The 104,081-nt window shown below is 52.0% G+C and overlaps 7 protein-coding genes, 1 non-coding gene and 1 pseudogene across 17 annotated transcripts; 4 read left to right on the forward strand and 5 right to left on the reverse strand.

Annotated features, from left to right (window-relative positions):
• Positions 1–1,677: 1,677 nt before the first annotated feature.
• LRFN1 (leucine rich repeat and fibronectin type III domain containing 1) lies at positions 1,678–13,760 on the reverse strand. 2 transcript variants are annotated; one of them, XM_060398067.1, is made up of 5 exons: positions 13,689–13,760; positions 11,233–11,265; positions 9,006–9,060; positions 7,153–8,592; positions 1,678–3,439 (listed from the first exon to the last, which is right to left on the reverse strand). In XM_060398067.1, exons 4-5 carry the CDS (start codon positions 8,553–8,555, stop codon positions 2,521–2,523), a joined length of 2,322 nt encoding a protein of 773 aa, XP_060254050.1. In that variant the 5' UTR covers positions 8,556–8,592; positions 9,006–9,060; positions 11,233–11,265; positions 13,689–13,760; the 3' UTR covers positions 1,678–2,520. The 2 variants fall into 2 exon arrangements, with proteins under 2 accessions (XP_060254050.1, XP_027834073.1); XM_027978272.3 differs by lacking the exon at positions 13,689–13,760 and adding an exon at positions 11,690–12,869.
• A 4,138-nt stretch (positions 13,761–17,898) lies between these two features.
• Positions 17,899–18,551, reverse strand: LOC101114634 (large ribosomal subunit protein uL16-like; annotated as a pseudogene).
• Positions 18,552–22,993: 4,442 nt separating this feature from the next.
• GMFG (glia maturation factor gamma) lies at positions 22,994–28,028 on the reverse strand. Of its 2 annotated transcripts, none has more exons than XM_042232015.1 (7): positions 27,903–28,028; positions 27,439–27,535; positions 27,291–27,340; positions 26,811–26,860; positions 24,084–24,166; positions 23,383–23,456; positions 22,994–23,156 (listed from the first exon to the last, which is right to left on the reverse strand). In XM_042232015.1, the coding sequence occupies exons 1-7, from the start codon at positions 28,023–28,025 to the stop codon at positions 23,085–23,087; spliced, it is 549 nt and encodes a 182-aa protein (XP_042087949.1). In that variant the 5' UTR covers positions 28,026–28,028; the 3' UTR covers positions 22,994–23,084. The 2 variants fall into 2 exon arrangements, with proteins under 2 accessions (XP_042087949.1, XP_027834074.1); XM_027978273.3 differs by having other exon boundaries at positions 27,892–27,948.
• Positions 28,029–34,711: 6,683 nt separating this feature from the next.
• SAMD4B (sterile alpha motif domain containing 4B) lies at positions 34,712–71,042 on the forward strand. 2 transcript variants are annotated; one of them, XM_015100575.4, is made up of 13 exons: positions 34,712–34,872; positions 48,010–48,411; positions 57,367–57,837; positions 62,444–62,683; positions 63,229–63,338; positions 63,495–63,581; positions 64,329–64,671; positions 65,403–65,488; positions 65,993–66,111; positions 66,685–66,883; positions 67,078–67,201; positions 68,528–68,611; positions 68,822–71,042. In XM_015100575.4, the coding sequence occupies exons 2-13, from the start codon at positions 48,216–48,218 to the stop codon at positions 68,848–68,850; spliced, it is 2,088 nt and encodes a 695-aa protein (XP_014956061.1). In that variant the 5' UTR covers positions 34,712–34,872; positions 48,010–48,215; the 3' UTR covers positions 68,851–71,042. The 2 variants fall into 2 exon arrangements, with proteins under 2 accessions (XP_014956061.1, XP_042087955.1); XM_042232021.2 differs by lacking the exon at positions 66,685–66,883.
• A 145-nt stretch (positions 71,043–71,187) lies between these two features.
• Positions 71,188–76,075, reverse strand: PAF1 (PAF1 homolog, Paf1/RNA polymerase II complex component). The gene is made up of 14 exons (XM_004015245.5): positions 75,776–76,075; positions 75,218–75,247; positions 75,027–75,119; positions 74,597–74,718; positions 74,437–74,503; positions 74,251–74,352; positions 74,063–74,168; positions 73,900–73,968; positions 73,713–73,816; positions 73,511–73,627; positions 73,285–73,413; positions 72,006–72,111; positions 71,807–71,897; positions 71,188–71,733 (listed from the first exon to the last, which is right to left on the reverse strand). Exons 1-14 carry the CDS (start codon positions 75,820–75,822, stop codon positions 71,324–71,326), a joined length of 1,593 nt encoding a protein of 530 aa, XP_004015294.2. The 5' UTR covers positions 75,823–76,075; the 3' UTR covers positions 71,188–71,323.
• Positions 76,076–76,362: 287 nt separating this feature from the next.
• On the forward strand, positions 76,363–80,765 carry MED29 (mediator complex subunit 29). Of its 3 annotated transcripts, none has more exons than XM_042232022.2 (5): positions 76,363–76,603; positions 77,128–77,186; positions 77,463–77,547; positions 79,327–79,590; positions 80,042–80,765. In XM_042232022.2, exons 1-4 carry the CDS (start codon positions 76,388–76,390, stop codon positions 79,567–79,569), a joined length of 603 nt encoding a protein of 200 aa, XP_042087956.1. In that variant the 5' UTR covers positions 76,363–76,387; the 3' UTR covers positions 79,570–79,590; positions 80,042–80,765. The 3 variants fall into 3 exon arrangements, with proteins under 3 accessions (XP_042087956.1, XP_042087957.1, XP_004015734.3); XM_042232023.2 differs by having other exon boundaries at positions 80,339–80,765; XM_004015685.6 differs by lacking the exon at positions 80,042–80,765 and having other exon boundaries at positions 79,327–79,629.
• A 5,281-nt stretch (positions 80,766–86,046) lies between these two features.
• Positions 86,047–87,874, forward strand: ZFP36 (ZFP36 ring finger protein). The gene is made up of 2 exons (NM_001009765.1): positions 86,047–86,070; positions 86,921–87,874. The coding sequence occupies exons 1-2, from the start codon at positions 86,047–86,049 to the stop codon at positions 87,872–87,874; spliced, it is 978 nt and encodes a 325-aa protein (NP_001009765.1).
• Positions 87,875–91,380: 3,506 nt separating this feature from the next.
• TRNAI-UAU (transfer RNA isoleucine (anticodon UAU)) lies at positions 91,381–91,473 on the reverse strand. The gene is given in 2 exon segments: positions 91,381–91,416; positions 91,436–91,473. It is a non-coding gene; the product is annotated as a tRNA-Ile (tRNA).
• A 114-nt stretch (positions 91,474–91,587) lies between these two features.
• PLEKHG2 (pleckstrin homology and RhoGEF domain containing G2) lies at positions 91,588–102,654 on the forward strand. 5 transcript variants are annotated; one of them, XM_060398068.1, is made up of 20 exons: positions 91,588–91,668; positions 93,318–93,441; positions 94,212–94,483; positions 94,562–94,662; positions 95,436–95,528; positions 95,682–95,748; positions 95,871–95,917; positions 96,155–96,305; positions 96,630–96,767; positions 96,947–97,147; positions 97,883–97,975; positions 98,079–98,165; positions 98,758–98,791; positions 98,883–98,984; positions 99,080–99,127; positions 99,205–99,243; positions 99,401–99,417; positions 99,577–99,753; positions 99,859–100,789; positions 100,872–102,654. In XM_060398068.1, the coding sequence occupies exons 2-20, from the start codon at positions 93,339–93,341 to the stop codon at positions 102,443–102,445; spliced, it is 4,275 nt and encodes a 1,424-aa protein (XP_060254051.1). In that variant the 5' UTR covers positions 91,588–91,668; positions 93,318–93,338; the 3' UTR covers positions 102,446–102,654. The 5 variants fall into 5 exon arrangements, with proteins under 5 accessions (XP_060254051.1, XP_042087950.1, XP_042087952.1 ...); XM_042232016.2 differs by lacking the exon at positions 91,588–91,668 and adding an exon at positions 91,847–92,665; XM_042232018.2 differs by lacking the exon at positions 91,588–91,668 and adding an exon at positions 91,847–92,665 and having other exon boundaries at positions 94,215–94,483.
• The last annotated feature ends 1,427 nt before the right edge of the window (positions 102,655–104,081 follow it).

Here is a 104,081-nt window from a genome sequence, read left to right on the forward strand (position 1 = left end):
TTACTGGCTCCTGTCTCTAGAATATAAGCTCCGTGGGGCAGGGGTCTCTTGTTTCATCTGTTTTGTTCATTGCGGTATCCCCTGCACAGAGCCAGGTACATAGCACATGCTCAGTAAAGCTTTATCAGGTGGAGCAGAGACAGTACAGTCAGACAGTTAGGTGTGCAGGATAAGAAGGCAGTAAATTCTCCAATCATGGCTCTGCTGTTTACAGACTGCATCATCTTGGGCAAGCTGCTTACCTGTCTGAACTTGTTTCCTTGTCTAGAAAAGGGGGTGCACAAGGCCTCCCACCTTCTGAGATGGCCCGCACTCTGCGAAGTGTGTTTCCCTCTAAATAAATCAACTTACCTAGTCTAAAATAAATAAGAGGGTGCACACACTGCACACATCTGTTTTGGAGTATAGACGTGATCACGCTTCCTCTCTGAGTAAGTCCGTTTTGTGCTCTGTGCCAGGGGCTGAGCTGCACGCTCTATTCATGCTTCAAGGAGGGTTTGTGAGCACCACGGCTGGTGTGTGGGAAGCCCCCGGTACCCAGGAGTCGTGATGACTGAGATAGATAAGTGCAGCTGGGCCACTGGGTGATGCTGGCCTGTGATTCTCTGGTGCCTCTGTCCTTGCTGCCTCCCACCCTGTCTGCCCAGATCCATCCCCCTCCCTCCTGCTCTGTTTCTATTTCTGTCTTTCTCTCCTCCTCCCAAGGCCTCAGGAGGCTCCTGGCTGGCATGAAGCCTTCTTCCTTCTTCCCTAGGATCAGAAAAGTTTTCACTGCAGGACCCATCCACCACCACCCCCAAAAAACTTCCCTGCTTCCCCAGCCACAGCCCACACCCTTGTCTGAGAAACTCCCCTGCCCTCTCCGCCCATGCCAGCCTCTGTGCCCTCAAGTAGACCCCTTCTCTACCTCCTAAGATCCCTCAGGTTCCAAACAGTGTGACTCGTGAGCCCTTTCCCATGTCCCCTCTCCCACCAGGCTGGCTTTTGATACCCAGGCTCAGCTAATTAAGGTCCTTGGGGTCCATTCCCCAGCCTCCAGACACAGACATCAGAGGCTACATTTTGTAGTAGAGTGGAACAGATACTGAGGTCAAACTGCCAACTCTTTCTTCACCAGGAAAATATTGGGCAAGTGACTTCACTTCTTCCTGGTATAGATTCCTGTCTGTAAAATGGGGCCAAGTGTATCAACCTCCAACAAGCTGTCGGACCTCAGAGAGATGAGCTGTGCTTAGCACAATGCCTATGTGGAAAATGAACACTCCCTAGTTGCTGGACACTAAAGATTCAGAAGGCTGCCTGCCGTTTTAAATCCCAATTTTGTTACCTTCTGGTTATGCGACCTGGAGCAAGTTGCTTTACTTCTGGACCCCAGTTTTCTCATCTATAAAATGGGGTCATGGTACTGATATCCTAGGGTTGTTGTGACGATTAAACGATTTAAGTGCTTGGCAATAGTAAGCACTCATTCAAGCTTAGCTATTGTTTTTGGTTTTTTATGTATTATTCCCCACCTCTAATAAATCTCTCAAAGGGTAGGAAACTGCAAATCTCCCTGGTCGCAGTCAGCCGTCCCACCTTTAGTCTCACTTAATAGTCCTACAGCTGTAATCTAGGCCACGCCCCCCTTCAACCTCCCAAGACACACGAACACACACAGAGGTCAGCAGAGCGGCCTCAGACACAGAAAAAAGTTTAATTCTCCTGCGGCGGAGGGTCCCGGCTCCGGTAGCGAGGGGGATTTGGTTTTGGATTTTGTTCCTGTGGGGATTCACTTGGGAGTAAGAGGAAGGAGTCGGGGAGAGTCTGGTCCTTCCGGTGGGACCTGCCCGGGAGAATTGAGTACTGGGGGAGATAATCTGGTGAGACAAGGAGGCTGGACGCCATACGGGAGGGCAGAGGGAGAACAGACGACGGGACAGAGAAAAGAGAGACGAACAGGGAAGGACGTAAGACAGAGATGACAGATGGCGGGACAGAGACAAACGAGGGGAACAGAGAAAAGGGGACCCCAAGCCAGACCCGACGACGGGACCAGGGAATTGAATGGGGTTGGTGGGGGGCCTTTGGAGGCCGCCGCGGGACAGAATAGGATCTAGTCCAGCCAGATACGTGAAATGGGCCCCTCGCCCCTGCCCCGGGTCCCGGGCGGGGGGAGGGGGCTCGTGTCTCAGTGCTGCAGTGTCGGGGGGGCCCTGCCCCTCCCCGCGCTTCGCTGTGTAAGGCACCGGCTCCAGCGAGGTCCGCGAGCGCGCGGGGGGAGGGGCAGGAGAGGGGCTCGGAGTCCGCGGGGGCGGGGAGCCCGGCGGCCCGCCCTCAAACCCCCCTGAGCGCGGGGGCGTGGCCTGGAGCCGCAGCCCAGGCAGCCCGCCCCCCTCTCCAGGGAGAAGGCTGCTTCTCCCCTCCAGTCCGACGACGTGTTGGCTCGGCGCTGTCACCCCCGAATCCTGCCCTAAACGTCAGGGCGGCTGGGCGTTTGTCCGCGGCACCCAGGCGTCCCGGCGCCCGCCCGCCCGCCGCTCACACGGTACTTTCCAGCATCCACTCGGTGCTGGTAAAGGCCAGGCGCGCCCTGGCGGAGCCCAGCCCCAGGTCTCCGTCCTCCCCGGCCGCGCCCCCTCCGGCCCCGTCCAGGTGCGGCGTGGACCGGTGGCGCTTTGTCCGCCGGGCGCGGCGCGGGTAACTGTGGCTCTGGAAGAGCGCCCCGTAGTCCCCGTCGAACGAATAACGCTGCTGAGGCCTCGGCCGGGCCGGGGCTCCCCCAGGAACCAGAGCTAAAGTGGGGGGCGGTGAAGCCGACGGTCCCAGAGCCCCGGAACGGCTCCTCCGAGGGCCCACCGCGGCCCGGGACTCCTCCCCGGAGGTTTCCTCGGATGGCAGTAGGCACAGCGAGGTGGCCGAGCCGCCCAGGGAACGTCCAAGGACCGCCTCCGTCTCCGCGGAAGCCATGTCGGCCGCCGCGGCCTTCGCCTCGACGGCCGCCGCCGCCGCCGCCGCCGCCGCCGCGGGAGTCGCCACCTCTCGCAGCGCCTCGTAGCGGTCGGGCGCCGGCGGGGGCGGGGCCTGCGTTGCGCCTGCGCCGTTGGTTTGCGAGCACACGTGGCTGACCCGCGGAGGCGACCTGGAGGTGCCCTTGACTCGGCGGCCATCCGCATCGCCGTAGACCTTGTAGCGGATCATGAGCAGAACGATGAAAACGAGGACGGAGGCGACAATGACACCCCCGATGGCGATGATCATGGTGCCGCCCAAGAAATGGGCCCTCAGCGGGCGGCAGGGTGCGGGATCCCCAGCCGTGGTAAACTGCACGCAGCCCACCACTCGGGTGGCCGGCAGCGCCGTGGCCCCATCGTCGTAGACGGCCAGCACGCACAGGTCGTAGGCGCGGCCCGCTGCCAGATCATTCACCAGAAAGGTCTGGCTGGTGGATGGGATCATCCTGCAGGAGGGGGCGGGATCAGCGCGGGGTTAGCTCCACTCTGAACCAAGCTGCTTCACTTGCATGTCCCCACCACCCGTGCGGACCTAACCATGCCTCCCTACCAGTGTCTCACCCCCTCCGGGACGACAGCAGCCACTCAAGCAGCAAATTCCCACCCTCTCAGGACCTTGGGTATAGGCCACGCCCCTTATCTGCATGCCCCACCATCAGACCCACTCCCCTCCCGTGTTTCACAGCAAATTTCAGCCATTCGTCTCCCCTCATCTATACATCCTGGCCCCCAGGGAGGAGTGCTACAGCTTCTATGCCCTGCTCTCAAGGGGCTTGCTCCCTAGCAGTGTCTCATTCCTACTGGGACAAATGCCATTCAAGCGCTCACATATTCCCACCCTTTAAGGGGATGGATGCTACAGGCCACGCCCCATTACCTGCAAACCTCACTCTCAATGGGGTGGACTAGCAGGTTACCTCATACTCCCAGTCTTACTCCTACTGAGGCAATGGATGCTCTTCTAGTTCCTCTCTTCTACATGTTCCTACCCCTTCAAGGAAACCATGATACAGATGATGCCCCCTTATCTGCATATCCCACCCTTAGGTACACATACACCTCTCCTAGCAGCATCTATCTTATCCCCTCCACTACATATTCCTGCCCACCAAGGGGCCAGGGCTAAAGGCCACTTCCCTTCTGATTGACAAGTGCCTTCCAAGCCACACCCCACAATGGCCCGGGGAGATGGTTCACCCCCCCGGCCTAGGACCATGTCCACTCTTTGCATGTCATGCCCTGTACCCAGATATCAGAGACGAGCACTTTATGTGCACACCCTGCCCTATACTACCTGAAGTCACTACACCACGCCCCCAGGTAAGTTTCATCCATAATTGGGGCAAATCTTGCCATGGACCCCTGCTCTCAAACAAGTGGCAGTGTAGAGAAGTGGTTAAGCTGACAAAGTCTGAGAGCCACGATGCCAGAGTTTGAGTTTCTCTTCTGCTGCTTGCTAGCTCTGTGACCTCAGGCAAGTTTCTTAAGCTCTCTGTGTCTCATTTCCCCCTCTGAGGTTATTAAGAATTCCTACCCCATAGAGATGGTGTGAAGTATGATGAGTTAACATCCCCAAAGCCTGGCACTTAATAATTTCATTAACAGTTGGCATCCCACACAATGCTGTTTTTGCTGTGCCTCACACTCTCCTACCAGTTGCTTTCCTCCCCATCTATAAGAATCATTTCCCCTGGGCCTTGCCCCTCTTCTGTTGGGCACATCCCTTCCATGTTCATTGTTGGCTAAGCTAAGACTGCCACACCCACACAGATTTGCATGCACTCAATCTCACAGGCTCTCCTCTCCCACAAAGCTCTTAGTGGGTCATCAGAGACATGAACCGCCTCTTCATCTGCGTGGGGACCATGCTGCGGGAGCACCGCCTCCTCTAAAGGCCATACCCCTACCTCCTCAGGCCTCTTACCTCTCAGAAGCATCACCTTCCCTCCAGCCGCACCACCTTCTGGTCCTGAAACCCACCTCAGTTCCTCCACCTCCAGAAGTTTCCGCCATCACCAAGAGCCATCCTCCCCCCAAAAGACTACACATCAGGGGCCCACCACCTCTCCGACTCTCCGCCTGCCTGCCATTTCCCAGACCACTGCCCCCCCAACCAACTCCATCCAACCTTGGGCCCCTGGCTGTAAGTCTTCCTCTTCCTCTCGTCTTCCCTCTCAAAGAGTCTTGGGCTCCTTTTGCTCCTTCCCCTAAAATAACCAGTTGCTAGGGACTCCCCCCTTTTCAAGGACAGAGGCTGGCTCCTTAAGAAAGCTTGAGCCCCTGTGTCTCTAATTGGCTGTAAGGCCCAAGCAGGCCGCAGAGCAGGCTTCTGGTTGGTTGTCACCTCCTCCCATGGCAGCAGTGAGGGAGTTAACCCCTGCAGTGCTGTAGCACAGGCGCCTGCAATGAGGGACAGAGGACTGGGACTGTGTAGCCCTGAGGGGAAGGGAAGAGTCCTAGGGTCTGTTGCCCCATTGGAGACAGAGGGCCATCAACATCTGCAGAAATGCTGGGTCTGGGGGCCCATGAACCTCCCTCTATCCCACCATGTTAGAGAGAGAAGGGAAAAAAAGAAAGAGGTGGAGAATCACAAAAACCAGGAGCTGTTTACACAAATGTATTATCCCTCTCCCCTAATCCCTGGCTGGCAAACAGCAGTTGCCTGATAAACAAGTGTTCAACGTAAAAAGGGCAGAATTGGGAGTTAGAAGGGTAAGAGCTGGAATCTTGGTTCTATCTCTTTCTGTGTGACCTTGAACAAGTGACTTCTCCCACTGAACCTCAGTTTTCCTGTCTATAAAATGGGAGGGGGGATCACAGCTGCCTCACAGTGTAGCTGGGAATGTCAAATGGAATAGTATCCTTTGGCAGTACCTTAGAAAAGTTTCTGTTTCGTCCATTTGTGTTGCCCTAATGTTTTTAACACTGGGCTAGTGTCTTATCCATCTCAGTAGGCCCAGGGCCCAGCGTGGAACTGGCACACAGTAGGCATTTATTCAGTGTTTGGTGACCAAATTCAAAACGAAAAGAAAATGAGCATGACAGAGACAGGAAAAGGAAGGCATCACCTCATTCAACCAATCGTGGGAAAGTGCCTACTGTGTGCCAGGACCATGGCCAAGAGAACACTGGGTGAGATGAAGATGGAAGCCAAGAGGCAGGCTTCTTGGTGTGGGTCTAAGTACCCACAAGATCAGGAGCTGTCCACAGGTGGGGAAGTGGCTCCACCCCCTCTGGAGCACCCAAGGTATGTCATACAAAGGATTAAACATTCAGCAAGCACTCAGCAATGTGCCTAAGGGAGGCAGAGCCAGGACAAAGCAGAGATGTGCACAGAGCCCACAGCCACCGAGCAAACGCCCGCTGTGTGCCAGGTCAACTGCTGTAAGCCACACTATTGAGATGGAGAGACAAGGCAAAGCCAAGACTGAAAAACATCACATATTCTCTGCCTCCTTCCTCTGGGCTGTGAGCTCCCTAGGGCAGGGCCTGGTCTCTTGATCTCCTTGTGTCTCTCCTGCCCAGTTGAGGGTCTGGCACATAGTAGGGGCTTAGTTCCTCATGAGAGCAGGAGGGAGAGAAGGTACAGATAGACAGACAAGTGAAAGCAAGAGACAATCAGAGATGATGGGGGAAAAGTACCTCTTTAACGTCGGTCTACACCACAGGGATCTGTCCACACTGGGGCAATGGCTTCTAACCCAATGGATGGTGGAAACAACTTACATTCTTTTCTGATACTTTTCTGTTTCTATATTGTACCCAATGTGTTGATACAGTAGCCTTGTGTGTGATTTCTAAATATAAATGCAACTGTAACTATATATGTGTGAGTATATTTCCTGCTCTAAGAATGTCTAACTGACAAGGTAGATGATCCAAAAACTTTGGTGAGCAGTGATGTAGACCCTGGGCCCCTTGAGAGCAGGGACCATGCCGGGTGCATTCATGGTGATAAATGGCTCATGTGGGTGCTCCAGGAGGATTTGCAAGATGTGTGAAAAACAAAGATAAGAAATAGAAAGAGAAGGAAATAGGGCAAATGGGAGCCAGAGACCACTCTACAAGCCCATCTAGAACCCCAGCTGAGCAAGAAGGCCTAGGGAGGCGGAGGGAGGGCCCCTGAGGCAGGAGGAGGTCCAGGGACTCTAACACCCACCTGTAGACAAGGGAGTCGTCTGCGGAGCTGTTGTACTGCACCTGGTACATGCGGATGCCAGGCACGGGCCTCTGGGCCGGCCAGCGGATGAGCACAGAGCTGGACGTGAGCTCCGCCGCCACAAGCCGGCGCTCAGCCGCCGACTCATTGGCTCCAGGTCGGCCAGGCGTGGCGATGTCCGAGGAGCCAGGCTCCGTGAGAGGTGGCGGGGCAGCAGGCGGGGGCGCCATCAGAGGCAGAGGCACCACGCACACCTCCACGGGTGCGGTGGCTTCCCCGGCGGCGTTAGAGGCGATGCAAGTGAAGGTGCCACTGTCCCGCAAGGTGGTGATGGTTACATCCAGGGTCCCATCCCCCCGGACCCGGGTCCGGCTCGAGTTCCCCAGCAGGCGCCCGTCGGGTGCCACCCAGTGCACCACAGGCTCAGGGTCCCCCACGGCGCGGCACCGCAGGCTGACGGCCTGGCCCTCCACCACCAGGGCCCGGCCGCCTGCCTGCCGCGTGATCAGCGGAGGCTCACACAGAAACTCCTCCTCGGGGATGGACCAGAAGTAGCGGTCGGTGAGATGCTCCGGCGTGGCGCACGTCTCCAGGTCGTCCTCCCTGGTCAGCCGCCGCAACCACAGCAGCTCACAGTTGCAGTGCAGGGGGTTGCCGCCGAAGCTGACCGTGAGCGGTGTGGGCGGCTTGGGTCCCGGACCTTGGGACCTCAGGAAGAGCCCATCAGGGGGCAGTTTATGCAGGCGGTTGGAGGTCATATCCAGGCGAACCAGTTTGTGAAGCTGCACAAAGGTCCCTTCGGCGATGTGATCGATGAGGTTGTGGTCCAGGGTGAGGGTGTTTAGGTTCACCATCTGGCCCACAGCCTCCCAGGGCAGAGCCTCCAGGTTGTTGTAGGACAGATCCAGGTCCTCCACGGTGGACAGGAAGGCGTCGAAAGCAGCCGACTCCACCCGGCGGATCTGGTTGTTGCCCAGGATCAGGTGCCGGAGGTTGCCCAAACCCCGGAGCTGGTCCCCTCGGACCTCTGCCAGCCGGTTGCTGTCGAGGTGCAGGGCGCGGAGGGCGCGCAGGTCCGCAAAGGCGCCGGCCGCCACCTGGCCAATGGTGTTCCGGGAGAGGGTGAGGTGCACCAGGCTGGTCATGTTGGCGAAGTCTCGGCGGCGGATGGCCGCGATAAAGTTGTCGGTGAGCCGCAGCTCCACCACGCGCCGGTCGATAGCGGGCGGCACGAAGAGCAAGCCAGTCTTGGCGCACAGCATGGTCAGCGTGGGCGCCACGTTCTGGCAGATGCAGCGGCCAGGGCAGGTCTGGCCCCGTGATGCCCCTGCCCAGAGGAGCAGCAGAAAGGGCAGGGCAGTAGGCGGCAGCGAGAGGAGCACTGAGAAGGGGCCCGGAGCCATGGTGCAGGGGGGAGGCGGGAGGAGCGGGAGGTGAGATCTGCAAGGAAGGAGAAGGGTCAGCCAGGCGTAGGGCTTGACCACCTGCCTGGCCACCCTGGGATGTCCCGCTCGGAGTCTGACCCACATCTGTCCCTTCCTGACAACGGGGTCCTGCAGGACAGTGACAGGACTGATCCTCAGCTGGCATGCACTTGTGAACAGATCACATCACTTCCACGCTGCTTGGTAAATTACCACTGCCCCACCTCTGAGTGTCTAACCCCCGCCTCTGCCCCTCTTCCAGGAGCTCCCAGACCTCTCATGACCTCTCAACCAGAGGGATGACATCTGGCCTGGCCTGCGCCTTCTAGTACCCACTAAATATTTTGAAAAATCACTGCTGACTGGGGTTTAAAGTCATGGATTTCAAAGCCATACTCCCTGGGTTTAAATCCCAGCTCTGACACTTACTAGCTGTGTGATCTTGGGCAAGTGTCTGAACCTCTCTGAATCTCGGTTTCTTCATCTGTAAAACGGAGACAAAAACAGGCCTTACCTCTGTGAGGATGAACTGGATTAATGAGCATGGTATACTCAGAACAGTGCCTGGCACATAAAATGTGTTCAATACATGTTAGTGTGTAACTATTATCATCATCGTCATTGAGCGTCCAGTAGGTGCCATGCATATAAATGTGCGCTACTATTAAGAGCAAGGGCTTTCAAATCAAATAGACTCGGGTTCAAGTCCTGGCTCCCCCAACTTACTAACTCTGTGACCCAAACTGATGATTTTCCCGAACTAGGCCATAATTTCCTGATTTGTAAAGTGGTCTGATAATTGTACTATTGTCACTGGATTGTTGCAAGAGTTCAGTGAGCTCATTCATAGGGGTCACGGAGCATAGGGCCAAGCACACAGTACATATTCAATAAATGTTAAGGGTAACACCCCCACACACACCTTTGGCAGTGGGGAATGGGGGTTGTACTGAAGGTGGGAGGGGCTGAGAAAATACCAGTCTCCCTGCTCAGTCTTGGGAAGTCCTTCTCTGAGCCTGGTTTCCTTCTGGCCTCTGCTGAGGGCCCAAGCTGGGGGCAGACTTTCATGCTCACATTAATAGGCACAACACAAGGCCCTATACATGCCTACACACACAGACACACACACACACACACACACACACACAGTCAGGCTGTGCCTCTGCTCCAGGCAAAACCTTCCGGCTGGGATTCCCCCTGCGGCAGCTGCAGCCCACGACATGCCAGCTCCCATCACAACACGGGGTGGGTGGGGGGTGAAGAGGAAAGGATGGGAAGGGGGTGTCCCTGACACTGTTTTCACCCCACCCCATGCCCCAGTCCCTGCTGGCCCACCTCCCAGGAATCTGCAGTTTGGGGCTGTGGCCTCATATGGCCCTGATCCTTCAGCCCACGGGTAAAGGGGGACTGTGGACACAGAGAAGGGACCAAGAGAGTCAGAGAGAGACAAGGGGGAGGGAGGGATGAACTGGCAGACACAGAGAAGGATTCAGAGAGAGACAGAAAGAGACAAGAGAAAGAATCTGAAAGACAGGTGAAGAGACAGGGAGCAAGTCGGTGGCAAAGGGAGAAAAATTGAGTGGAGGAGACCCACACAGAAAAGAGAGACTGAGACAACGAGTTGGAGAGAGGGAGAGACAAGAAGAGAAAATAAGAGTGTTACACAGACGAAGACCAGAAGAAAGAGACTGAAGAAGACAGTGATGCGGCTGAAAAAAGAAAAAGAGGCAAAGTCAGAGCATCGCTTCACCTCTGAGCGACGCCCCCCCACCACCACCACTAATGTTGTGCACTCCCTCTGGGACACTGCTCTACCTCCCGACAGGAAATCCTGGCCTGGGAGGTGGTGCTCCTGAAGTAGGAGACGCAGCTCTGCACCTGCATGGCTCTAAGCTCTCTGGGGCTCAGAACCACTATCTATGAAACCAGAAGGCCCGCAGTGAGGGTGGAACTCAAGTTGAAACAGTGTAATACTAACAATAAAAACAGCTAACATTTCTGGAGAGGCAGCATGGCATTGCAGGACAGAATCTGGCCCCCAACTGCCCAGGTTCACACCCCAATTCCCTGCCATGTGACTTCCTCCCTTTGGGCCTCAGTGTGTTCATCTGTCAAATGGGGATGACAGCATAGGGTTATTGTGAGGATTAAATGAGATAATCCACTGTAACATGCTTAGAGTAGTTGCTGATGGAGTAAACGCTATATAAATGTTACCTGCTTTACATGTTAGCATTAAATGATCATTTGCTCTGGCTCTCTCTCAGCCACCAGTAGGTCTGATTACCAGGAGATGTTCCCACATACATGCACACACATACAAAATGGTAAACCATATCCACGCCACCATCCAAACGCAGGGTCATTTCATGTCAGGCAACTCTTGCCTCCTTTACTAACATGAGGAAACTTCCCTTTTCTGACCACTTTACTCAGCCTAAAAGGGGATACCTCCAGGCCTAACACCCCACCTACCACCCACACCATCGTTCTACGAAGCTCTTACCCAAACAAGACATTCCTGACCTTGTCACCAACCCCCAGCCTGGAGGGCACCTGGCCCCTCAGTACAAGGCATCACTCCAGGCCTCTGACTCTCTCAGAGTAAACCCGATCACTTCACATCTCCATCCCCAGCCGGAGGAACCCCACTCACCTCTCTTCAGGCAGTCAGGGCCCGGGCCAGCACCTGCAAAGGAACAAAAGCCCACTGTTAGTATTCTTCTGGCTCCTCTCCCGAGACCCTCCTCAGAGACCATTTAAGCCCAGGAAGCCCCTGCCGTGGTCACTCTCTCAGCCCTCCTGCTGTAGATTCTGCAGGGTCTCATGGACCCAGGAAGTCACCTCTGGAAATCAAGGAGTCTGAGCCCCAGACTGTTCACCCTCCAAATCCCAAGAGTCTAGGACTTTAGTCCTTTGTCCTCTGGGGGCTCAAGAGGCCGAGATCCCCACACTCCCCCTCCCTTAGACCAAACAGTCCAGGCCTCAGTTTCCTCCTTTCCCAAGATCCAGGAGTCTGGTCCCTCAGCTCTCTGTCTCCTTCAAACCCAGGATGCTAGGCTCCCAGCCTCCTCCTTCCACAATCCACATCCCAGTGCCCCAACTTCAAAGACCTGAACAGTAGCAGGAGCTGGGGGAGGATCAGAAGTTCCCATCTTCGCCATCAGACCATGGGCACCCCAACACATGTGGACATGCCAAAACCCACATGGGCCCACAACCCATGACTCTATCTGAATTGTCATGGACACAGCAGCATGACCTATGTGCCCCTGCCCTCTGGAGGCTCTTGGTCCAGGATGTGGACATACTTGTGTCCATGGATCCCAGCACACCACAGGTCTTGCCACATGGGCCCCCATCTCACTGGGCCCATAAGTGGGGTCAACCTATGTCAAGGACACAGGCACATGTGCACATACCATCCTGCATGTACGTATTTGAACACACACAACCCCACTCTTCAGATGCCAACACAAATGCGCAAATGGACTCAGTAGACACAGACCCTCGAGGGGGACACACCTGCACACAATCACACATACAACATTGCCTTTTCCCTTGCACACTCACACATAGAGGCACACACACAACTGTGAAACCCATGTGTCCCCTGGTGCATGCAGCTATAACAAAGCTACCCTTGCACACTCACCAACACACATGTAACAGATGCTCACGCACACAAAGATACACAGGTGCATGCTCTTAAATACCCAACACACTCATGCAACTTCATGTACCCCCAGTATGCACGGTCACAAAGCTGGTACATTCCCACACCAACAGATACACAAATGCACACACTAGCCTATATACACCTCACACACATGCACAGAACCACAACGGGAACAGACACTGACAAGGCTGATACACACTCAAACAAGCACATAGGTACAAAAAGATCCACCTTTGCACAGACACTCAGAGATGTTCACTCATAACAGGCACATGCTCACATAACTGCCCTATGAGGGGTTTACACACTTACAAATACACACAAAATATTGAACCCCACTGGCAGAGTCAACAGATAGGCAGAGAATCACATTCACACACAGTCTGGACACACATCCCTCCCAGCCCTGAGGCACCCCCACCCCTCCTACCTCCTAGGCCAAGGAAATCCTAACACCCCTCCCTCCCAGCACACCCCCTTCCCCAGCCAGGTCAGAGTTCAGAGGGTTGGGGGCCTGAGCTGAAGAGCACCTGGTCAGAGGCAATCCTCCCAGCAAAGGTCCCCCAGCCTGGCCATCTGGATGTGGGCACCTCCGGCCCCATCTGCAGAGATCTGGCCGGTAGGGAACTGGGGTGGGATGGGTGGGAGAGGGCCGGGTCTGCGTGCCTCCCTCAGGCCCATCTGTCCACCCCTCGGCCTCTCATCCCTCCATCTGTCCACCTACCGGCTGCCCATCCCCCCCTACCCAGCCACCAGGAAGGGGAAGACATGGCCGTCTCCCCCAAGGACCGCCGAGGACCCCCCCACAGTTGACATGGACCGAGGGAGCGGCAAACTCCCCTCCCCCAGACCCACACAGAGGCCCCACAAGGCGCTGAGCCCCAGCCGCCCCCCTCCCGCCGGGAACCTGACATGGACGCACAGACACACACCCTTGGAGACATACAACCCGCAGACACACACACACAAATGGACACCCGAGCGGGCACACCCGGCTACACAGACCCTGGGATGGACATCCAATCCGGACACAAACATCCAACGCAGCTAACCGCGCGAACACACTCACTCGGGGGGGGGGGGGAGGGGGGAGAACCCACACCTGGGCACACAACCCACGCACACACACCTGCACACAGCCCCTCCGATGGGCGCGCGACAGCCCCCCAGACACACAGCTGAAGGGGCAGCCACCCGGGGGGACACACGCGCGGCCGGACACAGCACCTCGGCTCGACAGCCGGCACACACCCGGATGGCCACACAAGCAGGGCGCCGCACACGCCGGCGCCGGGCACACACAGGGCCGCGCGAGCGCACGCCGGGCCCGCCGCAGCGCCGCGGACACACACTCACACGCTCGCACGCTCACACCCGCGCTCACACCGGCGCCCCCGCCCGCCGCCTCCCCGGCCGCTGCGGGCCGCGCTCACCCAGCCCGGGGGGGGCCCGGGGCCCGGCCCCGCCGCCGCCGCCTCGCTCCGCGCCATGGTGGGGGGAGGGCCGGGGGAGGGGGCGCGGTGCCGCGGGGCCGCCTCCCTCCCGCCTCCCGCCCTCCCTCCCGAGCCGCCGCCGAGCTCCGCCCTCCGCGCCGCCCGCCGCCCGAGCCCCGCCGCCGCCACCGCCGCAAGGGGGGAGGGGGCGCAGACCCGAGGGGCCGGGCGCGGCGGCCGCAAGCCCCCGACCCCCGCCCCGGGGTCCGCCGCAGACCCCTCTCCACTGCGGAGCCGCCGGCCCGCCCCCAACCCCTCCCCAGCCCCACCTCCAGCCCAGCCGGCTTCCCCAGAGACCACCAGACCACGCCCCGACTGGCATGGGGACACTTGCAGCCCCAACGAAGACCTCGGATCTTGTCCTGATACCTCGGGGGACTCCAGATCACGTCTTACCGCATTTGAGAACCAAGACCATGTTTGTCAGCCACCCAGGACCACAAACCACGTCCTGCTCTCCTTGGCGACCTCAGACTGGGCCCCACACCCATCAGGGACCCTAGACCAGACCTCCCAATCTAGGGGGGCCCCAGACCATATCTCAAAATCCAAGAGGGTCCACAGCACCCCTACCAGGGACGCTAAATCATACCTAAACATTCAGGTGTCCCCCCAGACCACACCTCATCCCTCAGGGACCCCAGATCACCCCAACATCCAGAGTGGATCCAGACCATATGTCAACATCTGGGGAGACCCCAGATCACTCCCTTGGGGGACCCAAACCATGTTCTATAGCCACTCAGGACCACAGACCATATCCCACTCCTTCCTGAGGACCCTCTATGCCCCTCTGCCCTCTTGACCTCAAACAATTCTCTGCCCCCTAGTAGAGACTCTAGACCATGTCTAACTTCTAGGGGTGCCAAATATAACTCTTTTCCTCATGGGAGACTCTAGACTTTTCCAATTACCCCCATTAGACCCCAGAACATCCTCCCCTCCAAGGCACTCCTTGATTCCAGAATGCCCAATTTGCCCCAAATTCTTGATCGTCTTCCCTCCCATGCTGCCCTCCCGAGGACCTGCCTCATCCCTGTTCTTATTCTCTCTCTTGAACCCTCCAGGCCCTTCCTCCACCCTGTGACTTCCATGGAACTGAGAATTCCTGTTCCTTTCTTGTTCAGATACCTTTGCCCAACTCCTATGGAACAGCTAACCCCCAGAAGGGGACGACAGGGGATGAGATGGTTGGATGGCATCACTGACTCAATGGACATGAGTTTCAGCAAGCTCCGGGAGTTGATGATGGACAGGGAAGCCTGGCGAGCTGCAGTCCGTGGGGTTGCAAAGAGTCGGACACGACTGAGCGACTGAACTGAGCCTCTCTCCCACTGGGTATCTCAGACCACTCTCCATCTCTTTTTGAGATATTCTGGCCTCTAAACCCAGCAAGCTCTCCCCTCAAAATCTGTCTTATTTCATGGAACTTCCCTGGTGGTGCAGTGGCTAAAACTCTAGGCTTCCAATGTAGGGGGCCAAATTCGACCCCTGGTCAGGGAACTAGATTCCATATGCTGTAACTAAGATATAAGGATCCCACATGCCACAATTAAGACCCAATGCAACCAAATAAAAATAAGTAAATAAAGGGGAAAACCTTAACTTAAAAAAAAAGATCTGTCTTATTGCAATCCCCTAGGTCCCTGGTGGCCCAAATCCCTCCCATTTTGGATCCCATTTGGATTCCAAGGTCTTTCCCTAAACCCCTTCTCTAAATTCTTCCTACTCACATCATCACATGGAGCCTGCCCCGCACCCCCAGATCCAAGACACCTCTGCAGAGCTTCCCTCTGGGGAACCTCACTTTAGTGAACCACTCACAACCCTTAGATCCCCCTGAGGACACTCAAAGTCCCACTCCCCACCCCTGAGTCTCTAGATTTCACCCTCCCCACCACCATCACTGGCTTCCCTGGTGGCTCAGTGGTAAAGAATCCACCTGCCAATGCAGGAGACTTGAGTTCCATCCCTGATCCAGGAAGATCCCCTGGAAAAGGAAATGGCAACCCACTCCAGTATTGTTGCCTGGAAAATCCCATGAACAGAGGAGCCTGGCGGGCTACAGTCCATTCAGTCCATAGGATTGCAAGAAGTCAGACTTAGTGACTAAACAACAACCACCACCACACCACCACCACCCAGCCACCATTCCCACCTCTCACCCTGATATTGGGTGCTCGCTGCCAGGACATGGAGGACTAGGGCTGGAAGAACAATAACAATAATAGCAAAATTGGACACATGTCCAACCCTACTATGTACCAGGATTGGATCTAGGGGCTTCACATATACAACTCTACTCACTTCTGGTTTTTGTTAGTTGCACACTTTATTTTTTAAATAATTAATTTTTGGTTGCATTGGCTCTCCTTTGTTGTGCATGGGCTTTCTTTAGATGCAGTGAGCAGTAGCTACTCTCTAGTTGTGGTGCACAGGCTTCTCATTGATGTGAGGCTTCTCTTGTTGCAGAGCACAGACTCAAAACACGCTGAGCGCTTCCACAGTTTTGGTGCACAGTCTTAGTCACCCTGAGCCATGTGGGATCTTCCCCGACCAGGGATCAAACCCATGTCCGTTGCCCCAGCCCCCACATTAGCAGGCAGACTCCCAACCACTGGACCACCAGAGAAATCCTCCATTCACTCTTCACAGAAGACAAATGAGGACTATGACCATTTTACAGATGAGGAAAACTGAGCCACAGAGAGGTTCAATCACTTGCCTAAAATCACATAGATAGAAAGTGGCAGAACAGGTGGAGGCAAAGAGGAAAGAGGATAGGGCAGGTCTGGGATGGATGGGAGTGGAAAAGGGGAGTGGGGTGAGAAGATAATAAAAACAGAGACAGGGAGGTCCCTGGTGGTCCAGTGGTTAAGAATCTGCCTTGCAATGCAGGGCACACTGGTTCAATCCCTGGTCTGGGAAGATCCCACAAGCCGCAGCACAACTAAGCCCATGCACCCCAACTACTGAACCAGTGCTCTAGAGCCGAGAGCCACGAACCAAAACTACTGGAGCCCTGGAGCCTGTGCTCCACAACAAGAAGCCTCCACAATGACAAGCCACTCTCAGGGACTGAAGAAAGCCCTTGCACAGCAACCAAGACCCAGCACAGCCGAAAAAGAAGATGCCGCATGCCTCGAAGCGACTAAACCTCTGCGCCACAACCAGAGAACCCACGTGCTGCACAAAAGATCCCGCATGACCCAACTAAGAGCTGTTGTTCAGTCACTAAGTTGTGTCTGACTCTTTGCAACCCATGAACTGTAGCACGCCAGGCTTCCCTGTCCTTCACTATCTCCCTAAGTTTGCTCAAACGCGTGTTCATTGAGTGTAAGTGATGCCATCCAATCATCTCATTCTCTGTCGCCCCCTTCTTGTCCTGCGCTCAGTTTTTCACAGCATCAGAGTCTTTTCCAATGAGTCAGCTCTTCGCATCAGGTGGCCAAGGTATTGGAGCTTCAGCTTCAGAATCAGTCCTTCCAATGAATATTCAGGGTTGATTTCCTTTAGGACTGACTGGTTTGATCTCCTTGCCATCCAAAAAACTCTCAAGAGTCTTCTCCAGCACCACCGTTCGAAAGTATCAATTCTTCGGCACTCAGCCTTCATGGTCCAACTCCCACATCTGTACATGACTACTGGAAAAACCGTAGCTTTAACAATACAGACCTTTGTTGGCAAAGTAATGTCTCTGCTTTTTAATAGGCTGTCTAGGTTTGCCATAGCTTTTCTTCTAAGGAGCAAATGAATATTATAATAATCATAGAGACAGAGATGGGATTTTCCCAGCAAGAGTACTGGATTGGGGTGCCATTGCCTTCTCCGAGAGACAGAGATAGAGAAATAAAAAGCCTGAATCCAGGCAGAGATAGCCTCACTCACAGAGCATGTCTAGCCCTGTGATCTCTGGCTCCTGCCCACCTTTTGACCTCATCCCTGACCACTGTTGTCTTCCAGACTCAGTAATGAATTTTCTCTTCCTCCAACATATCATGTCATTCCAGCCCCTGGGCCTTCACACTCTTTTCCCCTTCCATGGCTGCTTTCGTCTTTTCATTAAATTCTTGTTTTTTTTTTTTTTCTTTTTTTGACAGGAAATAGCATTTATTGGTGAGCATGATTAAGGAGGGGACAGCGCTGATGCTCACGAGTGCAGGGCCCGTCATTTGTCCAGGGGACCGCGATTTGTATCTGACCCCACAGCCCAGGATGAGTCGCTTTTCTGCCGCCATGTTTTCAAATTCATCTGCATTGAACTTGGTAAATCCCCACTTCTTGGAGATGTGGATCTTGTGGCGGCCAGGGAACTTGAACTTGGCCCGGCGGAGGGCTTCAATCACATGTTCCTTGTTCTGCAGCTTGGTGCAGATGGACATCATGACCTGGCCAAGGTGGACCCTGGCCACTGTGCCCTGGGGCTTTCCAAAGGCACCGCGCATACCTGTCTGGAGGCTATCAGCTCCAGGGCAAGACAACACCTTGTTGATGCGGATGACATGGAAGGGGTGGAGCCATACTCAGATATGAAAACCATCTTTGCCACCGCTTTTCACCATGTACTTGTTGGCACAAATATGGGCAGCCTCCAGGGCTTCAGAGGAGAGCTGCTCATACTCATCTGACACCATGTGGCCATAGAGTGGGAGCTCATCCACTTTGGCCTTCTTACGCCCCAAGCTGAAGACGCGGATCTTAGCATCAGGGACACCTCGGCAGAAGCGGGACTTTGGGTACGGCTTGTTCTTACAATACCGGTAACACTGGGCGGGGTGGTGGCACATGGCAACACCAGGATCTTCAGTGACATGCTGAAGGGAAAGAGAGCTTCATTCAACTCTTAATTCAAATGTAAGCTTTTAAGAGAGCCCTTCCTTTACCATGACCAATTTATATCCTCACTGCCACCGGTTGTCCTGACGTCTTCAGATTACTTTGAAATACTTTAAAAGTAAAAATGGATTAATGAATGGGGGACTTCCCTAGTGGCTAAGACTCTGTGCTCCCAGTGCAGGGAGCCTGGGTCCAATCCCTGATCAGGGAACTAGATCCCACATCCCGCTGCTAAGACCACGTGCAGCCAGATAAATAAATAATTTTTAAATGAATTAATGGATGGATAGATGGATGGCTATGTGATAAAGCAAGTACAGTCAAAATGTCAATCTAGAATCTAGGTGGTAGGTATATGGGTGTTCAGTGTAAAACTATTTCAGCTTTGCTATATGTTTGAAACCTTTCACGATAAATGTTGGCAGGAAGAAACTGGAGGACTCTTCCAGGGACTAAAGAAGCAACAACAACAACAACAATAAAAACCCAAACTGGTCCCACCCTGTTTGGGATTTCTATCATCCCATCAAACTCATTTTTTTTCCTTTATAGCCTTTATCACTCTTGGTAACATTCTTGCTTGCTTGTTTGTTTACCTATTTATTCATTTGTTGCTTATTGTCTCTTAACTGAAATGTAAGCCGCCTGACATGTGGCATGCACACCAATTTCCTCCAGTCCACCACATTTCTCCAATATTGGCACCAGTTGTTGTTTAGTAGCTAAGTCTGTAGCCCGCCAGGCTCCTGTGTCCATGGGATTCCTCAGGCAAGAATACTGGAGTGGGTGGCCATTTCCTTCTCCAGGGGATCTTCCCGACCCAGAGACTGAAGCCATGTCTCCCACATTGGCAGGTGGATTCTCTCTTGTCAGGTGGAACCACCTGGGAAGCCCAATAGGTGCTTTGGTAAAACTGTGTTCTTGAACTCCTCTTAGGAGAAGGTCTGGGAGATAGAGCTGCTGCAGACTCACTGTAGAGCCTACACTCAGGAATAAACATGGTCTTCCAGCCTGGGGCCACTAGAGGGGGAAGGATATATACCCCAGAGGCAGGGGAATGCTCCATGAGATCAGGGAATGTGAACTGGCCTGAAAAAGAAGGCGACAGATGAAAGCATATAGTGTGATTATTTCCCTCCGGCCTTAATTCCTGACCCAGACCTCCTAGTAGAGATCCAATCTAATGCTTCCACAATTTAGGCCCCACCCAGAAGCACAGGTTCCACCCCCTGTCTCTAAAGCCCCATCCCACAGCAAAATCCCTGCCCTATCTGACCTAAATAAGTAACACCTCTCAAGCCTAAGTCCCACCCTCACAGCCTGAGCCCCACCTCTTTACCTTAGACACCATCTTAAAATTTGTAATATTCATGTTTCTTCAGTTTGGGTCCTGCCATCACCCAAGCCCCACCCCTCTATCCTAGCCCCACACCTCCAGCTTAGACTCCACTCCAAAAGAGTCAAGATTGCAGCCTAGGAAAGAGCCCTTCAGGCCTAATTTGGGTACCCCATTCTCAACTCTGACCTAAAGTCCAGTCTTCACCTATTCAACATGAAACCTGCTCACTTTCAAGGTTATCAGGGAGAAGTACCCCAGGGAAAACCTAGGGAGCCTGGATCTGTGGGAACCTAGAAGGGAGGTTTACTTTTTTGGGCTCCAAAATCACTGCAGATGGTGACTGCAGCCGTGAAATTAAAAGACACTTGCTCCTTGGAAGAAAAGCTATGACCAACCTAGACAGCATATTAAAAAGCAGAGACATTACTTTGCCAACAAAGGTCCGTCTAGTCAAGGCTATGGTTTTCCCAGTAGACATGTATGCATGTGAGAGTTGGATTATAAAGAAAGCTGAGCGCTGAAGAATTGATGCTTTTGAACTGTGGTGTTGGAGAAGACTCTTGAAAGTCCCATGGACTGCAAGGGGATCAAACCGGTCCATACTAAAGGAAATCAGTCCTGAATATTCATTGGAAGGACTGATGGTGAAGCTGAAACTCCAATACTTTGGCCACCTGATGGGAAAAACTGATTTATCTGAAAAGACCCTGATGCTGGGAAAGATTGAAAGCAGGAGGAGAAGGGGACAACAGAGGATGAGATGGTTGCATGGCATCACCGACTCGATGGACATGAGTGTGAGCAAGCTCTGGGAGTTGGTGATGGACGGGGAAGCCTGGTATGCTGCCGTCCGTTGCAAAGAGTCGAACAGGGCTGAGTGACTGAACCGAACTGAATTGAGAAGGGAGGTTGGTGGAAAGAGAGGAAGAGGTTCCGTTTGTACCACCCCTCAAAGGTGTGGCCCCAAATGAAAAGCCACAGCCCCACTGTGCCCACTTTTCCTTGTACAGTGGTATTCTGCTCTGACCTCTCTGATTGGTCCCTCCTTGTATAGTGGTATTCTGCTCTGACCTCTCTGATTGGTCCCGCCACGAGCCCTCTAGTCAAACCTACTGTTCATTGGCTGCCGCTGCTGCTGCTAAGTGGCTTCAGTCGTGTCCGACTCTGTGCAACCTCAGAGACGACAGCCCACCAGGCTCCCCCGTCCCTGGGATTCTCCAGGCAAGAACACTGGAGTGAGTTGCCATTTCTTTCTCTATTGGACTGCCCCTCAAAGTCACCCTCTCTGGTTGATGCCTGCTTTCCAAACTCCCTGCTCCTGATTGGGCAAATCTTTGTACATGCCTGTCTCTGACTAGAGCATTTGTGAATGAACCTGGAGGCAGACAGATGTTCAACTATGTTGCAAGCAAGTAGTAGCAAGCAAAAGAAGAGATAGAGGAGGAAGAGGGGGTTCCCTGAATCTCCTTTCTAAGAGAGGGAGTGGCCATGGACCACAGGATAGCCTTGGGTTAAAGTTCTAACCATACAGACCGCTAGTGGTGTGACTTTGGGCAACTCCTTTTGGTGTCTGTGCCTCCGTTTCTTCATTTGTAAATCGGGGATAATAATGATACCTTCTTCAAAAATAATTGTAAGAGTTAAATTAGTTGTAAAGTGCTTATAGAAATACTAAGCACATAGGAAGCCCTCAGAGTATTAGCTGTTATTACCCATTTCATTGTGTAAGTTCATGACCTTGGACAAGTCCTTTTGTCTCTTTGACCTCTGCAGACCAGAAGTTGCTTGACCTCAGCGTTGAATGACCCCTCCCATTCCCTGATCTCTAGCCTTCAGGGACTGAGGCTGTGAACAGAGGGAGGAGTAGAGACAACCCTAGCAGAGAAATGGGGTGGGGGGCACCAGCATATGTGAAAGAGAAGGGTTGAGCACCTCAACCCAAGCCCACCCCCAGAATATTGAGGACTATCAGGATCTCTCTATGGCCCAGTGTAGGGTAATTCTAACCTGAATCCCTCAGGCAAGGGGCATGTCCTGACTGGGGACAAGGGGGCAAAGGATGGGACAGTGTGGGGCAATTGAAGGCATGGCGTGTTCAGGCTTGGAAGCTGGAGGAAGGGTTGGAGCTGGGCTCGTGGGCCCTCACCCAGGAATGACAGGACTGGGGGAGGGGCAGCTGGGTCCCAAGGTCACTCGGTCATTGTTACCATGGCAACAGCCACCTCTCAACTGGGAACCTGGAAAGAGGTGGGGAGAGGGAGTTCCCAGATTCAGGGAACTCAGGGTAGAGAGAGGAACACTCAGAGACCTGGAGGGAAAGCAGAGCTAGACAGTGGTTCAACTCTTTGAAGACCTGCCCATCTCAGAATCAGCAGAGCCTAGGACACTGTGGGTGCTCAATAAATGTCCCTCAGAAATAGAAAGCCTGAGAGCATCAAGTGACCAAAGATGATGAAAGAAAGAAGAATCGCCACAGGGGGAGGGCAGTGTCCCTTTCCTGCCTCCTCAGCTTTTCATACTCCTCAGGGGTCCTCTGAGAGTTCTGATTCCTCCTAATCCTTCCCAGACCTGGGCCCACAGGCCCACCCAACCCCACAAATCACTCACCCCTCAGCAACTCCCCAGCCCCTGAAGCTATTATATTTGACATTTATAACAACTTCAACAACTTTTCTGCCTTCAAAATCTTCCTGCTTGGGGGATTACTGAGAAAATTAGCATAGTTGCAAACTACTGCCTGCAAGGGTGGGAAGGTGAGAGGTGGAGAGACAGGCCCTCACCCTCTTTACTCTCAGGGACTCAGGTGTCCTTGTTCCTCTTGGAACGAGGCCCCTCCACAGATTCAGATATTCCCCCAGTTCCTCTAGGAGACCCAGGCCTCCCTCATTTCTCCTTAGGAAACCCTACAGGCCCCTCTCTTTCTTTCAGAGGAACAGGTATGGAATCCTCCTTGTCCTCCCAGAACTCAGCAGGCATCCACTGGCTCTGCCTGCCCTCTACTGGTCCAAAACTGGTACTGCAGGACTGCCACCTAGTGCCCACAATGAGGAACAGAAAACTGAGCCAGAGCTGAGGGTCTCTGAGTTGTTGCATTTTAATATCTTTAAGGTCTGGGATGTTCAGGCCCTCGGGGGTTTGAGTTCAGGTTCCCGGCCCGGAGGTCAACGAAAGAAAGACAGCTTCTCTTTGAGCCAAGCCTCGGTGAGGTCATCAGTGGTGCGGATTTCAAACACCTGCACAGAGAGAGGGTTCAGTTTTAGAATCCACTCAGGAACTGAAACAGTGAGGGCTCCAGCCCTTCCCTCCTTCAGACCCAGAAACCCAGCTCCCTTCTCCCTCAGACCAGGAGTCCTGACCCGCCGTGGGGGACCTCCAGGGTGGAGTCCCCCACCCTCCATCAGCCCTCGGATCCCAGACTCTCTTCCCTCACACTCAGGAGCGTCGGCCCCGGCCCCAGACCTTTGTGAGCTCTGCTGTCTGCACCAGCCTGTTTTTGCTCCCCGCGTACATCATCTGTTGTTCAGGCTTGCAGCCTGTGTGGAAAATAGAAGAGGAAAGCATAATTGGGGGATGCCAAGGTGTTCTCTAAGGCCCTGGTAATGTCCTACCCTGGAAAAGGAAATGGTATCTCCCCCTCCAGTATTCTTGCCTGGGAAATCCCATGGACAGAGGAGCCTGGTGGGCTCAAGTCCATGGGCTCGCAAAGAGTCAGACACGACTTGGCGACTGAACAATAACAGTGTCCTACAGGCCCCGGAGTTTTCTAAGAATCCCAGGAATTGTTCTAAGGAGGTCCCTGGAGGCTACAGTCAGAGTCTTCAGAGTTGTTTGGGGGCTGGAAGTTATTCTAGGGTTCCTGGAGATGGTTTAGGGGCCAGACAGGGGTTGCCAATAAAAGGAAGAGCTGAATGTGCTTACACACCTCAAAACTAATGAAGATGGGGGTTTGGGGCCCTCACCTCCACCCCATTGCCCTCTCAGCATTCACTCATCACACACACCACACTCTCACACAGGCATCTATACACACGCACACAGTCACACACACAAAATCAGCAGTCATGTGCACATACACACACTTACATTCAAACACACACATGTACACATCCCCACACAGAATCTAAGACCCCCTTCTCAGGAGGAGTAGAGCTGTGTCTCACCTACAGGGCTGGAGAAGATGAAACACAAGGGGTAGGACACTCGGCCATCGGCGTGCATGTACTTGTAGCTGTAAACCACGAACCTACAATAATGAAAGGGAATTCAAACTCAGGCCTTGGCCTGGAGCTCAGGCCTAATGCTCATTACCTGAGACCACAGCCTAGAAATCTTGCCTGAGTTTGAGAACATAGGGTTAACCACTGAGACGGAGGGTACTGGCTTCAAATACAATAAATGATTTAAAAAATAATAATGGGGGAAATTAATAATAATAGGGGAATTCCTTGGTGGTCCAGTGGTTGGAAATCAGCCTGCCAATGCTGATTGGGTCATGGGTTCGCTCACTGATTGGGAAAGACCAGGGCCGCGTGCCGCAGAGCAGCCAAGCCTTCGTGCAATGGCTATTGAGACCATGTTGCAGCCTACTGACATGCTCACGACCAGAGTCTGTGCTCTGCAACAAGAGAAGCTACCATAATGAGAAGCCCGCGTACTGCACCTAGAGAGCAGCCCTCACTCACCGCAGCTAGCGAAAGGCTGTGCATAGCAACGAAGAACCAGCGCAGCCATAAATAAGTTTTTAATTAAAAAAATAATAATAGTAAATGCTAAATAGAATCACCATCTGCTCCACCAATTCCACTACTGGGTATTTATCAAAGAAAATGAAAACAATAATTCAAAAAGATATATGCACCCCCATATTTATTGCAGCCTTATTTATAATAGCCAAGAAATGGAGAAAACCTAAGTGTCCATTGACGAATGAATGGATAAAGATGTGGTGCACACACACACACACACACACGCATGCACACAATGAAGTACTATCCAGCCATTAAAAAAAGAATGAAATCTTGCCATTGCAACATGGATGGCTCTTGGAGGGCATTACGCTAAGTGAAATAAATCAGACAGAGACAAACGTCTTATAATCTCACTTATATGTGGAACTGAAAACATTAGAATAAAGAAAAACCATCAAGTTCCTAAAGAGAGAGAACAGATGAGTGGTTGCCAAAGGTGGGAGAGGGTGAAATGGGTGAAGGAAGTCAAAAGGTAAAAGCTTCCAATTATTTTATTTCCAGTTATTTATTTTAAATAAGTCCTAGGGATGTGATATACAGCATGGTAAGTATAGTTATTAATGCTGTATTGTATATTTGAAAGTTGCTAAAGAAGTAGATATTAAAAGTCCTCATCGTAAGAAAAAAAAAAGTTTTATAAACTATGTATATGGTGACAGATGTTAGCCAGATTATCATGGTGAACATTCTGTCATACAGTATATACAAATATCAAATCATTATGCTTTACACCTGAAAGTAATATATTATACGTCAAATAGAACTCAATAAAGAAAAAACGTTTTACGAGAAAATGGTTTTGGAACTTCCCTGGAGGTGCAACCGTTAAGACTACAGAGGCAGGGCTTTGATCCCCAGTTAGGGAGCTTAGATCCCGCATGCTGAGTGATGTGGCCAAAAAAAAAAAAAGTAGTAAGCGCTTATTTGATTATTCACAACAACGCTATGATGTAGGTACTATTATTATCCCCATACTACATACGGGAAAATCGAAGCCCAGAGAGTGAAGCCATTTGCCCAAGGTTCTATGGGTGGATTTGAACCCAGGAAGTTGGCTGGTAGAGTAGAAGTGCTCAACCACTATGTTTTACTGTCCAGCAGTTTAGAATGAGGGGCTGAGACCAGGGCCAGCTATATAATTTCCCAAACCCAGTGCAAAATGAACATGCAGGGCCCCTTGTAATAAACACAAGAGAAAGCCTTTTTTTCCTTTCTTCTGCAGTCTCTTTCCAGACTGATCTTGGTCTTTTAAACTTTCCTGTTTCAAGTCATGTGCTGTCTTGGGCATGGGGACACTCATGGGGGAATGAAAATGCTCACGGGCACGCCCTGGAATTTATCTTTCAGGAATGAGCACCGCCCCCCTGCCCCTGACACTCCCTGAGTCTGCAATTAGGCCCCCTGCCTGGGGCAGAGGGCATCAGCCATCACTGGGCAATGTGGGAGTGGGGAGCTGAGAACCCATCTAGGGCAGGACATGTGAGCTGAAGGAGGCTCCAAGCCTCCAGCACAGGTTCCACTGTCCTGTCAGACTTCACACAAAACAGATTCAGAGATAAAACTATAAAGAATTTCAAGATAGCAGGCATCAAGCCCTGCCTTCAAGGCTCCCTTCTGGGTCTGGGGCCCTGTGTGATTGCACTTGTCAGATGCCCAGGGTGCTGACTGAGATCTAGAGCCTGAGATTGAGGCTTAAAGTCCTAGGACACCCAAAACTCACCACATTAGAGATGAAAAAATCTAGAGACCAGTTTTCATAGAAGTGTCAAAAAACTCTTCCACACACAAAAAGCACCAGCCTCCTCTGGCTTCACATAGGATTCTCCCCAATCACTAATTGTCAAATAAATCCTTTCCTACTCAAGGTCTTCCCAAGCATTGAAAAATAAAGAAATTTTAACTTTTTTTTTTAATGAAGCAAATGCAATGTTGAGACCAAAACCTGACAAAGTATGTACTAACATCACGTATGACTATTAGCGTAAAATTCTGCAATAAAAGTTTGGTATACAAACCAAAAGTCCTGTGATAGGAACTCAAAGACAAAGTTTCAAAGTCCACGAATAAGACTGGACCCCAAGTGGCCCCTCAGTCTGTAACCCTCCGTGGCCTGACCTTCCCCTTCTTGCCCCAGGATACCTGGGCTGTCTCTCAGGCAGCTCCATTTTCAGTTCCTCTGGAGAAATATTCTGTGAGGGGTGAGGGGAGGAGAGAAAGAGAAAAAGACTGCCATTAAAGGAACATGTACTCTGTGCCAAGGCACTCATCCAAGAAACACACAGATTATTAGCCCATTGATCTCTCCCCAAACCCAGAGGGGTAGGTCCTGTTATTATCCCCATGTTACAGGTGAGCAAACTGAAGAGGAGTTAAGACACTTGCTTTTTTCTAAACAAACTACAAGGATTAAATCACTGAATTTACAGATAACTCGGAGGTAAGGACTGTTATCACCATTTCACAGATGAGGAAACAAGAGACCTATACAGGCAGAGTCCCTCGCCCAGGGTCACAGCTAAGCTGGAACTTGACTTCCGGGTTTTTGCGGCTCCCAACACCAGGCTCTCAGCATCAGTCACAGTCTCTTGGGCCTCCCAGTCCCATCCCCCAGCCCCTCACCTGAAATTCTTCCTCCAGCACCACCATCTGCCGGTCTTTGTCCACCTTCACTGAGGAGCGAGGGCATACGTGGGTCAGACGCCCTTGCCATCTGTCCCTATGCTTCCTCCCCACCCCCATTCGTTCCAGGAGGGAAGATGACACTCACTTATTATGGCTGCATTGTCTGTCTCTTTTCGGAAGCGGAATTTCCTCAGCTTTTCCTTTAGCTCTGGGTCCACCTCACACACCACCAGGGAGTCGGACTGCCAGAGGAGCCCAGTTAAGAGCTGAGTCCCCTGGCCTCAGCCCTGCCCCTTTCCCCAAACCTCAGTTTCCCCATCTACTAATAACGAGGAGGGGCCCATAGCCCATAGATTGCCTTTGTGAACACTGGAGAAATGTACCCTTTCCTCTGGGCTGGACTGGAGCCCTCTTGGCAGGTGCCCTTGGGCTACGCCCGAGGTTCAGGGATCTGCTCGCCTGGGGCTAAACCCGGAACCAGCATCTCTCTTTCCCCAGCCTTGACCTCCCATCCACAGTCTGACCTTCACCCCGGCATCCTCCCAGCCCTAGTCCCACTCCAGCCCCTAGCCCTTCCCATACGACCCTGGCCCTCTACCATGACTTTACTGTCCAGGGGCCTCTTCTTTCCTTGGTTCCGCTGTCTTCTAGGGGTGGGGACCACAGCTCAAGGGGGCGGGGTGTGGGGTAGGGGAAAAGTTTCATCCACCACCACATCCTGTTTATGCCCATTCTGAGACAACTGTCACATATGGCTCCTCCCCCTCCTTCCTTCCCCTCATCTGTTGGGACCTCCCAGGCTTTGCAGTCACGCAGACTGGGGTTCAAGTGCTGCCTGACTGTGTGGCTCTAGCTAAGTAACTTCAACCATCTGACTCAGAATTGTTATGAGGATAAAATAACTGCACATATCTCCCAACATGGTGGACAACACCCAATACACCATAGGTAGCGATGAGCTCTTTTTTTTTTTAATTTTTATTGGAGTATAGTTGATTTATAATATTGTGTTAGTTTCAGGTGTACAGCAAAGTGAATCAATCAACTATACATATTTGCACTCTTTTAGATTATTTTTCCAAGTAGGTCATTACAGAGTATTAGGTGGAGTTCACTGTGCTATATAGTAGGTTATTATTAGTTATCTAATTTATATACAGTAGTTGCTGCTGCTGCTGCTGCTAAGTCGCTTCAGTCATGTCGGACTCTGTGCAACCCCACAGAGGGCAGCTCACCAGGCTCCCCTGTCCCTGGGATTCTCCAGGTAAAAACACTGGAGTGGGTTGCCATTTCCTTCTCCAATGCATGAAAGTGAAAAGTGAAAGGGAAGTCGCTCAGTCGTGTCCGACTCTTAGCGACCCCATGGACTGCAGCCTACCAGGCTCCTCTGTCCATGGGATTTTCTAGGCGAGAGTGCTGGAGTGAGTTGATACAGTAGTATACACATGTCAATCCTGATCTCCCAACTTGTCACTCTCCCTCTTTCCTCCCTGGTAACCATAAGTTTTCAACATTTGTGACTTTTTCTGTTTTGTAACTTTTTTTTTATATTCCACATATAGCCATATCATATAATATTTGTCTTTCTTTGTCTGACTGACTTGACTCAGTATAACAATCTCAGGGACGGTCCATCTGTGTCATCGCAAATGGCACTTCTCATTCTTCTTTATGGCTGCATACTATTCCACTGTGTATATTGATATATACCACATCGTTTTTGGAACGTAACACATTTTCTTTATCCACTCCTCTGCTGATGCACATTTAGGTTGCTTCCATGTTTTGGCTATTGTAAACAATGTTGCGTGTACCTTTTCAAATTATTGTTTTCTCCAGCTATATGCCTAAGAGTGGAGTTGCTAGATCATGTGGTTGTTCTATATTCGGTCTTTTAAGGAACCTCCCACTGTTTTCAATAGAGATTGTACCAATTTACATCCCAGCAACAGTGCAGAAGGGTTCCCCTTTCTCCACACCCTCTCTAGCATTTTTTTGTTTGTAGACTTTTTTGATGATGGAATGATAAGCTCTTTAACTGTTCCTCCAGGAAGCCTTCCTGGAATCCACTACCCCCTAATCTGGAATAGTTTAATTCCAGAGCTAAAAGGAGGAACTTAGAAATGTTTGCTGATCAAACTGCCACTTATTAGGTTGATGGAGAAATGGAGGAGAAAGAGGAGACTCACCAGCGCTCAGGGAATGCTGCATTTTTTTTCCTGCAGTTATTTAACCTCATGGGCCTTATAATGGGCACTACAACAATGGTGTTTAATCCTATCAGACCAGTACCTCCTTTATTATGAAGAACATTTTGTATTGTTCTTCCCAGTTCCCATCCTGGAATGAAATTCCTAGATAAGGCAACTTATTTATACACATGAATTTTCCCTAAAATCAATATAATGTCCTAACTATCATATATAGTAGAACTAAAAGGGAAGTAATTTATGAGAACCCCCTCTGTATTTCTATGAAAAAATACACACAAACAATAGAGTATGTTCACAATGTCTGGCCCGCTGTGCTGAGTTCCCTCCCATAGCAGTAGGCAGATCCCACCCTCTTTAACGTCCTCAAGGGCATCCCTGCAGCTATCCTCCTTCTCCTTGTATCACCAGTACCCTTATCTCTACTGGATCTTTCCCCTTGGCCTACATACCATGGTATGTCTTAAAAACGAAAAACTCTGGGACTTTTCTGGTGGTCCAGTGGTTGAGAATCCACTGCAAAACCCCTGCTTCCCTTGTAGGGGACACAGGTTTGATCCCTGGTCAGGGAACTAGGATCCTGCATTCCACATTTTTCAGCCAAAAATAAATAAATAAAATTTAAAACTAACCTATAAACTTTCTCTCTCTTGCCTATTCATTTCCTTCCCTTTTCAGCAAGACTTTTTGAAAGAATTTCCACACTCGCTGCCTTCAATATCTCCTCCTAATTTGCTCAACTCTCTCCCAGCAGACTCACTCCTGTTTCTCTCCAATGACAAGGACCACCGCCAACCACCATCAGAGGGCCACCAAAGAGCTTTGTGGCATTGGACCCAATAGTCAATTCTTAATCTTCATCTGCCGTGCCCTGTTAGCTGCATCTGATATCATCCATCACTCCTGTGCCCAAAACACTTTCTTCACTTGGCTTCCGGAACACCACCCCAGCTTGGATTTCCTCTGGGTTTTCTGGCTGCCCCTTCTCAGTTCCTTTCTTAAAATTTTATAGCAGCGCAGTTGACTTACAATGTATTAATTTCTACTGTAGAGTAAGGTGATTCAGCTAAACATATATATACAATGTTTTTCATTTCCTTGGCTGCACCATGAGGCTTGTGGGATAAAAGTACCCAGACTAGGAATTGAACCTGTGGCCTTGGCAGTGAAAGTGCAAAGTCCTAACCACTGAACCACCAAGGAAGTCCCTTGTATTCTTTTCCACTATGGTTTATGACAGGATTTGAATGCAGGTCCCTGTGCTATACAGAGGACCACATTGTTTATCCATTCTCCATGTAACAGTTTGCATCGGCTAATCCCAAACTCCCCATCCATCCCTTTCCCACCCCCCTCCTCCTTGGCAACCACAAATCTATTCTCTATGTCTGGGAGTCTATTTGTTTCACAGATAAGTTCATTTGTATCATGGTTTAGATTCTACGTATAAGTGATACAGTATTTGTCTTTCTGACTTACTTCACTTAGTATGACAATCCTTAGGTGCACCCACGCTGCTGCAAATGGCCTTATTTCATTCTTTTTCATAGCTGAGTAGTATTCCATTGTATGTATGCATTGCATCTTTATTCCTTCCTCTGTTGATGGACACTTAGGTTGCTTCCCTGTCTTAGCTATTGTAAATAGTGCTCCAAGGAGCATTGGAGTATATATATATCTTCTTGAATTATAGTTTTCTCTGAATATATGCCCAGGAGTGGGGTTGCAGGATCACATATCAGCTTCCTTTTAAGAGTCATGTGTCCTCAGGCTCAGCCCTCAGTCTGCTTCTCTTTTCTATCCTCCTTCCCATCTTCCTGAGAGCATCAGTCTCTTAGTATTCAAAGGGGGATACCCTAATTATTTCCCCAGCCTGGGCCTCTCTAGGCTCTTATGTCCAACTGCCAGCATGACTCCATCTGGATGTCTTGGAGTCATCCTTGACCCATCTCTTTCCTCTGACAATGTACCTTAAAACCTGCCACCTCTGAACTTCCAAACATAACCAGACTGGCTCACTCCTCCCCTTCCACAGCCTATAATCTGCCCCTGCCGCCTTCAACTTCTGCCTGAACTCTCATAGTAGCTTCCTCACTGTTTTTCTGCTCCCACCTCCCTCCCCACCCTCTATTCTTCATAGGACTGTTGAGAGAGATCCCAATAAAACCCAAACCAAGCCAGGAATTCCCTGGTGGTCCAGGGGTTAAGATAGGCTACAGTCCATGAGGTCGCAAAGAGTCGGACATGACTGAGCAACTTCACTTTCACTTTCCAGGGGTTAAGACTCCACGCTTCAACTGCAGGGGGTATGGGTTCAATCCCTGGTCAGTGTGAACTTCACACATTGTGCAGTGAAGCCAAAAAAACAAAACAAAACAAAACAAAAACCCAAACCAACTGACATACCTGTTTACTCAATACTCTCTCATGTCTCCTGTATTATCTGGGTAAAAGCAAAAGTCCTTATAGTGGCCTTAAAAGCTCTTAATTTTATCTGCCACCATCCCTCCTCTGTTACATCCTGGATCTTGTCTTTCAGTACTCTACTCTTTGCTCACTTCTCTTCAGCCGCACTAGCCTTTTTCTGGTTCTGAGAGTGATCCTGACATCAGGTCTTTTCACATGCTGGCTCCTTTTTCTTGAACCCTCCTTCCTTCATGATTCACCCCTTCACTCCTTCAGATTTCTGGTCAAATGTCACCTGATCAAAGAAGCCTTTCCCTTATCTAAAACAGTGCCGATCCCATTTCTCCATCCCCTTGCTGCTGCTGCTGCTGCTGCTGCTGCTACTAAGTCGCTTCAGTCATGTCCGACTGTGCAACCCCATAGAGGGCAGCTCACCAGGCTCCCCGGTCCCTGGGATTCTCTAGGCAACAACACTGGAGTGGGTTGCCATTTCCTTCTCCACTGCATGAAAGTGAAAAGTGAAAGTGAAAAGTGAAAGTGAAGTCGCTCAGTCGTGTCCAATTCTCAGTGACCCCATGGACTGCAACCTACTAGGCTCCTCCATCCATGGGATTTTCCAGGTGAGAGTACTGGAGTGGGTTGCCATTGCCTTCTCCGCTCCATCCCCTTAGCTTGCTTTCATTTTCTCTATAGAACTTATCACCAAGTTACATTGAAATATACCAAATAAACATTGAAAGTATCATTTGTTTCTGCCCCCCAACTACAATGTAAGCTTCATGCCTGCCTCATTTGTTGTTGGACATTTAGGACATTTTAGTACCTTGAGCCATGCTTGGCACATATTACTCAAGAAATATTATTGAGTAAATAAATGACCCAGTGTCCTTGGAGCCCAACCATTCTATATGGTGTTGAAAGTTGTTGCTTAAACGGAGGTGTCAATGCTTGCAGTTAGTGATGTATCCCCGCCGTCTTTTAAAACGGCCTATCCTCACAGCGCCAGAGATGCCTGGTTTTCCTGGTTTACCTCCTCGCTCTCTCTGGCTGCTGCTTCTCAATCTTTGTTGAAAGTGTCGATTTCTTTGCTCAAACCTTATGTGTCTCCTCTTCTCAAGGTTCTATCTGGTGTTTGTTTCCATTCACTCTTCATACCTTCCCCAGGCTAGGTCACTAACTCCCACAGCTTTACTTACTATCTTGGATCATTCTCAAAGATAGGCTTCGGGCCCCAATATCTCTCTTAAGCCCCAGTCCCAGGGGTTGTGGTGCCTCCTAAATCCTGATGCTGGGTAGCCAACACTGGACTCAGCAACTTCCTAACCTGCTTCACCTCTGGGTCTCCTCCTCAGGGAAGCCCCCAACCCCTCCCCCTCAACCTTCCAGCCAGAGGACCTTGTCTTGAATTTCTCCCTCCCTCACCATCTGTGGCCTCGGAGTAAGTTCTCTGAAGCTCCTGGGCATCGGTCCTGGCACCTACTCCTCCTCCTCTTCCCTCCTCCCCTGATGCAAACGCCCCTCTTCCACCCCAGCTGTCTCCCTGAACACCCAGCTCCAGTTTTATTCCCCCCAATCCATCCTCCATATAGAAGCCAGGGACAGCTTTCCAACCTTCCTCTCCCCTCAACCCCCCGACTCTCCTTGGGGCGAAGACCTTCCATGGCTCCTCAGCGCCCTTGGGACAAGTCCAAACTCTTTCTGGTGGCCAAATTTCTGGCCATGGCTTATTTCCCACCACTCCCTGCCTTAAACTCTACATTCCTCTCTGACTCCCTTTCTTTGGGTTCCTCTAACAATCACGCCTCTGTCACCTGGGAGCCTTCAGTGAGTGCCCCCGAAGTGCTTAGTTCACGCTGCTCCAGGGCAGTGTGTGAAATGAATAGGTCACTACTGGCAGAGCAATGACTCCCATTTATGACCGCCTGCTTTGTGCCCAGCGCTTTGTATACATCGTCTCTTTCAGTCCTATTCTCAATTGAGAGAAGCAATAGACTCAGACGGACAAGGCAATGGCATCCCACTCCAGTACTCTTGCCTGGAAAATCCCATGGACGAAGGAGCCTGGTAGGCTGCAGCGTATGGGGTCGCTAAGAGTCGGACACGACTGAGCGACTTCACTTTCACTTTTCACTTTCACTTTTCACTTTCATGCAGTGGAGGAGGAAATGGCAACCCACTCCAGTGTTGTTGCCTAGAGAATCCCAGGAGGGAGCCTGGTGGGCTGCCGTCTCTGGGGTCTCACAGAGTCGGACACGACTGAAGCGACTTAGCAGCAGCAGAAGCAGCAGTAGACTCAGAGTTGCGATGGAGAAACTGAGACTCCAGCTGCCCTAGCGTCTGCCCGCAACCTGGATGATCAGCGGGTGGTGGGGCCCAGGCCTAGAGCCCGGCTTGTGGGCCAGGCGGACCACCCGGCCTTGAACGCCAGAATCAGGAATTGTGACTTAGTTGCAAAGCTGAGGTAGACACGCGCGAGACTGCCCCCTGCGGGCCGGGAGGCCCAATCCCGGGCGCCGCCGGGCCCGTTGCCCATGGCAACGCCCCGCGCGCCCCGCCTCTTCCCCCCCTACCCCGCAGGGCCGACTGCCCGTCAGCTGAGCAGCCGACCAATCCGACGGGGCGGGGGGTGGGCCTCGTGGGCCTTGTTCAACCCCCGCGGCCCCCCTCTTCGCCGGGACCCAGCCTTTCTCCGCGCACACCTCCCGCCCTTCGGACTGCCCTCGCCGCCCGTTGGCGAGCGCGCGGTTCGTCACCGCGGCGTCAACTAATGCTGGCGCGCGGCGGTCCCGTCGGGGAGGGGCCAGGGGCGGTGACGCACGGCGCGGTGACGCAGCGCGACGGCGGCGGTGGCGGCGGTGGTGGTCGGTGCGGGAGGAGGGAGGGGAGCTCGCGGGCCGGAGAGGGGGCGACGGTGGTGGCGCTGGCCTGAGGAGGCCCGGGCGGCGGCGGCGGCAGCCGAGGCGGTGAGTGGCGAGCAGAGCCAGGCGGACGCGGGGCGGCGGCGGGTCGGGGCTCTCGGGGCTCACCTCAGGGCGCCCCAGGCCGCGCGGGCGGCCCCGCCCCCTCAGGGACCCCGGGCGGCGGCGGGCGCGGAGCGCGGGCCTCAGGGGTCCCGACCCTCGAGAGAATCTCTCGCACTCGTATCCGGAGTCGCCTTCACAGGCCGCTTCTCGAGCTTCTCCCCGAATTCCTCGCCCCTCGGGGTGGCCCGGGAGCCCAGCCAGCGGCCCATCTCGTGATCCCCCCGCCCAGGTCTACCTCAGACAGCTCCCTAGAGGGCACGCCCACAGACCCCCCCGAATCCACTCGAAGCCCTCCGTCCCCTCCCGCCGTGCGCAAGGCTTGTCGAGAGACCATCCCTGATATTTCCACGTCTGCTCCAGACCCTGTCCTACGCCTCAAAAATCTTCCTCAGAGAACCCTGCTCTGGCCCTAGATTCCCCGTCCTCCTCCTCAGTCTAGAAATATTCCCCCCGGGCCACTCCTCGTATTCCAACAATATGTGTCAGATATCTTCTCCAGGAGCCTCCCTCATAAGCCCTAAAAATCTTCAGATCAGAGACTCCCCGAAATCCCCTCCAGACCCCATGCATTCCAGAAATCTCCCCCGGCGACCTACTTCTTACATCCCAACAATATCGCCCAGACTTCCTTCTCACACATCCCAAGAATTTTCCCTCCCATCTATCCCCATACCAGCAATCGCCTTGGAGATTTTCCATTTATGGCCCCCAAATCTCAGAGCCCCTTCCCCTGGAATGCTCCTGATGTACCCTGGAAAATCTTCCAAAGAGACTCTCTGAAATGGCTCGGATCCTCAAAACTCACCTAGAGCCCCACCTCTCCCCCAATTCATCTCCCATATACACTCCCTCTCCATATACACATCCCAAAAGTCATCTCTTTGGACCCTTCCACAGGTCCCAAAAATCTCTCCCAAAGATCTCTTCATGTTCCTCAAATCTCCCCACCCTGAAATGCTCTATAGAGCACCCTCACATACCCCAAAAATCTTCCCATGAGACCCTCCTCACTTATGCCAAAAATCTCCAAAGATCCCCTGAATCTACAGAGAACTCTTTTTCCACATTCCACGAGCCTCTTCCAAAACCTTTTTTATGTATCCCAAATCTTTCCCATTAACCTACGCAAAATGTTTCAAAAATTGCTTCCTAGGATTCCAAAAGGTTTCCCATAGTTTCTCTCTGATATTTTCTTCAATCCCCCTTAGAATCCTCCTTTCAAGGTCCCTCCTTATAGACCCGCTTTCTGATGAACTTTCCTCCTCACAACCCTTGTAAACCCTAAGACCCTTTCTTCTCAACCCCTCTGAAATGCAGTTTTTTAAGACCTCCTCATACCTTCTCAGAGACCCCCGGAACCCCCACGAGCCCTCTGAGATATGCCCTTAAAACCTCTCCTAGAGACTCTTCCAGTAACCCTTGAATCACTACTTACAGACCTCCTGCTTTACTGAGAGTGGAGAAGGAAATGGCAACCCAATCCAGTATTATTGTCTGGAGAATTCCATGGACAGAGGAGCCTGGGGTGCTACAGTCCATGGAGTCACAGAGTCAGACTCGACTAAGTGACTAACACTACTACTACTTACTTACTATGAGACTTTTCCTAGATAATTCCCTCCCTGAACTCACCCTTACAGCTTCCCTCAAATCCTCTAGAACCCTCTGTGAAAGACACCCAACACCAATGCAGTCTTCCCTCAAAATAACTCTGAGCTCATTTTCTTAGAAAGTCCCAGAATTCTTTCTGAAAAACCCTTTACTATGACATTGCCACGTTCCCTCTCAGAAGAACCACCTTCCCCATATACCTTATTGAAGGCTTTACTCAGAGATTTCTCATCTGAGCTCTTTGAGAATTGTTCCTAAAAAGACCTCTGTCATCCTGCTCCAGTAAATCTAAGATCTCTCACAGAAGACCACACATCCACAGACTCCTTTTAGAGAATTTTCTCCAAAATTGCTGTGCATCAACAACTGTACCACTTTGTGAGACTTCCTCAGAACACACTCTCAGATTCTCCCTCTGACATCTCCAAGAAACCTTATTCAAGGCCTTATTACATATCCCTTTTAGAACCTCCATTTATACCCTTTCATCTCCTCCATTCTCTTTCCTGTGAAGTCAACTTAAGAGGTCCTTCTCAGATCTGAGCTGCTTTCCCCCATTATCCCACCATAGGCCCCCAGCATCCTACAGACTTCCCCTATCAGGAGCCTCTGTGTCCCCTTTTATTAAAAGATCCTCAAGAGATACCCTTACCCCTTGAAGTTCCAGCCCTCAGAGCTCTTTCTCTCAGGACATTTTTCTTTGGCTCTATCTTCATAGACCCCTCCTCCCTTCAGATCTTCCCTTCAGAGATAGACAGACCCTTCCTTAGACTTTTCTTGAGGACTCCCTCAACTTTCCTCTCAGAAGTTTTCTCCTTCCTTTTCCACATTGAGAGCTTCCTCACAAAAGAATCCCTCCCCATATAGTAGTCAAAGTGTTGACCCTGGACCAGCAGCACAAGCATCACCTGATAACTTGTTAGAAATGCAAATTCTTGGGTCCCAACCCAGACCTACTGAATCAGAAAGCCTGGCAGTAGCTATCTGTTTTTAGGAACCTTCCTGGTGATTCTGATGCATGTGGTTTGAGAACCACTGCCCTCTAAGAGGATTTCCCTTTCCCCACATAAAGGCCCCTTGAAAGATGCCTCAGAGTATGCCTCTGTGCCCTTCTGCTCACCCCCATTTTCCTGGGAGCCCCATTTGTGAAGTCCTTACCTTCCAAAAGATTCCTTACCTTCCTTGAAAGGTTTCTGGCTTGTCCACAAGGTTACCCCACCCTCTGAGCAATTACTTCAGATTCTGCCTTTGAATGGTTCCCTTTCAGATCTTCCTCAGCATTTTCTCCTTCTGGCTTCCTCTCTACTGCTCCATACCATCCCACATCCTTCAGTGTTTCTGGTTCAGGTTGCTCCCTCCTTGAACACACATGTCCATCTCTTCTTACCTATTCCTCATCTGTCCTCCACATAAACACCCTTCCCTTAAGGCACCTTCCAGTCTTCATTCTCTTACTACCCAGGGCCTTCCACTGCACTTCGTAGAGCGCCACTCATCTTCTCCCTTGTAGTTTTTCATGTACTTTTCCACTCACGCTGACCAGATTGGGAGTTTGGAAAGTACTGGGATGTAACTTGTCCTTCTCTGAATTCCACAAAGTGGGCTCTTCCCTCTGTAAGTTGTAGGGAATCATTGGCTAACCGGCAGCTAAGTTCGAGAAGAGTAAACAGATTACAAGGGTAACACTGGGGTCTGCCTTCAGGGAGCTCACAGCCCAGTAGCGAGGTTGGTCAGGTACATGGGACAGAATGTGAGGTAAAAACTATATACTGTGGGAATTTGGCAGTGAGAAAAGGAACCCTCTATCTGTAAAGACTTCATAGAAGAGGTGGTAAGACTGGGTGCTGTTCCACAAGAGTTGGGACAAGGATGATTGGCCTTCCAGGCAGAGGAAGCAGCTTATGCAGTTGATCAAAAGCAAGAAAGACTCTAACCCATGGCATCTATTCTCTTCACCTGAAGGACACAGATGAAAGAAAACAGATCTCCTCTATCTGCACTGTATTTGCCAGGTGCAGTTTAGTGACCCAAAGAGTAATAATGATCATTGTTTATTGAGTAATTATTATCTACCAGTCACAGTTTAAGTGCTTCACGTGTATTGTCTCATCTCATATTCACAGGAACTCTGTGAGGTAGCTAAAGTATGATTATCCTCATTTTACAAAGGATGAAATTGAGGACAAGTGGCTCAAATAGGTTTCTGGCTCTGTCCATCCCAGGATGATAGTGTCTGAAGTCAGAGTTGGATTTTCTCTTCAGGTAGACAGGATTTGCATCCCACTCATTGCTTACCCGTTTTGTGACCTACAACAAATTACTGAATTTCTCTAGTCCTTAGTTTCCAGAGTTAAAAAATGAAGGTAATAACAATACCTTACTTTATAGAATTGTTATAAGGCTTAAATAGTTAATATGTATATAGTACTTAGAACAAGGGCTTCCCTGGTGGCTCAGATAGAAAAGAATCTGTCCACAATGCAGGAGACCAGGGTTGACCCCTGGGTTGGGAAGATCCCCTGGAGGAGGAAATGGCAGCCCACTCCAGTATTGTTACCTGGAGAATTTCATGGGCAGAGGAGCTTGGCAGCCTACAGTCCGTGGTATCACAAAGAGTCGGACACAACTGAGTGACTGACACACAAACACACACTTAGAACAATGCCCTGTATATGAAGGTGCTCAGTTTCAGCAAAAAAAAAAAAAAAAAGCTTGCAGCAGCCAAGACTCTAAAGATGTAAGAGGCATTACCTTAGCTCAAGTTGGCTTAATTTAAAAAAAAAGAATTAATTGCCTCGTGTTACTGAAAAGTCCAGAACTAGGATGGTTCCTAGATAGACCTAGCTGCGTCCAGAAGTTCAGTCTTCCTAGTAATCGCCCATTTCTCCACTGACTTAACTTCATCCTCGGCTGGTTTCTGCTTTGTGACAACAAAATGGCCCTTAGCAACCCCAGACTTGAACTCTGCCTCCTTAGCAGTCTCAGTGGAAAGAGAACTCTTTGCTGAGAGCCCCAGTTTGAAAACAGTTTCTTCTCTGAGCTAAGTGTGAGACAGTGACAGAAGATCCTCAGAGACATGTTTTAGGTGAGCGGTGCTCTTAGAGATTCTCTTGCTGAACCAGATAGAACTGTGATTCCATCCTTTGACCTTTGAGTGTTGATGATAGTCCCCTCCTCACTGTTCCCCAGCCCCAGTCATTCTCTTCTCTATGATTGTTTGGATCCAGAGATTGTTTTTGGCTAGTCTGACCCCACCAGACTTGACTTTGGGATCTCACTAGTAGAAACAGAGCTTCCCTGGTAACTCGGCTGATAAAAGAGTCCACCTGCAATGCAGGAGGACACGACTGAAGCTACTTAGCAGCAGCAGCAGCAATGCGGGAGACCTGGGTTTGATCCCTGGGTTGGGAAGATCCCCTGGAGAAGGGAATGGCTATCCTCTCCAGTATTCTGGCCTGGAGAATTCCATGGACTGTATAGTCCATGGGGTCGCAAAGAGTCAGACATGACTGAACGATTTTCACTTGGGAGAAACAGGAATGAGATGACTGACTTGGTTTGGTTATAGTCTTGAGGTGGTAGAATCCAGGAGTACTGGTGTTCAGTTCCCTACCTCAACTTTGGGTTTCCAGTACTCAGAGCTTTAGAAGAGGGTTAAATAGGTTACTGTGAGTAAGTTTTGTTTTGTTTGTTTTAGGGTAAATTTGTTGAATAGAGTCTGCTTGAGGGCAACAGAAAAACATTATTATATAGAGTATGCACATCTCAAATGTCTCCAGCAGTCAAACAGTTTATGAAGGCACTTTTTAGGTACTGGAGATACAGCAGTGAATGAAATAGTCAAGGTCTTAGAGCTCTTGGATCTTATATTCTGATGGAGGGAAGATATATGAATAAGTCAGATAGGTGTGTGCTATGAAGGAATTAAATTGAATGGGTTAGGGGATTGTCCACTGTACACAGGGTGGTCAGAATTGGCCTTTTTGAGGAAGTGACAATTGAGCCTGATAACCTGAAAGATAAGAAGGCACCAGTTGTGAGAGGATCTGAGATTTGGGCATTCTAATTTAACCATTGTTACATGTCAAGAAAAGACTCCTGCAAGGTAGGGAAATTTTTCACAGATATTTATTAACAGTCTGTTATGTCCCAGGCACTGTGCTAGAAATTGAATATATAACAATGAATAATACAGCCACAGTCTTCCTTTCCCTCATGGATCTTCCAGTCTAAGTGTTTCCAGAAGAGCTATAGCCTTAGAAGAAACACTTTTTGACAATGATATCAGACCAAAGATTCCTTCCTACTGGGGAGATGAGGAAGATTGGGGCACACATGAACCCAGATCTGACTGATGAAAAGGAACCAGCCATATGATGACCTGGAGAAGGACATTTCAGGTAGAGGAGTCAGCCAGCACAAAACCCCTGAGACGTGTAAGGAGATCATTGTGGCTGAAGCATAAGTAAGGCAGAAGGGGTAGGGGCTTGGAGTGGTTCACAGAGGCCAGATTATCTGGGGTCTTGTGGGCCATAAAAAGGAATTTACATTTTCACTTACAAGCATTTGGAAGCTCTTACAGGATTTCTAAAGCAAGAAAGTAACATGATCTGTTTGTTTTTAAAGAAAATTTGGTTTCTGCAAGGAAAATGGGCAAGAATGGAAACAGGAGGCAATACATTCATCTAGATGAGAAAGGATGATGACTTGAATATGGTGGTAGTAGTAAAAATGGAGATACAGATACCTGTTTGGTGTTGAGCAAACAGGAGTTGATGGTGGGATTAGAGCGAGGAATCCAGGATGATAATACTAGCTAACATCTCTGTGAGGGTATTTATGCCTCACGACTGAGAGTAAGTGCTATTATTAAACCCATGTTACAGATGAGAAAACAAGCACAAGGTAAAATCACTTACTCCAAATTATGCAAATTTCCCATAGCTCCCCAGGCTGTGTTATCTTCCAGGAGGTCCTTCCTGGCTTTTCCCCTCCTCTCTTTCCCTTCTCCAGGACCATTCATACAAAAGCCACAGTCTTGGTTGAGGCAATAATATATGTTTTGTACACATATTTTAGGAGTTTCTGAAAATAATTGTTAGTTTTCATAAGACAGAAGTTGGGCTCCCTTGGCTTCTCACATTCTCCTATTCTTCTCAAGCTGAGATAGTGAATTAACCATAGGTAACTAGCCTATTATCGTAATCATGAAATGAACAAGTTCCTCCAGGGGCTACATGGATGTTCTACGAGGGCTAGGGATAGGTGGGAAGGCTAATAGGACCCCTCATTTGTCCAGAGATGTTGCCATTAAAGTGTGTACACTTTGGTTGAACTTTCTAGGCAGTAGAAGGGAACATACAGGAGGCTGTAGCATTATACACAGAAACAAGCAAGAAGTCTAAAACCAGAGTGCTTGGCCTTAAAAATCTCAGCTTAGCTGTGTAATCTTGGATAGGTGACTTAACCTTCTCTGTGTGCCCATGTCTTCATCTGTAAAATAAGGATATGTATATATGTGTTTATAGTTTTTGAGATCATACAAGCTCATCGGTGGAAAGCTACTAGCATAAGGCCTGGCACATAATACAATATGTGAAGACATGTGAAACATCATTCTAAGTATCTTATGTACATTGTTTCATTTCATTCTTAAGCTTCACTGAGGAAGAAACTGAGTTACTTGTGGAAGATCAGCATGGCAAGTTAGTGTCAGTAGGAGAGCTCTGGTTCAGTCAGGTTTGACTGACTCTGCAGTGCTACTTCTGAGAGAGGATAGCTGACCTCCAGAGGAGCTTCCTGTATGTGGGCTGCTTTTCACTGTTTGGAGAAAGAGCCAATGACTAGTTTTTCCTGGAACATCTTAGCCAGTTTTTGACTCTATTTCCCACCTTCCAGGGTTGGAAGATGCTTCTCAAGAAGGTTCCTTGGTCTCTTAGAGACCAAGTATGGTAGCCATATTGTTAGATTATTTGAAGGACTTAACCAGAAGGGTTCCCTCTAGTGTCTTTTCTCAAAGACAGGGAGTCATTTTTTGTCACCTAAGGATAAAGAGACCAGAGCAGTGGTGAATTCTCCTGTATGGGAACAGTCAAGGCTTAAAGTTGAAACGTTAAGTGGTAAAAACCCAAATCAGACTGGCCTCGGCCCAAAAGGAATTTGTTGGTTCATGTAACTGAAAAGTCTGAGATGAGGAAGTGGGGTGAGAGGCTTCCAACTAGCTAGAGACAGGTCTTCTGATGATATGAACAAGTCTCTCTTTTCTCTCCACTTTTGACTTTGCTTTCATCTGTATTGGCTTCATTCTGAGATGGGCCCTCACTGTGAGGTAGCAGCAGTGGCAACCAGGAATATCAGGAAATAGTGTATAATCTGAGCAGCCCTAATCAAGAACTTATTTTCCCTAGTATTTACAACAAAGTCCAGGGAGGGCTTTCCGTGGCCAAGTTTTACTTTATGTCTACTCTTGGATCCAAGAAGGACAGTTAATTCTTCAAAGGGAATTTAGGGGCCTGGTACCAGAAGATGGGTGTGGATGTTTGGCAGGCAAATCCACTGAATCCATCATAGTAATTTGCTACCACAGTAAGATGCCTTCAAATAGTCAGTGCTGATGCTTTTGCCCTGGCTAATCTCACCAAGCCAAGTCATCCTTTCTCACTGTTGCCAAGCACCCAGGAGAGAAGCTGGAGGTCTTTGGCCCTTTGGTGGAAGAAAGCCATCCAGTCCTCGTCTGCAGTCACCATCCGGACCAAACACCCAGCATTCTTCTGTCTAAAACATAGGAACACTTCCTTTAGGGGTTATTTTTAACTATGCATTTATTTTTATTGACGTATAGTTGATTTGCAGTGTTGTGTTAGTTTCTCATGTATAGCAAAGTGAATCAGCTATGTATGAGTAGTCTTTTTCATATTCTTTTCCATTATTGTTTATTACAAGATATCGAATATAGTTCCCTGTGCTATGCAGTAGGACCTTGTTGTTTTATCTGTTTTATATATAGTAGATTGTATCTGCTGCTAATCCCAAACTCCTTATTTTTCCCTCCCCTGATAGTGACCGTTTGTTTCCTAAAGCCCCAGGGTTTCATGCAGAGTCTCCAAGCCTTCCTTGGACACTAGGTCCTCTCTCCTCATCACGTTTCCTGAGCAGTGGAATGGCTTGAAGATGTAGGACCTTCTCTAAGCCCTTGCTAAGTGTTAGCTGCTCAGTGGTGTCCAACTCTTTGCAACCCCATGGATTGTAGCCCACCAGGCTCCTCTGTCCATGAGATTTCCCAAGCAAGAATACTAGACTGGGTTACCATTCCCTTCTCCAGGGATCTTCCAGATCCAGAGATCGAACCCCAGTCTCCCACACCGCAGGCAGATTCTTTGCTGTCTGAGCCACCAGAGAGGCCCTTGAGAGGGATATATATCAGACTTTTGATCTTTTCACAGTTTCTGTCTATCTGGCCTAAGCCACAGGCTTTGTTTCTTCTATATAGGGTTCATTGTTGCTGTTTTAATATGAATTCGTTGCCAACATTTAAAAATAGGGGAATTTTAATTTAAAAATCTAGATTTCTGGCTCCTCTTTAAAAAAAAAAAAAAAAATCTAACAATACTGGACCCAAATTCCTACATGGCAGCAGTTGATTAGAGCTCAATAGTAAATTCTCCCTTTAGACAATGTGTGTGCTTTTCAGCTCACCATTGCACTCACCGGCCTGCTCCATTCAAAATCTGGCCTTGTAAGCATCATGTTTGAGATCCTACTGTGTCCCAAGGCTTTGCTTCTAGCATTTGGCTTGGGGAAGAAGCTGGATTAATGTTCAGTCAGTAGTTTTATTTCAAGGGCACAGTGCTGTTGCTTAGGAAAAGTAGCCACCCAGTAAAAATGGTTATAGGCAAGAGTTCACAACTTAGGTCTGTTTGTGGATTTGGTCATCTTTTTGCCGTAAACACTGTTGGCATACCAAACATCCCATCACAAATGTTCCCTCTGAAATAGTAACATGTCCTTCTGTCTTATGCGTTGCCACCCAGTGAAGGAATCCCTCCCACTCCCAAGGGATGTTCATCCAGCCTCTTGCTTGACCACTTCCAGCAGCCAGGGAGCTTATTACCTCCTCACATGGCAGCCAATTCCATTCTTGGACAGATACATTATTTTAAAATTCTTCCTTATGTTGAGGCAGCTGCTGTCTCCTTAGGACTGAAAGCCACAAAATACTGGAGCCGGGAAGGGAAACTGACTTTTTCAGGCACATGAACTACTACTCATCTGTCCAGTATCCAGGGGAAACATTGATAATCAATCACAGCACTCTCTCACTGAGCCATAGAGTAGAATGCTGCCTTAGATTTCTTTAAAATTAAATTTATCTTTAAAAATTACAAAAGTAATTTGTGTTCATGTGGAACTAGTGAAATAGCACAAAGTTATATGAAAAGAGTATAACTAATTCCTCCCTCTCCCTAAGGTAACCAATGTGAATGGCACAGGGTGTATCATTCTACACATTTCTCTATATATATAGGTGCATAGGCATTCATATATAATATATATAAGGAGTTTATATACAGCTTTTTTTTTTTCACTTTACAAAAATGACTGAACACATTACTATGTACTTATGGACTAATTGTAACACTCTACGTTGTAGTTAAAGATCAAACACTACACATAGTTAGAAGCACATTGTTTGTATTCAGCTGTCAGAACCAAGCACATTTTTAATTACTACATAATATCCCCTTGTATGAGGTATTCTCCAATTTATTAATCGTTCTCCACTGATGGATATTCCTATTGCTTCATTTTTTTAGGATCCTTCTCACCACAGTATTCCAGGCAGCCACTACCAATTGATTGGAGTTAGCCTGTGAGGAAAAACCCACTTGTCATGTCTGACCAGTCTAGCTCCTTATCTCACACCTCCTAGAGAAGGGAAACAGACTAGCTCAAAGATTAAAGTGACACAGTGGCTGGGGCAAGACTAGAACTGAATTTTCTTGACTTTCAACATTTCTCTTGTCTCAGGTTGCCTCTCACTTAGAGCCATCTACCCTGATTCTCCTCTGAAGTAAATAAACAACTCTAATTCTTCTGTGCGCTACCCCTTCAGGTATTTCAAGTCAGTTATGCCATTCCTCCTGAGTCTTCTCTTCAGGGGAAATTTCCCCAGTGCCTTCAAATTTTTCTCTTAGGGCAAGGTTTCCAAATCACTTTACCATCCTTTTGATCATTCCTTCTGTCGTCTTTGCCCCAAGGGCTGTAGAAGTCCCAAGTGTGGCTTCCATGCTCACCTTCATTCATCCATTCATTCATTAAGTATGTGTTGAACACCTTCTAAGTGCTAGTCACTATTCTGGGCCCTGGGCAGCTGTGTAGCTTGCAATTGTTGGGAAGAGAGAAACAACAAACAAATAAGATATCTGAGGGTGCCAAGCTATGTAGAATAAATTCAGTAGAGTGACAGAAATTTCTTAGATTTGGATGATCAGGGAAGATCTCTCTGAGGAAGTGACACTGAGCTGAGACCTGAGTGACAAATAAAAGCAAGCCATAGATAGGTTGGGGGAAGCTGTGCATAAGTCCAAGTGAACAAGAACTCGGTACACAGTAAGGTTGGAGCGGCCACCAGAGTCTTACAGGGAGCCCTCTACGCATTTTATTTAAATGCAGTGAAAAGTCATTGGAGGATTTTAAGCCAGGGAGGCAATATTTGATTTGTCATTGGGTTGTTTGGTTTTTTTTTTTTTTTTTAATGTATTTATTTTTATTTTTGGCTGTGCTGGATATACGTTGCTGCTCAGGCTCTTCTCTAGTTGCAGGGAGCAAGGACTACTCTCTAGTTGCAGTGCTTGGGCTTCTCATTGCAGTGGCTTCTCTTGCAGAGTGCAAGCTTTAGGGCCCGAGGGCTTCAGTAGTTTTGGCACGTAGGCTCGGTAGTTGCAGCTCATGGGCTCTAGAGCACAAACTCAGTAGTTATGGCATCCAGGCTTAGTTGCTCTGTGGTATATGGGATTTTCCTGGACCAGGGATCAAACCTGTGTCACCTGCATTGACAGGCAGATTCTTTACCACTGAGCCACTGGGGAAGCTCCTGATAGGTCGTTTAGAAAGATTTCTGGGAGGGTTGTTTAATTGGGAATAAGGTTTCATTTCCCCCCACATTTTCTCTTGCTTCTTGTATCCAAAAGGATCGACAGCCAGGCCAGTTTGCTCTGTTCAGGTGGCCCATGAGGGTCTGTGGGGTGAGGCACTGCCGTTGCCAGGTGCGCCTCCCAGTTGTCCTCAGCAGGAGCTTGGAATTCAGGGAGACAGCAGTAGCTCCCTAAGACCTAGCCCAGCAGGTTCAATGAATCTTTGTATGGAGTTCTCAGTCCTCTTGGCAGCCAGAGGGAGATGGAGCCAAGGGCACGGGTTTCAGGAGAGACAGGGGAAATGTGAGTGGAGACCTGGATCAGGAGCCACTTAAAGAAAGGCTTCAGAGTAGTGTCCAGAAACCAATCAACTGAAGAATAGATCTGTTGTCTGCCCAGTTGACACAGCTTCTGTGTGGTTCCTGCCTAAGGAATTTGGACGCTTCCTTGCTTTGGAGTTTTTAACATTTGATGTATCCCCTTCTCAGGTTAGTATCCTCTTGGCTTTTAGGAAAATGGATGACAAGCTCGCATCTCTGAGAGCCAAGGGGCATCCCACTCCAGAGGACTTGAGTCAGGAGTATCCTTAAGGGAATGAGGAAGAACGCTGGGAGAGATTCACCTCAGAGCAAGGGTAGATGGGGTCTTAGAGATCAGAGTGGGAGAGCTTGGTTGGAGGGGATGAGATCCCCTCCGCCCCACCAGCATGTTAGAGATCTTTGAAAAGACCTCCTACCGTTAGGCACCCAGTTGCTGATCAGATGGCTGTCCATGTACCTGAGATCTCCACTGGGGTCACCACTCACCCATATCCCAGCTTTGTGCATCTTAATTTGAAATAATACACAGACTCTGTAGGATCCTTTTAGCAGGCAAGCAGTGACTCGGCCCAGCCCCCTAGAGGAGGTGACCAGAGATCAGCAAGGTCAGGACATGTGCTCAGCATCACATGTCTGCTTAGTCATGTCACCTGGGGCCAGGTCTCCATTAACTCACATCTTTTGCCATAGTGTGCATTGTCTCCTGTTTCCATCTAGAAAATCTTACCAACTTACTCTCTGCTTTAAATCCACTTCCTTTGGCCCTGTGACAGCCAAAAGTGAGGGGCAGCATCTTCTCCTTTGTCTGAGTCTCTGAGTCCCAATCAAGACTTTTCTCTGGCTCTGAAGGTTGGAGGGAGAGTTGGCTTAGTATCTGGTGTTGGCTTTGTCTTTATCCCAGGAGCTCAGCAGAGTTGAGCTAAAGGGGAAGACAGGCCTCCTTAACCTCTGAACCCACACTCACCAGACCAGTTCCAGTCCCTTCTCTCTGACCCGCTTTCTTCCTTTTCCAGGAGCCTGGAGAGGCGTGGCTGGACCAACACCTCCCCTGATGTGAGCAGGTGTCCTCTTCCCCTCATCACCCATTGCCACTACGCCAGGGAACGTCCTCAAGCCCTGGCCCTCAGGGGAGAGGAAACAGGAGCCCAGAGCCGAGACCATGTGACGGCGCTGGCCCTCGCCACCGCCGTCCCCCCACCCTGGCCCCAGGCCTGGCACCATGATGTTCCGAGACCAGGTGGGCATCCTTGCTGGCTGGTTCAAGGGCTGGAATGAGTGTGAACAGACAGTGGCCCTGCTGTCACTTCTGAAGCGAGTCACGCGCACCCAGGCTCGCTTCCTGCAGCTCTGCCTGGAGCACTCACTGGCAGACTGCAATGACATTCACCTGCTGGAGTCGGAGGCCAACAGTGCTGGTGAGTCTCCACCCCCAGAGATGGGCGCAAGGTGGGAGGGAGACCTGGGATGGAAACATATCAGGTGGCTGAGGAGGCCTACCCAGCAAAGGTGCTAAGAAATGTGGTTCTAGGCTTGTTAGTTGGTGAGGAGTCCCTGACCTCTAAAGTCATCATCATGTCTCTTCTGGGGCTTTACTGTCAGAAATCCTCAGACATGGAATGGGACACTCCTGGGGGAGTGCAGTGCAGATTAGAAACTACCCACAGCAGAGGAGGGATTACATAGGGCAGCTGACAAGAACAGAATGAAGCCATTACCTATGAAAGGGGGATGGAAGGTGAGCATTTGTTCATTTCTCAAGCTCCAGGACATCAGAGCTAGGAGGGAATTTTAGAACTCTTCCAAAAGTTACAAGTCATATTATTCTTTATCCCCCTCGAAGGTAGGTTGCACCTAAGGCATAAACAGTTTCAAGAGAGTTTTGAATTTACATGTAGTCCAAATTAGTTTCCTGAACACTCAGTAAAGTAAAGAAGTACTCTTTGTCTCATGAGGGTGACACTGGTGTGGGTGAAGCAAGGCTTCTCTAGAACCTCTCCCTCAGACCTGAATTGTAGATAGAAGTCAGTCCAGAGAACTATCTCACAGGGCACTGCTGAAGCCATTCAGGCCTTCTGGGGCTTCCCAAGTCTGGATGGAGAGGTGTTGACCTTGGTGACAGGTGGGAGAGATGGAAACCAAAGTGAAGTGAAAGTCGCTCAGTCATGTCCAACTCTTTGCGACCCCATGGACTATACAGACCATGGAACTCTCCAGGCCAGAATACTGGAATGGGTTGCCTTTCCCTTCTCCAGGGGATCTTCCCAACCCAGGGATTGAACCCAGGTTTCCCTCATTGCAGGCGGATTCTTTACCAGCTGAGCCACAAGGGAAGCCCATGGAAACCAAAGAGAGGGAGTATATGCACCTGAAAGCTAGCTGGATGGGGGTGGTACCCAGGGACCCATGTAGAGTGTGCCCTAATGTTTCCACCTTCTTCCTCATGATAGCAGTTCACACTGAGTCCCTACAACAAGCCAAGTACTAACTTTACTTATATAGTAACTTTGAAAAGTGTTCTTCATGACTCTAGAATCAGACTGTCTAGGTTTAAATCCCAGTTCTGTCACTTGCTATATAATCAAGTAACTTCACCTTTCTAAGCCCTGGTTTCCTCACCTTAAAATCAAGATGAAAACTGTGCTTATCTTATAGGTTAGTTATGGGCCCTGAGAACAATGTCTGGCATGTAGTAAACACTCAATAATGTTAATTGTTGTTTTTATTGTCAGTAATTCGTTTCGCCCATATAACAACCCGTTGAGATAGGTAATGTTGCTTTCCCCGTTTTATAGGTGAGAAAAATCATCATGGGATGCTAGGATTGGGATTTGGGGACCCCCAGAACTGCTTCCACCTCTTCTGAGGCCTACCCACCTTAGCAGTCACGTTTTTTTTTTTTTGACAAATCACAGAAGTGCCATGGTTTTAGGGGAAGTCAGTTCCTCAGGCCAGGAGTCACCAGCTTATGTTCCTGTCTCAGACAGTGAGCAGCAGGAACCCAGCTTGGCTGCAGCCAGCTCACACCTCAGCTGTTTCACAGTTCTCCCATCCTCCCCACCAAGGAGGGTTCTTCTCTGTTCTAGCACCAGGGCAGGGGACCTGTGGTTGTGGTATGGCTGTACCCCCAGCATAGGAGCTCCTTTGGGGCAGACCAGTGTCTTAAGCAGCTTGGTCATGCATCCCCACCATCCCATTCTGAGCAGAGAGTTGGATGAGCCCTGGGTGCCAATCCTGGCCATCTATCAGAATCGCTGGTTGCTTACTGCCGTTTATTTACTAGAGCATTTTTAGTTTTCCTTTTGTTTTCAAAATTTGCAGTAAAATCAAACCATATGAAAGATGAAAAGTGAGGTCTTCTAGACTTCCACATTCCCAATTTGTGTATGTTTTATAAGAGATTCTGTGCACATTAAAGCACATTCTGCACTTGAGTACATTCAAGTTCTCCCTCCAGCTTTTTCTTTATTTTGATGGTTTTAGCACATAGAGCATCACACATATTAATTTGTTTTTTTTTCCACTTAAAAATGGAACTTTAGGATCATTCCTTATTCAACACATACACCTCATTGTTGTTAATGGCTGCTTGATAGTAAGAATAGTAAAGTAACAGAGAGCCTGACCTCTGTATCAAGCAGTGCTTTACTTATATTATTCATAATCCTCACAACAGCTCTGTAAGGAAGATCTTATAACTCCCCCATTTACAAATGAGACAGGTCTGTGACTTGCCTTGATTGTACAACTGGTCAGAGGTGGAGCTGGAGTTTGACTCTAAAGGTCTTGCTCTTAAAAGGAGTACTATATTGAGTACCCTTTAAGCATCTCTAGGATAAATTCCTTGAATTCTGTGGGACTGCTAGTTTGAAGTTATATACATTTAAAATATCTGTTGTTGCCACATTGCCGTTGAAAGACATGACATACCTTATACCAAGAACCTGAGACCCATCTCAGACAGTTGGCCTTAAGATGTTGTGGTTAATGCCTGTCCTTGAGAACTGCCTTGCAATGACTTGACTGGTGAATGAATATATGAATCAAGGTCTTTATCCCCAGCCCCATGTCAGGTGGTAAGAATAAAACAAGTTGGTACTTAGATGGATGGAGAGTTAGGGAAAACTTAGAGTGAGGGAAGAGAGGGCAGGCCATGGTGTGTTCTGGAGTCAGCAGGAAGCCTGCCAGGATTAGAGCAAAAACATGACTGGAAAGAGAGGTGATCATAGAGATCAGTCCTTTGGACCCTGAATGCCTCGTCCTAATAGGCATGGGGGCTCCAAGCCTGTGTTTCCTCTCTCACTCCCAACCTCACTGGTGAAGGAAGGAGCTATGCGCTGGACTTGGAAACCTGCCTTGTAGGAGGAGCTCTGCATTCTCTTGTCCATTATGGCTTTCCCATCCTGTTGTGTTTCCCAAATTTACGTCATCATCAGAATCACCTGATGGGGGAGAATGTGACCTAAAATCAGATTCCTGGGCCCCTGTCCCAGACCCACTGAATCAGAATCCTTAGAGGATAGGCCTGTTAATGGGCACCCTGGTTCTTCTGCTGACTAGGCACTTTGAGAGATGATTCTGTACTGATGATTCATTTGTCATGGGACATGAGAACAGGAATCAGGACACCCAAGAGTTCTAGATCAAGCTCTGCCACTAACACCTCTTGTGACCTGGGCCAGCCCCATCCCTCTTGGGCCTGAGGATTCTCATCTAGACAAGGAAGGGATTGTTCTAGATACTCTCCTAGTGCAGCAGTAGTTCCTAGTATTTTATGGAATGGGCACCTCAGAGAACCTGTCCCTCCTTCCCACCAAGACGCACACTTACCCTGCAAACCAAATCTTTGAGTTCAGTTGGTCTACCTTTTCTTGGATAAGGATTACCTATTATAGGGTCTGATGCTCTTTGTCAATCCCTTTGGGCCAGGAGAGCAGAACAGTGAGGCAGATTCTCTGCCTTTTTCTGGGGGTTTGTACTTCATGTCTCACCCACCCAACCCTGCTACTTCTTTCAGTTCTCCCAGGGAGAGCCTGGGTTCAAGTTTGGGTCTGGGTCAGAGCTGCTTACCCTCCCATAGCCTCCTCAGAATGGGCCAGAGAGTACAGAGAGCTGAATTTTGGTAAGTGGGTCCCCATGGTGGCTTCATGTCAGAATCACTTTATAAAAAGAACCTGAGGCCTAGGTCCTATCTCCAGAGATTTTGCTGTTTTTTAAGCTTGCTGTTTGGCACTTAGGTACATTCAGTGGAGAACTGCTGTTCTTGCTGACAGTGACTCTGGGTGGGCCCATTAAGGTGGTGAGGGTACTGTCACATGACCTACTGGAAGTGGAGAGTTGGGAGGCATGGAAGAGGCACTGGGCTGGGCTGTCCCTTCCTCTCAAGCAGCTAGAAGGGTAGAAGGAAGTCCCCCAGCCCACGCAGCCAGTGTTGGTTTCATGCGAGCAGAGTCTGAGATAAAACCTGGAAACAGAAAAGCAACACCCCAGGGGTCTCTGGAACCAGGGAGGGAGAAGCCCCAGGTTTCCCGTTGTCATTATCCCTGTTCCTTGTCTCAGTGCTGTCTGCCCTGCCTACTTGCAGCTACAACAGTAATCCTATCACCCGCGCCCCACCCCCGCCTTCCCATGATGACTTGGAGCCCAAGGGTGGGGCCCGGGAAGCTGAAGTCTCCTTCTCTCCCTGGTCCTCTGGCTTCCTGGGCCACATTTCCTGCGTTTCTTCTCTCCTCCTGTTCTCTGAGTCAGAGTCCCTGTATCCAGCAGGTTTAAGCCCTTCCCTCCTTGGCTCATTGAATCTGGGTGGGGAAACTGAGGTCAAGAGGGGGCTGTGGCTGAGTGAGTCACCCAAGCTCAACTCTGATACCTCCACCCTCCCCTTTCAAGCTCTACTAACACAGTTCATCAAACAAAAATGTGAGCCCCTTTGCCCTCCCCTACGTTTGTGTGAGATGGGGTGAAGCATAGAAGAGCATGTTGAAGCCAAAACCCAGCCCCTCTGACTAGTGCCACAGGCTGCCGCGATTGTTGCAACAGCCCAGCATGTAAAAATGAGTTTCTTCTTATGGCAGTCTCCAAGATATATTTGGCTCCTGTGATTTGCAGCACCCAGGGTCATGACCTACTTAGCTCTGGTCACCTGGCCAAGGAGAGCACTTTTACACAGTCTCCCTCATCCTCTCTGGAGTCCAGGTTTGCAGCTTGGTGAGCTGCAGTCATTGACGTCATGGCATTCCCCAGTCCCCTCCCCCATCCGCCCACCTCCAGAATTTCATCACTGCATATTGTGCCTCTAGCTCAGAGGAACCAGAAACGTGTCTGTTTTTGGTAAATAACTGCATGAAATTCCCCACCCTTGTCGGGAATCTTAAGGGGGAGACCCAGATGTGCTCTCCTATGTGAATTGCTCCCTCTAGCCCCAAAATAGCTTGACTCTAGATCTCAACCAGCAGCCAACAACAATAATAGTTGAAGTGCATGGAGCAGTTAACACAGATCAGATGCTTTGCACGATTATCTCATTGAATCTTTAAAACAACCCTGTGTTTTAAAGGCTTTAAATACCCTCATTATACAGAAGAGGAAACCAAGGCTCAGAGAGGTTAAAGGACTGGCCCACAGTTATACTGACTTGTGTCTTAGAGGCAAAGCTAGATTTTGAATCCAGGCAGTTTTGCCTCTTGAACTTATACTCTTTACACCATATAATCTGCTAGGACATGAGACAGAGTGACCTGAGGACAGAGTGATCCTAGACAGGGTATATTATACACACACAGACAATACTGCCTTCCAGGGGACCGTCTGGGTTCAGCTGTACCAGTATTCATTGGGACTCTGCTGTGCCTCAGCTCTGGGCCAGACTCTTCTGATCTGGGCAGGAACCTAGAAGTTTCATCCCCACCCATCATTTTCAGCCCCCACTGGGCTCACCCCAAGGGCCCTGAGGCTGCCCAGAGTCCTTGGACCAGCTCCAGTGTTCACTGATGCTTTCCAGTCTTGAGAGGCCCACCCTTTTCAGCACATTGCCGCACAGATACGTGAACACACATTTCCCTAGGGTCAGCCTCCATTCATCTAAAACCACTTTCCCCTTTCACTGCAGTAGAACAAGGTCCTTCATTGAGCCCAACCCGTGGGGCTCTTCTGTCATGTCCCTTGGCAGTACCAGAGGAGAAACTGTGTTCCTTAGCTCTGGAGTCCTGGCAGTACTCTGGGGGTGGGGGAGGGACTAGACAAGGCTTTTCTCTGTCCCAGATGCCTCCAGCTACCCTGTAAGGACTAAACAACAGCAACTGAGAGCATCAGGGTAGGGCTAAAGGGGTAGGCCAACTGCGCTGGAGGAGAAGGGAGAAAATCACCTATCACTGAGTCACATACTGAATGTTTACTATGGGCACACTCTGTCAGGTGCTTTATGTGGATAGTCTTCCCTAAATCCTCTTAGCAGCCCTGTGACCCCTCTTTTACAGAGGAGGAAGCACGTTGTCCCAGCATCTGTACCACACAGCTGGGGTGCAAGCCCTTGACTTTCTGTCCCTCATCTTCAGTCACTGTATTTCTTCTTCCTTCTCATCAGGAACTGAAAACTTGGGGACTTAGTCAAGGAGATAGAGTGCCAGGGAGTTCCTTTCCCTGTGATCCAGTGGCATATGGAGGTGGGAGAACTCAAACAGTGAAGGCTCCCTGAAGTCAGGAAGACTTGTCCCACCTTGAAAAGATCTTTCGATATGGAGATGACCTAAGAGAACGCTTCATGGTCATGGGGAGCTAGTTCAGGAGATTAAAGACGGAGGGGATGAGGTTTCCTGGCCTCGTGTGCCAGGTCCTGAAAGGGATCTGGAAAGCCAGGAACAAGGGGAAGAAGAAGATAATGGTATTGGAGAGATACAGTGGAGGGTTATGGGATTATGCTTAGTACTGTTATTGTGTAGTTAGTTCTGTTTTGGCCAGTACTGTGGATAAGCATGAACTGATGACTCTGAATAAATGGATGAACCCTTGAGCACTTTAACAGCTTAGGGTAGAAAGGCCAGGCAAGAAAAGGTGCACTGATATGGCCAGGAGTTTGGACTTATATGTGTTTTGTTTTCTTAGAGCTACAAGTGTAAGAATTAAAAGTTTATATGAATTCCCAAGCCACAGATTCCCAGACACATCATTAAGAGAAATAAATGTGTATAAAAAAGGTATTTCTCAGGTTTTCATGCCATGTTCCCAGTGGCCAGGTGTCCAGCCTATAGTGTGGGCAGAGGTGACCAGAAGTGCTTAGAGTATTAAGCCTTAAGGATATTGATATGAGACACCATTGGAGGCAGAGGGACCCAGATCAGGGCTCACTTGAAATCCAGATGCCTGAAATTCTGAGCCTCTTCTGTATATGTCCATTCCTAGCCTCTCTGTTTCCTGGTCTGGGAGTTAGCTTATGCTTTGAGAATCTTTGTGGGTATTTGAAAAGAAGAAGCTTGTGTAAGGTATAACCACGATGGTGTTGGGAATGACAGCTGATGTTTACTGAGGACTTACTTCACGTCCTGCTTTGTGCTGTGGTCTAAATTCATGGCAACCATGCCAGGTAGGAATGATTCTAAGTCTCTGTTTAAGCTAGAGAAAGGGCTCTCTGCAATGATCATGTTTATGTCAGTAAGTAGGAGAGGAGGGACATGGGCCACATTACTGCCTGTTCTTTTTCATCACTCTCCCCTCTGGGGTCCTAGCTCCATTCAGCTCCTTTGTGCCTTTCTGAGACCTTACCATTAGCCCAATAACTCACCTCTCAGAACTCCCTTGTTTATTGTTGGAAGATCGTCACTGTGGGTGCAGGTATGAGCTCAGTTGCCCAAGAGTGAGAATAGAGTTGATCCTGATCATTGTCTTTTTTTTCAAGTGTTGGTATTCTTTGTCCTTTTTCCTTTCCCCGTCAGCATTACCTGCCATCCTCCACTCCATTAAGCTAGTCGTGGAAGTGATAACAAGGTTTTCAAGGAGGGACAGTCAGTCCTATAACAGTTCCTTCCCAAGGCCTCCTTTGTGGGACTAGCTTGGGGCCTTATTCTCTGGGAGCTCACTTCTGAGAACAAGGAAGCCTCACTCATCTTCACAGTACAGATAGGCCCTCAGACTATGGGTTGGTATAGAAAGGAGACATCACCAGATCCCCAAGGCGTGGAGTAGCCAGGGAAGACGTCCTGAAGAAGGACAGGTGTTTAGGCAATCCATAAAAGACTCATAATTTGGATAGGAGGAAGAAGACTGTTGCAGACTAAAACCTTGATTCTCAGCCTGAGTGTAGAAGTTTGGATAAATATGGCATTTAGAGAGCTCCAGGGAAGATGGGGTATCCTAAACCAAGTCTTTATCTGGAAGAATGCCCTAGAAATGAAGGTGATGTTGGGCTAGGAGCTCTTGAACTTGAGTCTATTGGTGCTGGTTGCCATTATAAGCTTCAGGTCAGGAACATGATATCCTGGTGTGCTTTAGGAAGATAAATCCATCTGGTATATGGAATGAACTGGAAGGGTAGAATCTAGAGGCTGATTGCAGTTTAAAAAGCAGCCATCAGCATTTATTAGATATGTTCTATATGCCAGGCCACATTCCATTTTTTATTAACTCATTGAATCTCAGAGCAACATTGTGAATTGGGTACTAAATTTTTCAGGTGAGGAAATCAGTGCTCTGTGAAGTTCAAGTGACTTTTCTAAGATCAAGCTAGTAAGTTGGGGGAGTCCAGACCATCTGATTCCCAAGCCCAAGCTTTTTTTTTTTTGGCTGCACTACACAGCATGTGCCTGGAGAATCTCAGGGATGGGGGAGCCTGGTGGGCTGCCATCTATGGGGTCACACACAGTCAGACTCGACTGAAGTGACTTAGCAGCAGCAACAGTACACAGCATGTGAGATTTTAGTTCCCCGACCAGGGACTGAACCCTGCCCTCTGCACTGGACTGCCAGGGAAGTCCTGAGCTCAAGCTTTTAACCAATATATTATATTCTGTTGTCCTCCAAGTCCGGATAAAGGCTGTTTTGACAGGGGAAAGAGGGTAGAGGCCATGAAGGTAAGGAGTAGGGATACAACAAGAAGAGCAGGCCTGGGGACAGCAGGAGGGACTCAGGTTCTGGAGTGGCATGTTTGGCTGATTAGGAGCCATGGCAGGTTTCTGAGAGTAGGAATAATGAAACCAGAAAAAAGAAAATTACCGTGGAAGCAGGCAGAGTATGTTAGATATCACCTGTATGAGGGACAAGGTTGGAGTCATGGAAGGAGAAGGGAAGTGAGACTGGAGCTGAGGGAGTGGATTGTAGACGCCTCTCCTGGCTTTATGGGGGCCCCGCCCCGGCTGCCCTGACGTTCCCTCTTGTCCCCTCTGCAGCCGTCGTCAGCCAGTGGCAGCAGGAGTCCAAAGAGAAGGCGGTGTCCCTCCTGCTGTCCCACCTACCCCTGCTTCAGCCGGGCAACACGGAGGCCAAGTCGGAGTACATGAGGCTGCTGCAGAAAGTGCTGGCCTACTCGATCGAGAGCAATGCCTTCATCGAGGAGAGCCGCCAGCTGCTTTCCTATGCCCTCATCCACCCGGCCACCACACTGGAGGACCGCAATGCACTGGCCCTCTGGCTCAGCCACTTGGAAGAGCGGCTAGCTAGCGGCTTTCGCACCCGACCTGAGCCCACCTACCACTCTCGCCAGGGCTCGGATGAGTGGGGTGGCCCTGCAGAGCTGGGCCCTGGGGATGCAGGGCCAGCCTGGCAGGACAAGCCACCCCGGGAAAATGGACATGTGCCCTTCCACCCACCCAGCTCAGTGCCGCCAGCCATCAACAGTATTGGGAGCAACGCAAATGCAGGTGAGGAGGTGGGAGTTCCTGGGAAGCCATGCCTACTTGAAAAGGGTCAGACTGGGCTCTCTCTTCACTCACTGTGTCCCTGGGCAGGGCACATAACCAACCTCTCTGGGCCTGTGAGTCAGTGTAGAGGTTGTGAACTGGCATTCCCAGAGCCATTTCTGACACGCCAACATGCTTTATTGAGCCCAAACTCAACAAAACTTTGGTTTTATTTTGTTACATTTTAAAATAAATCAGCAATGTAAGGAATTTTCCCCTAAAAATCCAGATATCAGCTTTCCTTAAAAAATCAAATGATCAGGTAAATCAAGGCCTGTGGTCTGGTGGCAGTCATAAGATGGAGTTAAATATTGGTTACCACCTTTAGACCTACACGTGTCCCAGTAGGCCTCTGCCGCAACCATCCAACTTCAGGCACGTGTGATAACTGCCTGACCTCTGAAAGCATTGAGTTCGTGACCATAATTTGAAGTTCTTTCTAGCTCAGACATTCTGAATTTTTGTATCTGGCTCCAGCTTACCAGACTTATTTCTGAGAAGTGTATGTTTGTAAGCCTGTTCATATAAGATGTAACTCATACTGCAAAGCATTAGTAATAGTAGATGACATTGTTTAGCATTGACTGTGCTAGGTGCTCTATTTTTAAAAGCATTTTGCAGGCATGGTCTCCTTTAATCTTCATCACAACAGTATCATTAGCCCCATTCTGCAGATGAAGGCACTGAGACGCAAAGAGATGAAGTCTTGTATTCAAGGCCACAAAGCAGGTAGTGAAACTGGCCAGGGTTTAGACCGGGCAGCCTGATACCAGTGCTTGCCTCTGATGCTATGCTATCCTCCAACTAAGTGGTCTCAAAATGACTCTCCTAGTTAGTACCTCCAGAGGCTGGGGTGAGCAGGGGGCTGGTATTCCAGTCAGATTTTTGTTTTATGTTTTTTTAATTTTTATTAGAGTATAGTTGCTTTCTGGTTTTTAAAGTGTTAGTTGAAATGAATAGGATAAAAGAGACTGACATTTCCAAGGATTGATGAAGTGATAGTCACGTGACCTGACTCAGGGCAAGAAGTTGCCAAGATTTAACTTCAAAATGCCAGCTGCCTTTTGCAAGCCCTGGTTAAAGCAGGCCAGGTGAGGGCGACAATAAAAACGTTGCCTGTGCCAGGGGCAGAGTGAACCTTGGGTCTTTGGTACCGAGCTGTATGGCGCCTAGTACATATCAGTTACCCCGAGCCACTTTCTTCCCCAGTTGAATATGGATATCCTAGTCACCTGCTTCCCTCCCAAGTGTTGGCAAGAATCAGGAAAGATAGAGGGATAGAGGGGCATTTCCAGGCGCTCTAGCAACAACCCAAGGTGTCTTGGACCTTTTTTTCCAGTCTCAGAACATGACAGTTTCTGTGTCCAACTTGGGAGGGTATATTGATAATTCTAGCTAAAATATATTCAACGTTTAGTCTTTGCCAGGAGCAGTTCTGAGAACTTTATACTTAAAAATTCATTGGCTGAGTCACAGAAAAATCACTTGTCCAAGGTGGTGTAGCCAGAATTTAAATCCCAGCAGTCTGGCTATACAGCTCATATTCTTTATTACTGTGCTACACCACCCCCACCTAAAAGTGACCCTCCCAGAGATGCTCATCGAGGGGAGGGATCATCCATGCAGGGTGCCCATACTTGCAGCAACTTTAAAAGACCAGGCTGGAACAATGTTGGATAGGGGATTTGAACCAGAAGAGAAATTGGACATTTCAAGTACAGGGCATAGCATGGATTGAAGGTATAGGGATGTCAAATTGGAGGGAATGGTATGTAGACAGGTCTGGCAAGGATGGAGAGGTGCAGGGATTTAAATGAGTAATAGCCGTAGCAAATACTCATGTTTACCATGGGCCTGCCCCTGTACCAAAAACTTCGCAAGAAAGTGGAAACAACGGAGGAAATGAAGTGACTTGCCCAGGATCGTGAAGTTAATAGGTGGCTGAGCCAGAATTTGAACTCAGGTCTGTCTTGACTCTCAGATCTCAGTATGTTCAGTTCAGTCACTCAGTCATGCCCGACTCTTTGCGACCCCATGGACTGCAACCCACCAGGCTTCTCTGTCCATGAGATTTTCCAGGCAAGGATACTGGAGTGGGTTGCCATTTCCTTCTCCAGAGGATCTTCCCAACCCAGGGATCGAACCCGGGTTTCCTGCACTGCAGGCAGATTCTTTACCAACTGAGCTACAAGGATTAGGGTCACATTTGGGGGCAAGGGCAGGAGGGCTTGAAGGATAAGATGAAGCTTTTCAATTTAAGGCAATTGCAGGAAACAGGAAGTCATTAAAATATTTTTGAGTGGGGAGTGAGGATTGGCCTGTAAGGGCAGGCAGGGTGGGTTTGGGGTTCTGCCAAGGACAGACCAGGGTTTCTTGGAGAGTGCAAGGCCCTGGATATCTGGCCAGCATTCCTGTTTTTATAGTTCTCATGCTGTGGCCAGCCTCCACCCTAGTGCGGGGCCAAGCAGGGCTTCTCAGGAACTACACAATCGTTCCAATCAGGATAATTTCCTGTCCTCTCAGCCTCGCCTGCCCCCTTCTTGGCTGAGAGGGGACAAAGGAGGAAGCCAGGGGCACCAGGACAAGCCAAAAAAAAAAAGCCCTGCGTTAAGGGTTCTCCAGCCCCCCATGCCCAGAGGGTGACATCTATTACCAGTCCAGAGGCTTTGGAGGAGCCCCATGCAGAGGATCCCAGAGGTCACAGATAATGGGTGGAGGGTAGCCTTCATCGGTGGGATCAGTGCACTGCCCCCTCCCTGAAGTGACTTCCTGGTTAGGAGCGTAGATAACTGTCACAGGTGAGGGAAGGTGCTTTGGGGGCCTGTGCCAGGCTGGGTGTCCTGAATCTGGATTATCAGTGAGGCACTCACAGGAAACCCAGCCGTTCCATCAGAAATGAGGCTAGGGTTCTTCTGTCTCTGCCTCCTAACTCTTTATGGGAACTGGGGTGAGGGACTTCTGTTCCCTAGACCTTGATGGTCTCTCTTTCCCAGCATGAGGCTTTTGGCTTTGTTTTCTTATCCTTTTTGACTTGGGGTACTTCTAGATTTCCTGTGTCAAGTTCAGAGGCCCCCTTAGCACTCTTAGGATAATGGGTGCCCTCCTTTTGGAGTCATTGAATTTTCAGTTATTCCTGTGTCTTGGCCTGTCTTGGGGATGCAGAAATGGTTGGGCAAGCTTGCCGCCATCCTACACAAGCCCAGATTCCAGTGGGAGGCAGCCTAGGGAAGGGACAGGAGGGCTGGACTTGAGATAGCAACACAGGGGCTCAGGGCACACAGAGGAGACAGTTGCAGAAGAGGGGACATTTGAGCCAGGAATGAAGGCCAAAGTGGCTGGCAGTTAAGGGTAGGTGACTGGTGAGCTACGGGAAGGGAGGAGCATGCATAAAGGTCTGGAAGCTCGTGGGCACCTGCCTTGTCCTTAGAATGGTTAAAAATCAAATCGGATCCCTTTTCCTATCCCAGGAATGGGATGGATGGAGGATATGAAACATCCGGTGAATGAGGGCCTGGATTCACCCTTGTTTGGGCTCAGAACAAGAAAACATCCTTTGGGAGGTGTTGAAGCCCAATAATAGATGTTGAGGAAGCAGTTTATGTACCTCATTCACTTATTTTACACATAATTGTGCAGAACCTCCTCTAGTAGAAACCCCCCTGTAATTACTGAGTTTAATTAATAATGTTTAAGACAGGATGGGGCCCTGTTGTCACAGGTCTTGAAGCAGGGGGTACAGTTATAAACAAGTGAACAGATAATTAGATAAGGTCATTTAAAGTTGTGATCAGTGCTGTAAGAAAGACAGGACATAGTAATATGATAGGAGGTTGGTGAGGAGGAGCTACTTCTGACTGAGGGTTTAGGGAGAGCCTCCGAAGAAGTGATGCTTTTTTGAGAGGAGACCTGGAGGAGCCAGCTGCCAAGATTAGGAGAACAAGGAGGAGGAGCAAGCTCAGAAGTCCTGAAGCTGGAACAAGCTCCACTGTTCCAGGAACAAATTGGGAGTAGGGGTGTGGTAAAGGCTAGAAAAGCTTGAACCAGAGGGATGAGTTATGAGAGATGAGACCTCAGAGATGAGCAGGGGCAAGGTCCTGCAAGGCCTTATAGGTATTGGGAGGAGGGTTTGAATTTTATTCTTTTTGTAAAGGGAAGCTACAGGTAGGATTTAGTCAGGGACTAAGTGGGTCAGATTTGCATTTAAAGGAAGATCAGTGTGGCTGTTGTGAGTTGAATAGACTGTAGCGGGTGAAGATGAAGGCAAGAAATTTTGTGAGGAGGCTGTGATGGCAATTCCAGCTAAGGACTCCAGTGACTTAGCCCAGGGTGCTAACAGAGAAAGTAGAGCAGTTCAGAAAAGTGGCTGACAGCTTGCCGATGGGTTGGGTAGGTAGAGGAATGAGGGAACTAGCAGTAGCTGGTAGGTAGTTCCCCTCAGACCCCAGGGTCCTTTCCCCTTGTTGGGTTCCGAGGCTGAGCTGCCATGCATGGCACCGACCAGGGGAACATGGTCTCCTGTGGTCAGATTCCCAGTCCTGACCTCTTGTCTCTCTCCCACTCTGGCCAGGTCTCCCCTGCCAAATCCACCCCAGCCCGCTGAAGCGCTCCATGTCGCTCATCCCCACGAGCCCCCAGGCCCCTGGTGAGTGGCCGAGTCCAGAGGAGCTTGGGGCCCGGGCTGTTTTCACCACGCCCGACCACGCACCCCTCTCACCCCAGAGCAGCGTGGCCTCCTCTGGCAGTGAGCAGACGGAGGAGCAGGGCTCCAGCCGGAACACTTTCCAGGAGGACGGCAGTGGCATGAAAGGTACGGTTGGGGAGACTAGCTCTAGGACCTCCTCAAGAGGCTTGTGCAGAGCTTAAAAGGACAGAAGAGAGCTTGGAGCTGCCACCCCTCCCCACCCAATTCTTCCTCTCCCACGCCCGCCACCCCCCGAGAAGGGGATACAAGTCTGAGGAAAGTGGACAGTCCCTGATCTAAGGGCTCAAGACTGAGCAGAGAGACCCCCACAAGTCCCAGCCTGATTAGGGAAAAGCCCCTGCACTCAGGCAGCCCAGTCTGACTAAGAAAGCTACGACCTAGAGGTGACTGATGGAACAGAGGTTCCAGGGACATCAGAGGTTATCCTAGGACATGTCCAACCCAGCAACTCAGAAGGATAGGGTGTCCTGACCAGGGAAGGCCACCTGGAAGGGTCTGGCTGAAAAGTAGCATATGGATCCTGGGCTTCTCCCTACCCCCTTCCAACGTCCTACAGCTTTTAAGGCTGCCTGTGATTGATGCCTGGTCCTTCCCCACAACTGTCACCAGGGCCAGATTCCTAACCTTACGCCCTCCCTTCTTTTCCGCAGACGTGCCCTCGTGGCTCAAGAGCCTCCGCTTGCACAAGTACGCAGCCCTCTTCTCACAGATGAGCTATGAAGAGATGATGACACTGACTGAACAGCACTTGGAGTCTCAGGTGAAGCTGAGGGGACCATCAGGGCAAGGTTGAGGGCAGTACCATTTTGACATGACCCTTGCAGTCCAAGCCTCCTCTCTTTGGGCCTTGTTGGGGCACCTTGAGTACCTTAACCTCCCATTTTCAGCTTCCTGTCCCCTTCTGCCCCCTCCACAGAATGTCACCAAAGGTGCCCGCCACAAGATAGCCCTGAGCATCCAGAAGCTGCGCGAGAGGCAGAGCGTCCTCAAATCCCTGGAGAAGGTAAGGACCTCGTATCCCCATCTCCAAGGTCAACTGACTGCCCAGTAGTGCTAATGGCTGAGGGCTCTGGGTCCACCTTGCTGCCCATGTGGCCCCCTACCTCGGGATCTCCCCAACCCTAGGGATCCAGGCTCTGGGAACCAAGTGCAAGTCAGATCACAGGGCTCACTTGCTTGTGGCTAAGCTGAGAAGTTCTCCTCCCTGTCTGTCCTGGTCTGTGTCTCAGGAATCTTATCTGTTGACTCAACCCCTTTTCTCCATTTCACTTTTCCATTTCTGACAGCTCTTTCTGATAAAGCAGAGTGTCTCCCTGTGTACACGATCTCTCTTTCCAGTTGGTTATTTCTTATCTGCACCCTATCCTTACATATCTGCCTTGATTTGCATCCCTTTTCCTCTTTCCCTGCCACTTGCCTTCTGGTTTTTGCTCCCTTCAGTGTCTTAGTCCAAATCTGTGGGTTTGAATCTGGTTCCATCCTCAGTGGGACCCTGAGACCCCGGGATTAGCCCACCTTCTCCAGATCTCCATGGCACTCCACCTTGAAGTGGGGAAGAGGGAATATGTATGTACAAATGTGTGTGTATGTGTGTGTGCACACTCCGGCAGCACCTTTACCTGCCTTCTCTGTGTGGTGGAACCCAGGGTCCCGCCAGCTCTTTGCAGGGGCTGTTTGACCCCATACGTGTAGTCATTCTGCAGAGCTGTAGGGATTGGCATGTGACCCAGGCTGTGTCTTCCCCACTCAGGATGTGCTGGAAGGCGGAAATCTGCGAAATGCTCTGCAGGAGCTGCAGCAGATCATCATCACCCCCATCAAGGCCTACAGTGTCCTCCAGGCCACCGTGGCCGCCACCGCCGCCACCACCTCTACTGCCAAGGATGGGGGCCGGGGGGAGCCACCGCTGCCAGGTGCTGAGCCTCCCCTGGCTCACCCTGGCACAGACAAGGGCAGTGAGACCAGTGACCCTCCAGCTGCAGAGAGCTACCCCCCTCCACCAGCTCCGGCTCCCACTGATGGTAGTGAGCCAGCCCCCGCTCCCGTCGCTGATGGAGACATCCCCAGCCAGTTTACACGGGTGATGGGCAAAGGTGAGACCACCCAGGGCCCAGCAGGAAGTTCTGGGCCAGGGTACCAACTGAACCCAGGCATCAGGGGTCAAATCCAGTTTAAATGATGGGAGCAGAACTTTTCAAAGCACCCTGGGGACTAGAGCACTGAAGAAAGGGACTAAGACTAAGGATGACAAGGCCCCTTTCCCTCTGGCATGTCCAGGCTGACGATGAGAGACAGCCCTTACCCTCAAAGCATCTCCAACCTGAGCAGAAGACAAGACATTATGTCAGTGGAAACTGCATACAGCAAAGAGTAAACAGATAAGGCAAATCCATTGGTTCTTTCAGAGGGGACTGAAGTCCACGGGATGGGTATCCTGATGCTCTTAATGGGCTCACCTTTTCCTAAGGCAGCACAGCGTAGGCAAGTTTACACCTGGGTCTGAATTCTTTTAGCTGTGTGACCTGAGGCAAGTGACTCAACCTCTCTGAGCCTCAGACTCGTCAGGCTAAAAATCTCTCCATTGATGAGACTATCACAAGACTTAAAAGGAAAAAAAGTATCATTGACTTCATATCTGCTGTATGCCTGGCAGTACGGTGGGCCCTTTATATATCCTCATAATAAGCCAGGTGCAATGCTTGGCATATAGCTAGTACTCATCCGGCATGAGTTTCCTGACCCACCTTCTCATGGGCCAGGGGAGCTGGAACATGGCAGAGGGCATTCTGGGGGCTAACCTCCCACCTTTTTCCATGTCCCCAAGTGTGCACCCAGCTGCTGGTGTCCCGACCAGACGAGGAGAACATCACCAGTTACCTCCAGCTCATCGAAAAGTGCCTATCTCATGAGGTGAGGCCTTCCCTAGGGCTCTCAGGAATGGAAAGGCTGCCCCCATCCTCTCAGACCAACACTCCTTATGTGTCCAACAGGGCCCTGCCTAACTGATTCCTGCCCACCTCTCCAGCCCCCATCCTTCCAGTGTTGGGTTCCATGGATGCCCTGAGCTCCCATTCTCAGAGCCTTAGTACATAATTCTTCTCTGGGGAGTAAGTCCCCCTCCCGCCTGCTGATCTCTCAGCTCTCAGTAAAACAAGATGCCTTCTCCAGCCCCTCATAACATCAGGTTTCTTGTGCCTCCTGTGATGCTCCCTAGTTACAACGTCTCATGTATCGTCTCCCCAGCTAAATTGTAAGCTGTGTGAGCACAGGTCACCTCTGTGTCCCAGCGTTGCCCAGCACAGGACAGGCAGTTGATAAATACTTGAGCGAATGGATAGAAGGCAGATCTGAAAGAAGCACACACATCTCTTTCACCTCCCCCCCCGCACCCCCCCCCCCCCCCCCCAATTCTAGGCTTTCACGGAGACACAGAAGAAACGACTGCTGTCCTGGAAACAGCAAGTGCTGAAGCTCCTCCGGACCTTCCCGCGCAAAGCTGCACTAGAGATGCAGAACTACAGGCAGCAGAAAGGGTAGGCGGGCGGCCAGGGCACAGGGACCTTCCTTTCGTAGGCCCTTGTTGTTTGACAGATAGTGCTTAGAGGGGTGATTGCATCCTGGGCTGGGAGTCCAGTTGTCCTCATTCAGTAACTGAGTGGCCTTATATAAGTCACCCAGTGAGGACTTTCCCATTAGAAAATCAGGTGGTGCCCGATTTTCCATTAGAATAGAGTGCTGAGCTAGCAGAATTAGTACCATCTCGATAGCTGGCCCCTTGCCTGTCCCTTGTTCTCTTCACCTGTGTGCAGAGGGCTCTGAAGTCGCTTCTCACCCCAAACAAACAACAGAAATATCACACTTGAGAACTGAAGTTAGAACTGCTTTGAGTGGGCTTGAGGAAACCTTTGGACTCTCTCCATCTCCATCTTAGGAGTCCCCTTGGGGCAGAAGGAGACAGAATTACAGTGCAAGGACTTGGACAGGGAATCCCTGCTCATGCAGGTCTATGTTCTGTCCTACCACAGGGGTTGTGGGGGGTGAGAGGAAGAGGTAAACAGGTGGGCCCATACACCTAAACTGATACCCTGCCTTCTGCTCTCTCACAGCTGGGCGTTTGGCTCGAACTCACTCCCCATAGCTGGTTCTGTGGGGATGGGGGTGGCCCGGCGGACCCAGCGGCAGTTCCCAATGCCTCCCCGGGCCCTTCCGCCTGGCAGGATGGGCCTTCTGAGCCCTTCGGGCATTGGGGGCATCTCCCCTCGACATGCCCTCACCAGCCCCAGCCTTGGGGGCCAGGGCCGACAGGTGAGCCAGCTGGAAGCAAAGAGCCTGGCACTTCTGGGGTTGGAGTGGTGGTGCCTGTGATGTGTGTGTCCATATGTTTGCGTCCAGGTGGGCCCAGCTTAGTGGGGAGGGGACTCCTGCCAACTCCACCACTCCTGGGTCTGGGCCTTTGCCCTACCCACCCACTGCTTTCTTTCTTCCCATGCCCCATGCAGAACCTGTGGTTCGCCAACCCTGGAGGCAGCAACAGTATGCCCAGCCAGAGCCGCAGCTCTGTGCAGCGCACCCACTCGCTCCCAGTCCACTCGTCACCCCAGGCCATTCTCATGTTCCCTCCAGGTAAGGTGCCCACCCTTAGGACTCTGCCTCAACACTACTCTTAGCTGGCCTTTCTTTTCTCTTCTGGGTCTTAGACACACTATCCCTTGCATACATTTGTTCTCTTTCTCTCCCCCTCTCCCCATCTTCTCTCACTCCTTACCCCCACCCACCCCCCCGTTTTTATCTCTCTCCCTCCCAGTGTCATAATCTCAGTGCTCATCCTGGTGTCTGTCTGCATCTTTTTCGAGGATTGTTAAGCACTCAGTTTGAAAGGAGTGGAGGGGATGAGACAGAGCGGCCAGGTTTCTGTAGAAGGGAGTCCTGCCTATCAGTCCACTAGTGTTCTTTCAGAAGCCAGGTGACCAAGCTGGAAGCTGTAGACTTCGGCTCTTTGAACAGGTTCTACCCTAAGGGCTGTCTTCCCTCTGCTTACAGATCAGTCTAGAGATGGGAAATCAGAAGGAGGGCAAAGCAGGCAAAAGGGAGGTTAGAGATGCGCTAGTCTATGGGGTCGCACAGAGTCGGACACGACTGAAGTGACTTAGCAGCAGCAGCAGCAGCCCTGCCTTGCTCAGCAAGTCAGGGGTGACTCCCCTTTGCCAGCCCCTGTGCTGGCACTGAGGCTGCAGAAGCAGAGAAGTCTGGTCTGGAAAGGGCTGCCTCTAGAGAGAGCTTAGATTTGCTTGTGACCCCAAACTCTTTATGTCACAAAGAATTCTTTTTTGAGATTATGTGAGAGGCAGGAGACCCCATTTGTCCTGTTTATCCTAGCACAGGGCTTGGCACATGGTAAGCATCTGTAAACACTATTAAATGACTGGATGGCTGAACTGCAGGAGTGAAAAATGAGACCAGTTCTTTTCACCAGTATGCTATGTGTCAGACAGCTTTCCTGCACTGTTGAGTCAAATCCTCCCAGCTGCACTTGTGAAGGCACTGATATTCCCATCTTATTAGTCATGAATCTGAGTCTCAGAGAGGTCAACTTTTTTTTTATTATTAAGGAGAGACAATTAGATGGTCCGACATGGTTTGTGGATTTATAGGGGACATCATGAGAGGTGAGGCTGGAAGGTGAAAGAGCAGGGTCTTGTGAATCCAGGTAAAAAGCTCAGAGTTCCTCTAGAAGCAGTGAGGAACCCAGAAAGGCTTTTAAGCAGTGAGTGGTGTTAGGTCTGCCCGGTACCAAGGGTGTGTATATCTTACAGGCTCTGTGTCTCTGTTTCTTGCCTCTCCTTTCCTTCTCGTCCCCCTCAGCCTCTCCTTCACACCAGCCTCTGTCTTCGTGACTCTACCCTTCACCCCAGTCCAGTCCTTACTGCTTCTGTTCTCTCTCCCACCCAGACTGCCCGGTCCCTGGGCCTGACCTGGAGATCAATCCCACTCTGGAGTCTCTATGTCTGAGCATGACAGAACACGCCTTGGGTGGTGAGCATTTCCTCTTTCCCTGACCCAGCTCCCACCTACCCAGCAGCGTCTCCACCTCTGAACTGAGCAACTCAGAGTCATCCTGAGGGGTCCCTAGGGGAGGCTGGACTCCAGGGAGGGCCTGACTGGGATGACAGGCTACCTGAGCACCTTTTTTTGGGCCTCCCACCAGCTCCTGATCTTCCTCCCTTCCTCCCTTTCTTACCACAGATGGGACAGACAAAACCTCCACCATCTGACGGGACCCACAGCCCAGCGCACCCATAGGCTCCCCGGGCGGCGGGCGGGGGCCAACCCCCAACGGGCTTCTCCGCGACAGCGAGAGGGTGGGCTGGCTCAGCTATACATTCTAATATTTTTCTACTCTCTCACCCTTTTAACTTTTGTTTAACATTGGCACACGCCTTGCTCACTCCCAGGCCCGTCGAGGGATCTCTGCTGAGGCCCGGGGAGGTAGGGGGCAGCCAGGATAAAGGGGGCAGGGACTGGCCAGCCTGCCTGCTCCCTCCTTCCCTCCCCCCCCCCCCCCCCCCACCTGGCCCTGTCCCACCCCTGCCTCCTCTAGACTGCCGGCCACCTGCCCCTCCCAAGGAAAAAGTCTCCCCCAGACTCACTGACCCACTCTCTTGTGGGGCCCGCTCAGAACTATCTGACATTTGGGGAGAGATGAGTGGGGTAGATAATCTGCTCTCCTGAATGTTATTTGAGAGGAGCTGAGGAGATAAAGGCCGGTGAGGAGAGGAGCGTGTCTGTCTGCCTGTCTCTCTCTCCCTCACCTCCTTACACCTTCTTCTTCCCCATTCCCATCATTCCCCAAGGACAGGAGCCACCCTCCTCTCACTCACTTCCTTTTGCCCTGTTTATCAGAGGTTCTCTGCAATTAATTTCTTAGGTCTATTTAAGATACATATTTATATAGTTCTTAACGGTTTTTCTCTCTGATCATTCCCTCTCATTTTTAGAATCCTCAGGCCTCTCTCTGAGCCAAGAAAGTGGCAGGGGGAGCCTGAATTTTACGAGGGGAGAGGGCAGAGCCCCCTCCACACCCCCTAGCCCTTCCCCACCCCACCCCTAGCCCTGGCTCCGCAGATGCAGAGGTCGAAGGCTGGGAGCCAGGGCAGCCAGTGAGGTCAGGAAGTCTGTTGCCTTAACGTCTCCTACCCCCACCAACACAGATTCTTCTCCACTCCCAAGTCTAGCTGCTGAAAGACTTGGGGGTAAAGAATAAGGGAAAGGGGATGGTTTTTGGTTTCCTTCCCCACCCGTATCTCCTTTTCTTTTACCCTTCCCCCACCCCACCCCCCCCATTGTCATGACCTCACTTAAGTGGAACACTATATATCATAACCCAGAGGTTCGTCCCAGCCCCGGAATCATACCAATCTCTGTTCCTACTGAGGGGTTGTGCTGGGGCCCAGTTGGAGGCAGGGGATTTGGGGGTTCAGGCTATGGGGAAGCCAGGGTCCCCTCTTCCAACCCCATCCCCTCAACGCTCCCCCCCTCACTGGGACATTCTCAAGCTTTTCACACCGAAAAGGAAAAAATGTTATTTTTAGATACATTTTATGATAACTTTTGTTATGAATATGGCTGGTAACCATTGTGTATGTTATTAAAGATAACAAAATGTTGGGAAAAAACAAAAAACCAAAAAAAAAAATTTTAAACCACCACCCTCCCTGCACTCACCCACCCATTCCCCAGTCCTTCTTGCCTCTGCCTCCCTGGTCTGGACCTCCCTCAACTCTGACCCAGGGTTGGGGAGGAAGCCAGGGGGTGGGGTGGCCCTGGGGACCTGCTCTAGGTCCCTACCTCCTCTCCCAGTGCCGGGCTGGGTGGGGTGTCAGGTTTATTTATGTACCTCTTGCACACTCATCAACCTATGCAAGTCCCCCATCCCGGCCCCTCCATGTTTCTGTGCCTTTGCTCATTCCCCTCCAACTCCCAGGGCTTCTCCAATCCTCCTCCTAGCCCGGGGAAGTGGGATGGACAGGGGCCACCTCGTTTTTTGGAATCAGCAGGGTGTCCCTCTTAAGAGACCCTCACCTCCTCCCAGCCAGTCCTGTCTTGTTCACTACCCATCAGGGTGAGCTGGGTCTGCCTGGCACTGGGAGGCGGTGAGGGACACCCCCTACATAATGGGAGGCAAGAGCTGCCCCCTTCCCCCTACCTGTCAGCAGAGTGTGCAGGACGCAGGCGGCCCCACTCTGATGGGCAGGATCCTGACCCACTCCTGCCCCTCCCCAGCCCCCGCCCCTCCACCATGATTTCACCCTCCCTTCTATTCCCAGCCCCACTGGCAGAATCAGCTTTGAGTAACTGTACAGTTTTTCTCGCTGTTGGAGAAGACTTATTTGATGGAGTTTCACTTGTTTAATGGTCTGGGCTTATTTTGGAAAAAAAAAAAAAAAGAACAAACAAACAAAAAGGATTCTGATCTTTGTTATGCTACATTTCCTGAAAAACAGTGACCCTGCCTTTGTGGCCTTTGCTTTTGTGCCTTAAGCACCTGGGGTGGTTCAGGGGGGTTCTGTGTGGGGCAGGCAGAATGAGACCATGGTGCCTCGGAGGGGAAATAAAGAGAAGCTGGCTTTATTAACAGCAAAGGTTTGGAGGAGATGAAAACAAAGCAATAGGCTCACAAAGAGACCACTCGAAAAGTGCCTTCCTGCACAAAATAACTATCTGCGCCAGGGCTGAAGGCTCTGGGACTCAGTCACTGTCACTGTCAGCTTCACTGGAATCAGAAGCTGCAGCTTCACTGCCATCCTCCTGAGCAGAATGCTCACTGCCACTGGGGAAGGGACTGGCGCTCCGGCTCCGGCTCTGGCTTCGCTGGCCACCCCCATCACTGCCACTGTCTGAGTCATTGTCACTGCCACGAGCCCGTCCTCTGTCCTCATCATCAGAGTCAGCATCATCCTCCGAATCAGCATCACTGCCGAAGATCTCCTCTTTGTCTCTGGCGGCCCGGGCCTCATCCTCACTGCTTTCATCCTCGCCGCTGCCACTCTTGTCACTCGCCTCATCTCTGTCACCTTCCTCCCGTTCACTCTCACTGCCAGAGCGCTCATCCTCGCTGCCTTCCTTCTCACTGCTGCTGCCCTTCTCTCGTTCCTCATCTGCAAGGGAGCAAGAAGTGAGACCCAAGTTCCCCACCCACCCGGAGTCAGAGTTCGGTCTGTCCAGCTTTACCTGAGCCCCCAGCTTCTTTCTCTTCTGTCTCCATTTCCTCCTCTTCTTCCTCCTCGGGTTCATGGTTCTCCAGCTGAGCCTTCCGTGCCTCCTGGAAGCAGGACAGTTGAGGGGAAGGAGAAGGTTCAATCTGGTTCCTGTGCCACTCTACCAACTACCACCCTCCCCATGGGAGACCAGGGTCAGTGGTGCCTGTTACCTGGGCTTCTAATTCCTTCTCATTCATGTCCCGGTGTTTGACCACAAGCAGTGCATTGGTACCTGACTGAACCCCGGCCTTGGCTCGGCGCTTACTCAGGCGAACCCTGCAGTGGTAGAATTGGGGAGAAGTACATGAGATCCAGTTAAAGACCCCTGTGGGGAATCTGGTCTAACTTGGTTCTTACTTATCTTTACTCATTTATACCTAGCCCAGAAAAGACCAGAATAAATACAGACTGAATAAGGGAAACTAAATTTGGGGTAGGGGACAGGCAAGAAAAAAAGGAGCCCCTTGTGGCTCAAATGGTAAAGAGTCTGCCTGCAGTGCAGGAGACCTGGAGTTCGATCCCTGTGTCAGGAAGATCCCCTAGAGAAGGAAATGGCAACCCACTCCAGTATTCTGGCCTGGAGAATCCCATGGACGCAGGAGCCTAGCAGGCTACAGTCCATGGGGTAGTAGAGTCAGACATGACTGAGCAACTTCACTTTCACAGGCAAGAGAATAGATAGCTCCAAAGGTATCAGTTTGAATGCCTTGTACTTTATATATGTGTATATGTATGTCCTTTACATAAACACATAAATGTATAAAGTAGATTTTAATGTGAATTAGATACCAACACTTAAAAAGAGAATCTGGATTTCTGGCTTTTAGAAAATAAGATTCTATGACTCCACTGGGCCTCTGATCCCCACCCCCCCAAAACAGCAGCAGTGGGTTGGAGCCCTTTGCTATGCTGGGTCATGGTGTTCTTGAAGGTTGCCAAGGGCTCCAGATCACCTAGACCCCAACAGCCTACTGTGCACTTTACATTTTTTGCCTGGCCTAATGGGATCAGAATTTGTGATCTCTGCTTTAAACAGAAACTCAAGGTCACTCTTTCCCAACCTTTACACCAAGGGTCCCAGCACAGCAGTAAACTTGTAACCATCAGGGAAGTTTAGGGGTCATGTTTTTTGAACTTGGGTATCTAGCATTTCATTTATTTAAAACATTAAATTTTACACATTATTCCATATTTTAGCTATGTTTACAACTTAGCAGTCCTACTCTTACATGAAAGCTCCAAATATCTCCAGTATTAGGTAGAGATTTTTCTTCTGGGTTCTTGTGTTAGAACCGGCTCCAGCTTTATAGGCTTCCACTCTTATAAATGCACGTGGCAAATCCCTAGATACAAATGACCTCCAAGGTGGCTCTTTTTGTACACCCCAAGATCCTGATTCTGAAGTACAAGCCCAAGCTAATCTGAGTGAGGTAGGATTGTGTTGAGTACCTGGTCTCCAATTCATTGTAGTAAACACCATCACCCTCTCGGAAGATAAAGAAGTAGTTTTCCTCATAACCCTTGCTAGCCTTGTTCTTCACATTCCAGTTGTACTCTCGAGCAATCTTGTAGTCATACCTGAGGATGAAGGGGACAGGGTCAGCCCCATTTCTTCCCTATGAGGGAGAAAAGGAGACACTTCTCAATACCTAAAACCTAACCCCAACCCACGTACACATCATCTGGTGCATAATCCATCTCCTCTTCCTGGTCCCGCTTTCGTTTCTTCAGTGTTTCCTCCACAGGCAGAAAGTAAGCCACAAACTGGTTCCCTTCCTCATCCATCATGCCCCTGTTTGAGGGGGAAAGAGCAGTGAATACTGAGTGAGGACAGAATCAATGAAAAGCAGGCCGAGGTGGACAGCAGGGCCACTCACCTGATCATGGCCTGAGACATCATCTCCAGTGCAGCTGCACCACTTGTGTCCTTGGGGGCGGGGTCTGAGTCAAAGATTACCTGAGCGCAAGGGTTGATCCACATCTGGGGGATGGAGGCACTGGGGTTAGACTAGGATAGACAGAGATGGCAGGCTGTCCCTCTCTGCCCCCTGCCCTGGATCTGACCTTAAAATCTGGAAAGACAGGCATGACCTCCACTGGTGTCACTCGGGGCTTGCTATAATGCTGGGAGATCTGGCAGAGGCAAAAAAGCAGGGTAAGAAAAAGTACAAAGTGCTCTGGAGCCACAGCTTTATCCCCCCTTCCTCTATCCCAGTCCTTCAATTACAGATTTCTGGGCATCCTCAAAAGTCTTCTCGATAGCTGTAATCTGGCTATCCCTGTCTTTGTATATTTCCTCCTCAGTGAATTGCTGCTTCACAGAAACCCCAATCCTGAGGAGAAAGAGAGAAACACTTAGAGGTAACTGGACATACCTGAAATCTCCACCTTCCCTCTCTACCCTCCCTAACTTACTTGACCTCAGGCTTTTCATTGGAAATGCCATAACGGTTGAACTCAGTGGAGATGTACTCTGTCTTCCGCATCCATGGCACCACCTTCGCATGCTGCTGGGATCTGGAGTGGGAGAATCAGGCACCTCAGGACCCCACTGCCTTCCCATCAGCACCAGTCCTAAGTCCCCACTCAGCACCCCCTCACCTCTTGGAACTGGTGGGGGCCTGAATCTCCTCTTCCAGAAGCTTCTCATCAGCTGGGTCTAGGAGTACTAGAAAAAAGCAAGGTGAGAGGAGGACTCTGAGGGAGGCCCAGAGCTGGCCCTCGCTAGCCTAGAGCAGGCCCTCCCTGTCTCCCAACACACCATTGGGGTCGATGCGGTAGGTATCAGGGTTGATGAGGTCAATGGTAACTCCCAGGTCTGGCTCAGTCAAGAGATCATGTTTGTGCTGTTTTTCCAGGGAAGTTGCTTTGTACTGAACAAACCTGGGTAGGGAAAATATGCCCATTATTGTTTCCTGATTCCAGCCTTACCCCTCACAGCCCAGCTTCCTAGACGCTAAGGTACTCCAGGGAGGAATTCAGAATGAAAAAACCACGTTGGAATCAGGAGGCTAGCAGCTCTTAAGTGTAAAGAGACTTGGATACTGCTTGCTTCTTAACAGACACCTATGGCACACCTACTATTACAGGTTAAGTACCATTCTGTGCCCTGAACTGTCAGAAAAAGCAGTCCCTACCCTCAAGGATCTCACATTCTAAGGTGTTTCCCAAAGACCCATTCTTAGTCTCACCTGTTCTGGTCGAAGGGATAGGTGATGAACTTCGGGTCAAAGGGGATGTCAGGGAGGCTATTGCAGTACTTGACTCGGCAGACCACTCCAGACCTGGGAACACAGTGGCTCAAAACCTGGCTCCTGCTGCCCCACCTCTGCGCCCAGCCCTACTTGGCCCACCCATCCTGGGGAAACACGATGGAGCTCACCTCTCAGGCAAAGTCCGGTGAGAATTGGGCCTGGTGGGTAAAAGAGAGACGATGACAAAAGATGGTAAGAACAGGATAGACAGGAGAGCGAAGGGGGCTTTTCCAAGCTTTTAAAAGGGAAGAAGAGGGTGACAAATGATAATTCCTCTTGGTAGCGGTACCTCAAGTACTCTAACAGAGGGAGTCAAGTATGCCTCTTAGAGACAGTGTCCCTAAATGTTTTTAAATCCCTTTTCAAGGACACGTCTTCAAATACTTTCATAAGAGAGTAAAATAATTGTTTTTTGGGGAAAGGGGTCTCCAAACGCTTGACTGGAAGAGTTAAAAACTCAATCCTCAACAGCTTAATTCCAGAAATGGCAGGGAAGGTGTGGGGGGAGCTAGGGAACACCACGTCCGGGACCCGCCCCCCTGAGCGGGTGTGCGCTCCGTGACGACACGGGCAGACCTGGGGAGCTGGCAAGGTTGTAGACTGACAAACCCACCTGACCCTCTCATCTCGCTGACGCCCACCCAGACCTAGAGAAAAGCGGTACAGTAAGGTGGCGGAGTGCCTACCTGTGGCCATCCTCGCGCTGGGCCTGGGTCTGGATAGTGGGCGCCATGGCGATGAGGCGAGGGCAATCCTGACAAGAGCCTCACAGAGCCACGGCAAACGGCGTGCCGACTTCGGCGGGCGCCCAATCCCAGGCAGGGCTCGGGCTGGCACCGCTCTCCTCACGGATAGGGCCGGAGTGAGGTGGGCTGGTGAGAAGAGTTCCCGGAACACTGGAGTACTACGTAGTACTCAGGTAAACGCGCTAACAACGCCAAGGACTGCCCTACAGGTCCGTCTCCACCAACTGCCGCCAAGACTCTGAGGACCGCAGGTCGCCTCAGCCCGCTAGGTCTCCTGGGAAATAGAGTCTGATTGGATCCACACCCGGATTGGCCAGCGACTGTGCAAAGGCTGGAGCGAGGCGGAAAGAGCCTCTCGTGATTGGTTTATCGACGTCTTATTGTAGCCGTCGGATTTGAGAGTCACGAGTTGGAGGGTGGGTTCTTTCCTCTCATTGATTGTATTGTCTGGGAGGCGGAGCTAATCAGCAAACATGGCCCAGAGACGAAGACGCTAAAAAGAAAACGGGGAGACGCACTTGTGACGCACTTCCGGTGCGCGAGGCGAAGAAGATGGCTGCATCCCAACAGCAAGCTTCAGCGACTTCTTCTACTGCCAGTGTGTCGGGTCCGGGTTCAGCTGGTGGGTCGGGCCCCCAGCAGCAGCCACAACCACCAGCACAACTTGTGGGACCTGCCCAGAGCGGGCTTTTGCAGCAACAGCAACAGGACTTCGATCCTGTGCAGCGCTATAAGATGCTCATCCCGCAGCTGAAGGAGAGTCTACAGGTGATGGGTTGGGAGATTTGGCTCTTTGCCATCGGGGGGTAGGCGGAGGGATTGTTTAGTCTGGGAGAGAGCAAAAGAAGCGTTAAGAAGGAAAGAGGAATGAGACTGTCTTCGTGATGCCAAAGCGAAGTTCTGTGGATTGACAGTGTAAGGTGGGATCAGAGAGAATCTTGAGTTTGAGACTGACCGGAATTTGACTTGGAGGGAATTTAAAGAAAAAACTTAGCTCTGGACGTTAAAGCCTGAGGAAAGGACTAGCCTTGACTGACCGTGATTGGTGGGTGAGGGAGGACCCTAAGGTATGTCTGGGAAATTACTGGCAAGAGAAAGCGGGCCTCTGGAATAATATAGATAGTAATTGCTGTAAAGGTATGGAAGTTGAAATTACTCTGCAGTGATAGGAGGAGAATTAACAAGAGGAGGCCTGAGGTTGGCTGTATCTTAAGGAAGAGTGAAGATCTATCAAAAGTGTCCTCTTCTGTTTCTTCATCTCCCACACCTTTTTTTTTCCTTTCCCTCTTTAGACCTTGATGAAGGTTGCAGCCCAGAACCTGATTCAGAACACTAACATTGACAATGGGCAGTGAGTACTCCCCTTTCTCCAGGATATCAGTATCTCCATCCTAGTCTCAAAAACATCCCCCTTGTACCCCACCCATCCCTCCTTTCTCTTTATTTTGAAGCGTACTCCCTACCCCCTGGCCTTGCCCTTTTTGCCCCTTCTACTATCATCTGTCCCCTAGGTCTTGCTTTGGGTCTCCTGGGCCTATACCTCGTTTTCTGATGGATACTTGGTTGGGTAGTCACTTTGTCCCAGAGACTGGAAATCCATCTCCCATCTTCTTCTCCTGGACTGTAGAAAGAGCAGCGATGGACCCATTCAGCGCTTTGACAAGTGTCTGGAAGAGTTCTATGCACTTTGTGACCAGCTAGAGCTCTGCCTGGTAAGGGGCCTCCTAGCCACCGGGTGACCACAACTACCTCAGTTCCTGTGCTTCAGAAACCTTCATTCAGTCAGTTGACACATGCTCACTGAGCACCTCCTATGGCCCAGACCTGTGTGGATACTGCACCTGATACTGGGGACAGAAAGTTGCCCAGTCCTTGCCTTCACAGAGCTTCCAGTTCAGTGGGTGACAAATATATCCTCCAGCAGTGATAGCTCAGAGAGTCAGGGCTCAGACAGGAGAAGCTCAAGACATGGAAGACCATGAAGGGGAAAACGGGCAGAAGGCTCAGGGCTGGGATGTGGGGGTGAGGGGCAGGCAGAGGGGGCAAGGTTAAAATAAGGGGGCTGTAGACATCCAGAGATGGCATCTGACCCCACCTAGGGTGGGTCTAGGGAGGAAGTGGCTCAGGATAGACTACTAGTAGAGAGCACATCTGAGCCAAGGCTGGAACCAAAAGGGAAGAAGGGCAGAAGTTGAGAGGAGGGCCGATGGCTCAGAGCACAGCCTTTGGAGTCAGAGGGACCACCAGTCTCTACCTCTGAACCTTGGATTCCTCCTTTGAAAAATGGATTTTGGGGAAGGACTCTTTACATGCAAGATCTTGCATGTAAAGCATTTAACATGGTATTAGACAAGTGGCAGATGTTTTATCTTATAGCGTCATCATCATTTTGGACTGGATTTTAAAGGAAAAGGCAGTTTGAGGAGCTTCGTAGTGGTAGAAAGATGTTCCAACCAAGAGGAACAGCTTCTGCTTTAAGTTCCCTTTAAGAATGTCATGAAATTCAGTCTGGCTGAGGTATGGTAGGCACTGGGGCTTGTTGGATTTTGAATATAGCCGGGAGGTTGCTAGGGAGCCAATGGAGGGTTTCAAGCAAGGAAAAACATCAACCCATTTGTTTTTTTAGGGGTATGCCTCTGGTCGCCAAATGAGGGATGGGTTCGAGGGGCTTAGAGTGGAGGCTGGGGGCCCATGGCAGGATTCAAGAGCCACTAGGTTTCACCAGGGCGGGGTCCTAAGGAAGTGGGGAAGGGCAGGTGGGAGAGATAGTCAGAAGGCTTTGTGCCTGGGCAGTGGGACTGATGGGCTGTGGGAGGAGTCTCCAAGATGAGGCCCAGGGGTCTGGTTTGGATGGTAGAACCCTCCCTGAGACAGGGACCCAGGAAGGGGAGTGGTTTGGGGGGCAGAGTATAGGAGCTCTGGAATTTTAGGGCAAGTGGGCACATCAGTGCAGAGTTCAGAGCAGAGTGGTGTGTATGTGGGTGAAACACCTCCTAGAGGGCATGAGAATGAGAGGAGGAGACAGGATTCAGGAATTGCCACACTTAAGGCGTAGGTAGTTTAACAAGCATCTAGAAGAACCAGCCAGAGAAGCAGAAGGAAAACTAGGAGGGGCAGGTGCCACCAGAGAAGCTAGTGTCGATGCCAAGCCTAGGGTTAGGAGAGTCACAATAATAGTAGTTGACATCCATCAACTGGCACTTAAATAACTTGCTAGGACCTATGCCTGTGTCTCACACACTGCGCTCACCATTCTCGTTTTATGAGGTAGCAGAAGTACTTATCAAACCCATTTTCCAAAGGAGTTAACAGGCCCAGAGAGGAGAAGCCACATGCTTGAGGTCACCCAGCAAGTGAGTGACAGGGCCAAGTTCTGACCCCAAGACCCCAGGATTTCAGAGGCTGAAAAGCCTACCCTAGGCTGGCCCTTGGGGTGGGATTGGCAGTACCCGGAGTGAGGCTAATACTGCACTTTGCTTGCCTGTCCACAGCGCCTGGCACATGAGTGTCTGTCACAGAGCTGCGACAGTGCCAAGCACTCTCCAACATTGGTGCCCACAGCCACCAAGCCTGATGCCGTCCAGCCTGACAGCCTGCCCTACCCGCAGTACCTGGCAGTCATCAAAGCCCAGATTGCCTGTGCCAAGGACATTCACACTGCCCTGCTGGACTGTGCCAACAAGGTCACAGGCAAGACACCTGCACCACCTACGGGCCCTGGAGGCACCCTGTGAGCCATCAGGGCTGGGAGTGGGGTAAGGGACAGGGAGGGAATGAAGAGTGGCTTCAAAGCAGCTTTGTCTCTGGCTTTTCTTCCTGCCTGAACACTGTGGCCGGCGCCAGCAGGGGGCAGCAGAGGCCAGCAAGGCGTGCGCAGGGCGGGGCCTTGCCTCTGTGGGCTGCCTTCTCATCCTTGGCTGAGGGTGGACTTTGGATTGTGCCCCTTGGTGATCTCTTCCAGGGGGTCTCCCCCTACCTAGCCTAGTTGTGGAGTCCTGTCTGGGCCCCTCTCCCTCAGTCCATTCTTGATTCTGTCCCAGTTTGGGGGGTGGCTCTGTGTCTGCTCCTTTTCCTAGCTGTTTCTCTTGGTGTCATTCGATCTCCTTTTGTTCCCATCTCCCTGTCTCTGACCATCTCTTGCCCAGTGCTCCTTTGCTAATTGGGACTGTCCCCAGCTCCTAACTGGGATTCTGTGTCTATGCACAGGGCCAGAATGGAAGACAGAACCCCAGGGTCACCTGGGGCTAGAAGGAGCTTCGTTTCCAGGGGCCATAGCCACACCCAGCAATCCCCAGCACCTCTCATGTCAGCTCAACCCCCAGTCTGCTTGACCCAAAAAAGGGAAGTGGAAGGTCTGGGCCCTGACAGCATGCCCAGTCCCAGTCGGGGAGCAACCCAGCGTGCGTGCTCCCCCCCCCCCCCCCCCCCCATACCCAGGGCCTGCGTCAGCAGCACTCAAACAAGGGGTGTTATGCAATCCGCGGTGAAGCCCTGTATTTTTAGCCCCAAAGGAGAAGTGAAAAGGCCCCAGCAGGGATGAATCATCAGTCCTGGGGAAGAACCTAGGCACCTTGGCCTCAGCTCCGGGAAGCAGACCTTGAGGAGGAGGCTTCAGGAAGAGTGTGCCCCACCGGGCTCCCCACTTCCCCAAGAGGCAGCTTCAGGGAGCTCAGCCATGGCCGTCAGGCCTGGGCAAGTATAGGGCGGAGCTACCAGCTCAGCCCCAGCTGGTGGGGTGTGAAAGGCCCAAGTGACTCAGCCTGGTTGGGGGACGGATGGCCCCACCCAGAACCTTCTGTACCCTGGTTCCCATGGCATCGCCCAGAAGTCTGCTGTCCTGGACCCCACATCATTGCAGAACACCTGGGACCATGGAGCCCTGCAAATCACGCAGCACCCAACTCCCCACAATGAAGTTCTGGGAAATGGCCAGCTCTTGTGTGTGTGTGTTTATACATCCCAGCAGTTCCTTCCCTTTCTCCCTGGCCTTCCTTGAAGTACCAGGCACACAGGGCAAGCTCCAGGCAGGGTAGAAGACCTCTCAGGCACAAGCTGAAGCTGCTCTCCACAGGGAGAATTTCTTCTGAGAGGAAGCCACAGCTCTGCCCATTTATCTGACTAGATCAGTCCCCCACCCATGTGACTCCCCACATCTAGGATAATCTGCTTAAAATCAACTGATTATAGACTCGAATCACATCCACAAAATTCCTTCACAGCCTCATCTAGATTAAATAACTGGCGGCTATAGCCTAGCCAAGTTGACAAATAAAACTGACCATCATAACCTTGTCAGTTTGGCACCCCTACACATCTCCTTAACCACACTTAATCTCCAAATCAACACAAAAACAAAGTCCCTGTTCCACCTAACATGATAACAATTATCTGCCTACAACACTCTTTCCCCGAGAGCCTGTTGGCTTCCAGCCTGGGGGCACACAGCACACAGTCCACAGGCCCACACTCATGAGGCACAGCTGGCCCTGTGAGGTGGCATCAACACAGCATCACACACAGATGGGGGCAGGACATCCCAGCAGCCCTGACCCCGGACCCAGCAGTGCCGAAAACCACATCCCAGCAGACAGACGAGAGACACCTGGTGGGCAGTCGGGTGAGGGATGTGCAGTTCAGCAGCACACACGGTGGGAATTGTGCACCGGGAAGCTGAGTCCATGCAACACGCATTTGCTGTGTGTCTGTTTGGGGCCAAGCCCTGTATAGTGTGAACCAAAGATCCCTGCCATGCTGGAGCTGATATTTTAGTGACAGTTAAGTATGATAAAGTAAAACACAGTGTCAAGCAGTGAGAAGTTCTAAGAAAGAAAAGAGACCAGAAGTAGAAGGGGGGGTGGGGGTGGAGGGTAGTGTTAGGAATAGATCTAAAGGTGTAAGGTTTGCACATGGAGAATTATGTTACTTTATTGGAAAACATGAAAGTTTGAGAGTTTAGGTTGGGGGGGGTAAATGGATGGTACATGTATTTTGTTGGTTCAGTTGCTCAGTTGTGTCCAACTCTTTGTGACCCCATGGATGTATTTATTATTTGTTAAATGGATAACAAGGTTATTTTTAAACCTTTTCTAATCCTTGACCCGGGTCATGAAGGCCTCCCTGAGAAGGCAGTACTGGAGTGAACTTAAAGGAGAGGGAATAAGTCCTGGACATTCCAGAGGGAACAAATGCAGAGGCCCTGCCTGTGGCAGAGCTGTGCTGGTGCATTGATGGAATAACGTGGATGCCAGGACCACAGTGAAGAGGCAGGGTAGAAGAGGACCTTAGTGAAGGTTCTTACTGGATTAGCAGGCCCAGAGGAAAACTGTACAGCCTGGTGCACAACCACCCACTCCAGGGAAGGGTGTCCATGAGATGCACAACTGCACAGGGCAAACCAGACCAGGAGAAACAGGCACACAACCCCTCTTCTCTAGTAGAGAACAGCGTGACCCGCCATCCTGCAATCATGGTTGTCTCGGTCCCAGATACAGTCCCACAGACAGACTCAAAGAACAATCCAACCATATGAATACATAAACAACCGTCTATACCACTTAAGCCGCTATCTCCTACCCCATCTCAGACTTTGCCCATCACCAGCTGACTCAGCCCTGTCCTCAGCTCAACATTATCAAAAGCAGTGAGGCTGGCTTTAGATAAGGCTTCTCAGGTTCAAGTGTGCCTGCCTTTTTGCCCCTGCTCTGCCCAGGAAGGCCACCAAGAGGAGCAGGAGTGCGCCAGCCACCCTCCCATCATGCGCTGCAGACGTCAGGGACCAAAGTTCACCAGTTTCACTGCCTTGTGACCTGGCCACAGAGGAACTGCTTCCAGACACTTGGCCTCCTGGGTGTTTTCAGCTACACCCCAAGGACACAAACACAGGAACAGTATTCACATACCTGATAACAACACAGTTCCAGAGGTCTTGAACACAGCTAAGCCACCTAGAGCCACACAGGCTCTCACACACACCCTCAGCTCCCAAGCTGTGTGCTCACAGCTCCTCATCACCCTCAAGGACACACAGTCACCCTCAGCGGCCTCCCTCAAGGAGTTCCCAGCTCTTAGTCACTCCAGATCCCATGGTGGTTCAGAGCTACACACAGATGTGCAGGTAGGTATGGAAGTCACAAGTTCTCATGGGATGCCACTTCAAAGGCAGTTACGTTTGAGTACATACTCCCTCACCCAGCGATGGTGAGTGTCAACACAGTATGGTCACACAGGCAGAGGCGGTTTCCCGTGTTTATTCTCAGAGCGGTGTCAGAGGGTTGTAAGGACACGGCCTTGACATAGGACAGTGGGCTCATTTGTGTCCCACACCTACTTGCCCCACCACACACCCAGGCGCTCCAGGGCAGCCCCCCTTTGCACATGCGGCGCTCACGCGGTCCACACGCACCGCACGGCACACCAGCCGCTGGGCCCGCGCAGCTGCGCACACGGCTCCCGCCAGTCAGTCACGCCAGGAGCACACGGGCCCAGGTCACACGTGCAGCGCGTACACAGTCCCCACCTCGCCCGCGCACTCGCGCCGGCTCTCACACCCCCGCGTTTCCCGTCCCCGCTTGTTTTTCTGGAAACTCTGCTCTCCATTCCCCTCCCCCTAGGCCGGAAGCGCTCGCTGTATTTTTAGCCTCTCTGGTTTCCGCCCCTTTCCCCCCAGCCAGCCCGTCCCGGACCTGCCCCCCTGCGCCCCGCGGGGGACCCCGGCCATCCCCTTCCCCACCGTCATTCCAGAGGGGATTCCCGGCTTTCGCCGAGGCCACGGATTTTCCCGCTGGCTACGTGGGGAGCTGGGCGGAGTCCTGCTCTGAACTTCCTCCTGAGCTGGGACTCCTGAGGCCTGGACGGGGTGGAGCGGGGGATGGGAGCCTGGCTCCTCAATCAGAGAGAGGGGTTGGGGGGGCTCGGACTCCTTCATTTGAGAGACAGGGTAGCTGGGAGCCAGGACTCCTGAGTCTGGTGAAGCCACGGCCTGGGAGCCGGGTGTCCTGGGTCTGAGCGAGGAGGCGGCTTGGAAACCCGAACCCCTTGATCTAAGCAAGAAGGGGCAAAGGCCGGGATTCTCAGTACCCCCGCCCCTGTTAGTGTTTCGATGGGTGCGCAGTCCTTCGGCGCGCAAAGCCCCTTCCAGTCTCTTTGAGAATCTCCCAATCCGAAGCGCCCTGGCCCTTGGGCCGATGACTCAGCAGATGGGAGAGGGGAGGGGGTCAGCCTGACTCAGGAATGGGAACTGCTCCCCGTCTCCAGGGAATCGAAACTGGTATTCCCTCCTCCCGGATCGCGGCCAGAGCCGAGCCGGCCCTTAGGAACCCCAGAATGCCTCCCACCTCTCGTTCTCCCGCCCCTTAGTCCTACTACCGGCACAGGGATTTGGAGCCCAACTGGGCGGCGGGTGCCGGGCATCTCCCTTTTCCCCCCTTTTCCCGTAGTCCTCAAGCCTCTGTTTACAGGCGACCAAAACCCTGGTTACAGAGAGGAACCCGGGCGTCCGGGTCGAGCCTCCTCGTCACGGCTTCCAGGAAGCCCCCCTCCCCCGCCCCTTGCGAGTGAGTCACTGGCGAGAGGGAGGCTGCAACCGTGCCAGAGCCGCCCGCAGCCGCCCAGCTCACGGGACCGGCCGGGAAGGCCCCTCGGCCCGAGAAAGCGCCGCACCAGGGATTCCCCCGTGCTCTGTCGGACGAGCAGATCAGCGTGCCTAGCAGAATCTCCCCACCTCAATACAAGCCCGCAGTCCGCAGTCACAACCTGCAAGAATGAACTTTCCACCATAATAACTGCACTCCGTGGCAATGATTTATTTCTACCACCGTATTTTCAGTCAGGGCAGCCAGCTCTGGAGACCCCCTTTAAAAATTAGTGTTTTTACCATATCTTAAGAGAGCATCACTCAGGGCAACTCCTTTACAATAAAAGACTTGTCAATGAGGGGAGTGATTTCTGCAAACGCAGAGTTCTTTCAAGGCACATCCCTTTATGAGAGTCCCATCCGACCATCAGTTGGGGATGATCCATTTCTTCCATTTGAGACAGCTTTCCAGCAAAGAAACCCTCCATCATAATAAAAGATCTCCCCCTTTCCAATCTTGAGTTTTCTTGAGTGCAAACTCCCTTTAATATGATTTAAGGCCCTGGTATTAAGCTAATGCCATTCACTAACAATAACTTGGCCTCTTCATGCCTGGGTTTCCCTGTGTTTAAAATGGGCATAATACCTCCTTGGGTTAATGTATGTAAGACACTTTCTGCAATTGTGCCTAGCCCAGAGGAAGCCATCAGAAGCGCCATTATTTGTGTGAGGGTGAGAGGACACAGCGGTCCTGTATTTGGGAAATGAGGCCCCTTTCCAACCTCACCAGGTGTGTGGGACCCCACCTCACCCCCAATCCTCGTGAATGGGAGCAAAGAGGGCGGTCCAGGTCTCAGGATCTGGGCAGTTCGGGAGCAAGACCGTCCAGGATTGGGGAGGCTCTTCTCTCACTGTTTTGCTCCTGCGGATTTCTGTCTGTGGATGTTTGTTTCTTCCAGTTTTCGCCCCTTCTCTATTTGTACGACTCTCCCTCCCTCCCGCTTCTCGCTCTGAATTTGTCTCTTTGGGGACTGTCTACGTCTCTTTTCAAGCTCTGCCTTCCCACCTCCCCTCCTCTCCTCACCCTGTCTCCCCCGCTCTGTGCATGTCTCCCTGTGTGCGTAGCTCCCCCCGTGTGTGTGTGTGCCCCCATGTTTTTCTCTTTGCGTCCCTCCATTTCTCTCTTGCTCTCGGTTCGCCTCTCCCCGCCCCTGTCGATCAGTGTCGCGCGCGCACGCCCTCTCCGCCTCTGCCCTTGTCAATTCCCCCGGGAGCCCTGCCCCCACCTCCGTCCCGGTTCCCTTCTCCGCGCCTCAGTCTCCAGCCTTGAAAACTGGGCCGACACCCCCACCCCCCACCTCACGCACTCCCCGCGGGGTCGCGACCGCCCGCGGGCCCCGCTCAGGCGAATTCGGGCCGGGATCCAGGCGGAAGGGCTCCGAACTCGGGCCGGCAGTGCTGCGCTGGGGGCGCGCGTCCGGGAAGCGCCCCTCCTCGCCCCGCCCTCCCGGGGCCAACTCCCCTTGGCCCCGCCTCCCCTCTGGTCGAATAAAAGTGGCGGCTCTTCCACTCCACCGCAGCGTGACTTCAGCGCTCCCACTTTCCGTCGGCTCTACATCCTTCGGCCATCTGCGCCGCCATGGATCTCGCCGCCATCTACAAGGTGAGCCCCCCAACCGATCGGCACCCCGACGTCCGCAACACCTGACTCCCTTCTCAAACCAGGGCTTTCTAGGGCCGCAAACAAATTCCTGCCCCGGACCAGCCCTCCCCGCACCGGTTTCCCTTCTCAAACTGGAACTCCTTAGCGCTTCACACCGGCCCGGGGTTCCTGCCTCCCGGATCAGATCAGTGTGATCCTCTGGGGATGAAAATGGAGCCTGTGGCTTTCTGATCTCGGCCCCAACACGAGTGGGGTGGCCCTCGGAGATGGAAAGCTGGAGAACTTTTCTCAGACCGGGGCTGTCTGGAGGCGGAAATGGCCCCCACACCTGGATTACCCGAGTAGTTGCTGAGGGCGCGGTTTTGCGCGGAGGCGTTTCTGGGGCTGGAGTCTCAGGGTGAGCGGGAGCTGACTTCTGTCTCTTCGCTCCCTGCCCCAGAGGATCTTGGAATTCTAAACCCGAAGAGATCCGGACTCCTGGCTTAATTTTGCCCGCTGTTCCACTTGTGAAATTGGAGAAACCGATGAGTGGGGTCAGATCCCGAGAGGCCCAGAGGCTTAAAAAATTGGAGAACAGCAGTCTGTCCTGACTTTAGGGCCCCTCTGATCCAGCCGGGGGAGCCGAGATTAGTGGGTCCCTCGGGATGAGCTTAAATCGCGAATAAACCTCCAAATCGGGATCCCTGAGATCCGGAACCCGAGGTTTGTTTTTTTTTTTTTTTTCCCTTAGGGCGGGTGGGGCTGAGGCCGGGAGCCCACAAACCGGACTGGCAAGCCCTTGGTTGCCCTGCAGCTGGGGCGGGGCGTCACCCTGTATTTTCGGTGTCTTAACCGATCGTTGTTTCCACAGAGCCTCCTGTCGCTGAGCCCTGAACTGCCATCCGACCTCGGAGAGACTGAGTCCAGCACCAGCTGGGCTTCCTCGGGACCCTGGAGCCTCAGCTCATCCGACTCCAGCCTGCCTGAGGCCGCTGCCCGCCTGCCTGGCCGCTCCACCAGCCTGGTGGAGGGTCGCAGCTGCGGCTGGGTGCCCCCACCCCCAGGCTTTGCGCCCCTGGCTCCTCGACCCAGCTCGGAGCTGTCGCCCTCACCCACCTCGCCTACCGCGACTCCCACCACCTCATCCCGCTACAAGACTGAACTATGTCGGACCTTCTCAGAAAGCGGGCGCTGCCGCTATGGGGCCAAGTGCCAGTTTGCCCATGGCCTGGGTGAGCTGCGCCAGCCCAGTCGCCACCCCAAGTATAAGACGGAGCTCTGCCACAAGTTCTACCTCCAGGGTCGCTGCCCCTACGGTTCGCGCTGCCACTTCATCCACAACCCCAGCGAGGACCTGGCTGCCCCCGGCCATCCCCATGTGCTGCGCCAGAGCATCAGTTTCTCAGGGCTGCCCTCGGGCCGCCGAACCTCGCCACCACCAGCAAGCTTAGCAGGCCCTTCCGTGCCCTCATGGTCCTTCTCGCCCTCCAGCTCCCCACCACCGCCACCCGGGGACCTTCCACTTTCACCCTCTGCTTTCTCTGCTGCCCCCGGGACACCTGTGTCCCGAAGGGACCCCACCCCAGCCTGTTGCCCTTCCTGCCGAAGGGCCACCCCCAACAGCGTCTGGGGGCCTGTGGGTGGCCTAGCTCGGAGCCCTTCTGCACACTCCCTGGGATCTGATCCCGACGAATATGCCAGCAGCGGCAGCAGCCTGGGGGGATCCGACTCACCTGTCTTTGAGGCTGGGGTTTTTGGGCCACCTCAGCCACCTGCCGCCCCTCGGCGACTTCCCATCTTCAATCGTATCTCCGTTTCGGAGTGACAAGTGCCTGCCTAGTACAGATCAGCTGGATCTTAAGGGGGGCCATTTTTCTTGTGCGTGGGTTCCACAAGGGGTCCCGGGGCTGTAGGGAACTGAGGGACTCGTAATCATGTAGTTCTCCCCACCTTCCAAAGTGCATTAACTCACTCCCCTGACCCCCGCGCTGGGGCAGGTCCTCAGCGTGCAGGCTGTTTGGGAAGGAGTGTTTTATGGGGTCTTTTAAAAAAAATGTAGCAAGTTTGAGGGAGGTAGTAAGCCTCTTCAACTTCACCCCTGCCCAATGCTGTGAATAATAAGCCCCCAATGCCCTCTTCCAGTTACTTCCTAGATCCTGGGGCTCCAGTGTCGTGATTGGAGCCTCACCTGAAAGGGAATCCTGGTGCTCAAACTTCCCTCCAAAAGCAAGTAGCCAAAGCCATTGCCAACGCCCGGCTCTCCCACCCCCGCCTTTGGGCCCTTTATTTATGACGACTTTATTTATTCTAATAGATTTTATAGTATTTATATATATTGGGTCGTCTGCTTCCCTTGTATTTTTCTTCCTCTTTTTGTAATATTGGAAACGATGAAATAATTATTGTTATAAGTATACACTATAATATATTAAGTAATATATATTGTTAAAAATTTATTTTTGTGGTTTTCTGGAATTTTTAAATAAATCTGTGTGTAAATTGGAATCCCGGCTGTTGTGCGGTCTTGAGGCAGTAAGATGGGAGGGGTGGACGGTGTGGCCTTTTTTAGAAACTGGAATCAGCCTCGGGTAGCTCCTCCAAACCTACCCAGAGCCCAGGCGCTGGCGGCACTTACCTGGCAGGAAATGACGTCACCGGGCCCAGCCGTTCACCTGAGAGGGCGGGGCCAGGTGAGATCACCCGAGAGGAGCCGGGAGAGCCAGTTCCCGGGGCGTGGGGGGCGCTGAAACTCCTGTCCTGCCCGACTCCTCGACCCAGCTCTCGGCAGGGCGCGGGCGGGGACGAGATGTTTCCGTCCCCACGGGGCCGAGGGAGGAGGGCGGGGCGGAGTGGGGAGGACGGAATGTGCTGGGGCGCGAGCCCAGGGCGGGCGAAGGCAGGCGGCCGGCGCGGCGGGTGGGGGAGGGGTCGTCTCGGAAGCCGGGGCGTCCTGGGGTCCGGAGAGTGTGGGGATACGCAGGTTTTCGGAATCTTGGGGGAGGCATCTTGAAAGCCTCAGGATTCTGGAATCTCAACACTGGGGAATCTCAGACTTGGTCTTCTGGAGACCTAACACTAGAACGTTTGAAGAATCGCACAACTGCAGACTCTGGCTTTCCGGGCCCCTTGAATCTCGAATACCAAAATCTTGGCTGTCGGGATTCGGGAGGCTCGGGATTGCGGAATCTCGACTTTTCTGAGCCGTGGAAACTCGCGGTCTCTCGCCCCAGGCGGGGTGGGAGTCGGCGATCGCGAGGCCCGGGAGGGTGGGTTTCGGTCGGGGCGGGGCTCCCGGGAGGGCCGCGTCCTCGGACCATACAAGGCAAGAGGCGGCGGGAACCACCCTGGGGCGGAGGAGCCCGGCGCTCCGAGCCCGGAAGCTGCCCAGCGTCAGCGCCTGCGCCCCGCCCCCTTCCGTCGTGGCCTCCTCCCGCTTCGACCCCTGTTTCTCTGCTTACCCCCTGGTTTTCCTCTCCCCCATCTTCCCTCTCCTCTCCCACCTCCCCCCTCCCCCCCCCCCTTTCAGTTCCTCCTCGCCAGACCCTCCTGCGCCACCCTTCCCCTCCCCAACTTCCCCACCCTCTCCAGTTCTTCCCCTCCCCCCAGCACTTGTCGCCCCTTCCTCTTTTTACTTTCCTTTCCTTCTTGCCCCCATCCTCCGTCCTCTATCCCCTGTTCTCTTCCTTTCCAGTTCCCTTCCTCTTCTCGCTCCCTTTCCTTTCCTCTCCACTCCTCTCTCCCTGCCCACACTCTTCTTCCCCTTGGTTCCACCTCCCTCCTCACCCCATTTCTGCCGTACCCCATTCCCTCCTAGAGTGCTCGTCTCTTCCCCTCCCATCCTCATGCCTCCTTGACCTCTCACTCCTTGGCCCTCTCCCGTAGCCCACTGGTGGGCCCTAACCTTTGATCTCCTCTCCCACGAAGCCCTCCCATCCCCGCGCTCCGTTTTGGGAAAGGGCTGGGGAAAGAGAGACAGAAACCTAGAAATGTTGGAGAGGAAGCGCAAGCTACGCAGATATATACAGACACTAAAAGAACAAGAAGTAACACAAAGAGTTCTTCCCTTTGCAAAAAAACAGATACTCTGCCCCTTGGAAATAAACTAATAAACCCTTGTTTGAGAAAACAGCACCTGCCACGAGTTACCAGTGCAGAGAGCCGGTCCTCTTGACTGTTTTTCCCTCAAAGCCACAACCCAAACCAACAGCAACCCTGTCTGATTCACTTTCTAAAGAGATGTTACAGCCCACCCTCCTGACTCCTCTCTGGCCCCACCTGCCCGTAGCTTCAGTCTCTTCCCCACTCCCCCGCTAAACAACCAAAGGGAAACTATAATGACACCTCAGTCAGAACACAGTAATGCCAAAGTCCTAAGTCCTAATCGCCTACACAGCCTGGCTCTCATCTTTGGTCACTCTTGCTCTAGTCATTATGGCTTTTGCCGGTACACCTCAGCCACAGGGCCTTTGCACTGGCTGTTTCTGTTGTACTTCCCGAAGTATCCCAACAGCTTGCTCCCCTTCTTCAGGTCTCTGCTCAAATGTTTTCTCAGAGATGGTCCCTGACTACTATTATTGCAACCCCCTTCCTCCCTACCTTGCTCTACTTTTTCCATGATGTTTATTATCACCACCTAACATATAAAATTACTTAGATCTTAGGTTTATAGCAATCAGCCCCCCCCCCCCAACCCTTCACATTCGAGTGTCAAATCCTCAGAGGCAGGGACTTTGTCTTGGTCACTGCTGTATCACTCACATCTAAACCCCAAACAGGAACCAGTCACATAGTGGTCACAAGCTTCAGAATTTATTGAAAAAAATAATCGATTCAGAAACGAGGAGAGAGAACTCCAACACACACACACACACACACACACACACACACACACACGATAGTAACTGAGGTAATTGATGTTAATTAAACATTGTAATTATTTCACAATTTACATGTATCTAAAATTATTTTGTTCACCTTGAACTAACAGCAATTATATATATCGCGATAAAACTGGAAGAAGAAAATCCAAGATAGAAAAAGATGGACAAAGAGACAGTGTCACTTACATGGTTTGCCGAGAACTGACACTGCCTGACACATCTACAAAATTCTTAAACTGAGATTTAGACCCAAATTCCCAGACATCTAAGAGGCAACACCACCCCCTGGTGACGAAGACGAAAACTGCACATCCCCACAATAGAAAACACTCCCTAACTGATCTTTCACCAGAGTCCCAGGATTCTTTCCAGCCTAAAAATTCCGACGATCGAAATGTTTAGGTTGATTAATAAGAATAAATTTATAAATCGGTAAGAGAAAATCAAAAACTGCTCCAGGTGAGGATCGAACTCACAACCTCGGCATCGCTCCGCTCGCACTGCCATATAAGTACCGCGCGCTAACCGATTGCGCCACTGGAGCTTCGGCCGCACCCCTGCGCCGCGGAGTCCTTCAGTCATTCCTGACCACGTGACCTTGGAGGCTAGCCCCGCCTCTACTTTGCATATACAAATAGGAATCTTTGGATTGGCCGATAGGAGAAAGTGCGTTACCAGTTCCGGCTTCTCACGCCTGGAAGGCTCTTGCTGTAAAAGGGAAAAGTCTGCGAGGCTTTTGGTATGTGGGGGTGTAGCCTGTCCGGGACCGCCTTCTCATCAATATTCAGAATCCAGGGAGGAGGGGTCTTAACCCTTTGCGGGCTGGCCGGCCGGAAGGCGGCCCCTCCCCCCTGCGGGCGGGAACAGGATATGAGCCCGGGCGGGGGGGGAGGGGAAGCCCCAGGCGACCGCCCCCCGCCCCACCGCTGGGACCGGACTCTCCAGCCACAGATGTGGCGCCGCCGCCGCCGCCAGTTCCCGGTGCCAGCCATCCCGAAGCCTGAGGGGTCTACAGTTGCAGACTCCAGCCGTCCGAAATTCTGCACCGCGTCCTGAGAGACCCCGAAGCCCAGGCCCCAGCGACCAGGCAGGCTAGAGGACCCCAGATATCCAGGTGCCCAGCGCCCCCTCCTGGAGGAGGAGCCAGGAGTCCGGGACAGCAGACCCGCGCGACCCTGGAGGCCGAGCTTCCTGCAACCGGTTTCGAAGAACTTAGGATCTCAGACCGGAGGTTCCCTCCAGAGTTTTTCCCAGAAAGCTGAGCCCAAAACTCCCAGGACTGGAGGAACTTGGGATACGGACTCCTAGAGCCTCATCCAGCCCGTTGGGGGCTGAAGCGCCCACTAAAAGAGGACCCTGGAATTTGGGACTCTGCGCTCCTGTCTGGAAGTAGTTTAACCCCTGCTCTTAGAGTTAGGGAACTCAGGAATCCAGCCCTCCCCCCACCCCACGACCCCGTCTGGAAGACTCAGGAATTTGGGTTCCCAGCACCCCTATCTGAGACTCGAGCGTCGAGGCTCCCAGCATCTTCCGTTTAGAGGACGAAAGAAATCTGGACCACTGCTCCCGGTTTTCCGAGAGACCCCGGATTCTGGTTGCCGGAGCCGGAGAGCCCGAAGTTCACACCCCTGACTTGCAGAGACCCGAGAGTGCCGGCTCTGCGCCTCCCCGGGGACCGTGCTAGGGTCAAATAGGAACCGGGCTGCCTCGGTTCGGGGCTGGAGACTCCCGGGGAGGTGAGGGGGGAGGCGAGGGGCCCCGAAGGGCTGGGGGAGGGGGCGGCGCCGCAGCCGCTGAACAATGAGGGGGCGTGCCGGCGGGGGGCGAGCGGAGGCGCCGGCGGGGAGTTGGGGGCTAGAGGGCTGTGGGGAGGCGCTGCGGCTGTGGGGACAGTGAGCGGATCTCGGAGGGACTTGACTGAAAGGGGTCGAGGACTCAGGGCCAGCGCCCCGACTCGCAGCCCTCCGTGGGGGAGGAAGCCGTCTGCAGGACCCTGGCATCCGGTCCCCCAGCCTCCTCCGCCCTCCCCTGGGACCCCGCGGCCTCCCGCCCACGGCTTTTTCCCAGCCCTGCCCCTCGCCCTCGGCTCCAACCGGAGCCCAAACGTTCCCAGGATCCCTGAGCCTCCGGCCCCAGACAGACCAGACTCACAGCTTGGGCGACTCTTGTTCGCTTCACTCTTCTTTGTTTCACCCTTCCCGTTTTTTTCTGTGTTCTCTCTCCTTGCTCCCCTCTTTCTATCACTTTGCGACTGTCTCCCCCATTAGTTACTCCCAGGGCCCCCTCCCTGGATTCAGACCGTCCTCCTAACTCTCACGGGGGTGGGGGCGGTGTGGAGACCGGAAAGTCTATGGGGTCCTGGTATCCCAGAAGGGGGTCTTTCTGCAGAAGCCGCTGAACCACTCAGCCATGCCCGAGGGAGCCCGTGGACTGGGCCTGTCCAAACCCAGCCCTAGCCTCGGCCACAGAGGTGAAGTGTGTGACTGTGCGGCTGTGTGTGACACTCGGACAGGTGAGCGGGTGAGGGAGGGGTGGAGCCTGCTGGGCATTCATTCTTTCGTTCAAGACCCTACAGCCTCCCAGGCTGACCCAGTGCAGGCAACACAGGCTGACCAAGACAACCTTGGCCCTCCTGCACAGAGCTCCAGGTCCGGTAGGGAGAGAGACTCATCCTGAGGCCCTGAGGGAAGCCCAGCACACAGTGGTCAGGGCTGGCTGGGATGGGGAGAGCTCAGAGGGCAGTGGGAGCCCTGTCTGGGAGATCAAGGGAGGCTTCCTGGAGGAGGGGGATATCTAAACTGAGAATTGAAAGATTAGGTGGGGTGAATTGAGAGAGGGCAGGAAGCGTATTCTGCGCAGGAGCAGAGAGGTGAGAAGAGGCTGCTTATTTGAGTAAACCAGAGAAGCTGAGTGCCTGGAGCCCAAAGGGTAAGAAGTGGTGTGTCTTGGGAAAACTACACACAGGAAAGGTCTCTAATGGCCACCCTGCAGAGGGCCCTTTGGATCTCAGGAGTTTGGACTTTACCCTGAGGGCAGGTATGGGATTATCCTCGTGAGAGTAAAAGAGTCAGGCTAAATAATAAAGTTCTCCCAGGATGACACATGGAGGTGGATTCAAGGAATGGGGGCCAGCAGTTCAGAGAGGACCCTGCCTGGAGAGGACAGGGCTGGTTAGAGAGGGGAGCTGGTTAGAGAGATGTTGATCAGGGGTGGGTGAGTGTGGGGGCTGAGTGCACTTACTCAGTTGAGGAGCCCCCCTGATGGCTTGTTCCACAACCCCAGCAGCCCCTGCCACCCCCGCCATGACCTCCCCACGAGGTTCTGGGAGCTCCACGTCCTTGAGCACTGTGGGCTCTGAGGGGGACCCGGCTCCGGGCCCCACCCCAGCCTGCTCAGCCTCGAGGCCAGAGCCCCTTCCAGGGCCCCCCATCCGCCTGCATCTGTCACCTGTGGGGACCTCGGGTTCTTCGAAACCCTCGAGGCTGGAGCGTGTGGCCCGTGAGATTGTGGAGACAGAGCGGGCCTACGTCCGGGACCTCCGAAGCATCGTGGAGGTGAGGCGGGTGGGCATCCCAGTGCCGTGGGGACTTGGGCCAGCCCTTCCACCCCCATAACCCCAGTCATTCCCACAGGACTACCTGGGCCCTCTGCTGGATGGCGGGGTTCTGGGGCTGAGTGCGGAGCAGGTGGGCACACTGTTTGCCAACATCGAGGACATCTACGAGTTCAGCAGGTCAGGGATGGGTGGGGTGGGCAGGGGGGTGGGCTAGGGAGCTCAGGAAGAGAGGCTGTGTTCTAACCCAAACCTTGGCGCCCTGTCCAGACTGGAACATGGGGTCTTATGATATTGGGCAGGGATCATGATGGGGAATAAGGACCCAGATGAGGTCCAAATATCAGGATGGATCCAGGCAATGAGATGGGGCTAGCGCCCTGTCAGATCATGGAGCACAGTGAATCAAAGACTCCTGTGCAGGCTGAGGATCATGACTGTGAGCATTTGTGTGACTCATCCTGGGAAACCCCGCAGTCCAGACAAACCAGGATGGTTGGCCCCCTGTGCGGAGGGTGCTAGAGTTCCAGGAGAGCGTGACACCTACGTGTCTTAATGACACTTGTTCAGTCGCTCCATCGTGTCCGACTCTTTGCGACCCCGTGAACTGCAGCACACCAGGCTTTCCTGTGCTTCACCATCTCCCGGAGCGTGCTCAGACTCATATCCACTGAGTCGGTGATGCCATCCAGCCGTCTCATCCTCTGATGACCCTTAATTACGCTTTTTTTTTTTGGCCTCACCGTTTGCATTTCGGGATCTTAGTTCTCCAACCAGGGACCGAACCTGGACCCAGCAATGAAGGCACTTAGTCTAACCACTGGACCACCAGGGAATTCCCTAATTATACATAAAGTTCTTGTGGGAGGTTTGTGAGTCACGACAAGTTTTCAGGGTCACAATAGGATCTTAAGGTTATCACAGCTCTAAGGGTCCTGACACCCCTCTCCCAGGCTGTGCCCCATGAGATCCTCAAGGCTCATGCTGCCTGTGACAAGATCTCAGGCTGAGGAACATGATGCTGCCCAAGGACAGCGTCCGAGCAGGTTGCTACCTCCCACGTCGTGATCAGAGGACCCTTCATGTGGACGTGACATCCCATCCTGGCAGCCCACCAAGGCCCAGCCTTCTGGTGTCCTCGCGGGGTGGGTCTGTGGGGGCAGGGTGGTCCTTCACCCTTTCTCTCTGCCCCTCCCCAGTGAGCTCCTGGAAGACCTGGAGGGCAGCAGCAGCGCCGGGGGCATCGCTGAGTGCTTTGTGCAGAGGGTGAGGCTGGGGCCTGGGTAAGGGGGTTAGGGTGGGAGGGGAGCAGGCCTGGGCTAGGCTTGGAGGGAGGGGTCATGAGGAGTTGGGCACTGACGTCTCCCTGATTCCCTTGTTGCCCACAGAGCGAGGATTTCGACATCTACACATTGTACTGCATGAACTACCCGAGGTGAGGACTGAGAAGCACCTGTTGGGCCCAGGCTGTGCCCCACAAGTTGATGTGCGCTAGCCGAGCACCCCCTACCCCAACCCAGTCAAGTCCCAACACTGCCAGACTGCAACCATGTCCGCCTTCTCCCTAACCTCAACCAGCCCCTGAGCGTTCCCAAACCCTGGTCACTCCCTGACTCCTCCCAGCCTGGCCTGCTGTAGCTGCCCATCCCCCTGACCTGTGCTGTGTCTCCAGCTCCCTGGCCCTACTCCGGGAGCTGTCACTGTCCCCACCAGCAGCCATGTGGCTGCAAGAGCGCCAGGCCCAGCTCCATCACTCGCTGCCCCTGCAGAGCTTCCTGTTGAAGCCTGTCCAGCGCATCCTCAAGTACCATCTGCTGCTGCAGGTCAGCTGTGGGCCCCCGGGGGGCTGCCTGGGGAGGGGCGAGGTCCTGTCCATTGGCCACCTGGTGGTGCATCTGGAGTGCGGACCCTGGGAAAGCTGGGCCAGCGAGGACCAGGGAGGCCTCTGGTCCCTAGAAACTGGGCCAGCTCTGGGGCAGTGTCTTGTTAGCAGTGGGGGCTGGCGCCCGTTGACTTCACTTCCTGTCTTTGCTTGCTTGTCTCTCGGTCTCTGGCTCTCCATCTCTGCCCCTGCTTCTCTCTCTCTCTCTCTGTTCGTTTCTCCCTTTCTCTGTTCATCTTCCTCTCTCTGGGCGCCTACCCTCCAGGAGCTGGGCAAGCACTGGGCGGAGGGCCCAGATGCCGGGGGCCGCGAGATGGTGGAGGAGGCTATTGTGTCCATGACAGCGGTCGCCTGGTACATCAATGACATGAAACGCAAGCAGGAGCATGCTGCGCGCCTCCAGGTGACCCTGGGAGAGGGCTGGGACCCGCCGTGGGCCTGGGGGGGCGGGGTGGACCTGAGGGCCTCCGGCCGGGGGTCGGCAGAGCCTTGGGGTGGACTGGGACCTCACGGTCTGCTTGCTAACCACCCTGTCTTGATTTGCGTGCACTGCCCGCCGGTGTGTTCCTGGGGTCCTGGCAGGAGGTGCAACGGCGCCTGGGCGGCTGGACCGGTCCAGACCTCAGCGCTTTTGGGGAGCTAGTGCTGGAGGGCGCATTCCGAGGTGGTGGAGGGAGCGGCCCCCGACTCCGAGGGGGTGAACGGCTGCTCTTTCTGTTCTCACGGATGCTGCTCGTGGCCAAGCGCCGGGGACCGGAATACACCTACAAGGGCCACATCTTCGTGAGTTCAGGGATGGGGGCGGGGCCGGATGTTGCCTGCCAGGTGTATTCTATACAGAGCTGTAGAGCCAAAGGTGAGGCTAGGGGCAGGGTATACACGAGTGGGCAACTCGCTTAAAAGGACCACGTTTCCTTGGGTCAAGGAGCGAGGTAGGGTTTAATAAGGAGAGGCAGGCAGGGTCAGAGCTATGCAGAGGTGATGTGGACCTAGAAGGGGAGGACCTGGATCTGCCCACCAGGCAAGCATCTACGCTATTCTGCAGTCACGTCTTCTTGACCCAGATGAGAGTGGGAGGGCTGGTGAGGGAGAGCTGAGCCCAGCCTGGTGGAGAGGGTTGACGGGGTGGGAAGGGGACATCTTTTATTTATTTATGGGTGCACTAGGTCTTGATTACTATGAGAGCTTTTGCCCAGTCGAGGCATGGTGGCTTCTCTTATTGTGGAGTACAGGCTCTGGGGCGCAGGGGCTTCAGGAGTTGTGGTACGTGAACTCAGTGGTTGTGGCTTTCAGGCTCTAGAGCGCAGGCTTAATAGTTGTGGTGCAGGGGCTATTCCGTGGCATGAGGGATCTTCCCTGATTAGGGATCAAGCCCAGGTCTCCTGCACTGGCCTGCAGATTCTTTACCACTGAGCCACCAGGGAAGCTGGAAAGGGGACATCTTTTAGGAGGAGGGGGCTCAGATACACTTGAGGGGTACATGGATGAGTCTGAGGCCTCTCTCTGCCCCTCACCCAGTGCTGCAACCTGAGTGTGAGCGAGAACCCTCGAGACCCTCTAGGGTTCAAGGTGTCCGATCTGACCATTCCCAAGCACAGGCACCTGCTCCAGGTGAGGATAGGGTGGGGCTGGGCAGGCGGGGATTTCCCGCCCCCCAGGTCCCTAGACCTCACAACTGGCTCCCAATTCCACCCCCACCTCACCCCACCCCTAGGCCAGGAACCAAGAAGAGAAGAGGCTGTGGATTCACTGTCTCCAGCGCCTCTTCTTTGAGAACCACCCCGCCTCCATCCCTGCCAAGGTACAGCTCCTACCACCACTAGGGGTCCTCAGGGTGCGGGGGACCCGTGCATGCACGCTCAGTCATGTCCAAGTCTTTGTGGCCACCCTGAACTATAGCCCAGCAGGCTCCTCTGTCCGTGGGATTTCCCAATCAGGAATACTGGAGTGGGCTGCCATCTCTAAGGGATCTTCCCGACCCAGAGGTTGAACCTGCGTCTCTTTGCATCTCCTGCATGGGCAGGAGGATTCTTTTACCACTGTGCCACTTGGGAAGGCCCCCCAACTCAATAGCATTGAAAGACCCTGAGTGCCAGGGACGGGGGTGGGGGCGCTGTCTTACAGCATGATAGTTACATTCAAAGTTGGGTTACCTGGGTTTCAGTCCTAACTCCACAACATCCCTGCTGTGTGATTCTGGGCAAGTAACTTAACCTCTCTGGCTTCAGCTTGCTCACGTGGAGGAATAATAGCACCAACTTCATAGGGCTGTGGGGAGGATTCGTGAGTATCAGTCATGTAAGGCACCTGACAGGTAGCAGCACCCTTTAATCAGACCGAGCCTGGGGTTCTCAGGGCCCAGCCCCCTCAACCCTCATGCTTATCTTTTTCAGGCAAAACAAGTCCTCCTTGAAAACAGCCTGCACTGTGAGTCGGGACCTCGGGTTGGGAGGATGTGACAGTAGAGGAATCGCTTCAAAGAAAAAGTAGAATATTAGCTCCAAATCTCTTCCTGTAGGTGCTCCTAAAAGCAAGCCTATCCCAGAGCCCCTTACACCCCCACTTGGGTCTCCCTGCCCGCGAGATGCTAGAAGTTTCACTCCTGGACGACGGAACACAGGTAAAGGAGATGGAACCCTGAGGTTCCCCCTCATCCCTCCCCCAGGAACCTGGAGTGGGGGTCCTAACAGGGTTCCAATCTACCTCTCCCCACAGCTCCATCACCAGGACCCACCGCTACCCGTCGCGGCCGCAGACAGTCTGGTGAGTGCCCTCCCCTAAGGGTGAACTTGGTGTCAGGTGGGGGAGTGGGCCCTGACATCACTGTGTCTTCCCCTTAGAGCCTCTAAAGGACCTTTACGTCATGTTGCCACACAGCGGTGAGTGACTGCCCAGCCCAGCCTGGTGCGCCCGTGTCTGTTCCCTGGGCCTCGCGGGCGTCGTGAAGGAGGGGTGATGGGGCCACTCATCAATAACAAGGAATAACACTTGTTCCTCCATCTCACTCTTTCCTCTTTCTCATCTCTTCCTCCCCAGCTAAGCCTAGACTCAAGGTGAGAAACATTCCACAACCCGTACTCCTGGGTCTATTGGGGGAGGGAACTTGAGTTCCCAAGTCCCCGGTCTGAAGAAGAAGGTGATGAGGCCCTGTCCTCTGAGGGAGGGGATTGGGGCCCCCAGACTCCCGCCCTCCTTCCTTGCCTTCCTCACAGCACACCGGCAGTGCGGGGGAGCTCTACCCGCCCCTGGAGCCTCAGCCACCAAGTCCCACTTCTGGACCCCCTGAGGACCTGGAGGACACAGGACCCCCCACGCTGGACCCTTCTGGGCCCTCAATCACTGAAGAAATCCTGGAGCTCCTGAACCAAAGAGGCCTCCGGGATCCGGGGGTGAGCCAGGCGTCCCCTCCCAATGTCCTTGGGGCTCCAGGCCTGGGTGGGCGTAGCCTGGGATTCAGGGGGCCAACCCACCCTGACACCTTTTGGCTTCCTCAGGGCCCGCTACAGCCACCCCATGATGTTCCCAAGTTCCCCGGAGACTCCCAAGTGCCAGGCGACAGTGACACCCTCACATTCCAAGGCCTGCCCAGCCGAGACTCTTCAGAAGAGGAGGAGGAAGAAGAACTGGACATGGATGAACGGGAGCCTTCCCCACTCCACGTCCTGGAGGGGCTCGAAGGTTCCAGTGCGGCTGAAATTGCCGACATTCCCAGCCTTTCCAAAAGCCCCGACAGACCCAGCCTCCCTGAAGTGCCCAGCCTTTCTGAAATTCCCCAGATGCCCCGCCTCCCTAGCCTCTCTGACATTTCCAGTGTTTTTGAAATGCCCTGCCTTCCAGCCATTCCTAGCGTCCCCGACATTCCTAGTCTTTCCAGCGCTGCCCGCCCGCTCCCCTGTGATTCCTGGCTCCAGGGACCCCCGCAGGAGCTGGATGAGACTCTAGCCACCCGGAGAGAACTTTTCCCCGGAAACACTTCTGGAAAACTGGGCGAGCCCTCCTCAGAAGGCAGGGCAGGGCGAGAGGAGGATGAAGGAGGATCATTCCCAGAATTCCAGCCCCCAGATGTCACCCGGGATCAGGGATTCTCACATGAGTTGGAGTTCCGCTCTTGCTCTGAAATCCGGAGCGCCTGGCAGGCCCTGGAGCAGGGGCAGCTGGCCCGGCCGGGTTTTCCTGAGCCACTGCTGATCCTGGAAGACTCGGACCTGAGTGGAGGCAGTGGCAGTGCAGGAGGGAAGGCGGGAGTCCCGACTTCGGAGAGGTCAGCATCCCGAGTGCGAGAGTTAGCCCGGCTTTACAGCGAGCGGATCCAGCACATGCAGCGGGCTGAGACCCGGGCATCGGCCAACGCACCCCGCCGCAGGCCTCGGGCTCTGGCCCAGCCGCAGCTGTTACCTGGCCTGTCCCAGGAGCAGGCTGAGCCAGGTGAGGTCCAGGTATGTGGTCAGCAGAGGTGGCCCCAGCTGGGGGATCTGTCCTAACTCGACCCATCTGTCTTTGCATGCAGGACCCCTGCCTGCCTTTGGACATGTGCTGGTGTGTGAGCTGGCCTTCCCTCTGACCTGTGCCCAGGAATCTGTCTCCCTCAGCCCTGCTGCCCGGGTTCAAGCTGCCACACCCTTGACTAAGCAGGGAGGCTGCCAGGACAGCCAGGGTCTACATGTTTCAAGTTTGCCTGAGCAAGACCATCTGAGCCTCCAGGTTCCAGCTGCTACCCCCCTGCCTGAGCAAGGAAGCCTCTGGAATACCCAGATTCCAGCCGCCACACCTTTGCTGGAAGAGGAAGACCCCCCAGACAGCCAGGCTGCAGCTATTACAATTTCACCAGATCGAGGCCACCTGGAAATCCAAGTGCCAGCTGCCACTCCTTTGCAGGAGCATAGAGACCACGTGGGTACTCAGGTTCCTTCTAGCACCTCATCTCCTGAGCAAAGAGGCCATGTGGACGTCCAGCTTCCCACCAACCCAGCTTCACCCAAGCGGGGCAGTTCCTCTGATGTCACGGTTTCAGCCACCAGTCCTGCACCCAAGCAAGAAGGCTGCTGGGACAGCCAGAGCCCAACCAACACCCCTGTAACTAAGCCAGGAGGCTGCAGGGATGTTCAGTCCCCAGCTACTGCCTGTGGGCCAGCCGTCGATCCTTCGCTCATACACAGAAGCAGCCTGGACCCTCAGATCCCAGCTGACACCCCACTGCCCTTGCAGCGTGACCTCCCAGACATTCAGGTTCCGGGTACCTCACCTTTGCCTGTACACAGAGGCCACTTGGACCGTCAGAACCCAGCTGATGCCCCACCATCCTTGCCCCAGGAACCCCCCGATTTTCAGGTTCCAGCTACCACACCTTTGCCCCAGACAGCAAGCCTCACGGACACGGATGCCCAGGTCCAAGCCCTCCTGCCTTTGCCCCAGCAGGGAGGTCTCCGAGACATCCAGGGTCGTGCCGCTGCACCTTGGCTTCAGGAACAAAGCCTCACAGACCTCCAGGTTCAGAAGCTGACACCTTTGTTGGAAAGGAAGGGCCTCACGAATGACCAGGTTCCAGCCACCGCACCTTTGCCTGAGCAAGGAGGCCCTATGGACACTCAGGGCCCGTTACCCACCCCAGTCCAGACCACCGTGCTTTTGGCCAAACAAGGAGGCCCCTCGGTCTCTCACGCTGCCAGATCAGAGTCTTCAGACTTGACCCCACCCCACAGTCCCCCACCCCCAACACGGAAGCTCCTGGGCCCCAATGCGGCTGCCCTTTCAAGATACCTGGCAGCTTCGTACATCAGCCAGAGCCTGGCTCGGCGACAGGGGCCTGGAGGAGAGGCTCCCCCAGCCTCCCGGGGCCCTTGGTCCTCCTCTGCCCCCACATCACGGGCACCTTCACCGCCACCCCAGCCCCAACCCCCACCACCCCCAGCCCGGAGGCTCAGCTATGCCACCACGGTCAACATCCATGTCGGAGGTGGCGGGCGGCTACGGCCAGCCAAGGCCCAGGTCAGGTTGAACCATCCTGCTCTCTTGGCAACCCCTCAAGAATCTGTGGGTCTCCGCAGAGCCCAGGGGGGCCCCGATGCCCCTTTCCACATGTGAGTCAGGATGTCGGGCTCCTTGAAAAGCAAAGACTTCAACCAGATGCCAGAGACCCTCAGAATTCGCCCGGAAGTCCAGACACTGAACACAGGTCTAAAAATTGCTGCAGCTTGCAGACACCTGGAATCTTTGGAGAATGGCCCTTGTTACTTCCTGGATTAACCCAACAGGGATGGGGAAGGGGATGTCATTAATATTTTGTTAACTAATATGGAATTATGTATCTTTTCCCATTCTGGAGGCAGTGGGGATGTCAGAAGGCAACAATGAATAGGAAGGTCTGATACGGCACAAATCAGTTGTTCTGAAAATTTGGGGAATCTCAGACTCCTTTGAGAATTACTGAAAACTGGATCCATTACAGTTGGGTGTATGAGTTCAGAAGATTTATAAGCTGCTTAATGCCTACCCAGGAAAGCCAAGTTAAGAAGTCCCCCCCGACCCCGCCGCCAAAAAAAAGGGTTTCCCAAGCAAATCCCTTGAAGCTCTTCCTTTAGCAGTTTATTCAGTTTATGTGCCCCACTATCATCCGGTCGTCTCATCTTCATAGCCAATTCTATCCACCCAGCTGTCTCTCCATCATCTCCCTCTGTCCATCTGTCTTCAAATCCATTATCCTACCCATAGACTTGCTTTATTCAGCTATCTTCACCCTTTTCATCCATCCTCCTACCCCACCCCCCATCTAGCACCCGTTCCTCCACAAATCTACCATCCATAACCCCACCTGTCTGCCTTCTCCAGCCAGCTCTATTCATCCATTCGTCCCTCCGTATTCCCACTGCTGTCCATTCATTCGTTCATACATTTCATCCTTCAGTCATCTCCTAGTCCATCAAGCCAGCCAGCCGTTTAACCATCTCTACCACCAGCCAGCCAGCCGTTTTAATCTCTTTCAATCCATCCTTCCTTACCTGGATTCTTCTGGGTCTCGGTACTACAAAACTTCAGAGACAGTTCCATGCTAACACCAGAATGGATTGTGGTTTGGGATTCTGGGAAAAGTGTCCCACATCTGCCTGAGTTCTCTTGGCAACCACTCTCCACCCTCCTAAGTATTCAATTTCTGTACCCATCCATCCAGTTCTTGTATTGATCCTTTTACCTGGCCTCTTTCTAGTTGGGGGACCTCTACAGTGCCTCAGTGAACCCCCACCTCCAAGTCACTCAGGTCGTGAGACTTTTATTCTAAGATCGTTCTGTCCCCCTCACAGCAGTGGAAGGCCCAATAAGCAGCACAGGTTAAGTCTCTTTGGTAATCTTAGCTTCTTTCATTGAGCACTTAACTTGTGTTCTAGATCTCACTCAGTCTTCCCTGGAATTCTGAGAAACCACAGCACCATGGCTGAGTTGAAGCCCCAGCTTTTCCAGGACTTAGTGTGGAACACCCCCCCCCCCCCCGCCCCCAGCCTGGTTGCCTCATCTGTATGATGAGGACAAGAGTATCCGCCTTTATAGGATCATCATAAAGATTCAGTGAGCATATCCTTACTTCCCAAACGTGTTTAAGCCTGATTCTTTACCAACTGAGCAATGAGGGAAGCCCCCTGACTTACTAAGGCCGTGATCAAATCAGATGCCCCAGGATCCAGTCCCAACCCATGAAATCAGAACCCCCAAGGCAGGAGCCCAAGAA

This window comes from Ovis aries, chromosome 14 (assembly GCF_016772045.2).
Source record: "Ovis aries strain OAR_USU_Benz2616 breed Rambouillet chromosome 14, ARS-UI_Ramb_v3.0, whole genome shotgun sequence".
In the NCBI taxonomy this organism is placed as follows: domain Eukaryota; kingdom Metazoa; phylum Chordata; class Mammalia; order Artiodactyla; family Bovidae; genus Ovis; species Ovis aries.

Bases quoted from the DNA above. Each gene is read 5' to 3' on its own strand.
- LRFN1 (XM_060398067.1), bottom strand. From the start codon at position 8,555: ATGGCTCCGGGCCCCTTCTCAGTGCTCCTCTCGCTGCCGCCTACTGCC. The intron at 3,440-7,152 runs GTGGGTGTTAGA...CCCCTCCTGCAG, and splicing joins GACGACTCCCTTGTCTACAG to GATGATCCCATCCACCAGCC.
- GMFG (XM_042232015.1), bottom strand. From the start codon at position 28,025: ATGGGCATAAACAGGATGTGGTGGTGGATGAAACTTTTCCCCTACCCC. The intron at 27,536-27,902 runs GTAAAGTCATGG...CTCCTCTGGCAG, and splicing joins AAAGAAGAGGCCCCTGGACA to TCCGACTCCCTGGTGGTGTG. The intron at 24,167-26,810 runs GTATCCTGGGGC...TCATTATTGTAG, and splicing joins CTGCCTGAGAGACAGCCCAG to GTTCGTGGTTTACAGCTACA.
- SAMD4B (XM_015100575.4), top strand. From the start codon at position 48,216: ATGATGTTCCGAGACCAGGTGGGCATCCTTGCTGGCTGGTTCAAGGGC. The intron at 66,884-67,077 runs GTGAGCCAGCTG...TGCCCCATGCAG, and splicing joins TTGGGGGCCAGGGCCGACAG to AACCTGTGGTTCGCCAACCC. The intron at 67,202-68,527 runs GTAAGGTGCCCA...TCTCCCACCCAG, and splicing joins CATTCTCATGTTCCCTCCAG to ACTGCCCGGTCCCTGGGCCT.
- PAF1 (XM_004015245.5), bottom strand. From the start codon at position 75,822: ATGGCGCCCACTATCCAGACCCAGGCCCAGCGCGAGGATGGCCACAG. The intron at 75,120-75,217 runs GTGAGCTCCATC...CTGTGTTCCCAG, and splicing joins CACCGGACTTTGCCTGAGAG to GTCTGGAGTGGTCTGCCGAG. The intron at 73,628-73,712 runs GTGAGTGGCCCT...CCCCTCAAACAG, and splicing joins ATGTCTCAGGCCATGATCAG to GGGCATGATGGATGAGGAAG.
- MED29 (XM_042232022.2), top strand. From the start codon at position 76,388: ATGGCTGCATCCCAACAGCAAGCTTCAGCGACTTCTTCTACTGCCAGT. The intron at 76,604-77,127 runs GTGATGGGTTGG...TTCCCTCTTTAG, and splicing joins AGCTGAAGGAGAGTCTACAG to ACCTTGATGAAGGTTGCAGC. The intron at 77,187-77,462 runs GTGAGTACTCCC...CCTGGACTGTAG, and splicing joins ACTAACATTGACAATGGGCA to AAAGAGCAGCGATGGACCCA.
- ZFP36 (NM_001009765.1), top strand. From the start codon at position 86,047: ATGGATCTCGCCGCCATCTACAAG. The intron at 86,071-86,920 runs GTGAGCCCCCCA...TTGTTTCCACAG, and splicing joins ATCTCGCCGCCATCTACAAG to AGCCTCCTGTCGCTGAGCCC.
- PLEKHG2 (XM_060398068.1), top strand. From the start codon at position 93,339: ATGCCCGAGGGAGCCCGTGGACTGGGCCTGTCCAAACCCAGCCCTAGC. The intron at 93,442-94,211 runs GTGAGCGGGTGA...CCACAACCCCAG, and splicing joins TGTGTGTGACACTCGGACAG to CAGCCCCTGCCACCCCCGCC. The intron at 100,790-100,871 runs GTGAGGTCCAGG...CTTTGCATGCAG, and splicing joins CCAGGAGCAGGCTGAGCCAG to GACCCCTGCCTGCCTTTGGA.